This window comes from Amblyomma americanum, chromosome 4 (assembly GCF_052857255.1).
Source record: "Amblyomma americanum isolate KBUSLIRL-KWMA chromosome 4, ASM5285725v1, whole genome shotgun sequence".
NCBI lineage: Eukaryota > Metazoa > Arthropoda > Arachnida > Ixodida > Ixodidae > Amblyomma > Amblyomma americanum.
The window spans coordinates 194,104,708-194,248,148 of record NC_135500.1 but is presented as its reverse complement, the minus strand read 5'-3'; the positions used below and the strand labels follow the sequence as shown (position 1 = coordinate 194,248,148).

Genomic DNA, 143,441 nt, shown 5'->3' with positions numbered 1-143,441 from the left:
AAGTACCTTTGAAATGGAGTATGGCTGTTACAATGTGGCCTTAATGACAAGTTAGAGCAAGCACATTCACTTTATGACAGTACGGTGATGTGTGAGAAGTGTAATGCATGCATTTATGAAAATGGGGCATTCTTTGAACGTGTTTTAATGCGAAAGTGCAATCTTTTATTTTTGTTCTTCCAAACTAAAGTTCAGTAGTGATTGTACATTGCACAATCATATGGCAGCTGTCATGCAGTTAAGAACTAACTATACTGAAGTGCATAATAATAGCTTGCATTACGCCACATGTTGAATAAGAGATGCTCAGCACTGTAGTTTTCGCTCATAATGTATAGCATTGCAAACTGGACACTTTTTAGCATCTGTCTGTCATTCAAAATCGAAACTGGAAACTATTAAAGTTTGATGACAATATAGACATTCTGTGCAACAGATGGATTCTTTTGCATCTCATTGCAGGCAGTCCAAGGCAGACTGGGACAGGCACTATTAATGTGCTTGTTAGTGATGTCAATGACAATGCTCCCCGGTTTGAACGCAGTCGCTACACTGTTAGCCTGCCTGAGAATCAGCCAGTAAACACACCTCTTGCAACCATCACAGCCACTGATGCGGATTCTGGACGAAATGCACAGATCAGGTCAGTGCCAGGCTTTGTGGCCGTGCATCAGAAGCGCTTGCCAAGCTCACAACGAATGTTTTACAAACCAAGTAATGCATTAAGTTCAAAGCGGTAAACTATGCCATTTCTTTTCAAGATTTGAATGGGGGTGAACCTTTTGAGCACAACTTTTAGAAGCAGTTGCATTTAGTAGAAGTGACCCTACTCGAGGAATTTGTCTCTCTTGTTTTTTTCTTCCACCCAATATTTAGTAGCCACTTGCTTATTTTTAAAATTAAAATGATGATTTAACCCTCAGTCCTCTTGGATTTGATCATCTCAAATAAACAAGCACTGCTCTTGCACTTACGGGTGTATAAGTAGGTATTTAAAAAAGTGTTTTAGATTTACGTAATATGGTCTGCGCAATTTGCAGATTATTTATAGTGAATAACATTTGCAATAACAAGAACATACACTGTTGTAACATGATGTAATGAAGCCAGGCCCTATAAATTGGGTTAATGAAATATATCATCTGCAGTGCCACCACTTGTGTGTTTACAATGGCTGCTCCTATGCTCTTTCAGGTACTCCCTACGTGGAGAAAATTCAAGCCAGTTTCGGGTAGACCCGGACAGTGGATTACTCACAGCCCAGGTCCCAATGGATCACGAAGAGTGTGAGCGCTACGTGCTTCTACTCGTTGCTGAGGACAGTGGCCTGACAAGGCGGCACACCGCAACAACAGAAGTCATTATACTTGTGACCGACGAGAATGACAACAGGCCAGTGTTCAGTAAAACCAACATGACGGTTGTCATTCCAGAAAACTCTGATACAGGTAAGATGTAGCTCTATGGTACTGTCACTAAAACGTCTAATGAGCTTGATTTGAAGGTACATATCGTGTTGTGGGAATTAAGCTGAGATGAGCTTTATCCTTGCATTTGTTATGCTTTAAAGTCAACAGAAATGAGGCAGGGATAATAAAATTTAGTATGTACATATTTTTTATTGTGTTCCTGGTGATATTTTTATGAGCCACTAATTAAAAAAAAACTGGGGGAAGCACAAGGCTAAGTACACCTAGACTTATGTGAAAGAAAAAAGTTGTTAAATCATCAAAGAAGAAAAGATTTGTTGTGTGTGGCTTCTTGGAGTTGAGAAATGCCTTCACAAAAGGTAAAAATACTTGCAAAACACAGCTTTATCTTTTCTGCAGCAAATTCTAGGGTATGCTTTACTTGAAAGCATATGTTAGGTGGGAGACTGCCAACACGTTCTGTTCCTACCCCACAGGCCATTTTATCCTTGGGGCCCAAGCACATGACATGGATACCGGAGCGAATGGACGGCTCATCTTTCACCTCTCGGGGCCAGATGCGGAGAAATTTCAAATCAACCAGGAGACGGGGATTGTGCGTTTGGCCAAGAAGTTACCGGCCGGACAGAAGAAGGACATCATCTACATCTTTCACATTCATGCCACAGACCAAGGAAAAGTTCCACTGTCATCAAGTGCCAGTGTTCGAGCTTTTGTTGCCAGCAGTAACCTCTTCCCCAAGTTCCAGCCAGGCACAACAAGTAGACTTACGCTCTCCGAAGGTGGAACCGGAAGCAAGGAACAAGTATTGACAACCATATTGGCAACGTCTCCTAAAACTGGACCAGCTGCCAGAATCTCCTACTACATTGCAGGAGGAAACAGTGGTGGTGCATTTGCCTTGAATCCAACTACCGGAGACCTCAGAGTAGTGCGCGGCGAAGTGCTGGATCTGGAAACAATGCCGAAAATGCAACTGTGGCTGGCAGCTGGGGACAGTGATGACCCAATGCTGAGCAGTGCAATAAGAATTGACATAGACTTGACTGATGTAAACGACAATGTACCGGAGTTTGAACAAGATCTGTACAACACTTCAGTAAGGGAAGAGCAGCTCCCAGGTCAGCTGATTGCCAAACTCTATGCCCGTGATGCAGACAGTGACAAGAATGGAAGAGTGAGGTACAAACTACGGCCCATGACATCAAAGGAGAGCGCCGCGTCCTTGCCTTTCGAACTGCACGCCAATACAGGCGAACTGCGCACCACAGCTAGGCTGGACCGTGAGCAGATTTCCTCCTACCAATTCTTGGTGGAAGCCAGCGATCATGGAAGCCCAAGCCTGACAGGAACTGCCACGGTTATTGTCACTGTCACCGATAAGAATGACAACCCGCCGCGATTCACCAGGCTCTTCAGCGTGAACGTAACTGAAAATGCCCCGATCGGATCTTTTGTCATCCAAGTTACATCCTCTGACCGAGATGCGGCTGAAAATGCCAACGCAACATACAGTTTCACAGAGAACCCGGGTGAGCGATTTGCCATAGACCCATACTCGGGAAATGTGACTGTTGCCGGCCTGCTGGACAGAGAACTGCACGAAGAGTATCTGCTCAAAGTGGCAGCTGTCGATGGGTCCTGGAAAGCTGAGACACCATTAACCATCTCTCTTCACGACATGAATGACAATGCACCGAGATTTGTTCAGCCAGTGTACAGATTCAGGCTTGCTGAGTTGCAGCAGGCTGGAGCTTTTATTGGCCGCGTCACAGCAATGGATGCGGACAAATCCGGGCCTAATTCAGCTGTCACCTATGCACTCCGGCACCCGTCTGATTTCTTCCGTTTGGACCCTACCACAGGTGAACTGTTAAGCAAGCAGCCGCTTCGCTATAGACGATCGCCCAGAGGCATGGCCTCCCCTGAAAACCAGCACGTGCTTCGGGTGCTGGCTACAGACCACGGAAAGCCACCACTGTCGTCTGAGGCTACTATTTATGTCAACGTTGTCGATGCCAACAACCACATGCCTAAATTTGACACGGCAGCATACTTTTCACCACTGCCAGACAATGCTGTTGTCGGAATGTCAGTGCTTCAAGTGACTGCAAGGGATGACCAGGATGTTGGCATCAATGCAGAGCTGGTGTACAGCATCGCTGGTGGAAATGGAACTGGTCTCCTTGATGTTCACCCATCATCTGGTAATTTTTCACCTCCTACATTCTATAGTTCTTTGCCCCCAAATGTTTTTCTAATCGCTCTTTCAGTTAAGCAAGATGCTAAGGTGTCAGCTGCATGCAGCAGATTAAATATTTTTATTACTGAAGAGTTCATCCTACAAGCTGCAAATACCTCATATGCTTAGAATTAATATGGTAGGTGCTTCAAAATGAGCCTGTAAATTTAGTATTTCTTCACTGCTAAAACTGATAGCTTCTCAAATCCTGGCTATGAGGGGAAAAATGTAGAGCACTCTCAGCTCTCAATCCCTCACAGCATTTAGAAGATATGGGAGGAAGAGAGTCATGTAAAGTTAACTATATTTACAGCCATCAGCTAAATCATTTGCTCTGAAACACACTGTTATTCTGCCATGTGGTGTAGTTACCTGATACTGATACCAGCAGACAGAACAGATAGAGCATGCATGTCCCCCCATAGCTGCAGGCATTTCAGATGATTGACTTGCATGATTGTGCCGAAAATTTTTCTTCCCTACACCCGCATCACAAACTGTTGCCTCTGACAGCCCATGTAACTGGCCTTTAAACTTGTTATTTTCCCGCCAAGGTTAGTAGTAGTAGTAGTAGTAGTAGTAGTAGTAGTAGTAGTAGTAGTAGTAGTAGTAGTAGTAGTAGTGGTTTTATTAAAATAATAATAAAAAAGGAAGGCAAAAATTTTTGCTAGCCCCGGCATCTGCCATCGATACTGAAGCTCCTGTGCTGGGGCAGCGGAAGTAAAGGATGGCAGGCGAAATGGAGAAATGAAATGAAAGAGGTGAGGGGACAGGGATAGAGGGAGAGGTAATATACACACAAACTATTAACACACAAAAAAGAAATATGTACAGGTTGTGTGCGTGGTTAGTTCATGATGGAAGGTTAATATCACCTCTTTTTCAGGATGGCTGACAGTGGCAAAACCAGTGCCAAGGTACCAGGGCCAGAAGTTTGTTGTGAAGGTCACTGCTACTGATCAAGGGGTGCCACCCAAGACAGCTGACACTTTGGTGTCTGTTGTCATCACTGCTGAAAACCAGTTCAACCCTGTGTTCAGTGCATTAAGCTACCAGATCATCATCCCTGAGAATGAGCCTGTCAGCTCCGAGCTACTCACTGTCTCTGCCACAGATGCTGACACAGGTAATCTTCTTTTTCCTAGTTATGTGTCTCTGCTGGAGTTATCTGCACGAGACAGTTTGGCTGCCAGACTATTAGAAAAGCATTTCTAGCTTGGTAGATGTGTGTGAATGCTGTGTGTTATCATTTTTGAGTTACGCGCTAAGTTATTTTTCCTCCTGAATGCACAACTGGCATAAATGCTTTAGAAAGCAAGAAATCCCCAAGAGGGTACCATATAGATTTTTTTATCATGTATGCTATGGCAGCTTCCAAAGTTAACATGATTGACTATATTTTGTATCATTGCTCCTGCAGGTCTGAATGGTCTGGTGCGTTACTCAATTCAGTCTGGAAATATCAACGACAGCTTCACAATGGAACCGCAGAGTGGAGCAATGACCATCCACCGTGTCTTGGATTATGAAAGCACACCAGAGTTTCGGCTCAACATCAGTGCATGTGACTGCGCATTTCATGCCAAGTGCGCCTGGGCTACACTGACTGTTATCGTGACCGACGTCAATGACTGTGCTCCAGAATTCAATTCCACTGTCTTCGACGCATATGTGCCAGAAAATGAACCCACAGGGACTATTGTGACACAGCTCATAGCGACAGATGCAGACTCTGGTCGAAACAAACTTATTCAGTACGCTCTAGTGGGATCTTCAGACTTTGCCATCGACAGCCACACAGGGCTGGTGACGACAAAGGCAACGTTTGACTATGAGCAGGCCAGTGAATATGTCCTGGAAGTAGTGGCGAGCAATCCTGGATCTTTACAGTACAGCTCCTGTCAGCTGCGTGTGCACATCACGGGAAAGAACGAATTTTATCCTCGGTTTGTACAGCCTGTGTTCCAGTTTGCGGTCAGTGAGTCTACAGCAGTGGGAACAGCAGTTGGCCGTGTTCTTGCTACAGATGAAGATTCTGGACCTGATGGCCACGTCTATTTCCTCTTTGTGGGAAGCAGCAATGACCGAGGATTTCGCATCCAGCCGAGCACAGGCATAATAACGGTGGCACGCATTCTCGACCGTGAAGCGCAGGCCCGAGTGGTTTTGTCTGTGATGGCCAAGAACGCTGGAAGCATTCGTGGCAATGACACTGATGAAGCACAAGTTGTTGTGAGCATCCAAGATGGCAACGACCCTCCAGTGTTTCTGCAGGCATTGTACGAAGCCCGAATCAGTGAAGCAGCTCCTGTGGGTTCGTCTGTGCTGACAGTGTCTGCAGTGGACCGAGATGTGCGCCCCAACAACCATCAGTTTTTCTACTCAATCGTTGACGGTGACCCAAACAAGGTCTTCAGTGTGGATGCACAGACTGGCCTTGTGCAGACTTCAATGCCCTTAGATCGTGAAACTGTCCCAGTGTACTCATTAACTGTTGCTGCTATTGACCATGGAAGCCCGCCACAAACGGGAACTACAGTGGTTCGTGTGACACTGGATGACGTCAACGATAACGGTCCCGAGCTTGAACCTGCTGACCTCTTGGGTTATGTGCTTGAAGATGAGCCCCCTTACACGAGTGTTGTGACCTTGTCCGCCAGGGACCCTGACCTAGCACCCAATGGAGCACCCTTTACTTACACTCTGGTAGGTGGGGCTAGGAAGAGCCTGTTTGAACTCGACCGTGACACTGGACTTCTGAGGACAACACAGCGACTTGATCGTGAAGCGACACCATCCATACAGCTTTTGGTTGAAGTACAGGACAGCGGCAACCCACCCATAAGAGCGCGACACACCCTAACTGTCATGCTGGTTGACAAGAATGATAGCCCTTCAGCACCACGCCTTGTCACAGTTATGGTGTGGGTCTACCAAAACTTATTTCCGGGAGGGAAGATTGCAGATGTCAGACCCCTTGACCCTGATGCTACCGGTGAATATCAGTGTCGCTTGCAAGGTCGTGACACAATCTTTAGTATTGTGAGCCACTGCGATCTGCATGCATCTCGGCTGCTCAGCCCCAGCAACTACAGCCTCACTGTGCGTGGGAACGATGGCTATCATCAAGACGTCACTTCAACTGTCAACGTTCAGTTTAAGGCTTTTGACAATGCTACTGTGGAGAACAGCATATCGCTGAACATTGTCAACCAATCTGCCCACGACTTCTTGAGCTCCACTTATGATAGGTTCCTTGGACTGCTAGGACATATACTTGAGGTGAGTGCACATGGTTCTTGCATAGGCCCAGAAATAAGTGTAGCCACTGCAAAGCACTGGATGTAAATATTGGAAGTAGTAGCTGTGAAAAGATGCGACAGTTCAGGACTGTTATCATTGATTTATGTTTTTGCTATGTGTTTATGCTATATCAGCCTAGCTAAGTTCACTGCATGACAAAGGCACCTGACAGTTGTCTCCAACTAACCGTCTTGCACCAGCAATGCAGCTAGGCTATTCCTACAAATGTTCTGACCTCATCACTTCACTTGATTATATCATATTAGAACACAAATATCAAACTTGCGTTAATGAAATACATATATATGCTGTAAATTTTCAGTGCAAAATGAAATCTTTTGGACAAGTATGGTAAATAGCTTCACTAGTTTTAACCTAAATCTTTGAAGTGGATCAAATGAAACTAAGATGAAAGAAGTGCAAGTCAGAAACAGATCATTAAAGACTTCTTTAAATGAATCGCAAAAAATGATGTCAAAAGATGATGACAAGTCATTGCAGCCACTTTGCTAAACTGCCCTCTAATAAAAGCATTTACAGTTGCCTAACTAACGAGGCTGACTTGGAATTCACCCCATGCAGGGCTTAGGTGCACCAATTATATACAGCATGACAGACGTTCAAGGGCAACTCCAGCTGGCTCTGGCTGTGAAGAGGTTATCCGGTGCCCTGGTGGCCCCTGACAAAGTGGTTCGGCGTCTTGAAGCCAAGAAGGACTCCCTCCAAGGGATGCTTGCCAAGACCATTCTGATTGGATTCGAGCCATGCATGAGCACACCCTGCCAAAACGGTGGCACCTGCTACAGCTTCCTTGACCTGCAGCCCTCGCTACTCATTCTGGACTCACCCCAACTCGTGTTCGTGTCTCCCCGTGCTAGCCGCTCCTTCGCCTGCTCCTGCCCCAGCGGATTTTCTGGGGACCAGTGCCAGGATCAACTGGATCCATGCTCACCAAACCCCTGCATGGATGGAGCCCCCTGTCAACCGGACCCCGAGGCAGGCTTTCGGTGTGCGTGTCCACCTGACCGTCAAGGCCCCCGGTGCGAAAGTGCACGCCAGGAGAGCTGTGCTAGCTCACCATGCAAGAATGGCGGCAGCTGCCGGGAGGCTCCTGGTGGCTCGTTCTTCTGCCTCTGCCGACTCGGCTTCAAGGGAAGCCTGTGCGAGCAGGCGGCCGATGGCTGTCGACCAAGCCGGTGCCGCAATGGAGGCACCTGCATCAGCGATGGACCTGCAGGTTTGCAACTCATTCGCCTCGCATGTCCTTTGTCCTCCTTTTCACTTATAAAAGGCATTTACACATATGGATGCCACTTCTATTCAATCCTTAATATTGCTTGAGTGCATGGAGCAGTTGACTCTGTCTCTTTAATAATTAGCTACTGCAGGACATCTGATAGATGCCTGCATTTCTAATAAGTTTTATTAGCTGGACCTGTCAAATTTCTGGTACAGCTGAATTATGCATTGGTTTTAATGTTTTTTCTATCAGATGAACAGGTAATATGCCGTTGACCTTTAGATTTGAACAAACAAAATGAGATATATTGGTTGTCCTGGTACACAGAGAAACCAGATGTACTTTTACAAAAATACAGCTATTAGGCTTGTAAGTGTAAGAAAAATGCAGCACGCATTCTCATAGGAGCTGCTGTAACTGATTAAGCTTTAATTAGAGACCAGTACTTATATTGGTTGTGGTTGCATTTACACTAGAAGTTACTAAGAATGCACCAGCAAAGTTTGTATAAATAATGCTTCATGGGACATTGCTTTGCTCTCCTATGCAGGTTACCACTGCCAGTGTGAGCCCAACTACTTTGGAAAGCATTGTGAGAAATCAACATATGGCTTCCAACCCTACTCGTACATGGCGTTCCCCTCACTCAAGCCAAGCACAAACGACATTTCCATCGTGTTCTCTACAAACCAAAGGGATGCCTTGCTTGCATACAACTTTGGGGTGCAGAATGGTGGCCGCTCTGACTTTGTGGCTCTCGAGATTGTGGACGGCAAAGCACAGTTTTCATTCGGTGGATCTCGCACGGCCATCGCCAAGGTCTCCGTTGACAAAGAAGTTGCAGATGGTGGATGGCACAGAGTCACCGTCATTCGCAACGGCCGGGTAAGTGGACTGAACCCCTCACAACTGAAGTGCATGGGTTACAAATCCCTGCTAATTTTAAATACCCTATGGCTGCTTGGTGAGCTTTCTCAAAAGGAAAATAGCATTTTAAGTAATGCCTAGAATTTACTGCAGTCTGTGCTGGTACCCATATTTATGCATGACTGCATTGTTGCATGCCATGGCTTTGAATATTAAAGTTGCTTTTTTCTTCTGCCTTTGTAGGTGGCCTCACTTTCGGTCGTAAGCTGCCAAGACCATGGTGAATTCTGTGAAGAATGCTCTCATGCAAACTCAAGTTGCTCCTTGTCGGTCACTGGGCAAGCAGGGTGAGTGTGAAGGCTATCAGCATGCAGTAGGAACAGTAGGTGCCACGTCATGCCCATTCTCTGTTTATTTATACTGTGATAAACTAAATGTGGTAAGTTGTATTAGGAACAAGAATATACGCTTTATAAAGCTTGTATTCTGTGTGTTTGCCCACACCAAAAAGGGCATGAGTACTGCACAAATTATGCTCAGGCAGGAACATGAGTGTAAAAATATAAAAAGCAACATGGCAAAATTGAAAAGGTCAATAAAAAGCATACAAGAAGCACTGTATTCTAAGTGGATTAGCCATTTGATCTTACTTCTACTTTTCGAATACTCCTAACAGTACTTTTGGGTTGTGACTCGTGATGATAGACATTTTATATGAGCTGATTGAAAATAGCAATCTGGGCTAGCTGATTCATTTGGAGCAATGGAAAATGCAGCACAACAGGTGAGGGCAAAAGGATCTGAAAACATGAGTGCTGACTCAGTGCTCATGTCTTTTTTTTTTGTCTTTGTCTGTTGCACTGCTTTTTCCATTGCTACTTTTTACGTCTTCATGCCTATAGCTGTGTGTTTGCTTGAAAATGATATTCCTCATATTTTGAGAAGGGCACACAATGAAACTAAAAAGAACAAGCAAAAACATATCTGTCCCCGGAGTGGTCAGTTTGAACCAGTGGGCTGTGGGATTGAAAGCTGATTGACAGTTTAGTTATGGAGCAGCGCGAGTGTGGGAGCATTCATGGGAGCCTAGCGGTGGTGTCACATATAATGTGGCTGGGTTTCTTTGTACAGCACCTCTTGCCATGCAGAAAAGTGTTTGCATGACCAAGTGAAACATTTCACGCTTAAAGAACTCTAGATGATGAGACTGACGAGGAGGTTTTTTTCTTCTTTGCACACAGAACCCTGAGCCTGAGCAGCCAGCCGCTTTATGTGGGTGGGTTGCCATCAGTGGAACCACTGCTGGAGCGACCTAGCCAGGTGTCAGCTGATGACTTTGTGGGCTGCATGCACAGCGTTGCGGTGGACGGCCACCCACTCGCACTGGATGCGCCACTGAGAGCACAGTACACAACAGTAGCCTGCGGTCGGCGCGGTGACCCCTGTGCTGGTGGTTGCAAAGGTGGCACCCAGTGCCACGATCTCTGGTTCACGAGCCGGTGCACCTGCTCTGGAGGACGCCTTCTTGCACACGACTGCAATGAAGGTGAGCATTCTTATGTGGGAATAAAAAGGTCCAGCCTTGCCTGATCTTGTGCCCCTCTGCAGTCTCTGTCAGTCTAGTCTTATATGGGGCTAGTAATATTTAGTCTAATTAATCTAATCAGCATTTTTAGACATCATCATCATCAGCCTGACTGCACCCACTGCAGGGCAAAGGCCTTTCCCATGTCTCTCCAATTAACCCTGTCCTGTGCTGATCTCACATTCTTAACTGAGTCAAGGCTCCTACAGAAACACTGCTTAGATTCAGGAAACTTCTGACTGCAAAGGTGAAGAAGAGTGGTGTGCAGATGAGTAAATGATGCCGTGGTCTCTGATTCAAACACCTTACACTGTTTTAAACATTTTCTTGCAGCCCTAGAGCCCTATTCACTTGGAAGCGGCTCATACTTGGAGCTTGTTCCCCAGGAGAAGCACAGGCGGGCAGCCCTACTTTTGCAGCAAAGCCGACGTGGTGCCAGGAGCACGGCCAACTCCAAGACGATGGCCTTCAGGATCCGCACCAGAGCAGACTCGGGGCTGCTTCTACAAGTGGCCACCGAGAGAGACTACACCAGGCTTCAGGTGAGAAGTGCGGCTTTTTGAAGGCGGATTTTGTGTTTCTGGTTCATTTTTCTTGCAGCTGTGATGGGATTGCTGGTGACAGTGAACAAGTGCCAAGCCCTGCGACAAGCTGCTTCTTTTGTTGCTGGGGTACCCTGTATAGCATTGGTAACCCTGTGGTTTTAAGATGAAAGCTAGATTAATAGCAGCCACGGCAAGGCTCGAAGCTATGCTTTTGATGTTGCAGACAAAGCATAACAAGTGCTGTCCATGGAAAATGAAATGCAAATAAGAAAACTGATATAAAAGGTGCAAAATGCGATGTTGTGAGGCACCTGCCTGCATCTCTTCTCCAAGAGCTAGTATTTTTGTGTTTTTGCTTTATGTGTTTCACATGTCCTGTTTGCATTTGACTTGATACTGATTCTGCGTTCTGTGAACAAGTTTATATGATTACGGTTTGAAAATATCCTAATTTTAATGCTCTTGTGTTTTTCCAGTAAGGACTCTATTTTTACTTAGCTTCCCTGTTTCATCTATAAGTTGTAAGATGAAAGAAAAGACTAGAACATTACATTTTTAATGGCAGAAAGGGCGGTGTTGGTGCCATAGGCCGCGAGCGAAAAATGCACGAATAATCCCTAGAACCAACCTAGGGGGCAGGTGGGCCATCTAGATTATGTGACCTTGTTACATCATCACAAGCTACCCACCGGATTGTGAGAAAACTGCTCACCATGGTAGGTGGCAGTTAAATTAATGAATGGTTGTGAGAGGTTGCTTGGGAAGAGCAATCTGGGTCTCACAAGCCCGCCGGTGGCAACACCTGCCATCGCAGGGCAGGGCACTACTGCACCAAGAATGGTATGAGGACTCCCAGGTATCAAGGAATGAAAAGTAGAGAATGACCAATTCCGCATATATTGGCGTTAACCCATAATGCCGTCGCATCATACCCTTAAGGCGGAGCTTAAGTGCCCCTTCAATTTATTGCTTGTCAGTCAGTAGCCACCTCCTAGGTCAGAACTTGGAAAATAGAGTGGAAACTGTGGGATCAAAGTAAGTTTTCATCAGCTTAGAGTTTAAACCAACTGATGAAACTTGAAGCTGATGTCAGCAAGTGCCAGCTGACTTTGGCAAAAGCGGTAGAAATATCCAAAACTTTTACCAGCGCTGCAACAGGGGACAGGGAACAAGAAGAGACAGAAGGACAAGCGCTACTAACAACTGAAAGTTTATTGAAAACATAAGTGGGTAATATACTCTCTCATGACAACCAGAAGTGCATGCGCCACCCTTCCCGCGAAAAACATAAAAGATAGTACTGCTATGAATCCAAATATGACACTTCACAATCATGGACAGTTACTGACGGTGTGCTTACACCCATGTCTCCGTTTTTGTCAATACAATATGTTTCAGTCAATTCCCTAGTCAATTTATCTTGATGCTTGAACATAATCTTAGCCTTACTAAGAAGTGGATTGCATGATTTTTTATCAGGCGCTTTCGACACTCTGCGATCATTAAGATTACAGTCTTTGTAATGTATGGCAAATGTAATGTAAGCACATAGTCGGTAACTGATTGTGAAGTGCCATATTTGGATTCATAGCAGTATCTTTTATGTTTTTCGTAGGGAAGGGTAGCGCATGCACTTCTAATTGTCATGAGAGAGTATATTACACATGTATGTTTCAATAAACTTTCAGTCGTTAGTAGCGCTTGTCTCTTCTTTTTCCCTCTCCCCTGTCGCAGCGCTGGTAAAAGTTCCAAACATGAACCAGCTAGCTCAAATTTCTGTGGGTACAAATATATTTGTTGAAAAAAATGGTGCGATGGAGCTGGCTGTTATACAACAACTATTTTATCATAGAAACAATCATCTTTAGCCAAATTTTCATGAAAAAATCGATAATGGAATTTTAATCTTTAGTTAGTATCACATTTTCTTAAAATATTCGGAGATGTGCCCTTAACTCGGTTTCGTGCATGAAACTCTTTTTTTGAAATGCAACAAAGTTCAGTAACAGAATGGCATTTATTCTCTTCGAGTGCTTCAGGAGGATTTAAATGCCTCCGTCATCTCATTATATTGTATTTTTTTTCAATATGTCATTATGTACCCTAAACCTATTGCGCCAAAAAGGTTTATGTGTGGTGCAGACATAAAAATAAAAATGCCATACTTAAGTCCTTTTTTCTTCCACAAATGAGGACGGGAGCACATTACCATGGACTTCATCTAGATGAAGACAAAAGAGACACGATACTGTGGAGCACAATTGGCCACTGATTGCATCTATCGCATGTGCAGCGCAAGATGTGGCCCTGTACCCGCTATCACATATTAGTCTCCAGAGCAAAAAGAAACATTTCTTTCAAAGGAAGAAGGAATAGTGTGCTGTGTCTCAAGAAGAACCTTGTGGGAGCATTAACTCATCGAGCTGAAATCAAGGGTGTGCATCTGTGCCTTTTAATTTGTGCTTAACTTAGAAGCAAAGGCATAGGGGTTCCTTGGCAGTTCTTGGTTGAGTTTTCTTGAAGCTGCAAGGTTTCAGGGAATCCGGATGAACACATAGACTGACCTGTGCTATATGCTAATTTACAGCTTGTGGATGGCCATCTGGAGTACACCTCTCAGACAAAACAACAGGAGCCTGTGAGGTGGCGCCATCCAAGGCGCATTTCTGATGGAAGCTGGCAAGACATTACTCTCAGCCGCAAGTTAGAACCCAGTGGCACCATCACTCTTGCTGTTGGGGAGGCAGAACATCAGATCCCAGCTGACAACACCCTGCATGACTTCCTGGACCCTTTCCTCAGTTCCTTCACAATTGGTGGCCACTGGGACTTGAACTCCGTGGCTCAGGAGAATTCTGCAGGTAATGATGTTGCTTTCACTCAGAGGGATGCATGAATGTTGCTTTTTTTTTCACTTTGATGAGCACAAATGGAGAGATGACTGCTGGCAAGTGTTACAGAGATGAAACAAAATTAGTGTTGTAGGAAGTGTCTCACTTATAAAGATGTTTTTTTTTTGCAACATCAGTTTTTTTTTTTGCTTTAGTTTAAAGTGTGCCAAGGTTTCCAAATAGTAGTGATTTTTTTGCACTTGGCAAAAATACAAAATTAAACGCCATTTATCAGCTCATTTGACTTGTTTATTCATTTTTCCTTTATCAGTGAGGGTGTCAGTGTTCTCTATACTGCCTTACTGTTGCGTGTGGCACATCAAGGCTCTTCACATGAATTTGGACTCCTTTGTCAATTTTTTTAAATTGTCAGAATTTATTGCACATTCAAGATGAACTGCAATTTATTAATCTACCGCATTTTGAGCCTTCTCTGCAGAAGTTCTCTTGCAGGCCAAGAGGAGAAAGCAATGTCAAAGTACATATCTTGATGGCTTTTAACAATCATGTTTAATTAGAAGTGAGTAAAAAGACTTCCCAGCTTAAAAAAGTTTTTAATAGCATGTTATGAATTCACGTTTGAATAGCCTGTACTATTCCATATGAGTACCCAGGCTGCCAGTACAATGCAAAATTAATTGGGAGAGCAGACAAGGAGATAGCTGATGCCGTGGACCAGTAGAAACTGCGGTACCATTAGAGAGGATTCAAAGAATATGTACTTGTTTGCTATTCATAGTTTGCTGTACTTATCAATGAAGCAACCTAGTGAAGAAAATGAAAGAACACGAAACACACTCAAAATCAATTGCAATTATGGCACTTGCAGTTGGTTCCAGTTGTGTTTTCTAAAGTTCTTCGACTGGGATGTAGTAGCTTCAACGCTGATCATTTGGCAACATCCATTCTGCTTTTTGTGTTTGTTCCCTTTGTCTACCCATTAACACTCCAGAAAGAGAGAGGACAGCAGTTCAGATGATTTAAAGGTAGTGGAGCCTGCATTCTAGCATGCACACTTGCAATGTACCGCATAGCTGTTAATACATAATGGGTGGCAACTTTCTCATGGTGTTAACACTAAATGTCTTGCATTAATATTTTGTTCTTTAACAGCTATACCTTTATTGCCCTCCAGAGAGATCCCTCAAAATCAAAGGAAACTTTACTGCATAACATGACATTATATGGTGTCGTAGTTGCACCTGACACCTGAAATGATCGTTCATCAATGCATTTGAAGCACAGGCAGTGTCCTGAAATTCAGAATGCCCCGTGTGATCACTGGCTGACATCTGAGCAAAATGCAATTATACCTTTCCTGTGCAGGGTCCTTTCAAGGCTGCATTCAGCAGATTGCTGTCAACGGTGAGCTCCAGTCTCTCAATGCAAGTCACAACTACTTCCACCTGGTGGTTAGGGGTACTGTGGGACGCAGCTGCAACCAGGAAGCTCTTGGTCTCGATGTGGCGGCCGATCCTCTTGGTGTGGGCATCATTCTCGTGATTGCTTTCTTCGTGGTGCTCATTCTGGTCATCCTTGTCAGCTTGCTTGTGTTCCGCCGGTGCAAGCTCAAGCGTCCAAAGGCAGCGACCAGTAGCACCCAAGCCAAGTCAAATGGCTGCAGTGTTATCAATCAGCTGACTGACACCACTCGGGCGCCCGCACATCAAGAGCCCAACTATACGGAACCAGCCACGCCGTCTGCACCAGAGGATCATCCACGCAGTACACCATCAGCACCAGAGCTAGTATTGCCCAAGAGGACCAGAGAGAGAGAAGGCAGCGCTGACTTGCAGCAGGTTCGTGCTCCACAGAGGCCCGACATCATAGAACGAGAAGTTCTACATGCATCGTCACCACTTGCAGCACCACGCTGCCCAGAACAGCCTGCCTACAGCTCAGCTGAACCAGAGCATTACGACCTAGAAAATGCAAGCAGCATCGCACCGTCGGACATCGATGTTGTGTACCACTACAGAGTGTTCCGAGATGGAAGCCAGCTGCGCAAACTGCACAAGGGCGTGCACAAGCACCCCGGCACGCACAGGCACAGCCCAGCCAGCCCCAAGGCGCGCCACAGCCCACGGCAGCAGCTTCTCTTGCGGCCAGCGGCTCGTGATAGTCCATCTGCCTTGAAGATGCACAGCACACCACTTGCCAGGCTCAGCCCATCCAGTGAGCTGTCTCGCCAAACACCGCGCATATTGACTCTCCAGGACATAAGTGGAAAACCGCTTCAGACAGCCCTCCTGGCCAGCGCTCATCCAGGTGGTGGTTCCAAGCCTTTTAAAGACCCACTGACAAACTCTGAACGCAGCCTCAATAGTCCTGTGAGCCAGCTGAGTCGAAGCACAGGAAGCCTTCCTTCAGCCAAACTCAAGCAGGCCTGTGCTCCGGCTGCTGAAAGCCACTGCAGTCAGCCACTTGCAGGGCTGGGCCTAACGGCTGAGGAGATTGAGTGCCTCAATGCAAGGCCACGTAACTCCAGCCTGGTGAGCACTCTGGATGCAGTCTCTTCTTCTGGAAGTGAAGGTACCAAGGACAAGCTGTCTCAGCTGCTGGAAGACCGACCAACCACAACCACCTTGCTTGATGCCGCTGCAGTTCACGACTCCTCGAGTGATGAAAGTGGCAACGACTCTTTCACCTGTTCAGAGTTCGAATATGACAACGGATATGACAAAGCCCACCACCGCGACTTTGGCCCGGGCAATATGATCTTCTCCAAGCTGGCTGAGGAGGACAATGAAAATGATGAAGACCCATCCAAGACATATGATGGTTTTGACTCTTTTAGAGGCTCGCTAAGCACCTTAGTGGCTTCGGATGATGACCTTTCACACCTCTCATACAAGCCCCCCAGTGGTGCAGTGCTTGGTTGGGACTGCTTGCTCAATTGGGGACCGAACTTTGAGAATTTAGTGGGTGTGTTTACGGACATTGCTGACTTGCCGGACACGGTCAGCCCACTCACGCCTGGGCATCCCAAGCCCAACGAGGAGTACGTCTGAGCTTGCCTCTATGAATACTCAGAGGAGCCTGCTGGGTTAAAAGCATTCAGATGCCAAAAGAAAAGAGTCAGGAGGTGTACTGCTATCAGGAAAGTGGCTTCTATGAAGGCTAAATTTGAAAGCACTTGGTCACGTGTCCAGTATTATCAGTGCCGTTAGTGTTATCACCACATGGATAAAATTTTGTACCTTGCATAAAATAACGTGATAAGCAACTTTTCAGGCTGAAAACCTTTAAAAATGAAGATTGGTAAATTCTCACTGATGATGAAAAATTGCATCCTGAAAGGTTTATTTTTTAGATTAGTTTGCTTGGTCCTCTAGCTGCTGTTTGCTACTTTTGTTTAGGACAGTTCATGCAAAATTCATCCATGCATTGTAAGTGCAGATGTTTGATATGCCAGATTGAGGAGGATTTAGACACTGGCATAATGAAACAAGTGTTGTTTGCTTCATGTTTGAGAACAGTGTTGTGTATGATAAAAGGCAATAATCGCTTTGCCTTTGACCCAGCAGGTCTTCAGTGCTACATTGGTGCACTCTTCAAAACCTAGTCACACTGAATGCGCGCGCAGAAAGAGGAAATGTCCACAATGCCATTGAGATACGTAGGTGGCTCAGCACTTGTAGAGGAGTTGCTGGTCATGGTTATTCTTGGCGCATGGGCCAAAGCATAACTGCCATTTCCTAATTTATTGGGCCAGTTTTTTTTTTGTGGACAATGAATGTCCAATCATTTGTGAACTAACGACACATACCTCATATCAAACTTTGATTCAACTTTTGTCCAGTGTTGTTTTTTGTCTTTTGTGTTCCTGTTTTCAAAGCCCCTTTTTGCCATGTTTTTTTTTCTTTTGTGTGCACCTTCGGCAGTGTTTGTTTTGGAGCATATTTTGTTGCAGGTTCACATATGCTCTCAAAGCCAACTACAGCTCTCAAACAAAAAAAAATCGTGGCCGACAATTTGCAGCACAAAGTGATCAGGTACACGTTTTCCACAGCCCTGAGCCATATTCCGCTAGCCTCTAGTCTTGAAACAAAATGCCTCTACATTCTACGATGGCAAACAGACCCACCTTGTGAAGTGCTGCAAAGGCAGAAACATTCACATCTGACCAATCGTTTAGGACAATTTTCAGTCTACCTGTAAACATTCTCATTTGACCTCTTTACCATGTGCCATGTTTTCTTCTCTTTTTATAGCAAAATCAACAAAAAATGAATAAAACAGCTTGTTGCTCATGAACGATGCTGTGTTTTCTGATGGGCGTGAAAAACAAGTTTACCTTTCTGGGGAACTCCAAATAAAACACACAGTATACCTCATAAAATGCATGTTTAGAGGGCTTCAATAAAGCAGGAATGAAACTTGATTAGGCAATTCTGTTGGCTTTTGCCTGAAGCAGTAAGGAGCATATTTGCAGTAATGTATTCATTGATTTAAATTTAATCAGGCAACTGCAGTTATAATATATATATATATATATATATATATATATATATATATATATATATATATATATATATATATATATATATATGTATATGGCTCGCGGCCATGCTCACGATCCGCATAGCCCGCCACCTTCCCCCTTCCCCGGATCTGTTTCTGTCATATATATATATATATATATATATATATATATATATGGCTCGTGGCCATGCTCACGATCCGCATAGCCCGCCACCTTCCCCCTTCCCCGGATCTGTTTCTGTCCCATGTCCGAATCGGAACGTATCCGTGCGCTGAATTCAGGCATGGGTATAGCAGGGGAGCTCTGACCCCATCTCTGCGCATAATCGTCGGCGCGACAGCGGCTTACAAGTGCTTTCACTGTGAAGCTTCACTGGACGTGTGTGATGTGCGACACTTGTGGACGTGCCCAGGAGGTATACACTAGTGCCGCGCTACCAGACGGCGCGAGCGTTGTCGCGGCTAGCACGCCAGGCTGGTGGTCATTTCACGCCAACTTGCGCAGTGTCAAGTACACCGTGAGGTAGTATGAAAAATGGCACCCGTGACTTAACGTGAATCATGCTCCCGTAGTGATCCGTAACATCCGTAACAACGTCCACTTTTCTTTGTGGTACACATTGTGTGCATGAATTAAGTTTTCAGCAGAATTCTTAGCTGCCTGTTCAGTGTTCCAGTTAGCTGGCCACCGCATGGCACAGCTCGGCAGTGAAACTGGCCGCCTGCAGCTTTTCATATCACTTAATAACTGTCTGCTACTCATGCAGGTCACATCGTGGTCAAACAGCGCATGATTAATTGCCCGAATTCCAAAACTGACGCCGCAGAAACGCATATTTGCAGCGGCTGTAGTCCGCGAACTGCTTAAGCTTCACAGACGGGTGTTTCAGCAGAAAGGCAAAGCGTCATAGCTGCCTTGTTTATGCGACAGATCGGTCGAGCAAATACTGTCATGCGCTCGCAGCACGAATGGCGAGAATGTTTTTCAGTTTTGATTGTAGCAACGTATGTATGTAGTGCTGCTTCAAATGCGCAAGACCTGAACCTAGGCCGGTTCGCAGCAACACGATGTCCAGCGATTCCGCTAGACCCAGTAGTAAGACGTCACTATCAGCAGATAGAGGCATGCCGAATCACTCACCTCTCCAAAAATCGACACTCAGCACGGCTCTTGGGCTCGCCTGCTTGTCAAGGAATTGCAACGTCCCAGATTCTTGTCCTGTCGGCAAACTTAAGCCATGCACAAGGCAGGCCGCGATATCGGTGAATTCAATGCGTCGCTCGCCGGGGCCCCCGCATTCCTATGGGTCGACGTTTTCACAAAGTGGAACCTTTCCAGCGTGCCCGCTCTTTTCCGTTTCACGCAGTTCATGACGTACTTATCCATCAGACACGCGGTTTTACGGGTCGGACATAAATTATCTGCGACGAGACGCGAAATACAGACACATTTCACAGGTCACCAGCGAGTTAAACTGGTTATATGCTGTGGCTGGCAACAGCTGTTGCACGCACGACCGCCAACATGGCGAATGCCGCACTAAAGCCAGTGACTTTATGCCGCACTAAAGTCACTGGAACGGGAAAAGTACCACATTCGTTTTCTCTCGCCGCACGCCGGCGGGCCAGCGAGCGCGCGCTCCCGATTCGTTCTTCGCGGTGACGCGTCATTCCCCGCCATAAATGGTCCGCTCGCTTCTTTCTCGCGGCCGCCTGCACACATATCGTGCGGAGCATTACGTAGCACTTGCTCCAATGGACTGAGATAAGCGTGCACAGCATTTCCAGTCGCGTAGTGACGCTTGTGCAGTTCATGTCTGCGTAGAGACTGCGAGAATGCCTGTGTGCTGCGCCTTTGGTTGCAGCAATCGGCGAGGAACGGGCAAAACGCTGCCATTCCCAGCGGAAAAAAAAAAAAAAGACTACAAGCGACGAGCTATATGGATCCTCAGAATCCGGCGGGGGAAATTTGTTCCAGCGAACAATGCTCGCCTCTCTGAGGTAAGCGCTTCTCTTAATTAGGTTGGACATCGATTTTGGTCCAAACCGGCCGAAGTCATATTTTTGGGGTGAGGGCCAATTTTGGGAGTGGCCCAGGCCAAATTTGGAGGTCACCATCGTGTTCACCGTAGTCGAATTAGGTTGTATATCGATTTTTGTCCAAACTGGCCGAAGTCATATTTTGGAAGGTGAGGGCCAATTTTTGGAGTGGCCCAGGCAAAATTTGAAGTCGCCATCGTGTTCCCCGCAGTCGAATTAGGTTGGACATCGATTTTGGTCCAAACCGCCCGGCCGAAGTCATATTTTGTGGGGTGAGCGCCAAGTTTGAGAGTGGCCCAGACCAAATTTGGAGGTCGCCATCATGTTCGTTGTAGCCGAATTAGGTTGGACATCGATTTTGGCGAAAATTGGTGGAAGTCACATTTCGGTAGCGGGTGGGCCAAATGTGGGATCGAGTGGCTCGAGCCAAATTTGGAGGTCACCATTGTGTCCGCGGTAGTGAAATTCGGTTGGACAAAGGTTTTGACCCATATCGGCCAAGAACACATTTCTCTCCTTACATGCCTTCTAACGTAGGACTGACATCATTCACACAGCCGCGGACAGATTTTTGTCCCATGAGCTTAGAAAGACTACCGACTTAATAATTACAGCCTTTTTCCGCCTAATTAGCAAATGAACAACGGTATGCTTCACTGATTGCTCTAAAAGCACGCACAATTCGCAAAACCTGCTTTATTCTGTTTAAAATGCACAGCGCGCGGCCGCCGCTTCAGCGGCGCTGGACCAAATATGGCAGCTCCGGCGATGGTTGCGGTACTTTTCCCGTTCCAGTGACTAGACCGAGGATCGACCACGGCGCCCAGTGACCCGTAAGGGTCAAGAACACTTTAAATTTGTCGCGAATAAAGCTTTTTCCATCCATCCATCTGTGCGAAAGCACTTCCGCAGTGATACGGGCGGTTGCGCCTGCGGTGGAACCGCGAATGTGACCTTGATGTGACTACGAAAAGTGGACTACACGGTAACGTATCCGACTCTCGGAGCGAAACTGGTACTTCACTCTCTTTTCTTTATCTTACAATCCTTCCCCCTTCCTCACTATGCCTCACGGCGCAATCAAATACCCCCCCCCCCCCCCCCAAAAAAAAAAAAAAAAACAGCACCAGTTCGCGCCGCTGCGCACTGAGGGCTCTATCAGATTATGGACAGATACACCGAAATGAAATTCAAATTGGTTGTTGGGGAAAGGAAATGGCGCAGTATCTCTCACATCTCGGAGGACACCTGAACCGCGCCGCAAGGGAAGGAATAAACGAGGGAGTGAAAGAAGAACCTCTCAGGAGGTGAACTGCAAATCATGATCAATGAGTTAGACAGGCAGAGCAGAACGGTGGGTCTAAAAATTAACATGAAGAAAACCAAGGTAATGTTCATCAGTCTGGCAAGGGAACATCAGTGCACAATTGGCAGCAAGGGCCTGGAAGTGGTAAAGGAATATAGGGCAGGTAGTGACCGCTGATCCGGAACATGAGAGGGAAATAACTAGAAGGATAAGAATGGGGTGGAGCGCATATGGCAAATTCTCCCAGATCATGAATGGCAGTTTATCAACTTCCTTCAAGAGAAAAGTGTACAACAGCTGTATCTTACCGGTACTCACCTACGGGGCATAAACGTGGAGGCTAACGAAAAGGGTTCAGCTTAAGTTAAGGACAACGCAGCGAGCCACGGAAAGAAAAATGATAGGTGTAACTTTAAGAGACCGGAAGCGGGCAGAGTGGGTGAGAGAACAAACGCAGGTTAATGACATCCTAGTCGAAATCAAGAAAAAGAAATGGGCTTGGGTAGGGCATGTAATGCGAAGGCAAGGTAACCGCTGGTCCTTAAGGGTAACGGAGTGGATTCGAAGAGAAAGTAAGCGTAGCAGGGGCGGCAGAAGGTTAGGGGGGCGGATGAGATTAAGAAGTTTGCAGGCGAAGGGTGGATGCAGCTTGCAAAGGACCGGGTTAATTGGAGAGACATGGGAGAGGCCTTTGCCCTGCGGTGGGCGTAGTAAGGCTGTGATGATGATGAAAGAAAAAGGAAGAAAGGTGCCGTAGTGGAGGGCTCCGGAATAATTTCGACCACCTGGGGATCTTCAACGTGCACTGGCACTGAGATCGCACAGCACACGGGCGCCTTTGCGTTGTTTCACCTCCATCGAAACGCTACCGCCGCGGTCGGGTTCCAACCCGGGTACTCCGGATCAGTAGCCGAGCGCCTTAACAACTGAGCCACCGCGGCGGGTACAGATAGACCGATGTATTCTTATATATATATATGTACGGATATATCTGTACGGATGCTCCGACAAAAATATGACACCTCGGATGACTTTTGCTGTTGCTGCATGCAAAACAGGGAAACGATAGAACATAGTCTTATCGAGTGTAAGACCCTCCAACCCTCAGTGCTCGAAACCGCCGCAGAAGTCCGCGAAAAAAATGAGGAAAATTAATTTTCAGGAAAGGCAATAATGCAGTGACTGTCTCACGTATTTCGGTGGACACCCGAACCGCACCGTAAGGAAGGGATAAAGAAGGGAGTGAAAGAAGAAGAAAGAGGTGCCGTAGTGGAGGGCATCGGAATAATTTCGATCACCTGGGGGCCCGCACTGACATCGCACAGCACACGGAAAACTTTTTGCGTTTCGCCTTCATCGAAACGCGGCCGCCGCGATCGGCTTCGAACCTTGGTACTCTGCCTCAGTAGCCGAGCGGCCTAACCGCTGAGCAACCGAGGCGGGTACTGGAGTCTGCGAAGCACTGTGGTTTAGGAATAGCCAGTACATGCTCAATATTCAAAAAGTAGAAACCATAAGAGACGGCTAGAGGATTGATGGAGGATATCAAGAGAGTAGTTTAGAAAAGGAAAATAAAATTGGCAGTTAATCCGACGATATTCAGCACGCTAGGAATTAGTGGTCAGGTGATACTTGTCATCACCGCGATGCAAAGTGAAGGCTAATAATTATCTAGCTAGTCACAGAAGAAATAAAACAATTAACCGTGGATGCAATTAACCACTTTATTTACTGGGAAATTGCCACCGCCCTGATACAAAGGGGAGGACAATCCATCCATCCATCCATCCATCCATCCATCCATCCATCCATCCATCCATCCATCCATCCATCCATCCATCCATCCATCCATCCATCCATCCGTCCGTCCGTCCATCCATCCATCCATCCATCCATCCATCCATCCATCCATCCATCCATCCATCCATCCATCCATCCATCCATCCATCCATCCATCCATCCATCCATCCATCCATGTCTGTCTGTCTGTCTGTCTGTCTGTCTGTCTGTCTGTCTGTCTGTCTGTCTGTCTGTCTGTCTGTCTGTCTGTCTGTCTGTCTGTCTGTCTGTCTGTCTGTCTGTCTGTCTGTCTGTCTGTCTGTCTGTCTGTCTGTCTGTCTGTCTGTCTGTCTGTCTGTCTGTCCGTCCGTCCGTTTGTCCATCCATCCATCCATCCATCCATCCATCCATCCATCCATCCATCCATCCATCCATCCATCCATCCATCCATCCATCCATCCATCCACCCAAAATGGCTTCGAATTCGAATATCTGGTCAGCACAAAAAATAAATTCAGAAAAGATAAACAAGCAAACATTGCTGCTCATATTTTTTTTCAAAATAGTGTATGGCCACTGCAACTGAAATAAACGAAACTAGACTGCCTGAGCACCGTATAAAAAAAAAATCATGATGTGCGCAGAGATGTATACTACTTAATTGAACAGCATAACAGTATCCAACCTGCAATGTGGTCAGGCAAAATGAAATCCATAACATGACAAGACTGGAAACAAAAATAACATGATGGCTAGTAAAACCTCATTAATTCGGAGTTCAAAGAACCGACAGAAATGCCCGGGTTATTCGAAGGTCGATTTATAAAATGCCCCGCGGCCCCGAAAAAAAAAAAAACTACCGAAAATGCGCTAGTCTTATGAGGCGGCTCTATCGTGCAAACACCTGTAATCACGTGACAAGCACCGAGTTTCGGCGTGCTGGAAGACATCGCGAACGTAAGCGAGATGGGAACGCACATTGACGTCGGAATGGCCAGATTGCTTCTAAAAAGGAAAAAGAAATTGACCAGCGACGCGTCAGTCAGCGTCTGAAAGCGGCACGGTGCTGATATTGGACTACTGGCGAATGCGCGGGCCGACAGTTGCCATTGCCACGGGCAAGTGGCGAAGCTGAGAAACGAAAACTACGCGGCCAGGTTATTATTTATTTTTTTTTTGCCTAGTTTCAGGGGCCCTCTGAACGTTGTCACGCCTGCCGTTACGCCCACTTAAGAGGTGCATGGGTTACAGTGCACCATGCAATAAATATGCGGGATTTTTACAGGATCGCTTGCCCTGTGGTGACACCTCGACTCGCCCCTTCGGGAGCCTCACGCGAAATTCCTCAAGTAGGCAGGCTTTCCCGCATAGCGTAGTTGACCAAAACAAGATGGTGGTGGTCACGCTCAGAGAGTTAAGGTGACAAAACGAATGTCATGGGTGCGGGCATTAATTAGATAACATATTACGGAAGGATAAAAAATAAACGCGCTTTCGCGTTGCAATTGTTAGAAGCGGGTCGTTCCCCATCTCGTTCGCAGCACGTGTGGTATGTGGGAAAGCCCGCTTGCGGAATTGCGCACAAGGTCAAGCCTAGCGGCATCGGAATGCGATCGGTCCACGCGATAAACGATAGAGAAGAAAGAGAACAGGGCCTTTATATTGTTTTCCTAGAACTTTAAACTATATATTCAGATAATTTGTCAGATATTGCGCTTTTGCCACAATCAAATTTACGAAAGTCGGCGCGGTATACGATCGCTGCCGAGTATTCGAAATTTTCGAATATTCGGAAATTCACGAATATCATTTCTCGAATACGAATATGAACCCAATATGAAACATATTCGATTCGTATTCTAAATTTAGAATATTCGCACACCCCTATTTTTACTTTCTATTTACTAGCTATCCCTACTATCATTACATATATGCTCCTTATCAAGTGTTGCTTAATCAAGTTTACATGTTATTTTAATTACCATACAACTTATGATTGACAGTTCGCGCGGACACTTGCGGACAGCCTCTGTCAACAACTTCCATCCACGCCACACTTTCGGACAACTTCCGTTCAAGCCACTCATGAGCCAAAAAAGGCTTTCGCCTTAATATCAAATTTGGAAGGTGTACTTGCCTGATTCGATCAGAATTAGAAATCCGCGTCGTCTGCAGCACCCATGGAAACATCGGCGGCCCAAGAAAAGCAGCTTTCGCATAAACGATCCCGGTGGCGTCAGCTGATGCCTATCCGAGAAACAATTATTTCCGGCAGGCACGAACCAAATTCGTTCAACTTTGGGTCAATTTTTGTAAAGGACATTTTCTGTGCTCAATATCGGAAAAGGGCTCGAAAAAGCATCGTCAAATACTTGTTTCAAATCCTGCACCCGCTCATTGTAACGTCAAAGGTATACCAACCGTTCCTCGAATAGACACCAGATGGCGCTACGGGCATCAGCTATGCCAAAGCTTTGTGTTTTGGGTCGCCGATGCTCTAGATGACGTGAATTTCTACATTAATTCTGATCGAACCAGGCAAGTACATTGTCCAAACCCGATATTGAAAAAAACAAAACGGTCGAATGCCATATCTGCGTAAAATTTCAGCGCGAATAAGTGAGCGGTTAAAACGAGGAAGCCATTTTACGGTGCTTTTTTAGAGTAGCCAGTTGCAACAATCTACAAATCGGGAAGTTCTATAGTTCCTTTATATGCTCTCCCGCGGGAGCATATAGAGGAGCAATAGCGAGTTCTAGTCGCTTTGGTGTTGTTGCGACTGAAGGAAGAATGAAAAGGAAAGTGCACAAGCCTACCCACTGGCTCAAGCTGAGCCACAATCGCTGCCACGTGCAGACAGTAGGATAGTTAAAAGGGTGGGGACGCCTTGTGTACCACACCGCGCCGCTGAAAAACAAACTGAAAACTAGTTTTTGGGGAAATGAAATGTCGCAGTATCTGTCATACATCGGCTGATACCTGAACCGCTCCGTAAGGTAAGGGATGAAAGAGAGAAGGAAGAAAGAGGTGCCGTAGTGAAGGGCTCCGGAATAATTTCGTCCACCCGACCGCGGCGGCAGTGTTTCGATAGAGGCGAAACGCTAAGGCGCCCGTGTGCTGTGCGATGTCAGTGCACGTTAAAGATCCACAGGCGGTCGAAATTATTCCAGAGCCCACCACCAGGGCAGTTCTTCCTTTCTTCTTTCAGTCCCTCCTTTATTCCTCATGAGGGCATTTAGCTATATATATATATATAGTGTACCGAAAAGTATACTCATAATTATTAATGTCCTGCTTGGGAAGAGGAAGATGTGACAATTTGAGGGCGTCTTTCGAAAACCTTGGTTGCAACTGTTAGAGCTTGAGGAGATAAGCAGATGGGTGCGGGGTGAGGCAAGGGAGCGGAGCGGGCAGAGGCCGATAATTTTGAAATGTGTGGCCCAAGGGTGAACGGCTTCGGTTGAAGTGCAATTATTCCTGGCATCCGGACCTAACACATAGAACGGTTTACTGCGATAGTTTTTATATACCCTCCCAAATTGGCGCACCTATAGGGCGTGACCGCGCCGAACTAGGACAAAGCACGACGACCAACGTTAAATTGTGTACCACGTAGCGCGGTCGTTATTGCGGAGTGATGATAGGTCTTTCGATCTATAAATCAGGTAGCGCTGAAAACAATTGGCTAACACTGGAAAGGAGCGTCGACACGAATATCAAAAAGACCCTGCAGCGTGAAGTGCACAATTCCGACCACACGCGGGACGTTTGAATTTCTTAGCCATCGGGGCTTTTGCAGTGTAACTGGACAGTTCTATGGGGCACTAATCGTATACGGTTACTTTCATTTACGACCGTTGAGAGCTAGTTGATAGATTTAAGTCTAAGAAGGAACTCACTGCGTACGGCGGACTCCTGACAAACATTTCATGAACTGCCACACTGTTTTACAGTGGCATTACACGCTCGCTGCACATTGCGACAAAGCAGTTTCGCAAATGTATAGGGGTTTAATGCGTTCGTTGCGCATTTGAGAAGGCGTCTCCGGAGGAAAGCTGAGCGAAACAGAGGGAAACCTGCTATATACTGGCTTTTAATGTTCATTCAGCAGCAGATTTCCCCGCTGTTTTGCCTCAGCTGTGCACCAGGTCGCGAACCTCGCGTAGAAGCGGCCACGTAGGCCCCAGGTCCCCCGCGAAGTCATCCATGGGCAAGTCCCACACCGCAAGCCCTGCAGTCTTGTGCACCAAGGACCGCTTGGAGCGCAGGCTGGCGCGGTCTTCGAATCCAATCCACTGGTCTTTCCAGTGGGCCACGGAACAGCGAGAGAAGCCGTGGGTCTCACGGCTCCAGGACGATGCGTTACGCTTCAGCACCTCCTTCACCTCGTAGTAGCTCACCAGGCCCGAGGTGTTGGTGTAACGGAAGGGGTGTCCTGGACCAGAGGCAGTCATCCCGACTCGGACACTTTTCATCCAGGGACGCTTGAGGGTGAAAGTGGCACCGGCGAGTGAGACGCTCAGCATCGTCTTGACGAGCTTGTGTTCCGTGACCATGGACAGCTCGTTCAGCACTGACGAGAGCCCCAGTTGGCCGTTGTGCCGTGCCCTGAGGGCGGCCCGCATCGGGCTCTGGCACGTGGTGACCGGGAAAGACATAGGGTCTACGGTCTGGTGGGTGTCCACGACAACAAAAGGCAGCCGTGTGTACAGCGCGTGAACGTAGTAGCCGTCGCGCCGCGTTGCCGTTTCCCACGGTACGACGACGCTTACGTGGAGCGCTTCTTGCTGGAAAACCAGGCGCATGGTGTTCACGAAGGCGCTGTAACTGGACCGATCTTCCAGGGTTGGGTACTTCCAGTAAAGAATCAGGCCAGCGAGCCCCGTGCGTCGCGACCAGGCTGCCGCGTTGTGGACAAACTCGAGGCGCGACTTCCTGTCGAGCATTAACGCTCGAAAGTCGGGCGAGTCCGTGGCTTCGCCGCCGACGCAGGCCCATACGGCCGTCGGGAGCGAGACCATCCTGCTCAGTGTCTCGTTGTCTTCTGCGGGCTTCTTGAAGCGTAGACTGTTTTTTTCCACGTTTAGCCCCACAGAGACGAATACCAGCGCGTCGCAAAGAATGGCCGACGCGTTGTCTACCTCAAACTGATGAGGAGAGCCTGACACGAGGCTGTAGTTCACAAAGCAGACGACCATTCGGCTCGCATCCTCCCTGAATTGTTGCTGCATTGACATCTGGACGCCGGATATGATGCCGTCGCGCCGCTGTCCGCTAACCGAGCGTTTAGTGCTAGCAGCTCTCAGCGGTTCGTCGGCGTCGTTGATGGACGTCCAGAAGTGCTCGAACACGGCTGCGACGACGGCGGCGCACGCTCCAGACACGGTGAGCACCCCGACGATGAGCAACGCCATCAGACAGAGGTTATGGTTGTGCACGACGTAGCGGAGAAAGGACTCATCTTGGTCCGCCCGCCGCCGGGACGACCTTCGGCTGCCCTGAGGAGCGGTCGTGTCGCTGCTGGAGTGATCCATGACTCGGCTGTAAACGCAGCTCGGTTCGGACAGCAGGCAGAAGATGGACTTGTGGGTTGCTTTTTCTACGCTGAGACACCCACTTCTGAAGGACAGTTCCGCAGTGGGGATGAGCTTCGTCCGAAACACGGCGCGGGTGGCGGAGCTTTTTCTCACGAGATGCCAACGGCTTCTCGCTCTTCGCGAGCTCTCGAGCTAACGTATCCGTAATCTTCGTCTTTCACAGGTACATAGCTTTAAAAATTTGCAAACCAGCTGCGCGTGACGGCTGGGCATGCGCGTGGACTTACAGCGGGCGCCAGAAGAGGACGTGCTAGTGGCAGCATTTGCCAGGCTGGAAAAAGCAGCATCAGTAAGAGAATTCATCTGTTAAGAAGTCATGGGCCAAGTGCAGTCCGCTGATGAAACGGTCATTGATGGCAACACCGCTGAAGCAGGCGTCGCAGCCCCGATAGGAGAAGACGACGCTTCAGGGACCCCCGAGACATCCGCCCAAGAGACAGCGCTTGCCGCATCGCCCAAGTCGTTCTCAGGCCATGCGGGTCGGTCCCCGCCGAAGGTAAGGACGCTTTCTAAGAGTGCTGTCCATTTGCCCGTTGAGCATGGTGACATGGCATCGAAGAACGATTGCAGTCCGCGCCGTCATAACCAGCAAGTAAGGCTGTGAGGGCCGCTGCCGTGATGCCCTCGGCTGCCGGGCATCATGGCAGGTGAGTGCCGCGGCAGGGGCGATCGATGTGCAGGACGCCGAGAATGAGGGGCCCGCGTTGCTCAGATGGTGCTGCGAATGCTGTCCTGCGCTTAAATACTGAAACCTGCTGGCGGTGGCCACTACATTCGCGACGTAAACGAGGCCTAAATCACAGCGTTCTTTACCTTGCTGCACACGAAGCGGTCCAGTAGCGCATGAAGGCGCGCAACGTGTGGTGTGGCTTAGGCAGGGTACGGACTCTGACTCGAGGTATGCGATCACTACTGAAATCGCTTTGGGTGGCTCGATGCTGCAGCGTCGCACCTTATATGACCGTATTCGGACATTACAAGAAACTTTGTGCGAGGACTGCAGAAAATGAGATTGAATGATGAGATATGGAAATTTTCTGGGATTACGTAGCCACGGATAGTGCACAAAAAGAACAACTGAGAGATGCCTTTGCTCTGAGGTAGACTCAACTTTGGCCTCCGAGAGAAAAGAATGGAAATAAACATAAAAGGAATGACTGAATGGACCCCCGGATTGCTTGAAGCTCAGCGCATATCAGGCCTACTGCAGCGCTTCGTTTCCTTAGTTTATGTACATATTTTACTTTATAAAGCAGCAGCTTTATGTTTAGGCATATCATGGAGCGAGCCTCTGACCGTTCAGAATCCCAAAGTGCGAGAGCACGAGCGACAGTAGACTCTTGAATGGCAGAGACGGCACCGACAAGGTATGCAGCAATATGCAAAGGAGAACGTAAAGAGGCATAAGCGCTGAATTACCGAATCTTGAGAAGCCATTGCGCAATTGCTACCAAAGTATATATGATGCAAAATGAATATGCCACATACGTACACACATCAGCGTCGTTTCATTTCCTTCGGTAATGGTCGCGCCGTACAAAAAAAAAATATAATGTACACTTTGTCGACTGAACACGGTCCCTGTTGCATCGCACGTTGAGAGGCTGAAGGCTGTTACACGATTATTTTGGATGCACATCCGCAAGCGTGCGGACCCGCACACTGACTCTCGCATGCGGGCGTGGTGCGGATGGGGTATTGTACGACACGAAGTGTTATTGGCACGGTTCCAAATCAGCACTTCGTGACACCGGTCGTTGTGAAGACCACGTAGTCACCTTAGTGCATCCTATCACATAACTCAACTTGGGAGACAACTGCTGCTCGCTGCTGCATGCGGCATAGTTCACAGTCGCTGGAACACTTGTAACAAAAATACATATAAGGCCCATATGTGTGGCATCGCTAGCACCATCCAGGCCTCTCTTCTTGTTTCACTTCGCGGACGGCCATCTTTGAGGGCTTGACAACGTCACCAGAAAGTAACCAATAGCTCCTATTCGCAGAAGCTGCGTATATCTGCACTTCCGTACAAAAGTCGTAGACCATCCTTTCGTGCGGAAGCTGGTTTGGCACACCCGCATACGTGCGGAACAATCATCCGCATACGATGCGTAATAAGAAAAAAGTGATCCTATAAACTTTGCTGTCACTTAATAGCGATTGCTGGAAGGCGATTCTTGCAGCTGTTGCTGTGCAGGCGTTAAGCAAGAGTGCTATTGCTTCCTTATTGTTCTGTGTGCATGTCGCGTATTCCTAAGTTCTTGCGCATGCCCAGACGAAGCGAATGGAAGAGACACCAGCGGCCGGAACTCGCCCGACGAACGAGCGGCAGGACCAGCGCCAGGGACGCTCTATGACCAGGAGGTCGCAACGCGATCGTGGCGCCGCCAGGTCCCCAACGCCGGTCGCGCTGATGGTGCCAGCTGCGCTGACTCCTACTAACGTGCGTGCACCTACAGAAGACTTCGCTACAGAGGATGCAGAAGGCTGGCCTTCCGAACCCGAAGTACGCGGCGAATGACTCGCCCGCTTCTCAGTAATCTATACAGGCATATGTTTTATCGGGTTTAACGTCCCAAAGCGACTCACGATATGAGGGACGCCGTAGTGGAGGGCCCCGGAAAATGTCGGCCACCTGGGGTTCTTTAACGAGCACTGTCATCGCACTGTACACGGGTGACTAGCATTTCGCTTCCATCGAAATGCGACTGCCGCGGCCAGGATTGAATTCGCGTATTTCGGGTTCTTATGTGTTATTCACCTGAGCCAACGCTGTTCATAGAGGCGCTGGACAACTCCATCGAATAATAATAATAATAATAATAATAATAATAATAATAATAATAATAATAATAATAATAATAATAATAATAATAATAATAATAATAATAATAATAATAATAATAATAATTGATTTTGGGGGAAAGGAAATGACGCAATATCTGTCTCATATATCGTTGGACACCTGAACCGCGCCGCAAGGGAAGGGATAAAGGAGGGAGTGAAAGAAGAAAGGAAGAGGTGCCGTAGTGGAGGGCTCCGGAATAATTTCGACCACCTGGGGATCTTTAACGTGCACTGACATCGAATCGTTGCTCTCAATATTTGAGTTATGGCTCTTCCTGTACACGTTAACGTTTGTCCGGCAGCGGAAGACACATTTATGGCTGAGAAAATTGAGTTCGAAAATATCCCCGTCACTAGATTCAAATTCGTGGCGTCCACAAAGTCCACAAAGAGGACTGGTTGCCATCGTTTTGAAGTGAATAGTGGTCTAGCATAGACTCCGGGATCCTCATAAGAAAGCCTGTGTCGACGCATGTTGTATATACTTGCGAAATCGGCTGGTGATGGCGGTACGTGTATTTTATTTTCTGGTTTCTCAGGCTTATAAAAGCTTACATTTATTTTGCAGGGGTATATGTTATTTTTTTAAACGTTGTTTCCTATAGATACAAACCAACTTCAATCTGTCCTCAGTTTCCCTTGAAGTTGAGGTTCGTCACCAAGACCATGGCTGGTTTCTAATGGCGGGAAGGAAGAAAAAGATATGTGCGTACAATTTTTCGGAAGCTTGCTACCTAGTTTTCTTCGTCAAAATGAGCTGACAGTAGTATGACCAGAGTATGTCGCTTGCAGGTTGTCATAAACGTGCGTAAGAGGAAGAAAGAAAAAAAACTGGGAGCACGGGACGGGGCTTGATATATATTACGCAAGCGCCACCTGACTTCGAGATAATTGCAGTGGTGAGCGCAGGGGTTCGTAACCGATCTCCTATCTTATTGCAGACGAGGGAGGGAGGGAGGGATAAAGTGCCACAGTCTGCTTCAGTTGGCACGTTTATGTGCTATGGTTGAGCTGCGACTAAAAGTACGTCGGGACCCGTGTGCTGTGCGATGTCAGTGGACGTTAAAGATCCCCAGGTGGTCGAAATTATTCCGGAGCCCTCCACTACGGCCTCTTTCTTCCTTTCTTCCTTCACTCCCTCCTTTATCCCTTTCCTTACGGCGCGGTTCAGGTGTCCAACGACATGTGAGACAGATACTGCGCCATTTCCTTTTCCACAAAACCAATTATTATAATTATTATTAGACATATCTGCGAGCATACCTTTCGTTTTCGCGTTTCGTTAACGATATTGAAGAGACGTTCGCATATTCCGCAAAGCTCTCGACTTCGCCCTCTGGTGTTGCTGTGGAACTTGAATGACCGGGCTACACGCTCAAAAAATTTAAGGGGACACAAGCTCGGCCTTACGTGTATGGCGCGATAGCCTGAATGGGTTCCTTCAGAGGCCCGGGGTCTTCTCTGTGTATCACTTCACAGACACGGACACTGTTTTTCCTTTCACCATCTCGTAACGCTTAACATATCCTTAAGAGCGCAGTACGCTAGCATTAGAGGTCCCTCCCGCGCAAGTGCTGCTTCTCTTTCATAGATTCATGGATCGCGGGGAGTCCTCATACCGCTCCTGGCGAAGTGGTGCAGCTGCAGTTAAGCGATGCGCCACTGCCCCGGCAGGCGGCTGCTTCAAACACAGCCACCGGTGGGACTTGTGAGACCCAGGCTGCTCTTCCCGGACAACCTATCGTGTCCAATGATTAATTCAACTTCCACTTTCCGTGGTGGGCAGTGGACTGCGCGATAACAGGATGCATTTAAGAGTCAGTAAACTGGGTTCCTGACTTCGGTGGATCTTCAGTGCATCCAGTTGACGATCAAAGTTACGTGGGCACTCCCTACTCGTCCGGCGCACCGCCCTAACTTTCACTTATGCGCTATAGGCTCCTTCGAAATATCCATGTTTTAGCGATGAAGGCCTTGTTGACTTGGTGGTGTGAGTCAGTGAGAAGGAGGGAGAACAACACGTTGTCCTGGAAAATCAAGTCTGAGTGTCATATTGCACTACGCTTGAAAGAGGCGATGGGGTTCAAATTTTCCGAAGACAACACTGGTTCCTGATATAGTCCTGCGCATGTACGTTGCTCTATAGCTGAGGGCCATACCATGCATATAGTTGCGCCCGAGGCCGCCCAAATGAAGAGGATTAGCATAAATCTTCAGTGCACTTGATCTTGAATCTTCACTCAAGCTTCTAACGCCTATTGTGTTACGTTTCTTTTCCGGGACCAGGGTGAGTCGGCAATGCGAGCCACAATCCTGGCCGCCGGATCGCGCATGCGCAAAGTGGCGTGCGCCGCGATCGTCGCCTGCTGCTTCGCGGCAGTGGTGGCGGCGCTGACGTACGGCACCATCAAGAGCATCGGCCACCAGGGCCGCATCGTCGAGGAGTTCGACAACTGGACGATCGCCAGAATAGCCCGATCGGGCGCGCCTGCCGCCAACACCCCGACAGCCACCGCCTCGGACGCCGTGGACGCCGCGAACTTCTTCGAGAACGGCGCCAACCTCACCTCCAGCGACAAATCGCAGACTGGCAGACGACACCAGGCGCGGGTGTAGATTCCCTTGTATAAAGTAAAACGTAGACTTACGAAGACTACAGTATCTCCTGATTTTGTTGTTGCAGTTGCTGCTTTTCACAAACAGCCATGCGAGCTGAACATCGGCCGCATAGGAGTCACGATGCTTCAATTTTATCGCGCTTTGTAAAACTGAACTGTAAAACTGAACAGCGTTACCTTATAGCCAACGAGCGCTCATCAAACTGGTGCGCTCGGTGGCCAAGGCTACCGGGGTTACTGGACTGAGGACTCCAGCCGCCATCTCAGTCAACACCTTTCTTTGGTCATTAAGCGTTTTTCCTCCTCCTCCTTTCCGGAGCAAGACATGGATCAACCTGGTCCGTCATCAAGACTCACCGACGCGGAGCGCCCGGCTAAGCTACGACGGCACGGTTACGACGCAGTGGCGAACGTGTGTAGACTTGGCCTTTCAAACCAGCTACAAAAACCATCGTGTCGGGTATGAAAGCCTTGTTCAACTACCTGAGGGTCCATAAGACTGCGTTTGTAAAGATAGGTAAGAAGAGGGATGAACCGAATGCCGAACAAAATGTTGAACATAGTGTCGTATAAATGTATGTGACCACGAAATATGCTCGTTTCACCTTAGCATGAAAGAAGACACGCCACGACAAACACCGCAGCGCACCAATGTTTAATGACGCAAATACTGCGCAACACACCGTGCTAGCACACATACTCACATTTGGCCTACTACACAAATCGAGTGCCATTTTTTTTTCTGCAAAGATACTTGCTCGAAGATACTGGTTGTCATACTGGCGAAATTGTGATGGTGGCCGAACTTTAACTAAAAAAAGGCGTAGAAGGGGGAAAAGGCGGCGGAAAAGCTCCAGAGTAGTAGTAGTGAGTGGTTTTATATAATGCATAGAGGAAGAAGAAGACGAAGACCTAGTGGGTGGATACGTGTCTGCTTCTAGGTCTGTGTTTTCGCTTTTCGCTGTCTTCTCGTGTGTGGCGTGGGTCGGACAGTGCCCTCCGTGCGACCGAATGCTGACGACGCCCCTACGGAGAAATTCCCGGCACGGCGGGCGCATTCTCAAGTGAGAAAACCCAACCGGAACCCTCAGGGGCAAGCTAGGCTTAGCTCGGCGCTGCCGAGCGAGGCCGCGCTACGCGTCTGCATGGATTCTGCGTTGTCGACGACGGCTACGCGGATGCCCGCTGTGTTGCCACCTGACGCAGCCTCCACGTCCACGCAATCGTCAGCGCCTCTAGGCCTCCAGCCTGCGCCGTCTTCCGATGCTACGACTTTGGCCTGTGACATGGACGGCTCTACCGCCTCCGTGCCTGTGGCACTCCCTCAAGAAACTGTGCCCGTCGCGCCAGTTCAGTATTCCCACCAAGGGCCGTCACCAGCGTCTGAGCCTCCTCCACAGATGCCTCTCGTGAGTCAAGGCTCTCTTTCGCCTGCTGCGAACTCGTTCCGCGTTACCATCAAGCCTACATTGCGCTTTGATATGACTGCCATCCCTGCCCGGAATGTTCAAGCCACAATTGACCATGCCCTTGGCTCTTCGAACTACTGCGGGTTTGTCGTCCATCGCCCATCGAACACCATCACGGTAAACTTGTCATCCTTGATGGACGCCCAGAAACTTTGCGCAGTTACGCGGATCCCCCTGGATGACAGCAAGCATGTCCCGGTGCAAATATATTTTGCATCTGGTCCTGACACACTCCGCTGCATGGTTTATCATGTCGACAGCACGAGCCCTCCCGAGGAGGTGCGCGCAAATATTCGCTGCTCAACTCATGTTGTACTGCAAGCACGGCCTATGGGTCGCCGGGGCTCATACCTGCTCATCCTGCAAGGCCCGTTGACTCTCCCGAAGTACCTTACCTACTACGGTGCGATCGTCAAACCACAGCCCTTCCGACCTCGTCGTATTTTTTGCTATCACTGCCACAAAGAAGGACATATGCAAAATACCTGCCCTAATCCAGCAGCTGTGGCCGACATGAATGAACCAACAGCTCATTGTGCCCTGTGCAAATCGCCGGACCATGACATTCGCTCCCCCGCTTGTCCAAAGAAGAAGCAAGCGAAGAAGTTTCACAAGTCGCCTGCAAAAATGGATGTCCCTACAAGTAATCGCTTTGCAGCTCTCGCATGTGACGACAACGACTTCCCTGAACTTCCTTTATCTGAGCCTGCTGCTCACCATACGTCTCCTCGCCAGCGTACATATGCACAAGCGGCTCACCTTCCCGGATCAAATGGTACGCCCAAACGTCCAGTGCATCCATCACATGTGGATACTACAGATGAAGACACAGCTTTAGACAATGCAATCGCGGAGGCTCGCCGCCGACTAGACGAACTCACCCAGCGCCGGGAACAGCGTCGTTCTCAATCCTCTCGAAGAATTCTCATTACTCGGGAGCAATCATCAGAGGAATCACCTAGGGTAAGCACTGGCCCACAATCAGGTGCCGACCACCTGTTAGCCGTGACTACCCCGACAGTGGACAAGATATTAGCGCTGATGAAGCAGGTGACATCCCTCATCGTGGAAGCTCTTCGGCCTCGTCATGGATAGCGCATCATCATCGGTGGTGGTGCAGTGGAACTGTCGAGGTTTCGCTAATAAGGCCTCTGAAGTGAACATCCGCCTTCGCGACGGAAAGCTGAGGGCATGGGCGTTCCTACTGCAAGAGCATAATGCACTCCCACGCCTTTCAGGTTTCTGCGCATACCATTCACCATCTATCCCTGATCGCCGTTGCACCGCCTCCTCCCTCAGCCCAGGTAAATCTGCAATTTATATTCACAGTTCAGTTCCGCACACACCGCTCGACCTTTCACGGTGGTGCAACACACGTCAAGAGGTTGTCGCCGTTCTCGTAAAACCTGCACGCACACCCCTTATTCTAGTTTCTTTTTATAGTCGTCCTGGCTCCGCATCTCCCAATCTGGGATGGGTTCGTTTTCTACGTTCTACCAATTCGGGTATCCCTATTCTAGTTGGCGGTGACTTCAACGGCGCACACACTGCGTGGGGTTACCCATCGGATTCCTCAAGGGGTTCACACATCCAAGGGAGCTTTTCAGATCATTCCTTTCAACTTTTAAACCACCCGAATACTTCTACCCGCCCACGAGGTGGCCCGTATTCACCTGATTTGACTTGGTGGTTAGGCCCCGGTAACCCTCGTTGGGCTGTTGATTCTGATACTTGGGGTAGCGATCACAGCCCTATTTTTATCTCCCTCACGCCTACGCGTCTACGGAAAATACGCCGCACTGTACGAATAACATCATGGGATTCTGTACGCGCAGACAATCATTTATCTACATTCAACCCCTCTTCAGCATTGTCTACTCTATCTGATGTTCTCGCTACTCACACTATTACCACTACTGTAAATGAAGATGACCCAAACCCGGACATACATCTCTTGAATCTGTGGGCTCTTCGTCGCCAGGCGGATCTTTACGCTACTCGTCACCCCGATGACCCTTCGGCTCTTCCTACTCTTCACCGCGCTACCGCACGGGCGCGGCGCTATGCAAAGCGGCTAGGCAGGCAACGCTGGGCTGCATGGTGTGCCCGCCTGTCCTCTACGCAGGGCAATCGACATCTTTGGAGAGTGTTTCACGCCATGGAGCGCCCTTCTCAGGTTGCAGATTACACAGAGAGCATTCGCCTCGCGCTAAATGTGGATGAGGACACATTTGCACAACAAGCGGCCCGTCAATTTTTTCCAAACCATGACTGCACCGCTACGTCTCCACCTGACTTATCGGTAACAGAGCCCCCCGATGGGATTACTTCTGACCTCACCATGGCAGAGCTGCTGGCCTCCATTGACCGTTTAAAAACTACTACTACTCCCGGGCACGACGGCATACCTAACTCCTTATTCCGTAACTTGGAAGGGAGGGCTTTGGAAACCCTACTTGATACTTTTAACGAAGTGTGGCTTTCTGGCATCATGCCGGGAGACTGGAAGCATTCTATTGTGGTTCCAATCCCCAAGTCAGGTCAGCCTCCAGTATCTCTCTCGGCCCTTCGTCCAATTTCCCTTACCCCTACCATCTGCAAGCTTTATGAAAACATTCTAGCCGCACGCTTATCATGGTGGCTGGAATCCCATGATTGTTACCCAGATTCCCAAATTGGTTTCCGCCCACATATTGGAACGGAGGACGGCCTTGCTACTTTGGCTGCTGACGTGCTTGACCACTCTCCACAGAGTCACCTTGTACGAACCGTAATCGCTACAGACATAACAAAGGCATATGATAACATCCTTCACTCTGCCATTCTTGCCTCCCTTCAAACTCTTGGTCTCCCTCACCGGTTCCTCCTCTCCATTCACGCCTTTTTAGCAAATCGAACCTTCAGCGTGCGTGTCCACGGAAAGCCCTTTGGTAATTTCACTTCCAATAGAGGAGTGCCGCAGGGCTCCGTTCTCGCCCCCACATTATTTAATGTGGCTTTAATTCCTCTGGTTCGAGCCCTAGAGACCATCCCTTCTATCCGCGTGCTTGCATATGCCGATGATATCACCTTGTGGTGCTGTCATCCAGATGCGTCTATTCATCAGTCGGTCCTTCAACACGCGCTGGATGTATTGACATCTCGCCTCCCACCTTTGGGTCTAACACTCTCTCCTACTAAATCATGTTTCATTCGAATTGGAAATAAAGCCGCCTTACGGAAAGCTCCCCCTTTAAATTTTACGGTACATAATTCTCTGATTCCTCAGGTAGAAACTGTTCGTATTCTTGGTCTTCTCCTCCATACATCTGGGACTGGCACCCCGTGGCTGACAGCCACCCGTAAATCGGCTCACGCTACTCTAGGTCTGATTCGTCGCATAGCTATGCGCTCTGGTGGCGCACGTGCTCATACGGCCCGCCAGCTTGTGCGCTCTATTCTTCAGCCACGGATAGTATATCAGGCTCAATTTCAACGTCTCACCCGCAGACAGTGGGACTCCCTTGAAGCTATCAACCGTGAGGCTATGCGCGTCATAACATATCTGCCTCGTTTAACACCCATACCTGTGCTACAGGAGTTCGCCCAACTTAATACACTCAGTGAGATCATCGACCAACGGGTGGCAAATAGAGCTCGAAAACAGTCTCTCAAACTTCATCGTTTAAAGACACTTCCACCGTGGTCCTATTGCCAGCTCACTGACAATCGCCCCACTGTTTCCCCGTCGGTATCAGCAGCGTATCTGCCTGAAGGGTGCATATTATACACGGATGCATCTCATTCTGCAGAGAGGGGAGTTACTGCTGTGTATAGTCCATCTCATCCGCATCTCAACTCTCGCGCGACGTATACTGCGGATACGTGCACTCCCCTGGCATTGGAACTTCAAGCCATTTACAATGCCATTGCTTCCCTTCCGCTCGTTCCAACATTCAATACAGTTCACATTTACACCGACTCCCGCGCCGCCCTTAAACAGCTGAAGGCTGTTCGACGAACGTTCCAGATTTCACAATCTATTCATGTGCTCTGCGCAAAGTATCCATGTCCTGTGCGCATACACTGGATTCGCGGCCATGCCCAGGATCCACATAACATTCAAGCGGATGCTATGACTCATCTTCATACATTAGACGATCCGCCACCTTCCCCTCTTCCCCCAGATCCGTTCCTGTCCCACGTTTCCGATTCCGAAGTTCTGCGCCAGCGAACACGCGCTCTAATTCCTCCGTGTTCGCACCCTCTCCCCCGTAGTCTTACTCGGCAGGAGGAGGTATCCGTGCGCCGGATTCGGGCAGGGGCGGCTCTGACACCATCTGTCCGTCATCGGTGGCGTGCCAAAGATCTGCCACTACCTGACAGGTGCCCTCACTGTGGCGCTGCACCGGACATATGTGATGTGCGGCACTTGTTGTGGACGTGCCCAGCGACGGCTGCTATCAGAAAACGGCTCCTCAGGGAGGTTGGCCTGCGGTGGAACCGCGAAAGTGACTTCGCGAAGTGGACAATGGACAACCGTTTCATTCACAACCTCTGCGACTACCTCAGCGCAACGGTTCTTCACTCCTTCTTTTAACTTTCAATCCCGTGCATTCCTTCCCCCCTTTCCTTTTTCAACTTATGCCTCATGGCACACTTCTCGAATAAAAAAAAAAGAGTGGTTTTATTAAAAAATAATAAAAAAAGGTGGAAAAGATTTTTGCTAGCCCCAGCCTCTGCCATCGGTACTGAAGCACCTGAGCTGTAGCAGCGGAAACAAAGGATAGCAGGCAGAACAGAGATGAAATGAAACAGGCGAGGGGACAGGAAGAAAGGACAGGCCCTGGTGAGCAACTGAAATGGGAGACAGCATTAATAGGAAACTACACAGGTTAGTGTTGCGGTTCTAATTCAGGAGGCTACGCTGGTGTGCTTCCATTACTCAGCGCTCCTGTTTTCGGGGCACTATGTGCTAATGTTTTTTGAGTGCCTCTAATGCAAATGGCAGTAGTTAGTTTTTTTTTCGATGAAAGGAAATTGCGCAGTAACTGTCTCACTTCTTGGTAGACACATCAACTGCGTCGTGACGGGAGGGAGGAAGGTGGGAGTGAACGAAGATAGGTGCCGCAGTGGAGGGCTCCGGAACAATTTCGACTGCCCATGGGGTTCTTTAACGTGCGCTGACATAATACAGCATACGGCAGCTTTCTGCTTTTCACCTCCATCCAAACGCCATGAATCAGGATGGGGAAAATCTCTACAGGAATGTTTCGAGGCGGTGTCGGGCGTCTGATTTTAAAGAGCAGTGCGAGAAACGTGGTCGGGGCGGGCTGTGCTGAAGGGTCGTCTTGGCCTGGAGGGTGACGGGTTTCCGTCCGGCTGTTTGGTGCGGTGCTATAGCGGTGTTCACTCGCAGTCGCGGGTTTGGTTTGGTTTTTTGAGGAAAGGAAAGGCGCAGTAAGTGTCTCACTTCTCGGTGGACACGTCAACCGCGCAGTGAGGGAAAGGAGGAAGGTGGGAGTTACAGAATATAGAAAGAGGTGCCGTAGTGGAGGTCTCCGGGATAATTTCGACTACATGGGTATCTTTCACTTGCACTGACATCGCACAGTACACGGGCGTCTTGAGTTTCGTCTCCATCGAAACCCGGCCATCGCGGCCGGGATTGAACCCACGTCCTCGGGCTCAGCAGACGAGTGGTCTAACCTATGAGCCACCGCGGCGGGTGCAGTCGCAGGAGAACGCACTATTTACTCCTCACGCGACAGCCCTGAAAGGAAGACTACAGAGTATGGGTACTGCCAAGGACAATGATACTGGCATAGTTAAAGTGCGTAGGTAGGTAGGTAAATAGGAGAAAACATTATTGATCAGCCTTATGGATGAGTTACTGCCTAGGGTTGGTCTGGCTCTTAATCCCGGGTGGTGGCCAACAGTCCACGACGTGCGGCGACCTGTCCAGCCCACTCTACCAGCCGCTTTTGTGAGGCCGGTTCGGAGCTGGAGACCGCGATCTCCCAACACTCTTTGTCCGCAAGGTTCTTATCATTGCCTGGATCAACATATACTACAGGCCTGCGTCAAAGCTGTACGTGACTGTAGTGTCTGTTACGATAGTGCTTGTGCTGCTGCGGCATCCGTATGCTCCTGGCGTTCTGGACGTTATCGTGCTCAGAAGTTTCGGAACCTCAGCAGCACCTGATGTCAGCTGTACACTGTCAAGTACGTGTTGAATAGGCTTTCCCTCCTCGACAAAGACAGCCTCCTCAAGCAGCTTGGAGTACGATCATAGGCATTATAGCTTCCTAGTAAAGATAAGCAGTAGCGGTACGTTCACTGGAGTTGAATTCCGCAAAGCAAGGAATCTCAAGTGTAGTTTATAATTGATGATGATTGTGATTCTGTAGCGATGGCTACATTACGGTAGCATTTCGAGCCTTCAGCGTGGTTGGTCACGTGGTGCGGAGCAGCTGCCGGTGGCGCGGCGCTGTGGCTGATCACGTGGTTGGTGACGTGACCATCCACGTGGCGCATTTCACCCTAAAGAAGGCGAGCACCAGGCCAGCGGAAAGCTTGTGCCCATTGTGTTACCGGTGGGTACCCGGCGGCACTGGGGATCGAACCCCGCACCTCCCGCATGCGAAGCTGGCGCTCAAACCACTAGGCCACTGAGGTGTAGTTTATAACTCTTGTAGCAACTATTCTGCGGCAGTCTTCTCAGCACGGAACTTTCTGGGAAGGCGCAACTTCTTTGATCGCACACATATCCTACTGGACTTATCTGATGTGCAGTCGTAATTACTCCGATGTAAAATGCAGTAAGTGAACTAAGTAGATTGCAAGTTGGGTAGCTTTTAGACACATAGGAGTCGCTGTGCTTCGTAAATTATATGCCTTAATTGCGGCGACAGGTCCGGCTTGAACCATAGGCTCAAGTTTTTTTTTTTTTTTGCTGAACTCAGGCCTTTTCTATTTACGTGATGCAGTTGCAGTTACGCAGAGTATGTTTCCATATAAATGGCGACTCACTGACACGGAAAATGGCACTCTCCCGAACGAAAGCCGTAGGCGCTTAATTTAAGGAGATACTCTAGCAAAACCTTGTTTATTAGCGTTAGCGTATGTACATGACTGCATGTTTCCTAGCCGAGAGAGAGAGAGAGAAATAAATCCAGTCTTCAATGGCTATAAAATTTATTTTGCGCATTATGATTACACAGGCTATGGTGTGAAGTATTTACTGAGGAGAAACGTTCAGCAAGATTAACTTATTCGTACGAGGGGAACATACTAAAGAGTAGGTAGGGTCGGGCTGCGCATTCGGGAGCTGGGGACGCCCATAAATCCGCATAATAATGAACCATGTGAAACACGAATCACGCATGTAAAGTCTTATAAAAGCCCTTAGTAACCAACTTGTTCTCTCCCAGTCTCTAAGAACTCGCTTACGTGCCGAGAGCGCAGTACACAAAAATTTTAGCTTTACATTAAAATGCATTCTCTTGATCAATAGTATAAACTGAAATATCTAGAACGCTATATATGCTTTGTTTTTATGCGCCCCAGTTTTCTATCGGGTTTCTGGCGAGTTTGTGGCAATATGTCGGTAAGTTTTCAACAGTTCGATATCTGCGATTCGTTGGCGTTACTGCGACGAAGACTACCAGTCGATCGCATTTGGGCGAAATGAACACCAACAGATGTTCATATCGTCACGGCTGTAGTGCGAAGCAGATCAGGATCAGAATGACGAGCCCGTTGAGTCGAGCCAATTCCTGGAAGAATTGTGAGCTTCGCCGCTAGGCGACGCCATACTGCTCGCCGAGTGAGGGCCTCTTGTCACCGCCGACGAGAGTGCGGTTGACCGCATCGCAGCAGTGTTTACCTGGAAGAAAAAAAAAGGGAAGTTAAAAGGTTAAAGTTGAAATGAAGCAAAGTGGTACCTCTCAACAATAATCGATCGCTGTCCAACTTCCCGTTTATGTTTACTCGTTTGCTCATATTTATGTGGCTATATCAGGGACTTCTATACAGCCCATTTTGCGTCCCGCATGCCGTGCTACGGGAGTAGCAAACGCAACCTAACACTTACTGAAACGCATAATCCGTGGCTAGTTTTCATGTTGCATTCGTTGGCTATGGCATAGTCCAAAAGATGCTTTGTAACTGTACATACCATACACGAATCTCTCAAATTGTTTACCTCACTATATCGCAAAATAAAAAACACGTACACAGCTGCGCTCATATTTCGCATTAGGGAAGAACTTTTTTTGCCCTCTTTTACCATTCCCGCTGCCTTTTCTTTAAAGACATTGCACAGAATTTTTGTGAGGAAAGTGTTAGTGTCGTGTGTCGTTGCCGAAAACGACCCAGCTAAAGAGCCAATGAGGCTGAGGTTGACCCTGGGCCATAAGGGCCCCAAGGACCATGTACTGTGCGCTTTCATCGGATAATGTGGCACCCGTGGCCCCTTATCCCAGTTTTTTGTGCACTGAGGGCACTCGTTTCGTCGTGTTCCGTAAGCTTTACACGGCTGACCCTGCCCGAACGCTCCTACGGTCTCGCTCACTCACCTGCAGGACACGCTCGACCTCGTTCATGCTTCGCCTCAGCTCGTCCGAGCTCCTGGCGGTCACGATGGCGACGGTGGCCGCTGCCGCCGCGAAGCCCAGAAGCGTCGCCGCACCGCATGTCAAGAGCACGATGCGGGGGCCGGCGAGGCCGCCGCTGAGGCTGGCGGCTGCTCTCGGCCGCGCCTGAAAGGCGTACAGTAAGCGGGGTCGGCACTTATTGCACTGAGAGCTTAATAATAATAATTGGTTTTTGCGGAAAGGAAATGGCGCAGCATCTGTCTCATATATCGTTGGACACCTGAACCGCGCCGTAAGGGAAGGGATAAAGGAGGGAGTGAAAGAAGAAAGGAAGAAAGAGGTGCCGTAGTGGAGGGCTCCGGAATAATTTCGACCACCTGGGGATCTTTAACGTGCACTGACATCGCACAGCACACGGGCGCCTTAGCGTTTTTCCTCCATAAAAACGCAGCCGCCGCGGTCGGGTTCGAACCCGGGAACTCCGGATCAGTAGTCGAGCGCCCTAACCACTGAGCCACCGCGGCGGGTACACTGAGAGCTCGCAGCTCACAGAAATCAGGCACTCGGGAACTTTTTCGGTGTTCGGGGGCGTGGGGGAAGGGGGGGGGGGGGGATGGTGGGTGGACGGGAGACCAAGTTTTTTTTTTGGTTTTATTTCATGATTCATTTAAATACTGATTAAATTTCATTTTTCTTTTTATTTCTCTTGTTTTGCATTAAAAGCGTGTAAATCCTAAATTGGAGAGGGCAATTTTGGAAAGATGCACACTAGACGAGTGATATCGACTGCATTCGAAAATGGTTTTTATGGTTTTAAGGGGTTTAACGTCCCAAAGCAACTCGGGCGATCTTTAACGTGCATTGGAAAAGTTTGCGCACAGTCTGTTTCAGTTCTACTAATCATGCTCATTCCTTTCAGCCACGCACAGAGGGCAAAACACATGTCTAGAACGACCGAACTGTGTTCGGCAGCTCCCAAAGCCGCTGTGACTAGGAATGCAAAAAAAAAAAAAATAGACGATGAGATTCTATGAGTTTAACTGCACGTGCTTACATCCAGACCATTTTTAACCAAATGTGATCGCTAGATATCGCGTGTTCAGTCCGAAACACGTCCAGAACGTGTTTTATAAAACTTGGCAAGAGTTTTGCCCTCTGTACCACATTGGCCGTCCAAGGCGCCTTCAAATGCGCCAGCACGAAGACCGCCCTTATCTTAACTTCGAAGGTCATTCAAACTTCACAATTTTTTTTTGTGGAGTTCTCGCGTTAGCCGAACCTACACGCTGCGCAGTCCCAGCTAACGTAGAATTTGTGGCGCCCGTGGTTAACGCAGAGATAAGGAAGGGACGTCCAAACATTGACGATGGCTCCGCAAGTAGAAAAAATGACGGATTAGTTGACGTGGTTATGCCAACTGCAAATTAGCACTAAGCTTTTCAGTTCGGTTTTTGTTTTCAAGGTAAAGCAGGTTTCAGAGAAAGATCGGCGAAATCTGTGAGTGGACATTTAGTGCTAGCACACTATAGCTGGAGGAAACACTTAGACGTGATGACGTTAGTGGGTTAATGTCCGCATATGCAGAATTGGACATTCTCTACTTAACATTCATAGATCCCAGGGAGCCCTCACACCACTCCTGGCGCAGTGGTGCAGCGGTTAAGCGACGCGCCACTGCTCTGCGATGGCAGGTGCTGCCACCGGCGGGGCTTGTGAGAGACCCAGGTTGCCCTTCCAGAGACACCTCTCGCGACCAATCATTAATTGAACTGAAACCTGCCACTGTGAGCACTTCGCTCACAATGCGGTGCGCAGATTGTGCTGACGTCACAATGTCACGTGACTAGGTGGCTCACCTGGCTCACAGAGAGTGGCTAATTGGGTGATTGGGGGTCCTAGTGCTAGCGCTCTAAAATTTTGTACTAACACATCCGAGTTTAGGCGTGCATGCACCGTGAAGCAATGCTTCTTCCATGTGGCGTGTTAAACGCAGTAAGGATAACAGCATGGGCGGTGCTGGTTTCCTTTAATTCACTCTTCGTACCGCTAACTCCGCGCGTGACCCGTGCAGAGAGCGTGCACTCTAAACAGAAATTAGTAAAAAAGGATTAAGCTGTCCCCTAGCGCCCTCCCTTCCATAAAAGGGGAGTTCGGTAGAGGGCTGCTTACTCCTTTTTTTACTCCCGTATAGGAGCATTCGCGTTTAGGAGCTTGCTTGGCAATGCATGCCTGACCGAAATTACTCCACTGACGAGTTTTTTTTTTTTAATGCGCATGCTGCTGTATGCACGATCGCGTCACCACGCAAACCCGTAAGTTAAAATGTGACGAAACGGGATTTCTTCAGAGCTCTCAGTGGGGATAGTGCGTTACGTATGCCCTGGCACGCACGCGTCGGCGCAGCAACTTAATGGCTGTGTTACTCTGCTCCTGAATAAACGAGGCAAATTCGATCCCGACTATGAAAGACGCATGGCCAAGAACGCTAAATGCAAAACGACCGTGCACTACGCTTTCAATGCATGTTAAAAAACCGCCGGCGGTCGAAGAAAATCAGAAGCACTCCACTGCGCAGTATCTCTCAGCCAATGGTGTTGCTTTTGCATGAAAAAAAATATATAATTGACTACAAACCGTTTTCAGCGTACTCTTAATTGTTTTTGTTGTATCTGCCCATGGTTGCGGTGTACAATGGAACAGTGGAGTACCGTCTAGACTTAACACACACATCGATGGTCGGTTGGACGATCACTTAGACAAATGACAGCACTGAGTGAACTGAGAAAACTAGCGATACGAGCCGAGGAAGAGGACTCACGATTGAACCAATCGGAACCAGAACAGCGTTTGTTTGTTTTCTTAGTCTATCCACGCCTCATTTCGTGCACTGTCCCGCCAAGTTCTAACCTATAACCGCCTCATTAGCTCCCATAATTCACAAGCACTGTGTAATTAAGTTTTCATGCCGAGCAAATGCACTTCGAGCTGCAATTGCAGAAACCACGGAATAGTTGAACACTGACAACACGTACTGGGTAATATCACGTGCATTCAGCACGCATGCATGCATGCAGAGCAGGGACGGATTTAACGGGTGCAGCCTCCTCCCTCAAGCGAGAAATTTTAAAGAGAAAAATCACGCTGCATTTCATTTTTTCGGCGAGAAAGGTCACATGTACTGTTCACCCTTCAAGAGTATCCTATAAAACAGTCCCCGACGCAGAAAATACTCCGTTAGATCGCCACATAACGTACGTGCATGTTACAAACGAATATTTTAACGCTTCAGGTCACGCACGTGCAGCTGTCGGTTTGGAGGCCTAGGCGTGCTCTCGGCTTCAGGAGCTAGTGACCTAACAGGAGCACCAAGATTTGGTAGTGGAGTCTTCTCCAAGGGTTTCGGTGTCACCTGGGACGGAACATTCGAGTTAGAGACAGAAAATCAGACCTGCAATGGTGGATGTATGGCGAGCACGTCTGTACAGAGTATACGTAATGTTTGTTTCCGGATTGAAGGCATTGAAGAAAACACACTGTTTTTTTTTGTAACACAGCATACATCACCCTTGATATATATGAGCTGTGGCAAAACACTGCAGAGTTCAGCGAACCGGTTCGTTGTAAACACTGCCAGTAAAAATAAGTAGCACATCATTGTACCTTACGTATTTTCTACGAGGGTATTCTGAACAAAGAGAGCACGAAGATCTTGTTAATCACAGGCGCTGTGCCATGGAAGTGTGTACCTGAGAACGCGGCTTGAGTAGATAGTGCTACGAAGTTCATTCGCCCGTTTTCTATCAATGGGAACGGAGGGTGTGAAGTGTACAGGTTAGCAAATATATTCGAAAATTTTGAAAACGAATCGAATATTATGCATTTAATATTCGTATTCGATTCGAAAGCTCAGTCTTCTATGTATTTTGGATATTCAAAACGACATAAATATTTGAGACGATTCGAATACCCAGAAGTGCATTCACAGGCATTAGTTTGCTTGTGCGCCATCAGGGCTTGGTGACCTTCACCGACTGTGACATAGGGACACCGGCTGGCTTGATACACGTGTCAGAGCAGGTTAGCACTTTTTAGCCCAATTTAGGACTTATTATTATTGTAAACTTAAATATGCATGCGCTATAACATGGATATTTTCTTTTGGCGTGGTGCATTAGCGTATTTCACGATTATGACAAAATAGTTTTCCTGTTCTCATAAACATGGATTGCGTTTAAGCCTTATAGTCTTATTGGTCCCAGCCATACCCTTAGCGCTCTTACTGGTCCATTCTTCAACGAAGTTAAATGTTCCAGCGTGTGAAAATAGAAACGTTACTGCGAATAAGTTCACCTTTCTACAATATTAGATTCGATATTAAGCTAACTATTCACATCCAATTGGTATTCGGAAATTGTGATATTCGCACTCTTTAAATATGAAGGTTCCTTCCTCAAAGCCGCAACTTCTCCGATTCAAAGGGGAGCTAGTCAGTACTCTAGGACAAATTGTGCTCGATATCAGATGCTGCGTCGAAAACCTATAGTGTGCCACTGATCCGCCACACTTCCCAGTGCCACAATATGCTCGAGACTCCAACACCCACGCTAAGAAACTATAGCATCAAGCCTCAGGCACAGTACACTGGCGCTGTCGAGAGCTCGATAGCGTCGGGAGCTCCAGCTGTTGCGTTTTTTTTTTCTGCTTGTTGGTTTCGCTTCTGGAACTTTGCGCTGCTGCAGGTGTTGAATTTCGGCGATGTAGAAAAATGATTATTTAGTTGTTTTTTTTCGAAATTCCAAATTGTGTGGTTTAACGTCTCGAAGCGACGCATATACGGAAGGTCGTTGTAGTAAAAGGATTAGGATTAATTGATCTTACCTAGGGTTCTTTAACGTACGCTGGCATCGCAAAGCACACGGGCGCTTTTTGTATTTCGCCTCCAACGAAACGCAGCCTCCGCGGCCGGGTTCGAGCCCGGGAACCCCGGCTCAGTAGTCGAGCACCCTAACCACTGAGCCACCGCGGCGGGTCCGCCGGGAGCGCTTATGCAAGGTATGGGGAGCCCTTATTTCGAGACCTTGTCACGAGGTGGCGGAAACAGGCCCCTCACCCTGAGTGTGTCCAGCGCCCTGTACAGCGGTGGCCTGTCGCCAGCCTCGGCGTACTCGAGGGCGCTGCTCGAGAGCGTGTTGGCCAGGGCGGCCTGGTCGGCGGTGGCCTCCATGGACTCGTCCTCCGTCCGACCGTAGCTGGACTGCTCCTCGAGTGCCCCGCCGCCAAGCTTCGGGCTGGCTGAACAGTACGCCATACCTTCTGCTGTTCCTCACGGAGAACGGGACGTGCCCATCCGGGGGTTCCTCTTCCTCGTCGTCCTTTCGCTCTGCCCTCTGGTGACGCAGTAAGGCACTGCTATCATTATCATGAAATACAGAAAAATCGGGAAATTATGCCTTTCTTTGCTTATTCGAAATTTTCTATCCATCATCTTTGTTTTATCATATCCTACGGTACGGTGTGCTTACCATATAGTAGATATGAGTTGATGCTCGTGGCCCTTGTCTGTCCTAATTCTATATGTCTTGTTTAAAAGTCAAATACTCATACAAAAAAAAAACAAGAGAGAGAGAGAGAGACAAATAGAGATAGAGAGAGTATAAACTTTACGGAAGAAAAGAAAGTGACGAAGATGTCCTCCGTAGGAGGGCCTCCTAGTTTAGGAGCCCTCCAGAGGCAGTATCGGACCCATGGACTCCGGAACTTTTTTATTGAGTGGGGGGGGCAAGACATTGAGTTTATATTGTTATTCATTTATTTAACGCTCATTTACATAATAAATTTTATATTACTATTATTATTGTTATTATTAGTATTATTATTATTTTATTTTATTTTTCAGTGTTCAAGGGTTGATGCAAACTGTCACGTTGTTGTGACGACACTCCAGCAGTCAGGAACGCAACGAAAAGGCTTCCAAAAAAAAAAAAAAGACTGCTTGAGGGGCTGACTCCCGCCCACTAAGAACTGAATGACTCGGCGGCGGCGATAGCCTCAAGCGTGCCCGGCGGTCATCGAACTGAATGCCTGCAGTTCTTGACGGCGCTCAATTTAAAGATGGCAAGGGACCCTCGAGATAAAGAGCCAAAAGCAACTACAACAATCTGGAAAAACTTTGGAAGCATTTGCACGTGGCCACGATCAATGGAGATAAGTCTGGTTGCATTTAGCATTACAAAACAAAGTGATAAAGCCGTGTGCTGGTGGTTTTGAATGCGAACGATCAAACGGGGCAAAAATTCACGGCAATATAAAACGAACTTAAATGGGCATATTTATAGATGTGCGCACGCGGAGTGATCAATTGGGTAAGAAACTTTGTGCATAGTTTGTTTGAATTCTGCTAATCATGATCATGTACACGGGTCGGACAGCCTGCTTCTGTTGGGTCATGACTGGCTTAGGTTACTCACATACGAAATGCTTTACAACTGACTACGAAGCCAAGTAGCTCAGCTCCACTGTGATTTGCATTAAAAGAGTCCTAGAATTGAAGTGTTTCAATTGTCAGAAATCTGATCCAAGTGCAAGCAAGGGCCCCCCCCCCCCCAGTTCAAGTTTTTCGTGTGTATATCCCGATCGTGCGAGGGCTATACACGTCGGCCTGCAGTATCTGATAAATAAAAAAAAAGAAGGGACACACGGGCTATGAGGGACACTGTAGTTGAGGGCTCCGGATTAACGTGCGCTGACACTGCACAATATACTGGTGTCTTTTTTTTTATTTTCCCGCCATCTAATAGTGCTGGTGCGGCCGGGGTCGAACCTGGGACCTTGGTAGTAGTAGCGAAACGCCACAGGCCCTGAGCACCGCGGCAAGTTGGCTCGCAGCGAGGGCTGCTTCCGCTTGAACGACGACATGTACAGCCCTTGTCAAAAATATACAGTCCGAGGGTATCGCTTCACGGCGTTGTGTGTGGGGAGCTCTCTGACACTCCTTAGAGTACCAAGGTTCGGATGGGTGTACCAAGGTTCGGATGGCTCTGGATAGACTTTCTCCCTACCGTTGAAAACTTTAGAGCACTGAATATGCAAACCCAGCCCCGCTACATGGCCCAGAAGCAGGAACTTGTTCGGGGGGGGGGGGGGGGGGGGGGGCGAGGGGGCCCGGGTAGTTCACCTCCCCTCCCCCGTTCCCTTGTCAGTGCTCAGTCAGCTGCCAGCATCCCTCTCCTGAAAAAAAATTCCTGGCTACGCAACTGCCCAGAAACAAACCTATTGGTCTGTATGTTTTTGACAAAGGCGTACCTTCAAAAGCCTGTACACTCATGCAGGGAGAGGTGAAAGCTTCGAGCCGCTCGGGTCGTTCAACGCGGAGCCAGTCAGACTTCATTCATGAAGCGGAAGTACGAGATCACTCGGATAGAGGCGGGATATCTTTCGATGCGTCGGCGCACTGAGCACGAGGCGCGGGCAGGTGTGCGTTACAGCACACGAGATCAATACGCGCGGCGGACACCGGAAGCACCGGAGTGGAAGTGCAAACGGGAGCGTCACGCGATACCGTTCCGCAGACTGTCGGGGAGTGCATGCTGCTGCTATCTGTGCGCGGATCCCCTTCCCGGCAACGGGGCAACGGCGCTGCAGCTCGGAACGGACGCGACATCCTCCCCGACCGGGTACGCGCAGTGACGGATCGCATGAATGGCCTTCCTCTGTTCTCTATAGACCGCTTTGTTTTCACATAGGGAACTGCTTCACACACGGATTTGGTGAACGAAATTTCAGTGCCTTTTCTGCCGACACCGAACCCCCTCAGTACCGCTCCCGAGCATCAACGGTCAAGAACGAGCATCCACAATGCGGGCACTCCCCGTTAAAAGCCGGATTAAAATAATGCAGCACTGCCGGGCACAGTACCGTGCTGGTATATAAGCGAACGAGCCAACGCTACTCGCTTTTAGGTAGCCCTTTCGAAAGCAGGGGTATGAAAGCGGCTATGCTGTGTTTGATATAACTGAATAATCTCTTTGTAAGTGACAGCCGGATTAGGTTCTGACACATCAGGCGACGAGTGTCGGTGTGGGCACGCCCCTATAACCCAGCTCACCCCCTTTCCCCTCATCTACTCGAGAGAGCTGGGAGGCTGCCCTGCTCGGCTAAGGCCCGAGATGCCACGGAAGCCACAGGGGTCCCGAACTAGGGAGCTCTCCTGGAATTTGTAAGGGGCTGGCCCTTAAGGCCAGTCCCCACACTCTCCTGCAAATGGCCTTGAATAAATGTTTTCCACCACCACCACCATCAACAGTCAACTAACGAAATGAAACAGGGAAGTGTTATATGAAATCATTGTGAACAAGCATTTCGGTCTGGTTTGCACCATAATATTATTGACCTTTCTTCCTCGAAAAAAATGAGGGGGTTTAATGTGGTTTTCCCACACAGAAATTTTCGCTAATAGCGAAGAAGTATTTTTCTTTTTGCTTCCACTCTTACCGGTGCTTCCATCAGTGCTGAGAAGCCACCGCGGTGTCTGAGTGGTTATGGCGCTCGGCTGCTGGCCCGAAAGACGCGGGTTCGATCCCGGCCGCGGCGGTTGAATTTCTATGGAGGCGAAATTCTAGAGGCCCGTGTACTGTGATATGTCAGTGCACGTCAAAGAACCCCAGGTGGTCGAAATTACTCCGGAGCCCTTCACTACAGCGTCTCTCATAGCCTGAGTCGCTTTGGGACGTTAAACCCCCATAAACCAAACCAACCATCAGTGCTGAGAAGCGCCTCAGTTTCGACAAGACACATGCTTCACATAGAAAGATCTGGGTCTATTTGGGAGGTGGTGCCGGGGTTGTGTTGGTGCTTTTATAATCGCCTAATTGAACGGAGGTGTCTCTACCACGGTCCCATTATGCCACTGTCCTCTAAAAACCTGGGATGTTTCGGACTTTGTGGCACAGAAAATGCCTGAGACAGGGAACCTGTAGATGTGGTAGAGAGTCGTTTATATACGCGAGGTGTATATAGAAAGAGGAAATTGGAAGGAAAGAATGGAAGGAAGAAATCAATTATGAGGAAAACTTCATTTGTGCCCTTAATAAATAGAATGAAAACATTACCACGGCTAAGAAAGAGGTGAGATGAAAAAAATCAATAACACCGACTATTAAAGAAACGGCCAAATGACGACGGTGAAGGCTTCGCAGGAAGACATACACTTAAAATCTTCATTTTGTTTCATTGAGATATGACTTGAATCAGCGTCAGATCTAACAAGCTAGAAAATAATATACTACACAGAAAAGGGGACAAAGCAGAGACGTCTCTGGTCCCTCTTTATATAGCAGAGAGAATCCCTTCTGATCCTTAAGTACGGCTCCGCCACATCGCCTGAACGGAGAGGCCAGAAGAGCCATCCGGGGGCACGCTTATACACAGGGCTGCGATAACCGTGTGTGTGTATATATATACACACCTCACGGTGGTGGCACGACGAGATAACTCGTCACCCGGATCGTCGCGAGCTGGGCCTTCCTTTCTCGCGGAGCTTTCGGAGAGGAAATGGAGCCGCGGATTCATTTCCACGCCGGCTGTGCAGCCGCGATGCCATTCCGTGGGCGATGCACAGCGAGCGCTGGCTGGTGAAAGCGGTTCCGATGAAAGGCGCGTCCGCATCGAAAACCTTATCTGAGCCGCACACTACTGAAGCGAGTAGCGCGGCGTGAAAGATGAGAGTGAGAGAAGAGCAACACACATGAGTCACGAAGGAAAAAAAAAGGCACAAAAAGTGACCTTTTGCTTGCCCCCTCTGTGACCTATGCGGTCCTGTTTCTTTCCGCTTTTAGTTCAGCTCCGCACTACGTGGGTAGGTAGTAGTGGGAGCCCTTATGAAAATGGTCTATAGACCGTCTGTAGACTTCATAACGACTCTATTTCCTTTCTATAGATATTTATTTTTCTCTATTAATAGTCTATAGACTGTCTAAGACAAAAGCCTACTAAAAGGGTACGGTCATAAATCTGCAGATTGTCTTTAGACTGCCTAAAGGATTTATGTTGCCTATAGACTATTCTCTAGGATTTGTCTATATACTTTATATAGAGAAGTCTACGGGCAGTGTATGGACTGTCTAAAGAAACTTTCGTAAGGGAGGTCTGAGAAGAGAGACCTCACCCGTACCTCTGAAGTATCGCGGGTACGTGCTACGTATAGTGATATCATCCCGAAATCTACAGCTCTGCACGCTGCTTACAGTTTCCGCGAACAGAAAGAAAAACTATTGGTTTATTTGAACCTCCATCACGCCGCATAAGAGCCGCGGAGAGATGAGGGCAAATACGAAGCGATGAAAGGTTAACAAAACGAATTCAGCCCATTTGGGAGCAGATTGGAAGAGAACGCGGAATCCGCACTGACTATTCTCGTGGCAGGTCAAGTGGTGCGACACCAAGGTGGACCACATATGGTAAGGCCTATAGCCACACTTGACCTCTGGCTCACCTGAAGGTCAACCGGCAACGCACGGCGAAATCACCTTTACGTAGCGCATGCAGTGAAGGTTTCGCTTTAAAAACCCCGCAAAAGTTGTACGCGGGACAAGACTTTATGACGTGGTGATATAGATATTTTACGATATACGCACAATATTTTCGAGTGGCGGTGACAAATGTGGGCGACCACCCTGGCCGCAAACTTTTTGTTGGGCGAATCTGTGCCAACAGCAGACGGAAGTAACCGGGCGGCGGCCGTAGGGGCAAGAGCACCTGGTAGTTGTCGGAATGGGAACACTCAGCCGGTATTTACATTTAATCGTGAGCCAACGTCATTTATAACATGAATGCATGTCTTGAACTTTGTCCTGAATTTGCAACGCGTTTACCTTCGTGGAAGCGAAGCTGAGAAATGATGAGGATGTGTGAGCCGGCGGCGGTAAAGGTCACCGCCTACTAAGAAGGTAAACATTTCAAAAGAATTTATTTTGCGCAGGGTGTAGTTTTATTTTGTCCAGTATTTTTTATGAATATTCTGAAATGCCTACACAGAACCGCTTTTGTGGCTGATTAATCTAACCAAGCCTAATTGAAGCCTATCTGCAAAATTAATTATATAATGTGTCGGAATTCACTTTATGTATAACCCTTACAAGAATTTCTTTAGAGTGCCTGTAGACTGTCCACAGACTTCTGTCTACAAAGACTAAAGACTCTCTATATACAAACCCTAGAGAACAGTGATAGGCAATACAAATCCTACAGGCAGTCTATATAGACAACCTATAGATTTACGGCCATACACTTTCAGTAGACTTTTGTCTATAGACAGTCTATAGACTATGAATAGACAAAAATATCTAGATGAAGGCAATAGAGTCTATAAGAAGTTTATAGACTGTCTGTAGACCATTTTTGAAAAGGAACCTCTTCTAACACTTGAGATTAAAATGAACTACTTTGTGTATAATTACCATGTGAGACAGATACTGCGCCATTTCCTTTCCCTAACAACAACAACAACCAACCTGATTAATCTAACCAAGCATATACCTTACTGAAGCATGTCTGTAAAATTAAGTACTTAATGTGTCATAATTTACTTTCTCTATAACCTTTAATAACAGTTCAGAATAAAATGAACCACTTTTTGTACATTAACCATTTACACGTTGTGGGTATCAACCGTTACGTGTAACTGATGTCCGCGAAAAAAAATCTCAATTATAGTATAGAGAAAACCAATAGGTAGTACGAGCGTAAGCGCAGCTTTCCTTTAATTGCGTCGAAGGCACGACATTCTAGGACGAAGAATATGTTTTCCTTTCCCCTTGTCCCTGCGTTAGGGCGCTCGACTACTGATCCGGAGTTCCCGGGTTCGAACCCGACCGCGGCGGCCGCGTTTTTATGGAGGAAAAACGCTAAGGCGCCCGTGTGCTGTGCGATGTCAGTGCACGTTAAATATCCCCAGGTGGTCGAAATTATTCCGGAGCCCTCCACTACGGCACCTATTTCTCTCTTTCTTCTTTCACTCCCTCCTTTATCCCTTCCCTTACGGCGCGGTTCAGGTGTCCAACGATATATGAGACAGATACTGCGCCATTTCCTTTCCATCAAAAAAAAAAACCAATTATATATGTCCCTGCGTCGACTTTGCGCGAAAATGTGCTGCTATGCGTACCTCAGCGCCCTCTGCCGCAGCTTCTCACTAGCCAGAGTTGCGACTTACCTTGCCCGGAGGGAGGACTCATCGAGAGAGCTCTTCAACGCTCGCTCTTTTGCAGGACACGAAGTGAAACCCCGCAGGGAAATCGATGCACCTCAAGTGCTCCTTTCGACGGAGAGAGAGAGAGAGAGAAATCCCGCAGCCAGTCCTCCATGTTTGTACCCTGCTATCACAGCGATCCTGGGTAAGGAGCCGCATGAGGTGTCGGAGTTGCTTTGTTGGCGGTTCGAGTAGGCTCTTCCAAGAGGTAGAGGACAAGTTTCGAGGGTGCTGGTGTGAGCTGTTGATATTAGTGGTGTTGTGTGGGGGCACACCCACAGCGTGAGAGTGTTTGTGTCGTGGACACCACCGCACTAGGGGTAGGAAGAGCGTTCGAACAGACAGCCCAAATAAATGGTAGGTTGTGTAATATAGCGCCACTAGTTGAGATTGTGCGAGGTGTACTAATGCAGCTCCCTCGGCACGCGTGAAGCTTGGAAGGCGAAGGTAGTTATGTTTGGTTTATCGGCGCAGAAGCAACTAAGGCTATCTTGCGCCAAGTCCAAGGTTTAATAGGCTGAGAGAATAGCCGTTATAAACTGTTTAACTGTCCGTGTCTCTTAAAAAAACTAAGAATAACACCGGCCTCTTAAAAGTAGTGTTTTCACAGTTCTCGGATGAGGAGGAGCAATAAACTATATTCGGGGATTCTTAAAAAAAAATCATTTAGACAGTCTATAGACTGTCCACAGGCTTTTGTCAGCAAAGTCTATAGACTTTCTATAGACTGTTCTATAGAGAATGCAAACCCTGTAGACAGGCTATGACAATCTATACATTTATGGTCATACACATTTAGTAATTTTCTGTCATGGACAGACAATAGGCTACGAATATATAAGACGAAATATTTATAGAAGGCAATAGAATGAATAAGAGGTCTATAGATAGTCTATAGACCGTCTTTTAAAGGACAGATGCAACTTCGTGTTGCCTGCGGGGTCATTTCACATCAAATGACCGCCCTCTTTTTGTTTTTAAAAAATCGAGACATGGCATTATTGCGGTAAACACCCTCCCAGCCTGTTTTGAGAGAAACTTTCTTTTCCTGCCGTGGCCGCCATCTTAACTTCGTATGTGATATCGAAACATAGCCTAACAAAACTTTTAAAAAATAAAAATTTTCACTTTACAGGAGGAGCAAAAATAAGCTCTGCCTGGGCGTAGATGTCGTTTCTTCGTGTTGAACTGCCTGCGACATTGTATGCACTGCACTTCATTGCATAGGAGCAGACGGCAGAAACAACTTCGCCCCAAATTTATGAGTCCGGTAAAATGAGAGAACATAAAAGAAACTAAAAAGTGAATTAGCAAACTTGAGTCTACAAACTTGGTTTTTAGCTCACTTTAGCTCTTAGCTCCACGACGCCTGCTGACGGCAGGAAATTAAGGCTCGAGCGCTATAGCGTCATCATCCGAGGCCTTGGCTTCAAGAACAGGTTGGCCTGATCGCTGACATTTTTCACGATATAACACTGTCTGATGCATCGGTGACGCTAAGAGGTTACGTAACTGAAAAAAAGGAGGAAAGATGGATAATAACGCCGGTCTACGGGAACAGTTAGAAGTAGTATATGTCGCACGTGTCGACGTAGGCGGTTTAAGGAAACCTCCTTGAACCAATGGCGCCTTCGATTGAGGTGCATCGGATGAAAGCTGCGAGTGACGTCATTTATGTATCTCAAGTGCACGGGAAGTCCCGTGGGCCAGCAGAGTCGTGACGTCAACGAGCCTATGTCTGCTGTACGCCACGCGCCATTATAGTGTACTTAATGTGTGCCTAATCTAGTGCACTATGGCATCATGTAACTTTAACGCGATAGCGTTAAAGACCTCGTTCACCAGAAAATCTACTGTCGGCGCTATGAGCGAAAAATCACGACCATGGATCTGGTAGCTGGTCCCCAGAGAGCAACCTAGGAGGCAGGTGTGCCACCCAGGTCACGTGACCTTGCGGCGTCATCCCAACCTGCCACTGGATCTGCCACTCGGGAAGAGCCACCTGGGCCTCACCGACTCTGGAAGCACCTGCCATCGCAGGGCAGTGGCGCATCGCTTCATTAACCGCTGCACCACTGCGTCAGGAGGGGTACGAGGACTCCCAGGGATCTATGAATGTAAATCGGAGAATGACCTACACACACGCGAATTAACCTACTACGCTATCGCGTCATACACTTAAGGCGGAGCTTAAGTGCCCCCTCCAGTTTTTTTGTTTTGTGTGTGCGTGCGTGCGTGCGTGCGTGCGTGCGTGCGTGCGTGCGTGTGTGTGTGTGTGTGTGTGTGTGTGTGTGTGTGTGTGTGTGTGTGTGTGTGTGTGTGTGTGTGTGTGTGTGTGTGTGTGTGTGTGTGTGTGTGTGTGTGTGTGTGTGTGTGTGTGTGTGTGTGTGTGTGTGTGTGTGTGTGTGTGTGTGTGTGTGTGTGTGTGTGTGTGTGTGTGTGTGTGTGTGTGTGTGTGTGTGTGTGTGTGTGTGTGTGTGTGTGTGTGTGTGTGTGTGTGTGTGTGTGTGTGTGTGTGTGTGTGTGTGTGTGTGTGTGTGTGTGTGTGTGTGTGTGTGTGTGTGTGTGTGTGTGTGTGTGTGTGTGTGTGTGTGTGTGTGTGTGTGTGTGTGTGTGTGTGTGTGTGTGTGTGTGTGTGTGTGTGTGTGTGTGTGTGTGTGTGTGTGTGTGTGTGTGTGTGTGTGTGTGTGTGTGTGTGTGTGTGTGTGTGTGTGTGTGTGTGTGTGTGTGTGTGTGTGTGTGTGTGTGTGTGTGTGTGTGTGTGTGTGTGTGTGTGTGTGTGTGTGTGTGTGTGTGTGTGTGTGTGTGTGTGTGTGTGTGTGTGTGTGTGTGTGTGTGTGTGTGTGTGTGTGTGTGTGTGTGTGTGTGTGTGTGTGTGTGTGTGTGTGTGTGTGTGTGTGTGTGTGTGTGTGTGTGTGTGTGTGTGTGTGTGTGTGTGTGTGTGTGTGTGTGTGTGTGTGTGTGTGTGTGTGTGTGTGTGTGTGTGTGTGTGTGTGTGTGTGTGTGTGTGTGTGTGTGTGTGTGTGTGTGTGTGTGTGTGTGTGTGTGTGTGTGTGTGTGTGTGTGTGTGTGTGTGTGTGTGTGTGTGTGTGTCCAAGAATGAAGTTACGGCGGTGCTGATTCGTACAAGTCCGGCAGTCGGAACAGGCTAAGGAATGAAGATCGCGAAAAAGGAGAAATACTCAGCAACTATTTCGTCCAGTTTCATCCACTCCAAGCAAGCAGTGCCACGTACCCATACGCAGACAGTCTTCCGTCCAGTCTGTGGCGGCTGCACCTCTTGCCGTCGAAGGAACGTTTCTTCCTGCACTGTATTTGCGTACCACCCTCCGGGCCATTCCGTGCTGCTTTCCCCATCCGAGCGCCTCGTCTGAATTACGTGGCCACTTGGTGAACGTGACCCGGGGTTTTAGTTTCGGTGTCGCGATGTTCTTTACTCATGGTAACAAACACACCACTGTAACACACCAGGATGATGCACTGCTATCAGCGTAAAAAAAGAAAAGAAACAAAGGTGGCGCCGAGTGACGCTACAGCCGAACCTTTCTCAGCTATATTTACAGTCGCTCGCTTCGTTTGTGCACACCGGCGAACATTAACAAACCAGCCAGAGAAGCCCAACGGACGGACGGGCACATTAGGATGGCGTGACGCCGCACTCGTCCGCGCTGGAAACAGGGCCAGACAGACGGAGGCGCACAAAGGGTGGGGAGAGAGACCACACAATGGACCCCATCCGTTTCACAAAGTAAACATTTCATGCGCGACTCACGCCAGAGTCTTGTCCGGCGTTGCGTACACGCAAGCGCGTTGGTGCTGGTGGTGCACAGAGATGGCGCGCGCGTCGCACTTTCGCGGTGTCGCTTAGCAAACCGGGCTGTGGGCGCTTTCGTAAGTATTTCGCTTGCGCAGAGCTCTCGCGCGAATCCTGTAATGGGAGTTCCGTGTTTTACGCTGAGGCCATCTGCAAAAACAAACAAACCATCAAAAAAACAAACAAATGTATAAGGAAGCTCATTAAAGAAATACCTTTTAATTTTAAATCACGTTAGTTCGGTTTATGGCTTATGGGGGTTTAACGTCCCAAAGCGACTCATGTTATGAGAGACGCCGTAGTGAAGGGCTCCGGAAATTTCGACCGCCTGGGGTTCTTTAACCTGCACTGACATCGCACAGTACACGGGCCTCTAGAATTTCGCTTCCGTCGAAATGCGACCGCCGCGGCCGGGATCGAACCTGCGTCTTCCGGGTCAGCATTCAAGCGCCATAACCACTGAGCCATCGCGGCGGCTTTTAAATCACGTTGGGTGTTAATAAAACTCAACCAGGACAGAGGTGAGCACGGAGCCATGTTCATAAGGATTTATTTTTCTCTGCATATATACTCTCACGTGCTGTTGAATGACAGATAAAACCAAGGTGTCGTGGTGTGCATGACTTAAAGTCTTGAAGCGATATCGGCTATGAGAGGCGATGTATCGGAGGGCTTCGGATTGAGTTCGACCACCCGATGTCCCTTAACATGTGCTGACATTACACAGCACACTAGCGATTTTGCATTTCGTCTCTATAAAAATGCGGCCGCCGTGGTCGGGATTCAAAAACAAAATCAAGAGCGCCGTGTTTTGTATCACCGTTGAACTCCTGACGAGTGTACGTCAAGAAACAAACGCAGGAAGGTATAACACTGAACGTCATACCCCTCCGTGCATATGTCAAGCCATTAATTGCTCGTTCGGACAATCGCACGCACCCTTAGCCAGAACAAGCGTGGCGCATTAAGAGAGGCGTTGGCGTTCCATGGAAGAAAGACCCGTTCATGCAATTGGTGTGCAGAGGACTGTATAATACGGAGTACAAGGCACCGAGAACCGTGTCACGAAGCAGTCTTCGAGGTCTGTCGGAGGACATCTACGAGTGTTGGTGTTCGCTGGCACAGACATTGTGCCCAAAACATTGTGCTCAGGCCCTCATAAACAAATAACATATCTTTATTTCAACTATGAAGCGATTGCTACAGTACACAGATTTGGTTATTTTCCCCTCTTGTGGTTGTCTAATCAAATGCCAGTTATACGCTCCGAGTGACGTATTTCGGATTTCAGTTCCCAGCAAATGGCGGCAACATACATGATATATACACGGTGCAATAAATAAACAAACAGACAATCAACATCTGGACATTTCCCGTTCATATTTCCAAACAAGGAAATAAACAAACATGGCAATGCGACTACAAGACATGCTTGGCCGTACTCCTAAGCGTGTACTACGTCATTAAAGAGCAAAAAGCATTCTTCGAAGCACCAGATGTAAACGCTAGGACAGCCAGCGCAGGAAAGCTGCGTTGTTCCCACAGCTGCTCGAGACCTATGGGCAATCGAATCGGCGATAATTTTCTCGAATTAAGCATACACTTTGCGCACATTGAGGAATACTCTTTGCGAATAACTCAACACTTCAGCTTGTTTATCGAAAAACTCATTTAAACACGGATAAAGTGACCTCCTAGCCAAATACTGGTGGAGCTTGATTTCCCGAAGCAGCATCATTAGTAAAGGGTACCTCGGCATCACCTTCAAAACTCCTGCTTGAATTCCGCCCAGCACAGTGCTACGAACATTCGCCGACGTGCCATGAATCGCGCTCATGACATTGTTCCCATCAGCGGAAAGAAGGGCACATTCAAACGTGTTGTGATCTGCGAACAGCTTTGCTACAGAATCGCTCCTAGTTTTTCTCTTTGTTAGAGCTTGTGGAAGCTTTATGGAGGAAACCGGCTGCGAACGACACCGCTGGCTGAGTCATCCTCGTGGAACATGTATAGCTAAGCATAAGCACGGTGTGCAACCCTGTCTGTTCAGACGTGCGTCATCGTTCGAAAGGAGACACACCTGTACAAACACTTTTTTGCATGGGCGGTAATAACCGCAGTGTTGGACCGGATAAAAATGGAAGTGCTGACTGTGCGGGGTCAAACGCACTCCGTTACGAACAATCTGCAAACTCATATATCAAAGAAGTTTATACCTGTATGACGCAAATGCATTAATTAGAGGAGAAATGTGGAAGTGTTTAGCTGACAATCCCCATTTTCTCAATACGGCTGCGCCTGTCGACCTGTACAGGCCTTAAAACTGTCTTTCTTTATTTGTTTTGTCAGCCACTTGTCAGCTCAAATACTGGGTCCGCAAGGCACATCATTAACCTGTCAAGAGCATGCCCATGCGCAGATACTCGGCGAAATATGGACACAGCGTACTACGACAGATGGCGAGCATCAAAAGGAAACAATAGAGATAGACAGAGAGAGGAGGAGGAGGAGCAAAAACACGACCGCCACCCCCTCTCTTGCGATCTGCAGAAATAGGCGCAAGTCGTCATTCCTGTTACGTCGTAGACTCCTCAATAATGTGTGGTATTCTTTCATCTCGTTCTATCGGCTGTCGCGGCGACTCACGTATCTTCGTTGTTGACATCTGCGGCAAGCATTTACAGAAGCGCTATTCAAGTAAGGCATGTCCAGGCGGTTTATGTGCAGACGGCGAACGCATGTGGCGGCACAAGCACGAAGTGAAAGGGCCGACGCTTCGTACACGTCAAACGGCTTGTGGACTCACAAAAATCACGCACATTGCTGCAACTTACATGATAGAGTCTCGGAGCAGTCTGGGGTTCAACATATCATTGAAAAGATTAAATCAATGCAACCAGCTGAATGCAGGAGTCAATAGGGATGGCGAATTTTCGGTGTACGGTGCAGTAATGAACTTAACATGGCTACGTATCCACGGCTACACGTTAGTGAAAGCGAACTAAGTCATTGCAGTTAGGCCCCTTCGTATGAGGTAACCACTGCAATTTGTCCACATCGGTTAGCGGCTGCGACATAATCGCTGCTCAGTTCCTACGTGAACTGTCAGACGGCTACATCGCAAAATGCGCGTGCGAGCAGGTGCGCTTGCTTAAAAAGGAAAGAAAACTACAGCACTGTTCTTTTACATATAGCGTCTATTTTTCGGCACTCGGGTATCCAGCATCAGGAGCGACTGAAGCAAGTCCTCTCGCGGGCACACACAAGTACGCTGCTTCAAACAAGCAAGGTCCCTACAATGTCACCAAGCTGTAAAGCTGATGGCATCAGCGAAGTCGCCGAAGAGATCACGCATGTGCAAACACGTGAGAAAATGTACGTAGAGCTTGTGTAATCGTGCAGAAAGCAACAGCAGCAAATGAAGTTTTGATATCAGGCGACTGGGCAATGTACATAAGATCTTGCGATGGCATTGTGCGTTTCTTAGGCGCACTGATGAGCTACAACACCCCGTTATCCACAGAAACCCCCTCTTCTAGCCTCTAAGCTCATTTCGCCGCACATCTCGGAGTCGATTTTCTACCCCGTATATCTTTTTTTTTTTCTTGTACGTCGAAGCCTTTTTGGCTCCAGTTTCGTTCCTGCTTCACTGAGACGTCTATAGAGACAAAGAAACACGGAAGCTCGGTGCAGCTAATATCTTCGTCAAGCACCAGCGACAGACACTCTTTGGTGCCCGTTGAACACTAAGTTAGTTTCTCTTCGTTTTTAATAGGAAAGTGCATGGAAGAAATGGGGCGCTGCGCATAGCGCCGACAGTCAACGTGTCGTGTAAGCCGACCACGGCCCTCCCCCAAACGTGGTTGTCCCCGACGTAGTCAGCATGCCAGACGAGTCCCTCATCGAGTCAGAACAATAAAAATAAATAATAAATTATGGGCCTCTGCGGACCCGGTGTATACACACTGCGGTGATTAACAGTAATGATGCGCAATTTGTTTTTAAGGGGATTCGGGCGGCATGTGAATGTCACTTCATTCTTATTTTTCGGCATGATCAGAGACTTGTCTGGCATGCTCACTATTCACTGCGACACGACCGAAGAAGGGGTCTGTAAGTTCGCTCGACCATCCCCTCTAGGGACCGCGCTGTGCTCCCCAAAAGTGGCAGACACACCCACAAGTCGAGTTGCCGACTCCGCATTAGAAACACTTCTCTGTCCCATATAGCTTCCGCCAAGGGCAGCTGTAGGAGGGGGGTCCCACGCAACTTAAACACGGCCGCCATGCAGCGGGTCACGCCAAGAGCGGCTTGGTGACCGGAGTGGTGGTGGTGGTGGTGGGGGCGGGGATGCGGTACTTTCGCCGCACGTCCCGCTGGAAGCCCGCCAGCTTTCGGTAGTTGAGCGTGTTTTGGCGCTCGCGCCAATAGCCCCTGGCCCGGTGGTTCTGCATGCCCCGGTGCAGAGCAAACGCCTCGTCCAGCACCCAGAACTGGAAGCCGGCCGCGTGCGTCTCGTACACCTGCGATTGCGCAGCACAGCGACGGGATGGGCTCTCGGGTTGGATCGTTAGCCGGCAGTTCTTTGTACAGACATGCAGTGAATCTGAAGAACGACTGTAGCTGGATACAACTCAAGAACGCAGCGGCTTTTCTCCCCGTTAAAGGACCCCCTTCAAGCTAATGGCGTCGGCCGATTCTCGTGACCCTGCTAGCATGACAATGCAGGGAGAAGCGCCAGAATGCAGAGAGGGGTATATCCCCGACCATGGAGGGAAAGGACTATCACCTATTATCTACCACTCCCTGCTTTGTCACACTAGCAGGGTCATGAGAATCGGTCGTCGCCACTGGCCGGAAGGGGGTTCGTTGACAGGGAAAAACCGCTGCGTTAAGTTGTATCCAACTATAGAGACTACTAAATCGGTAGCCTAATTTTGGACAGATTGCCTCAAAACGACGTAAATGAGGTTCGTTCGCAGTTTGACAGACGGTTGCAAAAGCACCCGCCTCGGCTTCGGGAGGTGGTGGCTTCGACTTCCGCTTCCGGTCGGTTAACAACCAGTTTTCTGAAGTGGGTACAAGTCATGGCTCGGCCTGGTGCTCGGCTTCCAAGTAATGCATGGCTTGGGAAAAGAGCTGTCGCCTGCAAATCCGGTCACTGTGGGCTTGAACAGGCAAATCCGAAAAAGGGCCACCAGAGGCGTTACAGCGTAATGCAAATTTCGGTCCCTCGCACAAAGATTTTTCGTCCAGGGAGAGTGAGATGGCCAAAGGCCCTTTTTCAGGCATTTCACACCAGGAGAGCCGAGCACCAGGCCGCAGGAAATATTGTAGCCATTAGAAGACCACTGGGAACCTATCGGTTTTTCTAATAGGTAGAAACATCCTCTGGCTTGGTGCTCAGCCTTCTAACGGGGTCACGCCTCGAAAGGGGGCCTGTAGTGGCTATGAGCACCGTTGCCAAAGATGACCGCTGGGCGCCCCTTCTCGACCATGGACGGCATCACCGTGGAGCATCCGCCGCGGCCATTGGAGGCACCTGTTATGGGTGTCACCGGGTAGCGGCAAAATAGGTACGAGCCCCGGCCTGGTGCTCGGCCCTTCGTGTGGGTCTGCAACGCTCGGAACCCACTCAAGCCGCACCACAAGAAACCCGCAAGTCTCGGAGCATCCGGCCTGGTCTCTGGAAGGACTCGAAGTGTAAGCGGCGGGAACCCACCGTTATATATCGGTACAGGTGCCCTCGGGCCAGGTGCTCGGCCAATTAGAAGGTTCCGGCCATCTGATAGGGGGCTCTATGGCGCTCGTTCCGACGGGAGTTGCCTGGCCCCCCTGTCTAACCACGGCCTTGGCAGACACTTTGGTGTCACCGGGTGCCTACCGGTGTGGTGTCACCGGGTACCTACCGGCAAAATATGTACGAGGGCGTCCCCGGCCTGGTGCTCGTCCATCATGGGATCTCAACCCTCAAAAAGATGACCCAGCTCGTTCAGAAATATTGCCCTGTTGGGAGGGGTGGTATTTTTCGCCCCCACTGCCACCGGATACCCACCGATTTTCAGATGGGAACAAGATTTCCCCCAGCCTGATGGTCTGCTCTTCTGGGGTGAAATGCTTGGAGAAGGGTCACCTCACCTTCCCTCAATAAAAAAAATCAATTCACGAGGGACCGAAATCCGCCTTGTGCGGTAAAGCCCATTGTGACCCCCTTTTTTTCTGTAGAGGTGATTGGTCCATGCTCACGCAGCTGGTGGTGGGATTTGAAGGCGCAGGCTCCTGTCCCAAGCCATCCAACCCTGGGAAGCCAAGCACTAGGCCGGGCGACGGCATGTACCCATTTAAGAGAACCGGTGAGTGCCCGGCCGGCAGTGGGAGTCGAACCCATCACCTCCCGAAGCCGAAGCGGGTGCTCTACCACGAGCACCGTCACTTACGAACGATGGAAAATCTATCCGCGAGGGAACGAAATCCGCCTTGTGCGGTAAAGCCCCTTATGCCCCCCCCCCCCCCCCCTTTTTTTTTATTCAAGATTTTCACTTAAGAAAAGTGAATCACCATGCCGGTTGATATCTTGTACCCATTACAAAACCGGTGGGTACCAGGCGGCACAGGGCATCCAGCCTGGCACCTCCCTATAATGAGAGGCTGATGCTCTGTGGCAAGGCCACTGCCTGTGTCAAAGTCATCCTTTAGTGCTAAAAAACTCTCTAAACGCAAGTGTTAAGGAAAATCAACACTAATTGCACTAAATGCGTATAGCGTTAAGAATGGTATAGATGGCTCTCAAGGGGTGGCAGTTTATATAGAGGAGTAGGGAGAGGGGAGGTGCGGTACAGCATACCTTAAAAGCATAAACTATAACATCGACGTATAAGGTACGGCTCATACGTCCGAACAGTCGCGCACATCACATCGTTAAAGGCTCAGCATGCACTTTAAGTTGAGACAATACACTGTTAGGCGATACACTGTAAGTCACGAATACGGCGTCCGTTCACATAAGCAGACAAAGAGCGCAACAGCTCCGCTATCGTTCTCACATTTTCTGCATCGTGCCTTCTGCGCACTCGTACTGTGCATGAGTCGCATTCATTTGCAACGCGACTGGTTGTACGCATAGGAACGAGACGGTGCGGTCTTGACACCATAGTGCACTAGCAAACAACCAGTACTTGCTTGCTCGCTCACTTGCTCCCTACATGATGAGCAACCGAACGTCACAGGCAAAGAGCTCCCATGGCGGGCACCAAAATAACCGGCGGTCCGCGTTCCAACGCTATAAAGGGTACCTAAGCCAAGCCAAAGTCCAAGTTTTCAATGCACAAGCGCCATGGTGTTAAGCAATTCCGGCTGCATTGCCCACTATGCACACTGTATATTCTGAGCATAACCGGCGGTCCGGGTTTCAACGCTATAAACGGTACCTAAGCCAAGCCAAGGTCCAAGTTTTCAATGCACAAGCGCCATGGTGTTAAGCAATTCCGGCTGCATTGCCCACTATGCACGCTGTATATTCTGAGCATAACCGGCGGTCCGGGCTTCAACGCTATAAACGGTACCTAAGCCAAGACAAAGTCCAAGTTTTCAATGCACAAGCGCCATGGTGTTAAGCAATTCCGGCTGCATTGCCCACTATGCACACTGTATATTCTGAGCATAACCGCCGGTTCGGGCTTCAACGCTATAAACGGTACCTAAGCCAAGCCAAAGTCCAAGTTTTCAATGCAAAAGCGCCATGGTGCATTTCCATATTTTGAACCCGAGCGCTTGCATAATTTTTGCGTGCGTGCACAGCGGGGGCAGTGTACGCGCAATGCTGGAAACTCTAGAAAAGATTCCAAGCAAACTCTGCCCAACGCCGCAGGTGTGACGAGCGATGCGTGATTCCTGTCACACCTGTGGCGTAGCGATAGCATGCCACACAGTGAGGGCGCCGGGGGCGGTTTCGAAATCCTGAGACGCACTTCGCGAGCGCACGTGCTCTCATTCAGGTATACAGTGCGCGACAACGACAAAGTGGCCTCACCAGCGACGCCAGGATCATTATTTTAGCAACACGGTGCACTCCAAAGCATTCAGTAAATAATAATAATGCTGGGCAGTGGCCCTTCGCAGTGTTGGGGCTGCGTTCGGGAGACTGCTGGTTGATCCCCCAATTAGGATTTAGGGATTAGTCTGAGTTTGAGAAAAATGACAAGAGTTTTAACGCCGTTAAACCGAGTATGAGGCGCGAAAGCACTTGGCTTCGAATTCTCTTGACTTCTGCCTAAACATTGCCTTAACTTGTCCTCCGAGACAATTTCCTTTAGACTTTCGTACCGCATGACCTTTCCCTAGCCATACCGTATCCAAGTCATTTCATCTCAAAGGTCGAGGCTTCAGAGACCCTTCGGCCTTTTCAGGATTGCTAGTGAAGTAGTGCTGACGCACTAAAACAGAAAGGATCCTCGTGACACACGTGGCCAGCGGCCGGTGGCGTCGGTCTCCTCTCATCAATACTGCGCACTGGCCAGTGCCTACATGGGCGCCTGTGTGCGCCCCACCCGACCAACACACCGGCATTTATGACGACGCGCCGTATATCGAGATGCGCGTGCAGAGTGCGCAAACGCAAAACACACCGCACCAAAACAAAGACAGAGCCGGTAAAAGGGTCAACGTCATTAGCAGCTCCGTCGTTGTCCATTAATAACAATCGGCCGTATGCCATTCTAGACAACATGAAAGAATAATGACCACGAACGACATGAGAGCGAGGGGTATACGCTGCCCTACGGAAACAGAGGGGCAGGCGCAGCAAAGGAGCACCGCGAGACCATTTGTGAGTGGTCATTTGTGAAACGGGTATTTGTTACCGCTCTGCAGGAAGGACTGATGCATTATTTTGTGTTCGATACTTTTCGCACCGCCGATTGACCAATTTGGCACCCGATGTTCTCACCTCTTTTGCCTCGCTGCTTCTGATGAGTGTCGAGTGCTTAGAATATGGCACCGCAATTAGAAAGGGAGCAATAAATCGCCAGGCAGTTGTGTTTTTTTTTTAAGCTTTGCTGACAGAGTTGAATGCGCTTTTTCTTGTACCTCCCTGCCTGACCTCCACAATTCCTCTTCTTTTCTTGAAGGCGAAATGTGGGATCGGGGGATTTACTTCCCTAGTGAGTTAAGAGAACTAGGACAGAACGTGAGAGCCACTGGTTCATCGCGGCAGCTCGAGAGAAAGAGAGAGAGAAGAAAGAGGCAAGAAATCTCAAAGTCAGCGGGGAGAGGGTGGCTAAGAGTATGTAGTCTGATCCGCTTCCTCTGAATCTGACCGTTGCGGAATGCATTAAGTTCAGGCGGAAGTACAGAGAAATAATGCACCGAGTGCACGCATGCTGGATCGGCACGGATCTTAGATCGACCCCGGTTGTGTTTTCACAAGCACAGCGTAGACCTCTGGCATGGATATGAAGATTCACAATTTATATCTGAAATAATATACTTCTATGCCTGGAAATTGTATTGCACAATGTCGCCGGCCAGACAGCCAAAAATGCGCCGCCGGAAATTGAGTCTGTGATCCAAAACAGCGCGGCTTCCGTCGCTTTCAAATGTCGAAGCTGCACGTCAAGGGGACCTTAGCGATTCGAAGCGCACGTAGCGAGCAGCATACCTGCGTGTTGCGCGTGAAGCCGTATCCGACGAATCGCTCGTCGTAGCGGGGCACCTCCTTTCCGGCCACGTAGAAGGGCTCGTAGAAGAACTCGTAGCGCTTCACCGGGTAGGCAGCGTGCAGGCCGTCCTCCGAGTGGGGCAGCGCCTCCCAGGCCGCGTGGTTGGTCGCGTACTGGTTGAACACGAACGACTTCTGGTGGAAGGGGCGCGCCTCCCCCCGCCGCACCATGGCCAGCAGCTCGCGCTTGGTCCTCGGCACGGCCGCCATCTCGCGCGCCTCGTACGTGGGCACCACGAACACGCACTTGGCGCACGGCCGCCGCTGGCTGCCGCCCAGGAAGTCCGACAGTTCGTCCCACAGGCCGGGCTTGGGCATCACGTCGATGTCGACCACGAAGAAGTGGCGCTGCGGCGAGCAGCCGTCCCGGGCCACGTTGCGCAGGTGGTTCTGCGGGTAGAGCATCTGCCTGGCGCTGCCGCGCACCACGCGGGCGCGGCCCGACGAGTGCAGGGTGCGCAGCAGGGACGCGTGAGCAGGGCACGAGTAGGTGGACGACGGCGGGCCGGGCATGCGGGGCCAGGCAGCGCGCCGCGTCACGTTCACGCCCATCGGGTAGACGAGGCCCACGCGCACGTTGGCCCGCACGGACTCCGAGCAGGAGCGCACCAGCGCCAGGTAGGCGCGCAGCGCGTGGTACTGCTCCGCGTTGGCGACGAACACGGCGAGCGACAGGGGTCCGTTCCACAGCTGGGCCAGCTCGACGAGCGTGTGCAGCCGGTCCAGCGAGCTCTGCGTGGCCAGGCACACTTCGCCGGCGTCGTCCGGGGAGCCCAGCTCGGCGTCGGAGGCGAGGAAGGAGCGCGCGATTTTGTACTTTCCGCTAGCATCGAGCTCGTTCGCGTCTTCGTCGAACTTGAACGGCGCCCGCCGGGAGAGGAGGTCCAGAATGTGCACGCTGCTCGCGCCGGAAGGCATCGTTTCGTCCGCGACCAAGTTCTGCTGCTGCTGCTGCTGCAGTGGCGGGGACGACGGCGAGGAGCTGGAGTTGCGGGCGGCAAATCTGCGGCCCCCGGCCGGCGACGGTTCGAGCCGGTTGAAGGCGAGCAGGCCGACCATCTCGACCAGGACGAGGACGACGATGATGGCGAGGAGGCGTCGGCCCAGGCTTCTGCTGCCCGGAAGGCATTCTCCTCGCATCACCGGCTACGGGGACACCTGCGACAATAGCGCGGCCGGTTAGACTGGCGCCCATTGTTTCTTGTAATCAGGCATTCTTTTACTTTCCGAGACGCGAGCCCAGGAGACCTCGTTGACTAGTTTACGCGCTTAGCGAGGCTGCCTGACGGCACCCTTTTCATTTTCAGTCAGACCACAATGCGAAAACGGAAGCCGTGACAATGGAGTGTTTAGGAAAATTAAATGAAAATTATCAAGGGCGAAAATTTCAGGGAAAAACAAAATCTAAACATACAATCGTCACAACACTCCCAAATCCATCGAAGTCTGTGCGTAGAAAAAAAAAAAAGAACTTGAACAGAACGACGCCGGGTACACGACCACAACCGGCAGATAGCATTACTCATTCTCGTTACTGCCAGGGAAAAAGAAAACACCCAAATCCGCAGCCGTGGAAGATACGGGAGCACGTTCTCGCAAAACGTCCCGCACGTACCCGCAATTTCCCCGCAGCGCATACCGCTATGCGCAGTGAACGACGGGCGCCTTCGAGGACGCGCCGTAGTGCCCACCCTAGCTGCACATCACAGAGCACGCCCGCCAGAGCTCGTTTCAAGCAGCCATTCCTTTGCGAAGTCACGGGCCGGCAGGAAAGAGCCGTGCAGGAAAGAAGGATCCGCAGGGAGTGCAGGGGGTGCCTCGGGGCGTGCGGAGCACGTGCCCGAGCCAACGCCCAAGAGTAACGCCCAGCGTCCGCGCCGCACAGCCACTCCCGATCACCCCCCCCCCCCCCCCCCCCCCCTCCTTCCCGGCCGTTTTCTTTGTACCCGCCGCAGGAAGCGGCATTGATCCGTTGCACGTATACGAACTTTACCACAGCGGCCACGACGATGGCGACGCGCTTCCTCAGCGCTTCCGGGAGCTAACGATGCGAGCAGCGGGCCACGACTGGCGAACCGGGGCTGTTAACCCCCCTTCCTTCGCATGACGACCGGCGTGAGGGGTCGCTGCACTGCCCGACCAAGAACGAACGGAACTTCATGTACGTCGCAACACAAAAAGAAAGTCGGAAGGGCGTGAAGAGTTTGCAAGTGTAATGAGTTTAAAGCAGAACCAATTCCACGGTGAAGCGCTTCGCCGTACGCTATTGGTTTCGTATGTGGGGGGTATGTGGCTGTGAGAGGCGACGTGGTGGAAAGCCCCGGATTCATTTCGCCCACCTGGAGTTGCTGAGCACCTACTGACACACCGCCCAGCACACGGCGCGCGGTTTAGCATTTCGCCGCGATTTCGAAGTGCGGCCGGAGGGAAAACGTCAGAACCACTAACTGCCACGGGTCGAATGTCACCCTGCAGTCGAGCTCGTGTCAGTGTAGTAGTTGTACTTCTTGCCTCATCATAGAGAGGATGCACAAAATACGCGCACGAAAAATGTGCCGAGACACTAATTGACTTGCGGGTAGAAGTTAAAATAGTGTGTCCTGAACACTACGCTCACGGTCAACTTTCTGTGGCACTGCAGGCTAAGGCTAGGCAGGAAAGGGAATAAGACGAGCCTTTGTCCCAAGTGCCGTGCCACTCCTCCAAGTTGAAGGGTGAGAAACAGATGGTGAGGGTTCAGAGTTCGTACAACGCGAAGGGACGCTAGAACACTCCTGGCTAGCATACAGATAATTTTTTTTTCGCAGTTACGTCTTTCTCACAAAAAAGAAAAATAGAACCAGAAACAGCCAAAACATCTCTCACAGCCTCTCCAAATCTCGATCAGTGCTTCGACGACGTCTGAATCAGATTGGAGAAAACCTACTCCGAACAGTCCTTTCTACATTACGCAACAACCGAGGTGTGGAACAAGCTACCGGATTGCACAGAAAACGAACGTCGCCTTAAATAATCAAAACAGATCAAATGATAGGAAAGGTCACTTTGGAAAATCAAGGCATTTAATTTTTTTTCTTCTGATCGTATTCCGCGTATTGCATGGTTTAGTATTTATGGCTACGGTCTATGGGGGTTTAACGTCCCAAAGCGACTCAAGCTATGAGGGACGGCGTAGTGAAGGGCTCCGGAAATTTCGACCACCTGGGGTTCTTTAACGTGCACTGAAATCGCACAATGCACGGGCCTCAAGCATTTCGCCTCGATCGAAATTCGACCGCCGAGGCCGGGATCGAACCCGCGCCTTTCGGATCAGCAGCCGAGCGCCATGACCACTGAGCCACCGCGACGGCGATCTAGTAATTATCGCGTAAGAGTCGGACATTTAATCCCCAATCATCAATACGAACGCGAAGTAGTATAAGAGAAGAACCAGCACACTGGAAGCACTTAAATTTTGTGGTTCGACGTTCCCAAAAGCCATAATGCGCCAAACACATGATGATGCTCGCATTATAAGAGGTATTCACGTGACGTCATAGGCGCCATGTTTGGGTACACCGCGCAGCTTCAGCAGTGCAAGCCAGAGCAAGTGGCGATAAGCCGATAAGATAGGCTTGCAGCCTTTCGCCTTGCTACATTTACCACAAAATGGCCGCCACTGTGACGTCAGCGAATACTCGCTTATACGCACTACGCATATCACGGTGAGGAATTGTACTTGACCATTACCTGCTTTTACCAAATCACTGTCACATCCTCCCACCCCTTCCCTGTCGCAGCGAAGTTCTGAGGAGTTTTGAGGGCATTAGGTTTCCGATTATTTGATTTATTTCGGCACGAAATGTTTCGTGCTGCAATATAATTCGTGTCCCTCCCCCCTCCCCCTCCACATTAAGACCTCTGCAAGATTCAGACTGCTCCTGCGCGAAGATTGAATATGAAAAGCGAAAATAAGGTCTGCTCTGCCGCGCCGCGCGCGCACATTCATCCTTTTTTTTTTTCCCGTAATGTGTGCGTCGCGAAACCTTAGGTATTTTAATTCCCGATTTCTTTCTGCTTACTTCCACTCCTTCGTGAATGATGCGCAGAGCGGTGTGTGTGCAGAGGCGCCTGCGAGGTAATCCGCTTATTTATTGCGAGAGAGGCACTCGGTGCAGTTAGTTGACAACATTGAGATTATTGTCTTTTTAGCAGAAAAAAAAAACTGCCTACACAGAATATACACAGCCGTCTATTCTCTGCTGTTTACAGCATTTTGTTATCTGTAGAAAAAGGAGGATCTCCAAGTCCGTACTCAGAGCAGAAAATTTTATTTCTCCTACTGCTTGAAGATAAGGAAGTAATCATATTGAACTTACGACAGGCCCGTCATAAGTCTAGGAAGACTCGATTCATTCCGGCAGTGCCGCGCAGCTTAAAGCGGCTGAGGAAAAGAAAAAAGTGCAAGAACTGAAAGGAAAAGGAAGAGTAAAAGGGGCGCCGTATTAAATGTGAGAGATGAAAAGTGCAGCTCTTTGAACTGGCAGACGTCAAAAGCACGCGTCTATTTAACTGCGACCAGGCATCAGAAAAAGATTAACCTTTTCCTTGTTGTTATTTTCTCCTGTCCTTTTTTAAAGTCGCGACCTCTTCCTCTACCTTCGGTGACCCTTTTCAAATCTTGCTCTAGCGCTGGGGCATCAGGCGGCAGAGGCTTGCAAAGCTGCGATTTGAAATCTATTCGCTGCGAAAACATTTAAAAAAAAGGAAAAAAAAAGAGCGGGAGAGAAAAAAAGGCGCAGAGACGCAAAGTTTTTTTTTTCCCGGCGTGGTGGAGACAGCTTCGATCGGGTGCGACGAAAATCGTGAAAAATGCATTAGCGAAGCGAGAACTCGATGGAAAAATAAAAGATAGGACGGAAGGAAGAAAGAAGGCGGACGTTGAGAAAGGGTCGCGGATAGGAGAGGGCGAAAGCACCGGAGACCGGAGAATAAGCCGAACAAAGCGGCGGCACAGCTGTACAGTTCTGAGGCAATGGCAATATACCTATACAACAATACTCCCCGTGCTTTTATATATTGTGTTCCTCTCGGCCGTCGATACACAACAGCAACAGCCAGCCAATAGAGTTGCTCGTTCCAAGGAACGAATGAACGTACCGAAAATAAAAAGTGAGGTAGGAACGAAAAAAGAAAAGAAAAAAGGAAACGGCACGAACGCTTCAATGCCCCGAACGTAACGCAATAGAAGGGGGGGTAGAGAAGGGGGGGGGGGGGGGTCATCATGTCGTACTCGGCGTGTCCAGCATGCGCTCAGGGCCGCACAAGCTTCACTGCAATGCTCCGGGTGACGTGAGGCGAAGCCGGCCAGCGGGCCACGAGAGCAAAGCGACTCCAAGGCGCGCGGGCTCCCAGGAATAAACATCTGGCGTGCGCGACAGGAGGGCATCGATTAAATCGGAGCACCATCGACCACTTCGAAAGTGTACACCGGTCACGAACAATGCGAATCGCCTGATCAATGCTGTTCTCCCTCTCTCCCCTCGCCCTCTCTCCGACCCTATCGTGTGTGTTTGTGTATATATATATTCCTCTCACTCCGCCTCCGAAACACGCAGCAACCAGGCATGGGTCGGGCGGCCGCGATTTCCATCGGCGCGTATAGCGATGATGTATGACCGGCCCGGTAATGGACTCGCGGGATATATGGTAGCTCGGGCAGGCGAGCCGTTTTCCAGAAGTCCCCCGCGCTCAAGACGGACAATTTTCGGGCCCAATTGCTTTTCTTCGCTTGTTTGTTTTCCGGTACGAGGACAGGCTGCCGCTCGATGTCATGTCAGCTCGCGATACTCCGATCTCGCAGACGAACGCTTTTCTGGCCTGCGCGGGAACGGTTTGTAAACGTATCAAACGCAGCGCGAAAGCAGAGGTGTGAATGGACGGATTGCACGCCGGCACGTTCCATTTCGTCTCTGCTTTCGCGCAGACGAGCACATTTGTCGGGTCTTGGCACGGAATGCACTCACCCAGGCATCTTCATTTACTTTTCCAATCCCCTGCCATAACGCTGACCAAGGTTAGTAGTGTATGTACATTGCTACAATGACGCGTTTAGATAAGGGCCCACCGTAAAGTTCTAGCACTTATTCCGTTTGGTTGCCACTTTTCGCGTTATAGATGGCATGGACAGGTTAGCACGTGACTGTGGTCCGCGTTCAGGTCGCATGTTAGGTCGCTCCTTCTGCCTACTTTGCTGGTTTTCGCATCTTAAATTCGCTCCTTTTTTTCTTCTTTTTGCGGCTGAACTTAGTTTGTCTCTAGAGAGAGAAAGGCCAAGGAAGTAGGGCTAACCACAGGTCAGGTCGGCTACCGAGCGTATCACGAGAGGACACAATGATGTAAGCCAATTACAAAAGAAAGAGTGCAGAGAATTCATGCTTAGCTTGTCTGTAGGTGGTCACTCAGACCTGTTGCCTTCAGGCGTCGACGAAAGGTGGAGCCACTGTCTCAGGATCTTGATCTAAATAAAGTGCCGAGTGTACAATTGGCTCAACGCTTCCCGGAAAGACAAGGGGTACCCGCTCGATAATTAACGAACAAGTCCCAAGCGAGAGCGGGGTGTGTGACGCACCTATAAGTGGAAGTGTTTCGACATGCTGGCCAATCGATGCAGTGATAGACAAGTGACGAGGACTGCCAATGATGAAAAAAAAAGGTTTAATTAGCTTATTGCAATAACTGCCGATAATGAATCCGTGGAGTACAGACGTGCTTTAAAAGAGCTGCCGAAGGGGAGAATACCAACGAATGCGAAGACGCCGCAACTACGCGCCTGTGTTTTCGTTGCACTGCGAGGCATCAGTCGCGATCCAACGACTTTTTTCGGAATGTTGACAGGAGACAGCTTGACAAGGGGACTCTTCTGGTGAAATTTTCAACACACATGTAGTATTCACAACAGAGCATTGGGGCATCCCAACGAAACAAATTCGGAAATATGTATCACGAAATCTTCCACGTAGTCATTTAAAGAGCTATGAGTGTATCATAAATGAAAGAAGTTCTCGAGATCCGACTCTCCAAGACTTTGGAAATTTCCCTCGAGGATTGATTATTTTTGAGGGAATTTTGGGAGCGTCTAAACTCCCAAGACAAAGAGGAAAGCATAACTTTGCTCATCTAGAAACCGCTACGCCGATTTGGGTGAAATTGGTCGCATTTAAAGGGAAAGAAAGTCGAACTCTCTCGGCTGACGAAAGTGGTATTGGGTTTTAACGCGTTACGTTTTCATGATAGTCAATAAACTTGAAAATTTGCAGGGCCTTTCTTAGTGGTATCAGAATTCTGTGGGTTATGAAAACAATAAGTGGGCTCGCTTTACATTCTAAACGTTAAAACGTGCGTGGGATTCTTAGGCCAAATACAGCGGTTTTACAGAAGTATAACTGATAAAGAGAACCACCACGCAGAGTGAAAAAAAAAAAATGTCAGTTTCTTTCTTTTAAGGGCTTCAACAAGACTCATTTACAGAAGTGTGACTGCTGCATATTTTCCTCACGAAACTATAGAGTTGTACGAACGAAGTACAGAATTTTTCAAATTTCGCAACTTCAAATAATTTCTTATGGGGAATTAAGAACCAATATCAATGTTATTCCGGGACTCAATATTTAGGTTATTTTCCCTTCACATATGCAACACAAATATCATGAAAATGTTTAAAGCAGTGGTGGCGTAAAAAGACAATTCTTGCGTTTTCCAGAAATTTTTCTGAACAAAACAGGAGTTCTGAGCTCACTTCGAATTTAACAGCGTAGACAAATATCGTTCTCATACAACGACAAGTTTTCTGTATATGCCTACTGACAACGTTGTGCCAAACAATGTCAATGAAGTGTACAGTAAAACGTAAGATGAATGAGCCAGAATTCGCGCAAGATACGTGATGGCGTATCTTGCACATATATGTCCGGAGGATGCCCGCGCGACATTCGAGACATGATCGGTTAGAACTGAGATTCTCAAACTCCCACATGTCGAGATCATGTTTTGTCGCAAGCCGTACAAAATTGGTTAGCTTTAATTAAGATGGGTAATGAATTAAGCGGGCACATCTAACAAATTATCAAGAATTCGAGCCAGAACGTCCGGCACCGCCATTCTACGCGTATCGTATTCTGCTCCTGTGCTCGGGTTTCGACAGTCTAATATATTCAGTTCAACCAGTTAAATACTTCCGGAAATCTGCACCATAACCAACCTTTGATCAATCACTCATTGCAGATCTGACGTGCATCCGGCCGAGGTGTAGCCTTCGGTTCCCCCATGAAAACGTAAAGCAAAAATAATAATAATAAAAAACACAACGCTAGGCAAATGTGCCTTTGACTGTTTTGATTCTCAGTGCGTTTTGTACCTTATACACGGGTGCCGAAAAGACCCGTCGGCTCTCTATACCCGCTGCGTAGGTTGGCGTATTGAATGATCGATCAGCGCTTTGGCCGGCGACTAATTGTCCTATCGACGAATTCGTCAAAAATAGCTCTTACTGTGAGTCCACACTCGTGTTTCTTAAAGGGGCACTAAAATGAACTTCGATTACAGCTGTATCTGTCGTACTTGCTGAACGAGTTCTTCAAGACAACGCTACATAATTTGTCCGTGCTGTACAAATTTCATTAAAAAAATTGGCAGTGGCTTAACTCGGCTAACCCTGCCATTCAGCGAAAAGCAAGCACGCTTGCTAAGCGTCTGAGGCTCGTCCGTGGCAGCTCCGCTACACGCTCGCGACAGCCGTTCTGTATATACCCACACGACCACGTGGCTACGACGTGGTATCACATGCCTTACGGCACCCCCATGGGATGTCATCACGTGGCTTCACATCACCCCAACGGATGTTCTTAAGGTCAAAGGTCAACCCAAAGGCCACCCAATGTCAAAGGTCAGATGTCAAACATCAACTAAAGGTCATGGTCAATGGTCGGCACCATATAACTGCACCACATGTGGTCATACACGGCTAACGTGGTTGGGCTGAAGGTCGTTCAAGGTCATTCTCCCGTCTATGCGGCAACTGCTTTGCCTAGCGTAGTGAAGCTTTTCGCTTAAAAGAAAAGAAAGAGGAACAGGGCAGTTCTGCAGCGGCGAAGTCGCGTGCGCTACCCGGATGGCGTAATAATAGATTGCTAGTGTTTTTCGCCATGCTGGCTTAAGTAGTGGCCCATGCCGTTAGCTAAATAAACACAATCAAGTCGAGGCAAACAGGCGACTTTTTAAACAGATCTATAACAGACAGTTTTAACAGACCGTCTCTACCGTCCGTTTCAATGACGCTTACCAGCTCAACATTATAGGAACGGCAGCACGGGCTCGCAAAGCGGGTTTTGCATAGCCGTCACGTCTCACGTCGCCGGTACGGTTGAGAGCGCGGTGAACACAAAACAGCCTCATGCAAGCGTTTTTCCTATGGCGTAGAAAAAGATTGCTGGCTAAGTAGTGCTACGCCTGGATTATGATGCTCCCGGACAGAAAAGCAGCACTTTATTTTTTTATACCATAGGTAACTTTCCAGTGCACTTTTCTTAACGGAGCTCCCATACAGGCCCATGTATTCTTCAGGCCTGTCGCCCACGTTAATGCATGCAATTGGTTATAAATCGGTGAGCACACTCGAAATGCGTTTTTCTGTAACGCTTATAAAGGAATACACCCGATTCTTAACAAGTAAAAATGTCATAGTTTCTCATAGTTGCAGAGAAGAAAAAATGGCGCCATCGTTTAAGCGAGTTTAAAGACCACTTCACCGACCAAGAGCAAGCCGGGAAGACAAGGTTTCGTTTATTTTTTGTATGTTTTGGGGCGACAACGTGGATTCTGCCGCGAAATTGGTACCTGCGCCGCTATGCCCTCATGAATTTAACGCAAGTGAAAGTTCGGTGTAAGGCTGACATGGACATCCACAGCGTTTTTTTTTTTTTTGAAGGTATATGCCCCGAGAAAAATAGTTACAACTGAATTCACGTCGTTGGCCCAACACTAGCCAAGCCAAATACGAAATCTAATCTTCCCGGCATGCTCTTGGTCGATGAAGTGCAACGCCACCAGTTCTCCCTCTAGGTATGTATGAGAAACTCTGCACAAAAATGTATAGTCGGTGTCTAGCTTGGGTTGTGTCTGTCTCTCTCTTCGTCCTTCATAAGCGCTAGGGAAAAATGCATTTCTATAGAGGCTATCGTCTGCGCTTGTAAATACATGGGTCTGTCTCTCTCTTCGTCTTTCAAAAGCGCTGGGAAAAATGCATTTCTATAGAGGCTATCGTCTGCGCTTGTAAATACATGGGTCTGTCTCTCTCTTCGTCCTTCATAAGCGCTAGGGAAAAATGCATTTCTATAGAGGCTATCGTCTGCGCTTGTAAATACATGGGTCTGCCTCTCTCTTCGTCCTTCATAAGCGATAGGGAAAAATGCATTTCTATAGAGGCTATCGTCTGCGCTTGTAAATACATGGGTCTGTCTCTCTCTTCGTCCTTCATAAGCGCTAGGGAAAAATGCATTTCTATAGAGGCTATCGTCTGCGCTTGTAAATACATGGGTCTGTCTCTCTCTTCGTCCTTCATAAGCGCTAGGGAAAAATGCATTTCTATAGAGGCTATCGTCTGCGCTTGTAAATACATGGGTCTGTCTCTCTCTTCGTCCTTCATAAGCGCTAGGGAAAAATGCATTTCTATAGAGGCTATCGTCTGCGCTTGTAAATACATGGGTCTGTCTCTCTCTTCCACCTTCATAAGCGGTGGGAAAAATGCATTTCTATAGAGGCTATCGTCTGCGCTTGTAAATGCATGGGTCTGTCTCTCTCTTCGTCCTTCATAAGCGCTAGGGAAAAATGCATTTCTATAGAGGCTATCGTCTGCGCTTGTAAATACATGGGTCTGCCTCTCTCTTCGTCCTTCATAAGCGCTAGGGAAAAATGCATTTCTATAGAGGCTATCGTCTGCGCTTGTAAATACATGGGTCTGTCTCTCTCTTCGTCCTTCATAAGCGCTAGGGAAAAATGCATTTCTATAGAGGCTATCGTCTGCGCTTGTAAATACATGGGTCTGTCTCTCTCTTCGTCCTTCATAAGCGCTAGGGAAAAATGCATTTCTATAGAGGCTATCGTCTGCGCTTGTAAATACACGGGTCTGTCTCTCTCTTCGTCCTTCATAAGCGCTAGGGAAAAATGCATTTCTATAGAGGCTATCGTCTGCGCTTGTATATACATGGGTCTGTCTCTCTCTTCGTCCTTCATAAGCGCTAGGGAAAAATGCATTTCTATAGAGGCTATCGTCTGCGCTTGTAAATACATGGGTCTGCCTCTCTCTTCGTCCTTCATAAGCGCTAGGGAAAAATGCATTTCTATAGAGGCTATCGTCTGCGCTTGTAAATACATGGGTCTGTCTCTCTCTTCGTCCTTCATAAGCGCTAGGGAAAAATGCATTTCTATAGAGGCTATCGTCTGCGCTTGTAAATACATGGGTCTGTCTCTCTCTTCGTCCTTCATAAGCGCTAGGGAAAAATGCATTTCTATAGAGGCTATCGTCTGCGCTTGTAAATACATGGGTCTGTCTCTCTCTTCGTCCTTCATAAGCGCTAGGGAAAAATGCATTTCTATAGAGGCTATCGTCTGCGCTTGTAAATACATGGGTCTGTCTCTCTCTTCGTCCTTCATAAGCGCTGGGAAAAATGCATTTCTATAGAGGCTATCGTCTGCGCTTGTAAATACATGGGTCTGTCTCTCTCTTCGTCCTTCATAAGCGCTAGGGAAAAATGCATTTCTATAGAGGCTATCGTCTGCGCTTGTAAATACATGGGTCTGCCTCTGTCTTCGTCCTTCATAAGCGCTAGGGAAAAATGCATTTCTATAGAGGCTATCGTCTGCGCTTGTAAATACATGGGTCTGTCTCTCTCTTCGTCCTTCATAAGCGCTAGGGAAAAATGCATTTCTATAGAGGCTATCGTCTGCGCTTGTAAATACATGGGTCTGTCTCTCTCTTCGTCCTTCATAAGCGCTAGGGGAAAATGCATTTCTATAGAGGCTATCGTCTGCGCTTGTAAATACATGGGTCTGTCTCTCTCTTCGTCCTTCATAAGCGCTAGGGAAAAATGCATTTCTATAGAGGCTATCGTCTGCGCTTGTAAATACATGGGTCTGTCTCTCTCTTCGTCCTTCATAAGCGCTAGGGAAAAATGCATTTCTATAGAGGCTATCGTCTGCGCTTGTAAATACATGGGTCTGTCTCTCTCTTCGTCCTTCATAAGCGCTAGGGAAAAATGCATTTCTATAGAGGCTATCGTCTGCGCTTGTAAATACATGGGTCTGTCTCTCTCTCTCTTCGTCCTTCATAAGCGCTAGGGAAAAATGCATTTCTATAGAGGCTATCGTCTGCGTTTGCAAATACATGGGTCTGTCGCTCTCTTCGTCCTTCATAAGCGCTAGGGAAAAATGCATTTCTATAGAGGCTATCGTCTGCGCTTGTAAATACATGGGTCTGTCTCTCTCTTCCACCTTCATAAGCGGTGGGAAAAATGCATTTCTATAGAGGCTATCGTCTGCGCTTGTAAATACATGGGTCTGTCTCTCTCTTCGTCCTTCATAAGCGCTAGGGAAAAATGCATTTCTATAGAGGCTATCGTCTGCGCTTGTAAATACATGGGTCTGTCTCTCTCTTCGTCCTTCATAAGCGCTAGGGAAAAATGCATTTCTATAGAGGCTATCGTCTGCGCTTGTAAATACATGGGTCTGTCTCTCTCTTCGTCCTTCATAAGCGCTAGGGAAAAATGCATTTCTATAGAGGCTATCGTCTGCGCTTGTAAATACATGGGTCTGTCTCTCTCTTCGTCCTTCATAAGCGCTAGGGAAAAATGCATTTCTATGGAGGCTATCGTCTGCGCTTGTAAATACATGGGTCTGTCTCTCTCTTCGTCCTTCATAAGCGCTAGGGAAAAATGCATTTCAATAGAAGCTATCGTCTGCGCTTGTAAATACATGGGTCTGTCTCTCTCTTCGTCCTTCATAAGCGCTAGGGGAAAATGCATTTCAATAGAAGCTATCGTCTGCGCTTGTAAATACATGGGTGCTCCTCTATTATCCGGGCTAGCCTAATTATGCCTGTACTGGTACGTGAGATGGCTTCCCGCTGGAGCTCAAGTATCAGAGCGCTAGCTTTATGAACGATGCTGGCCCGTACACGACGTTCGGCATCCACGCAGGTACACAGGATAAACTCAGGTGCTGAGGAGGTGCAGATTTGCATTTGCACAGGTGCACGTGTGTGGACGGACGGATGAACGGACAAAAATTTACATATATTGCAGAAGCGGACACCGCGATACCGGGCAGCGGGAGACTGGTCACTGGAGCGTCAAAATGTAACAGTATGCTGATGATGATCGTGATTTTTTATGGCGTAAGGGTATGTGGGACCAAAGAGCGCCACGGCACAAGTTATTTTTGTTCTTCTCAAGGTGGGGTCAAAGACCCGTTTCCCAAGCATTGCACGCTAAAGAAGCCGAATACAAGGCCAGGGGAAAGCTTGCACCCATTGTATGATCGCTGGGTACCCGGCGGCACAGGGGATCGAGCCCTGCACCTCCCGCATGCGAGGCGGGTGCCTAAACCACTAGGCCACCGCTGTGGTACTGTAACAGTAAATGCTGTAACAGTATACTATAGCTTTCATCCACTGAAAGAAGTAACGGTTACACGGGCATGAAAGGCAGCGACGTGTTGGGGAGATCATAGTGCTGGGTAGAAAAGATTTAGCGCAACAAGGAGGGGGGGAGATCGACATGAAACATTCTTAGGCGCCTGTAGGCGTCCCTTGTCTGTCTTTTCTGCTGTCGCCGTTGAGCTAAGGTTTTCACTGGTTATTTAAAACCAACCCCCCCACCAACATGTTTTAAATTATGCACAAAAATGTTTTGAAAACTCCTCTCAGCTATCTTACATTTTTTTACAGTTTATAAACCACTCCGAGTGCACAGCGGGCAGTTTGCAATGTGGCGGCATTTCCCCCAGCGTGCCTTCTTCACATTTAGGACATCAGCGACTTGTTAAATCTAAATATAAGTTCCCAATGTTCAACTTGCGCTGTAACGCTGGTGTCTCAACGCCAGTTGACCATGCGCCGAAAGTACAAATATGGCTGCCCCAAGGTCTACGTTGTTCCCCCCAAAAAATGAGTTTTAAGAACGGAAAGGGCGCAGCAACAACCTCACTTGTCGAGGGACACCTCAACCGCGTCGTGAGAGATGGGGTGGAGAAGGGAGTGAAAGAAACAAGAGAAGAAGATACGCCGCAGTGGAGGATTCCGGATACATTTCGGCCACATGGGGAAAACCACCCTTTAAAATTATCAATAGAAATCGCATGCATTTCGCCTCCAGCAGCTAATATTTGCGCTTTTGTGTTCGCCTTTTAGCTGCCGCATTTCATTTGACGCTGACGAAATGAGAACCCCTTACGAGAACTCATAATGAGTCATTTCATCAACGTCAGATGAACGAAACGCGGGTGCGACAACTAAAAGGCGAACACCAAGCATTAAGATGATAGTTGATGGAGAGGAAATACAAGCGTCTAACATTAACTTTTTCAAAGGGCGGTTTTCCTTCCTCCTAAATAAAAATCAGCCGCTCTAGTTTTCGACCTTTATTGGCTAAGACCTTTTTATTTTGCTGTTTCCTGAATATCTGTCGTGTTCACGCTTCATTTCACGCTGATAGCTCGTCGTCCACACCACCTTATGGCAATATTTTTTTTATCGTTACAAAGTGTTCCGATGTTCATGCCGCTGGCGCCTTTGGTAATCGTTACCACGCCTTCGTATACTGTACTTGAAAAAAGATGTAGCGCAAAAGAGACGAGCACGCGAGGGAGACACGACAAAGACGAGCGCTACTAACAACTGCCTTTTTTTTCCGTAACAGATATCGATATATAGGTGTACACATCGCATGCGCACATGACACTAGGGCGGCTCTGGGCTTCTTGACAGAAAAAAAGCAAAAGAAAAATGGAAACTTGATTGCTTATCTACAATCAGAGAAAGAACGAGTATCAAACTATCATCTGCGAAAAAAAGGAAGGGGGGGGGGGGGCAAACAGGCAATGAAGATGAACCTACAGAAAAATCGAAAGAAAAAAAAAGAAAAAAACAGGCACGCACGAAAGGGGCGGTGTTATTTTTACACCTTTCTTGGTAAGAATACCACCGCCTCTTTCGAGCGTGCCTGTTTTTTCTTTCGGTTTTTCTGTAGGTTCATCTTCATTGCCTGTTTCCCCTCCCCCCCCCCCCTTTTTTTTTCCGCAGATGATACATTTTGATACTCGTTCTTTCTGCGATTGTAGATATGTAATCAAATTTAATAAAAATAATTGTTTTTTTGGGGAAGGGAAATGGCGCAGTATCTGTCTCATATATCATTGGACACATGAACCGCGCCGTAAGGGAAGGGATAAAGGAGGGAGTGAAAGAAGAAAGGAAGAAGGAGGTGCCGTAGTGGAGGGCTCCGGAATAATTTCGACCACCTTGGGATCTTTTAACGTGCACTGATATCGCACAGCACACGGGCGCCTTAGCGTTTTGCCTCCATAAAAACGCAACCGCCGCGGTCGGGTTCGAACCCGGGAACTCCGGATCAGTAGCCGAGCGCCCTAACCACTGAGCCACCGCGGCGGGTATAATCCCCTTTCTTTTTTTCTGTCAAGAAGCCTAGAGCCGCCCTAGTGTCATGTGCGCATGCGATGTGTACACCTATATATTGATATCTGTTACGAAAAATAAAGCCAGTTGTTAGTAGTGTTGGTCTTTGTCGTGTCTCCCTCCCGTGCTCGTCTCTTTCGCGCTACATCTTTTTTCAAGTATGTGTCACCAACTCGCCCAGCAACAAGTTTTATTGAATCGAAAACCGCCGCACACGGTCAAGTACTTATTATTCAATTCAAATAGGGAGCAACGCCTCCTGAGAGCATATGACGATGTAGGTTTGCTGAAAGGAAAAACGGACGACTTGCTCCGCCTTTATAATCATCTCACGTCATTCCACTCCATACAACGGAAAATGATAAAATCAACAAGATTTAATAAAACGACATCACTGGAAACTATACTATTCTCTTGCCGTTAAGGGGAAACAATATTTGTCATTTTTTGACGCTGTGCAAAATTTCAAACGCGTCGCTTCATGAGGTTTTTGCAGTTTAACAACCCTAGCACTGGACAGATTGACCGAATGATTAAACGAATAAACTGTTTCCGCAGCCACCAGTATTCATATGCTGAAAATCTCTTAGCGGATCAAATTAGTAACTAACTTGCGGTAAGTTAAAAAAAAGGCGGTTCCTTATTTCCATTTCGATTGTATACACGGGAACACAGAAGAGTCCTGGGTTACGTAGACATACGGCGACAGAATCAAGACGCACTTGCAGCATCACTTTTATATCGCCATGACAGGTGTTTAGAGGGGCACGGGAACGAAATTAGTTCCGACAGAAGAAGAAAAATTCAACCAGCAGCGACGAATAAACGCTTTGCAAGAGGGCTCACACGTACGCCAGCCGAGCAGTAGAGCTGTCAGCCACATCAATGGATGCGGGCGGCCTCAATATAGCTGAGTGCGGGAGCTATCAATTGCGCTAACACCCCCGCGGCGACTCCTGCAGAGGCAGCAGATGACGAAGAGCTGATGCACAAAGAGGAGCAACCGCCGGAATCAATATACTCGTAGCTTCGAAAACGATGCCGCCTCCAGAAATGAGCGGACGAAGGCTTGCGATTCGCAGCTCGCACAGTGACTGAAGACTGCGGTTTTCTAGGGACTTACCGTGTGGGGACAGCGGGGGGAGATCGGGATCGGGGACGCAGGGGAGAGGCGGCATTCGGCCCTGGCGGGAGGAGTGGCGGCCGGCCGTCTCATCTCGGTGATGCCGGGAGGAAGGATGGAGCGCTGTCCGGAGAGACGGCGGAAAGACGGCAGCGCCGCCGCCATCGCAACCGGCGTCGGATGCGACGCGAGCGCCGCCGTCGCGCCCGCCCGGCTTCCGTCGACTTTTCCGGGATAGCAGACGACGGATGCGGTGTGCTTGCGCGGTGCCGCAAATGATTTTGCCTATTGCCCGTCCTTGTAAACATTCCGCAGCTGGATTTGCGTTTACGACCTGTTTCTCATGTTTGTGCACTTCGTGGGTCATTCCTAGTGGCATACAGTCAAAGGGCAACTTGAGATGTCTTGAAAGGAACGAATGTGTGAAATTTGCATGCGAAATCCTTTTGTGCTAGCACTTGGAATGGTGAAGCAATTGCTGAATAAAGCCGGAACGGCGTCCAGCCTTCTCCGCAGCGCACAGCACCAGGGGTGGGGGGGAGTGGTGGTGAAATGATGACGTCATGTACGGCGGCGCTATATTTCCAGCGAAGAAAAGTTTGCTTGAAGGAAGAAAATCAACGCCAGAAAAGATAAAGCCCACTAAGTGTTGTTTGGCGGCATCGGACTATGCACGGCAGGATGTGGGCAAAGGAAGCCGGAAATCTGGAGTCTCGGCGAGAATGACGTCCTCGCCGAGCTTCTCCGCAGTTCTCAGCCGCTGTGAGGAGAAGTCTGATTACCGTATCAGCTTATCCGATTTTCGTTTTTAGTAAAACCCTATTTTGTAGCTCATTCTGAATATGAAGATGTACGCCAGAGAGCAAAAGATGCATTTACTTCTGAGAACATGGCATCTAAAAATCTTCCCGCCACTTCGTGACGTCTATACCAAAAAAGACTCCGTGAGCAGTGTTTTCAAGTGAAGGGCCTGCAGCTAGCCTCAGCGATCGACATCTATTAGACTGTTTTGATGCACCGCAGTTCAAATGCAAAATAGGCGGGGGTGGCCACCCTTGTATATCATTTTCTGGCGTTGTCTAGTTTACAAGAGCTCTGCTTTCAGTGAAGTTAACGTATTTTTCTTTAGAATACCGTAATATATCGAAAAAGGCCAACTTATATTTCTCCTCAGTTGCTCGTTAATCAGCGATTCAGCCACCACTTTATCTGCTAGCGCAAAAGTACTTATCATGCTTTACCTAGAAACTTCATACATTCGAACCTTTGAACATTGTCGAATTCTCAACAAAAACATTTCAGCTGCGCCAAGCGCAATGAAAGCGCTACCATTTTTCTGCAAGACCACGTAAGCAGTTCTGAGTGTAAGCTATGCGTTAATTTTTCGACAGTAGTAGTATGGGCCCACGGGCACAATATGGCTTTTTCAGCGATTGTGAAAATCCTCCTTCCTCCCTCACACCCACGTATAAACAGGCTATCGGCCGGTATAGCACTAGGTGTTGGCCACTTGGCCGCGTGCGTGATAGACCCAATATACTGCAGTGTGCAGCAAGAATCCCAATGTAGCCAAAGTAAACAAGCAGAACTTTTGAAAAGGTACAATCATGTACGTTTGCTGCCTCATAGATACCGTTTGGTGTGGCCACATGAAAATAACAGTTATAAGTATCATGAAGAGAATATCTGCTGCCATTTAGATCCATTACGAGATTGCCTTCCATGTGAAGACATCCAGGAATGCCTCTTCTCGATTACTTGAAACGTGATGGACCCGCCGCGGCTGCTCAGTGGTTACTGCCCTCAGACACCGAGCCTGTGTTTCCGGGTTCGAACCCGCCGCGGCGGCCATGTTTCGATGGAGGCGAAACGCAAAAGACGCCCGTGTTCTGTGCGATGTCAGTGCACGTTAAAGATCCCCAGCTGGTCGAAATTACTCCGGAGCTCTCCACTACGGCACCTCTTTCTTCCTTTCTTCTTTCACACCACCTTCCTCCCATCCCTCACGGCGTGGTTGAGGTATCCCCCTAGAAGTCACAGTTACTGCGCCATTTCCTTTCTTCAAAAAACCACAATATTTTTTATTGCACTAAAGGTGGACGCTGCTTTCAAATAACAAAAGAAATGACTAAAAATTCGTATTTCCGACTCATTTTCTATGCTGTCACGAAGTGTCTTCGCAGAAATGTATTCAGAAGCACCCCCCAAAAAACCGCTTCATTAACTGTGAAAGAGTAGAAAAATCGGCGTTTTTAGTACCGTGGCGCATCGACCGATTGGCGTTCTCGTGGGAAAGCTTGTTTTCTCGCCTTCACATCAGGTGCACCAGATTGACTCCACGTCCAGGAGCCATGATACAAGAAGCAAATGTTTCAAGGTCTCGCCAAGTTACTGCCGCTATCAGCATTTGTCTCCCGGCTGATGCTACGGGAAAACCTATGAGATGGCCTCTGCTCTTGCGATCGGTTGGCTACGCTTACTCGATCTGGGATTATATTGTTTTGACAGCGCAATAAAATAGATGAGTTATTGGTTTTGGGTTCGCACTTCTGCGACGATAGCTGGGGATCTTTTAGAAAGAAGTACAAAACAGCGCGTTGTTACGGCAGCCGGAAACGAAAGTCGCCTACGGCCAAGGATGGTAAGAAGACTTCTCTGCGTACCGGTGCGAATGAATTTATGGCGGAGGCCGTCATGGGTGCGCATCCGAGTTCTTTACAGGCTCCGCTGACTACGCGTGCGCGGAAAGCGGCTTGTTCTTCGCGCGCTGTTGCTAGCATGCCACATCCAATTACTCAAGTAAAACTCTTGTTTCAACTAGTTAGTTCATGATGAAAGTAATTTTAAGACAGCGCGACCAACGGGAGCACAGAAGAGACACACATGCGCTGGTCATGTTGTTTGAGTGCCTTCTGAATCCCCGTTGGTCGCGCCGTCTTCAGATTACTTTCACCACAAACCAACTCGCCCAAACAATAGTTTCACTTGAGTCACTGGCTGTTGCGTGCTAGAGGCTGCACATCTATATACCGATCAAGCCAGCTTCAAGCCGTCTTCTCATTACTTACATTCACATTACTTATATTACAAAAGGCTATATATACAAGAAAAACCTGTTTACAGGGCTAGAATACATGTTGACAAAGTCGCGAATATCCTTCGCGCTCTTGCCCAGTCGAGCACCGCACACACACTGCTTCTCCTCGTCCCTCTTCAGTCCCACACTGCTGCTTTCCTCATTTCTCACGGCGCCTTTGACAGCCGCGCGCTTCAAAGCGCCGAAAACACACAAATGTACACGAAAGGAACAAAGAAAGACGCACAGAGGCGAGCACACTTGGTGGGGCTCTTTCCAAGAAACGCCGCACGGTTCTTGAGTCCAGGCTTCGGCTGTCGAACCAGATGGGACACCTGGCTGTGGGGTCGAAAAGCGCGCCGCCCGACTTGCGAACAAAAGGGGCACCAGTCACTGCGGTCGTAAAACGGAGGCGAGGGCCTCTCACGACACGAAAAGGACGCTCGCTAAAAAAGGGACGACATTCACGGAAACAAAGATGTAAACGTTCGTAAAGGGCGCTCGCTCACACAACCAACTCAAGAGGACGTCATGCTCAGAAAGCGTCCGCCAAGAAACACTGCATTCAAAAGGACGCCAAGAACTATAGAGCCGTGGTGCCGTCAGAAGTAAATGTAGCGGTGAACATTTTATGCTTTTTTTTCTCAATATTCGTTTTCTCGCTTGTTGCGTTTACTTCGACTGCGCTTGTTTAGTTGCACTCAATACCGCAACTCAAAACATAATTTTTTTTCTGGACTTCAAATTTCTTGTACGAAATTTTTGATCTCGGTCTAGGCATGTCTACCGACTCTGCATCGCAAATATTCAAAACTGAAAATTCGTGTTCTGCGAAAATTGCAAGCATGTCTTGAATGCCTGTAGAAACACAATGAGTGGTGAACCAACCTTCTGCCACATTTTTTTTTTAACGCTGGAGGCTTTTCACAAGATTCAGGGGGAAAATAAACGGTGGAAAACAACGTTCTAGATATATAAACTTGTGTGAAAGTAGTAATATTCGTAATAGGTTCAAAAATTTCATGTCAACAAATCAAGAAATAGAACTTTCCGCAGAGGCACCAATGGCTGCTTACGTGAGGGTATGCGAAAGCGTTGATAGTTCACTGTTCGTTGCACGAGCACACACAAGACTGGCCGCAACGAAATCGAGACGAAATGGCGCGCTCCACTGCCTGCACCGTTTCAGGTGGTGCAATGTATGACTGACACCAGCCACCCACACACACGAGCCTATGACAGGACCCGGAACGCTGTACGACAAACGGTTGCATCACAATTTTGGTACGAAAGTCTGGGAATGCATATAATTGAAGGTGCATATGTCGTCGGTTCGAATCCCTATCGCAAGCTAGCCTCCGACTGTGCATCATGCGGCCGCTTTATGACGTCACTATTTTTCCTGTCATCGCTGGGATTTTCTTCGCCAACTGCGAGTACACACGTGTGCGCGCACGCCCCCGGCTTTTCTCGTAATGGAACTATAGTAATGCTTTCGCATTAAAAAGTTTCAGAAAGCCAAGTCGCCTCTTACCGTTTCCTGGTGACAGCTGCCCGCTTGAAACCCCAACTTGCACTAACTTAAAACCCCGCCGCGGTGGCTCAGTGGTTAGGGCGCTCGACTACTGATCCGGAGTTCCCGGGTTCGAACCCGACCGCGGCGGCTGCGTTTTCATGGAGGAAAAACGCTAACGCGCCCGTGTACTGTGCGATGTCAGTGCACGTTAAAGATCCCCAGGTGGTCGAAATTATTCCGGAGCCCTCCACTACGGCACCTCATTCTTCCTTTCTTCTTTCACTCCCTCCTTATCCCTTCCCTTACGGCGCGGTTCAGGTGTCCAACGTTATGAGACAGATACTGCGCCATTTCCTTTCCCCAAAAACCAATTATTATTAATTATTATTAACTTAAAACCCGAACTAACACTCGCCGCGGTGGTTCAGTGGTTAGGGCGCGCTCGGCCAATAATAATTAGTTTTTTGGGGAAAGGAAATGGCGCAGTATCTGTCTCATATATCGTTGGACACCTGAACCGCGCCGTAAGGGAAGGGATAAATGAGGGAGTGAAATAAGAAAGGAAGAACGAGGTGCCGTAGTGGAGGGCTCCGGAATAATTTCGACCATCTGGGGATCTTTAACGTGCACTGACATCGCACAGCACACGGGCGTCTTAGCGTTTTTCCTCCATAAAAACGCGGCCGCCGCGGTCGGGTTCGAACCCGGGAACTCCGGATCAGTAGTCGAGCGCCCTAACCACTGAGCCACCGCGGCGGGTGTGTGTATGTTGGCCATTTTGGATTTTTTATCTCATCATGCCCAGTTTTGTACGTATAAATTGACTTCTTACTTCAAAAGATGATCCCGCCGCGGTGGCTCAGCGGTTAGGGCGCTCGACTACTGATCCGGAATTCCCGAGTTCGAACCCGACCGCGGCGGCTGCGTTTTTATGGAGGAAAAACGCCAAGGCGCCCGTGCGCTGTGCGATGTCAGTGCACGCTAAAGATCCCCAGGTGATCGAAATTATTCCGGAGCCCTCCACTACGGCACCTCTCTCTTCCTTCACTCCCTCCTTTACCCTTCCCTTACGGCGCGGTTCAGGTGTCCAACGATATATGAGACAGATACTGCGCCATTTCCTTTCCCCCAAAAAACCAATTATTTACTTCAAAAGATGATCGGCAACTGCCAGCACACTCGCCACGGTGGCTCAGCGGTTAGGGCGCTCGGCTGCTGATCCGGAGTTCCCGGATTCGGACCCGACCGCGGCGGCTGCGTTTCGAGTGGGGCGAAACGCTAAGGCGCCCGTGTGCTGTGCGATGTCAGTGCACGTTAAAGAACCCCAGGTGGTAGAAATTATTCCGGAACCCTCCACTACGGCACCTTTCTTCACTCCCTCCTTTATCCCTTCCCTTACGGTGCGGTTCAGGTGTCCAACGATATATGAGACAGATACTGCGCCATTTCCTCCCCCCCCCACAAAAAAAACCCCAATTATTATTGCACTTTTGACATAGATGTCAGCGAACGTTACAGATCCCCAGGTGGTCGGAATTATTCCGGAGCCCTCCACCACTACGTCACCTCTTCCTTTCTTCTCTCAGTTCCTCCTTTTCTCCTCCCCTTGCGGCGCGGTTCAGGTGTCTGCCGATATGCGAGACAGATACTGCGCCATCTCCTTTCCCCAAAAACCAATTTTCAATTTATTTTTCACACACGCAAAACTGATTCCTGGTCAATTCCAAGATTCCGAAATAACTACAAATTAGAGTCATTACAGCACAACTTTCCTTCTAAGATTAATTAATATGGTACACTTCCTTTTACACTTAAAGGTGCCCTAAAGAGTATTCTCAGCTCGTCTTTTGCCGCGGGTAATCGATCTGCACACCCCAAGCATTCTTAAAAACTTCGAATTATTGTCCTGTGCGTCCGATTTCCCTATTAAATCGAACTAGACGTTTTATTATTTAACTTACCTCCAAAAGTAGGAGGAGTAATTAACCAACGCGCGGACTGCCTTTTCGCCAGTCGCGTGACGGCTTCACTGTCGCTTTTATATTCTTTTTGGGTTTCCATGAATAAATAGTTTCAGTCGCAGACAACACAGCCGCAAATTAGGCCCACGGAAACAAAAATACGCGTGGACTCTGCTTTCGCAGATCACTCCGCGTATCACTATCACCCCGCCGATGGCAGAGCGGCAAGCCGCCACGCGACTGTCTGAAAGGCACTCCACGCGTTGGTTGACTCCTCCTACTTTAGGAGATGAGTTAAAAAAAGGGGGCGGAAGCGGGGACGTTTAATTCGATTTAATAAGAAAATCGGCCGCACAGGACTATAATTCGAAGTTTCTAAGATTGCTCGGAGCGTGTAGATCGAGCTCCCGCGGTAAAAAGACGAGCTCAGGATCCTCTTTACGGTGCACCTTTAAGGTATTAAACCTGCATTTTTTTAAGACTGCAATAAAATATTTAGGTGTCTGGTAGTCCTGCAATGCCTGCCATACCCAACAATTCTGGACAAAAGCATTCTTCAACAGGAAAAAGGTTATGCACGCATATTTTTTTCATATATTGTAATATATTTTATATTTCACTATAACAATCAATGTACCCGCAGATCTCTCCTCGACAGGCTTGCATGTTTTGCTATTAACGTTTTTGTAATTGTAAAAACTGCTCCCATTGCATGGTTTTCGATAGCGGTCTTAACTACTCGATGCAAGCGATGGAAAGCCTTAAAAGAAAGATTCTGCGACGCATAGGAAAAGTGGACCACTACTTTCGTAATTTCCAAACAGTACCTTACAATACTAAAAAAAATGGAGAGGACAGTTAAATTCCGCCTTAACGGTATACGACGCGATAGCGTAATGAGTTAATTCCCTCACATGCAGGTGATTTTCTGTCTTTACGGTCAAAGATCCCTGAGGGTCCTCATGCCCCGCCTGGCGCAGTGGTGCAGCGATTAAGCGATGCGCCACTGCCCGTGGGATGGCAGGTGCTCTCAGCGGTGGGCCTTGTGCGACCCAGGTTGCCCTTCCCGAGCGGCCAACCATTAACTGCCACCTGCCAAGGTGAGCAGTTTGCACACAATCCGCTGGGCAGGTTGGGATGACGCCGCAAGGCTAGGCGGCCCATCTGCCTCCTATGTCGCCTTCCGGGGACCCAAGCCATGCCCGTGATATTCCGCTCACAGCGCTGAAGCCGATAATGAATAATAATAATAATAATTGGTTTTTGGTGGAAAGGAAATGGCGCAGTATCTGTCTCATATATCGTTGGACACCTGAACCGCGCCGTAAGGGAAGGGATAAAGGAGGGAGTGAAAGAAGAGAGGAACAAATAGGTCCGTAGTGGAGGGCTCCGGAATAATTTCGACCACCTGGGGATCTTTAACGTGCACTGACATCGCACAGCACACGGGCGCCTTAGCGTTTTTCCTCCATAAAAACGCAGCCGCCGCGGTCGGGTTCGAACCCGGGAACTCCGGATCAGTAGTCGAGCGCCCTAACCACTGAGCCACCGCGGCGGGGCCCGATAATGCGGACAGCGGATTTTCTGGTGAACGGGGCTTTTAACACTATTGCGTCAAAACACCGGCCAAGAGCGAAACAAGTAAACAAGAAGGCCGGCCAACGGAGATAGAATACAAGGGGAGAATATGAAGGGATCGATGCTGCTAAGAAATGAGAAAGATACGAACCCCAAGCAGCAATGACGCCCGCCGCTGGCTATCGGAGCCGCGAAGGAAGGAAGGAAGGCCTCAGACGTTGCCGGCACACACCCACTACGGTGGAGTGGCCAAGACACAGGCGGTAATAGCCGCGAAGACCGTCGGCCACAAGAGCAGGTATAATCGATTCTCTTTCTCTTTCCATCGAGCGGCTGCATGCTTGGAAGCGAAGTGCATGCTCGGACAGAGGGAGCCCAGCCAAGATTACCTCTGCGAACAGCTGGAGAAACAAGATAACAAAGCAAAAAACCAGCGCGCGCGGATGGTACAGCAGCTGCAGCGACGCAGTGCTACCATCCAAGCGCCGATTGGTCAATGGCTTGTGCGACGTCATGAAACCACATGACATGGCAGAGTTGGCAGGTGGTTAGCCACAAAAAACAAAAAAACACGGTGTGGTGTCATAAAATTCGTTGAACGAACGAGACAGTGATGACGTCACAAGATCACACGACATGGTCGAGCGCTGATTAGTTAATGCAATACAACAGCGCAAGGAAACGAGGAGAACACACAATAGACGCCCGTCATGTCTACTGTGTTCCTCCTTAATTGTTTTTTTTTTGGGGGGGAAAGGAAATGGCGCAGTATCTGTCTCATATATCGTTGGACACCTGAACCGCGCCGTAAGGAAAGGAATAAATGAGGGAGTGAAAGAAGAAAGGAAGAACGAGGTGCCGTAGTGGAGGGCTCCGGAATAATTTCGACCACCTAGGGATCTTTAACGTGCACTGACATCGCACAGCACACGGGCGCCTTAGCGTTTTTTCTCCATAAAAACGCGGCCGCCGCGGTCGGGTTCGAACCCGGGAACTCCGGATCAGTAGTCGAGCGCCCTAACCACTGAGCCACCCCGTTCGTCCTTGTTTTCTTGCGCCCTTGTATTCCATTATAGCTATGTCTGTTTACCAACTAGCTCAAACCAAAGTTTTGCTGATTGGTCGACAGGGTGTGCGACGTCGCGAGACCACGTGACATGGTGCGCGGTGGCGGGCTTGCGGCAGTTGGAAGCTGCGCTTGTTTGGGTGCATACGTGTCTGCTAGAATGGAGCCAGAATCAACGCCGCGTGGGTACTGGAAAATCCCTGCAAGCGTAGAGAGCGACCCCGGAGATATGTGGCTGAAGATGGGGTATCGGCGGCTGCACAGACAGGCGTGTGCAGCGAGGAGCAGTGACGAAGGAGGAGAAACAGGTCAAGCGGACTTCAGAGTTTAATGCTAACGCATTCTTAACACATAACGCAATTAAGTGTCGCCTCAATTTTATTTACAAGACACGAGGCCAAACGAACGAGTGCTATGCGGCGTTTTCAGTGTTAAGAAGCGGACCGTGAAAAAATCCATTCGAGCGAGGTGCGTTATATGCGTTTTCGCGTATCGTATGCGTGAGGAAGAACTCCAAGTGTCGTATGCCGGCGGCATGGCTCGATGCGCGCCTCCGGCGGTCATCACCCTACCCTGAAAAGGCCGGAACATGAGCAAATACAGTCGAGTTCACTTTTAACGAACCTGACGATCACGCGCATGTTCGGTGTAAGTGGACTGCCCAAATTACAGCTGCAAATACTATTTCCGGCAAAAGAGACGTTTATTCTTGAAAAACTGCGTCGTGCGCGTCTACTTCTTAAAAGCAAAAACTACCGTGGCGCTTTCCACGCCAGTTGAAAATTGTTTTTTGGGGAAAGGAAATGGCGCAGTATGGCTCGCATATCGGCGGACACCTGAACCGCGCCGTAAGAGAACGGATAAAGGAAGGAGTGAAAGAAGAAAGAGGTGCCGTAGTTGAGGGCTCCGGAATAATTTCGACAACTTGGGGATATTTAACGTGCGCTGACATCGCACAGCACACGGGCGCCTGTGGAACGCAAAATGCGCCCGTGTGCTGTGCGACGTCAGTGCATTAACCATCCCCAGGTGATAATAATTGGTTTATAGGGAAAGGAAATGGCGAAGTATCTGTCTCATATATCGTTGGACACCTGAACCGCGCCGTACGGGAAGGGATAAAGTAGGGAAACAAGAGGTGCCGTAGTGGAGGGCTCCGGAATAATTCCGACCACCCGGGAATCTTTAATGTGCACTGACATCGCACAGCACACGGGCGCCTTAGCGTTTTTCCTCCATGAAAACTCAGCCGCCGCGGTCGGGTTCGAACCCGGCAACTCCGGATCAATAGTCGAGCGCCCTAACCACAGAGCCACCCCAGGTGGTTGAAATTATTCCGGAGCCCTCCACTACGGCACCTTCATTCCTTTCACTACCTTTTATCTCTTCCCTTCCGGCGCTGTTCCAGTGTCCATCTGAGACAGTTACTGCGCCTTTTCCTTTCCCCAAGAACCAATTTTCAATTCATTTTTCCGTTTCTTATACCATGCGCAGTAGCTTCGCTGTCGACGCTGTCCCTGCCTCGGGCAGACCGCGCTTCCAGTTCCCATGCTTTGCCCAGCTGGCCCACACGAGCGGCCAATAATTGGCTTTTAGGTCTTTAATTGGTGCGCGCTTGGCCAGCGGTTACCTACAGTTACCTACAGGTGTCGAGGGTGCTGACGCTCTTCGGTCTCCCCGCTTGCTGGAAGCGTGAGTTATTCAACTACGGGGGTGAGTTTTCGGCGCCTGCTCGTTCGCTATAATCGAGTGCTGCGGCCACAATTGTTCGTTGTATCCGAGAAGTGGCATTGATCTAATGCATATTTTGATGGTAGTGTCGCACACGTTCGTAATAAGCGAGAGTTCGTTATATTTGCGGCCGTTATGAGTGGGCTCGACTGTATATCCAGTCCTGCCACCCGGCTTGCCTCTTAACGCTCGCGGCAAGTGCGTCCGTGCCTAGGCAGTCGCGGTGGGCGCGCATCGAGTCATAGTGGTGATAAACCACTTCGTAAAATCATGTGGTAAACCAGGGCAGAAATATGTCACGCACACTGGAGTAATGCTCGAGATAGCATTTGGAGACGTGTTGGGATGGCGCACATTTTTCGTTAATTCTTACTTTGTTCTCGCTCAAAGCTCATTTCTCAGCTGTCAAGTACAAAGATTATACCATAAATAAATGCACTTGAGGGCAGTGCATTACAAGAATCACACAGTGCCAAGTACATGCATGGCTGCGCGCTCAGAGTACCGCGTTTCATACGTTTACGACCGTAAAGCAGCCGGCCTCCACGAAGCGGGAGGCCTGCAGCACGATTTTGTGAAGCGAAATATGCTAATATTGGAAGCTAATTAAGCGATAGTTAATGATTCAAGTGACTATTACGAAAATTCACTAATCCGGCCGGGCGATGGCAGAGAGCCTCGGTGACAACCTCAGTCATTTTATCTACTGTATCCACCTTTAACTGATGGCATGCATACCGGGTGTTTCACCCAAGACGGCCTGCAATTTTTAAAAATAGGCTTTTTTTTTTTGACACAGCATTGTCAGAACCATCCCTCCGTTGCGGAGCTCGGAGCGTAAGTAATATTCATATCAGCATTTAGAATTTCTAGAATGCTGTTACCCTCGGCACTGTAGACCAACAAATTTTGCCTACATTACGCCAAAATACGTGCACTTTCGAGAAACTTGCAGGCAAAGCAACCTCTCCTGTGCACGTAACTGGTCGAAACAACCATCATTTTTGGCTACAGCGCCGAGGGTAACCAGGTTTTTAAAATTCTATGCACTCTGATGTGCCACATCGCTGACAATGCTAAGCTGAAAAAAGCTTTCTTCTAACTCAATAATCCTATTTTTAAAAATTATGGAACGTCTTGGGTGAAACACCCGGTATACACCAAAAAACGCAAACCTCACTTACAAAGGATATTTGAACATTCATAGCACAGCAAACACACAGGGTCCTCGTGTGTTTGTTGCGCTCTGAATGTTCACGTTGACCACCTACTCACTCGAACCTTCACAACATTAAGGGGATATTTCATTAATGAATATGTTCTGTACATAAACCTCTTCTCCGGGCATGACATGCTGCCTAGGATAAGCCATCGTTGACGGAATCACTGTGTCCTCTCCAGCAACAAATCAGTGTTCGGCTATCTGGAAGAGAAGGCAGCTCACTCTGGGTCATTACCATACAGTTCTGACTCCAGCACATTACAACAGGCGGCAGCACAAGTAAATGAAGAAAGGCCAAACCACAACAAATACTGCAGCTGTGCGCTGCCGTGACAATCATTATCGAAGGGGTGCTCCCTCTGCTTTCCCCTTTATCTGACGCTCATTTTGGCAGCATTGAAATCGGGCATGCTGTCACAAAATTTTCGGGCACCTCCACATGCAAGATGGCAGCCTGGGTAGACAGTGCCAAGGATGGTCGCCGACATTTGGGAGGCACAACTCTTCACGTGGCTGAAAGATTTGATATAAGGTTAATCTTCACGACGATGCACGCGGTGTACGTGGTGAAGGCGCAGTGGGGCATCGTTAACATATTTGTATTGGCCTTACTCGAGAATCACAGCTTGTGGAAAAAGCAAAGTGTGAAACCTCTGCACAGAAATGGTGGCAGCAAATGCTGCAGTTAGTGAAGCCTAGGAGGCAGCTAGAGTGCAGAAATTTATGCAGTAGCAACATCGACAGTTTTTTCTTCCTGCTCTCTTTGTAGCTGGGCTTGTGCCAGCCTATGACAGTGTATTCGCGTACTGGTCGACGCAAAGTTTGGAGAGCGTGATTTTGAAAAAACAAGTCTCTGTATAGGTGAGTAAATATAGCACAAATTTAGTTTTTGAGCTGCTGCGGTGGCTCAATGGTTAAGGTGCTCGGCTGCCGACCCGAAAAACGCGGGTTCGATCCTGGCTGCGGCGGTCGCATTTCGATGCAGATGAAACGCGAGAAGCTCATGTACTGTGCAGTGCATGTTAAAGAACCCAAGGTGGTTGAAATTTCCGGAGAGACCTCCACTACGGTGTCCCTGATAGCCCGAGTCGCTTATTGGACCCCCTGAAACCAAACCACACCAAACCATATTTAGTTTTTGAGCGAAATTTGCACTAAAATGTAAATGCAACTTACACAACTGCACATTGTACCAGCAGCCAGGCTTCCTATAGCAAGTTGGAAAAGGTGCAGATGGTGGTCTGCACTTTTATTGCATATGAAAGCATCAACACCTCTTCGAGTGCTTGAGCGAATCGATGTGCATTCTGAGAGATCGAAGTCTGAATATAGTCTATGTGCATTGCTACCTATATTCCTGAAGTGCAACCTGTTCTGGTTCATGTGTTTAACCAAGGGACCTCAGGTGTTTACCTAAAGAGGCATCTGCAAGCAAGCAATTAAATACACAGATCACATGTAAAGACCATGTTGGGACTGCAGGTTTCTATCTGAACTGACGTGATAAATGCGACATAATAACAATACACCTCAAAAGTTAATTGCACTCTCCTAGTGTAACATTAACGCCATCAAGAACACTACAGTAAAATATGAACAAGTGACGTCTTTTATTGACCATGCACCATATGGGCAAAAATACATTACTTTAATGGGAGAAGAAACTTGCACAAAAATAATAGCTAAACATTAAGGTATCAGTGACTCATCACTGTTAACATTGAGTTCCTTTTGACCTATGCGTGTTCCAGGTTCCTGCAAGAGAAGAGAGAGAAAAAAGAAGGAATATAATACGAGGCCACACAATGAATTCTGCAATATAATACAGCAGTATCTCCGAGGACTGCTTCAAGAAATGATGATGCTAATGTTTAACAATGGTAACCCCACAAGCCATTTAATGATATGAGCGAAGGAACAGGATGTAAGGTTCAGCTTGGTGATAGCAGCACCCTATTCCAGCTCCAGTCATTCGGTTTTCAAAGAAACAAGTCTGACAAGCCTGCAGTGAAATATCACTTTCAATATAAGGTACCAACAGAATGCTGCAACAGGTGCTCCTAGAATGCATAAGAATCTATAGCACAGATGATTTTCACAACACTGAAGTGATTATAAAATAATTTTTTTCAGCTCTGGCATAAGTAGGACTGCTATGAGAACCCCAATATTCAATAAATATGCTGTTTTGATGTGTCTTTGTTATCTACATTTCTGACAACGTGCCCATGAATGCGTCCTTCCTTCCTAGATAGAACAAAGCAAGCCAATAATGGTATTTAATTTTACCTGGTGTAACAAAACAGTATCCTAATGTAATGAAGGATGGTGAAGGACTAAAAGATAGGTGCAAAAAAAGAGGGTGGGTTTACTGCCCTTTGAAAAAACATTGTGAGCAAAAAAAGACAGCAACAAACAAAACATGAGCATAAATTGCTGATATATAGTAAATGGTTTTAAAAAATTTGAGCTGCAGGACCTCTCCTGATGTAGAAACAGTATAAGTGTTCCCTATGGAAGAAAATTTTTACAGTGCGCAATATGGGTGACTAGAAGATAAGTCTTAGTCCAAAGTCTTTGATCCTCATTGGCTGTTGTGAGCAGCACAGTGGAGCACTTGCAGCACCACTGAAGACCAAAGGGCCTTGAAAGGCTAGGACAAGGGTTCTTCTCACCTCAAATAAATACACAGCTTGATGGCTAAAAGCAAACCCTAGGGCCTGAAGACTTTTGACGGCGAGTGTACAGGTTCGGCCAAAGTATTACGGAGCATGCTTCGGCGTTTGAAAATTTCTCACGCGTTCCGTGCAGAACATCTGATAGTTTCTTGGAACTCATACAGGAGTGCATCTTCGTCTTGTGCTTATACGTGTATATAGCACTTTCTAATTTTTGCTAAGTAAGACGTGACAAGAGTTTGGCTGCTGAAGCGTGCTCCGTAATATTATGGCTGGGACTGTACACATGTGGAATCAATGGGCTCCTGCAGCAGCTTGATGGCACAACAGTCCCTTGCTGCAGCTTACTGGCTTTTCTTTGAAAAGGTAGGCTCAAATAAAAATTAGGACCCTTGAAATAACACTTCGGATGCTCTAAGGCAATCATTATGGGGACTACTTTGGGTCCACTTTAAGGTCTGCTTTTTCAATGGGGTTCATGACCATTGCGCGCCTACAACCTGATGGTGTGGCTGGCACAGCGGTACACTCCAACCCTTCGCCTGATATGTGCTTAGTGGCGAGGACAATAAGGTTATGAGGGAATGAAAGGCATGGCAACTTTTGAACAAAGGACAAATTTCGCACTTGAGCTCAGCTGCACTCAGCATTGCTAGGACGAGGCAGTTATAACTGCAGTGCGATGACCCCTGTCTCCCCCTTCTCAATATTTCGTGGATTGACTGATAGAAGTGCTGCAGCTTCTCCTCACTGCTGCGTCAGGACTTGTTCAGTCTCCCTTTTCTCACTGTTCATCCTTGCTCAGTGGTTTGCAGTATGACCACTAAGGGTGCTGTGGCTTAGTGTGGGTGTGTCTGATGCAAAAGTCTGAAGGTGTAGGCCACGCAGCCAACTACCACTGTATTACATTTACCAGCATAAGTTGGCCTAAATATCAGTGAGTTTTCTTTATTTCTACAACTTAAAATGAAAAAGAAAGTGCCTCTTTTTGGAAAATGAGGTTTTATACTCTAATGACACACACTACACCACAGCATACTATACTACTACAACAGAGACCTGCTGTAGTAAACTCAGATAGTAAAAACTAGGGCACAGTAAAGTGAAGCTGTAGTCCAATTTCACAGATAACTGCATATATTTTTTCAGTTATAGTAGACATACTTTTCAGAGAAGCGGCTAGAGTAAAGAGCGTCTGGTCGTGGCGATGTACTTCCTACGGAATGATGACATCGCGCCACGTGCAAAGTCTAGGATCGCGAGGCCAACATTCGGAGGCAAACGGATAACGAAAACGGTAAAACGGCGCTCTTTGAGTAGGCTTCACCACCCACGCGAGAGTTGCGAGGGGAAGCCAACTTTTAGAAGGTCTTGAGGCCTTGAGGCAAAGCGCGGCGCGCACGGAAAAAAAGAAGTAAAGCTGGTTATGAACATAGAAAAATGGCGGCGCGGGTGGCTGAGAAAGGGAAGACAGTAAATGTGCAGTAAGGAGTAGCGAAGGAAAGAAACGGGCGAACATTAGCAGCACGGCAGCGCGAAGCACGGGGAAGGTTGCTGCGTTTGACTGTGCCGCGCGTTTCGTAAATATTGCGTCTTAAATGACGCTGAGGCTGCGGAAGACGAGGCTGTGTTCACGCAAAACTTTGGTTTTCAGACGGAATCAAACTCGCATTATATTTGCAGTCGCATTGTATTCGTGCAAACACAGTTCTTCCAAGGGACAAACAAAATCGAAAATATACTAATGTAAATGTGATAATTGAAAATAAACATCACATAACGGGATGATAAGAGCAGGATGGAAGGTATAGCTGAGTGTTTCTTTTATAAACTCACACTCTGTGTTTAGTAAGTAGCCAATTAATTACCAGAGAGCATCCTTAGATGCATGCAATCACCAACAACTGATACAATAAAGACCCTGATATAGTAAAGATTTTTGCCGGTCTGAGTCATTTTACTCTAGAGGGGTCCTACTGTACCGGCACAATTACTTTTTAATGAGATCTTATAAACGCCCCCTAAGACTAACAAGAAATTTGCATCGATGGCGGCTGATAAAGAAAAAAAACGATCACATTACCTGACTAACTAGCTGGCTGGGGGCTGAGAGCTATCATGCTGGCGTGGAGGGCTCTCTTCAGATTCGGTCCTTGGCACTGGTTCTTCATGGGGAACCTCTGGCACATCCTGCTGTGGTGAGATTAATCGGAAGGAACAGAAATGCATGTATAAAGTAAAAGCCATGTCCACTAAGGAAAACCAGTCGTACTGAATGCTAACCTATGGAAGGATCAGATACATCCTGCCTGAGGTGACAATGCAGCTGCAACTAATCAACAATATTGTCATGTGCCAAGGCAGTATGAGGCACGGTATAATCAGATGGCTTGATCATCCTCCAACGCTTTTCAATTTGTGTTCAGGCAATAGCAGGCAGACGACCACTGAGAAGCACCTGATATGCGTTTGCTTTGCCATCAAATGGAAATTCTTATTCTAATAACCAGCACATTGCATAATACAAGCTGGCACACCGTTTACAACTCTGCAATAATGTTTTCCGCTAACGAGGCACAGAATCAACTCACTGGTGCTGCCTGCCTAGGAGCAGCATCATCTGAAGGCTGCTCTGCTGCACCACCTTCAGCTCCACCAGCTGCCTGCAAGCAAACAAGTGCAAAAGAAGGTTTGAGCATTTGTGCCAAGGCACAAAACAAGAATGTACTAACAAAAAAAAATTGAAGGGGACATCAATTGGATTGATGCATAGGAAATAGAAGAGCATTCCTCTCTACCTTCTTTTTCTTTGTGCTGTCGGTCCGTAGCCTGCAGCATGAACTGCACCACTGCGACCACTACCGCTACTTTTGTAAGTTCACCAACCAATAGAAGTGTCGTTATCAAACTGCTAGCGCCGGTATTTGCTGAGACCTGGTGTTTTATTATATCTGGTGTTTCATTATAGCCGGTGGCAGGTAGAGGCTGCATACAGATAACGACGTCGATGCCGGCGCCAGACAGTTTTCACTGCCATGGCCCTCCTAATGCTCTAAATTAAAAACTGCTTGTTTGCACCTTATGTCAGAACAACCATACAGCCAAGTCCAGTTTATGAGCTCAATTCAAAGAACTGAACAAAAGTGACAGTTATCCCTGCCACCGTGCACACAAGCAGCTTTCGGCTCCTTGTCGGCTGCTTGTGTGGATGGTGGCAGGGATACCGGCATGACAATGTAACAACAAGCTTTGTTTCTACATCACAACCTCAGAATATTTTTTAAACAGGCTTAAAAAAAAGACAGTCTTTTTATGGGCCGTCATTTCCATCGCTATGTCTAGCCTTGTTTGACCACAAACACAGCGCCATGACAAGGGACGAAGAAGGAAGGACAAGAGCGCTTGTCCTTTCGTCTCTGTCCCTTGTCGCGGCACTGTGTTTCTGGTCAAACAATGTACCAACTAAGGTATTTACACGACTGTAAGACGACCTATTTTTAAAAATTTGAAAATCCGAAGTGGAGGGGCCGACTTAAAATCGAAACCAAAGCATTGCACCATAAATAAAGGCAAGACAAACGAGATATCAGGCATGCAACAGCGTACTAATCATGGCGGCACCGTCACTCGGAACCACAGCGGCGCTGGGGAGTGTTGGTAGCCTACGGAAGAGCCGATGCCACTCACGCATAATTTCTCTTTGCCTCTGACGCATTTGACTACTGCTCGCTGCGTTGCACAAGTTTCTAATGTAGTGCTTTGTCATTTGCGCTCCGGGTCCGGTAAGCGACCGGCGCTCATTCACGGCTATATTCAAGATGGCTGTCATTCTTTACGCTGAAGAAACGAACAAATGCGCACCAGGCCGCAAGTTCGACGTTCGCAACAGGTGATACAGGTGTGGCAGCTGCAGTGAGGCAAAATTTTCAGCTGTTCCATGCGATGTCGTGATTAGGTTGTTTGCGAAGTGCGGGATTTCGCTGCACGACGATGTTAGAACAACGAGCTGTGGGACTGCAGCAGCGATCAAGACGGCAGCGCTGGTGAGGACGATAGCGCAAGTGTGGACAAGAAGTCCAGTGACTAATACATTTTCATTTTGGAATGTGCCCACTGGTGTGCCCGCGCGTGGCAGCCGATAACAGCTGGCAATCAGCGCAGGCCTCAGGATAGTGCTATTGCGTTCTATTATTAAAGGCCAAGCGTTAAAGACCTCAAAGATTTTTTTTTTTTTTCAGGAATGTGATGTGGGGGGGTTGACTTACATTCCAGTCGACTTACAATCGTGCAAATACGGTAGTCAACACTGCGTTCTACTGTAGGTCAAGCCTGCTTACATTGAAACTGCAGTGGATGGTGCTTAGAACTAGCCACTGCTTATGGCAAAAGGTTTAATCCTGTTAACAGTACACTATAAATAGAATAATCTCTGAATCAAATCAAGGTACAGTTGGTTGCTGCAACACCTTTGGCAGCGAAGTGCGCGAAATAGACCAGATGAGGGCTGCAGCTAGGCTTCAGTCAGGTTGGCTTCACCGCATGACAAGCTGTGCAGCAAAAACTGCCTCTTTTTAAATGACGGTGGTGTCGCATGAAAAATGAGCACGAGAGGCCGAACGCTACCCTCAAGCACAACATTCACATCGTCATGTGGATTTGCAAACTAGCGCGGCCAGCAGATTCCCAAGGCCGATCAGCCAACCCGTCTTCGTGCGCGAAAACTGACCGCGGGAACGCCGTTTAGAGAAAAGCCACTTGCAGAAGCGCGGCGCCGTTCAAAACATCGAATGTTCTGGTAAACATGAATTGAAAAAACGCGAAGAAGAGTGCTATACTTTTGCATGGGATTTTCAAGGGTGTGTTCTGACTATTCGATATATCCGGGATTGACTGTACATATACCCATTCCACACAAGCTAAAAGCATTAGTCCAACGTTTCGAGGAATCGTCCAAGGCGGAGTAGGTATTTACTCATTAGCATCCACCAAAGCGTAGCCATACAGCTACAAAGGAAAGCTATACTGCTTTCACAGAAATTCAAAATTGAATAAAAAAATCACCCTGGCCTGGGGATTGAAACCGGGACCGCCACCTAACCAGAGTCGCTCTACCAACTAAACTAAGCAGGATGGCTAGCACATGATAATGCGAGAGCGAATTGATCAAAAACTCGAAGAGGGAATAGTGTCAGCTCAGTGTTAGCTAAAAGCACCGACCCAATAGCCATGACTGTTAGGAGCTTACACTCACTTCATGTATCTGAGTGCATGTAATTAGGAAAGTGCATTAAGATCCAATAAGCACAAAATTTACAGTGTAGAAGAGAGCAATGTCTTTCTCTCACAAGGACTTAGCCACTGCTACCCCCAGGAAGTGAAACTGTCCCCAGACAGATCAGAATTCCTCTGACGCATCTCACCCCAAGCAGTGCTGGTGGTGCTACGTCTTCGGGTTGCTGGTCTGCTGCATCTTGCTCAGCAGCTGGCGATTGGTCAGCTTCAGCCAGATCTTGGGTGCCCTCAGCCTCTGGCTCTGTTTCCAGCTCTCGATCTTCATCATCTTCTGCCTCTTCACCTTGCTGTTCTCCACCGGTGGCAAGGCCCCTGCAATTAGTGCCACAAGGGGGCTTTAGACAGAGAAATCTACAAAGTAACAAGGCAGTCTCAAGCTAGCAGCAGCAAGCAATACAAGTACACTTTACTTCCCTGCCAGTGCCATTAGTTCTTTAGCGTCAGGAGTGGACTGTTTGAAGAGAGGAACACCAAATAGACATTGGTGCATTATGTGCAAACCTGGCTTTTAATCTGAAATATTTCTAGTCTGTGCTGTTCGCAGCAGTGCCAGGCAAAGAAGCTACGGTCAGCGAAAATGGAGCTTTTATAAGCTAGAAAAGGCTGGAAAATGAAATAGCAGTATTACTGCCACAGGCCATTTTCACAAGAAAACTACAATAATGCTCTGTTCTTGTCTTTTCGCACATTGAATTAAGCATCGGTTAAGCAGACTTTTAAGCTATTAAAGTCAATACTTTTTCTTCTATGTGTTCGGCCTCGCCATCACCAAGGCTAAACTTTACCATCATCCTTATTATGATGGTAATCCATCATCCTTATGATGATGGTCGCAGAGTCTGGAATTTTCTCGATGTCATCATCAACGTTACGAGTCTGAACTTAATATAGTTGAATACAATTCAAGAACGTAGCACATTGAATTAAGCATCGGTTAAGCAGACTTTTAAGCTATTAAAGTCAATACTTTTTCTTCTATGTGTTCGGCCTCGCCATCACCAAGGCTAAACTTTACCATCATCCTTATTATGATGGTAATCCATCATCCTTATGATGATGGTCGCAGAGTCTGGAATTTTCTCGATGTCATCATCAACGTTACGAGTCTGAACTTAATATAGTTGAATACAATTCAAGAACGTAGCAGCAAGTCGCCCTCAAAGGAGACCCTTCCCTTCACCCAACGGCACTGACCAGTTTGTGTGACGTTACGATTATTCCCCTAGTGTGAAATCGCCAATGGCTGGTAGGTGCCACTGTGAAATGGGATTAACTCCAACGTTATGACAATCGGTCGATGCCATTGATTGGCTGGAGGGCCTCCGTTTAGAGGTATCTGCCGCTGTACTCTTGAACTGTATCCCACTGAGGTGAGAAAAAATATGCCATTTCCAGCTCCAAATTTTCCAACAATAATTACATCTTTTGCTGCTGGACGAACATCAAGAGACACAAAAAGCCAAAAAATTGAATATTAAGAACAAAAATGTAGAGAATAGTCCCCAGTGTCCCTTTAAAACTCCAGAACGTGGCAGTGTTTAGCAAGGATCAAACTGCTTACAAAAATACTGAAGTGCCCAAAACTCACTGCTGCAGGAGAGCCAGTTCAAAGTTGTACATAGCCTGCTGCACGTCCTGGTTCACACCACGCAAAGCATGGGCCTGGGAAAGGAAAGAAAAAGAAAAAAAATTGGTGGTGTGAGAGATAGCACTTTGTAGTTAGATATTTTAACACATTCCCTGAGGCACCAATTTTTGTGGAGTCCTAATCCTTGTGCATCACGACCCACCGGTGGTACCGGCCGGCCAGTGGTACCAGCCGTACTTAAATTTTCTTCGGTGCAGCGTCAGCCACTAGTGAGCCACTGGCGAACTCAACTTCTTTGAGCTGCCAACAGTTGTCAACAGCGACCTTGCAGGTGGTGTTTTTGCAGTCTCTTTAAAACTTGCTAAGCTCTCCTTCATCGTGAAACTCGGCATTCGGCCACAGTTTTTCGTATTTACGCCACACACACAGCAAGCATATGTGACGTGACCCACCGGTGGCCCATAATGCAGTGAATGAATTTTTTTATGCATGTTTTCCAATGCTGGAATGTTGCTGCAAGGCATGGTTTAGTACACATGGATTATGAAAACAGGAATATATCAGCCAGTTCTTCATTAATCGTCATGCTGGTTCTAATAGCAAGCTGGTGTAAGATCATAGTGAATTAAAACGAGAAAGCAGTGACTATATATAAAAGTATCCTTATGCCTCACATGACCTGCAATTAACTTTGACGACGAAGCCATGGTGCAGCTTTTAAAGCACAAGTCAAAATAAAATGACAAAACAAATTCAGGCATAAATTACCAACAAGCCTTAGACAAACTTCCAAGTGGCGATTTATGTTTACTAATGTCTTGCACATCACTGCAAAGAAATTAACACACAACCAAAATTTGGTGGCTAATTTTCCTAATGCAAGTTTGGAAGCATTTTTTATTTTGTTTAATTTTTTTCATTTCAGTTACCTTAGTAAATTCAGAAAAGTACATTTTCGGCATGTACTATTGAGCCCTAACAAAATGAATGCCTCTTTTTTTTTTTGCTACTAGATTTACAGTTGCAGACTATTCCCTTCGATTCAAAAATATTCGCTTCGCTTCAAAACTATTTAAACTTAAAATTCACTAATTCGCACATGCCTAGTCAATGGCCATCGAAATTTCAATGGCCATCCAGAGGCACTGGTGCCCATGCGGTCAATTTCAATGATAATTGAGAAGTGAGCATTGCGATCCGACAGATGGCGCAAGGGGTAGCAACAGTGAGTCAAACCATGAACTGAAGCAGTAATGAAACAGGGAAAATATTGAAGTAAGTGCTGTTTTTTAATTGACAGTTTGTTCAAACAAAGCTATTCAAATATTTCACAGCTCAGCACAATCCACAGACAGCAATGATGGGCTGATGACGGCCAATGAAACAAACTCCGTTTCAGAAACAATCACTTTTCGTATTTTTCTCCAGCAAAGTTGCCACAGATCAATGGCCATCTCTGTCAGGTTCATATAGTAGCGCTTGTGGAGCACTTCTTTATATTCATCATCAGAAAGCATGCTAAGAGGCGAAATCGGGCAAAATGCAGTGGCACATCCCACAAGAACAGTGTTGGTTTGCTTACATCTGGCCATACGACAGTCTGCAAAGGAGCAAGCAAAAAATGACTACCATAAAAAATTAGATTACAGACTGGCTAGTGTAGTTTAAAATTTTGTAATTAAATCAAAACGATTTTCTTTATTTGTTTCCAGTTTCTATATTGTTTTTTTTTTCAATGCTTAGCGAGTGTGAGGCTGCTCTCAAGGGCCCTTGATATTTCGATGGTCACTCATGACCCGCCATTGAGTTGATCCCCATCAAGCTCAATGATAATTGAAAACCACTGCGTGGAACTGGCTGATCTCCGTTAAGTTTGATGTTCTAACTCAATGGGCATTCAAACTGCTAGTGTGACAGGTATTAGCCTGGAGCAGTTACTCTAGCAACTGAGCCTACCAGGACAGTGAGAATATGGCAGGGCAAGGCTGAATTGACCATCAGCTCAAAGCTAGTGCTAGTGGGAAACCCTCAACATAAAGCAACTTCTAATGATGAAATAACTAAAATTAAAGAACAGCTGGCATTGCATTGAAATACTGCTTGACCACCACATGCAATTCATCGGTATACTCGAACCAAAGCAGGCTAACAAATAAAGAGAAACACCTACAGTTTAAAAAAAGAAGAAAAAAGGCAAACTTCTCCACAGGCAAACCAACTACAACAGCCCCATAAAAAATAATGAAGGTGGCCCACCTCTGCCAGCAACAGCATGTTGTCCAGGCCCTGCAGTGGCTCTGCAGCAGGCCCCTCACCAGATGGCGGTGGCAAATCTTGAGCCTGAAAAGTGTTGTAATCAAATGGTGGCAGTGACTTAATCTCTTACAGACCAAACTTTTTTTATGAAAATGGTACCAAAATGGTAATTTAGCAGCTGCGTTGCCATCTGTTGCCAAATGAAAAAAAAATTCTTTGGACAAGCCCTACCTGCTTTAAGCCAGACATAAGAGTGCCAGAAAACATACGGCAAGCTGGACTCATCAAGACCCAGAAATAACGGCTGGCTTACGACGAGCCTGGCTCGTCCTCTAGGGGGGTCAAAGAAATATGCACCGATTACTAAAAAAGCATATTGACCAACGTCGATAAAATGTCCTTGCTATGTGCTCTTAGCCACTTTTCTGTCCGACAAAATAAGTTTCACAAGAATGAAGACAGGCGACCTGATATAGCACTGCATGAGCCTTTGCTTGCTATGAGCAGCTGTGAGTGTGTTGTGACAGCCGATGGTATAGAGTAGAACCTCATCAATTCGAAGCCCGCTAGACTGCGTAAAACATTCAAATACAGGTCTTCCAATTATCCGAAATGAAGCAGAACAAGAAAGGCAAGCGCAAAACACTGAAACAAGCAGTGGTCGACATTTAACTATTAACTCCTCCTAGTGCGAGAGCTCATTTGGTCCCGTGATAGCCATGCTGCTGCCGGTCACTCGACATTTGGTCACATTTGGTTCCGCCGTCCGCAGAACATGGTTACACATCTTGCTCTATGTTACTCGGGTACTGACAGAGCCCTTCACCTTTTGCAGGTGCTTTCATACATTCTCGGCCCGTGCAAGAGGGCAACCAAGGTCGGATATGTCGGTTAGTCGTGAGGCGCAGCTCTACGGCACACGCATAGAAGGGCAGCTGTTGGTTGCAAAGGAGTGACAAGAAGAGCGCACGCGTGATCCATCCGGCCAGTCCAGACAAGGTGCGGTATACACTGTATCGAACAGTGTGGTGCGGCGCCCCCCACGGAGTGCATGAAATAGCAACTATGCTCTCTGTTGGTGCTGGCGCAGTCTGAGTGCGTATAACGTTTTTGAATGGCGGTAAAGCGCTGGTGAATTGCACTGTACTGATGAGGGTTGCTTTGGCCAGCGTAATGTCACCGTGCTGTGCGCCAAGCTGGAGTGCCGCCGCTGTCTGCGTGATGGTGCATGAAGTACTGGAGAACCAGATGAAGCGTTGTGATGATTAATGGAGGCTCATGCTTGCATTAAATGTGATCCAACGCTGTGTTACCAGTTGAGCTCGGTGTTCCTGATTCTGCGGTGAACTCGGCCATTCTCGCACAGCACCCCAAGTCTGAGAACTAACCCAGACTGAATTATCGAGGTTATACTGTGGTCTATGTCTGCTTATCTTAGAGCAGCAGTTTTGATAAGCAAAGGTAGCATGACATGTATTAAATGGGAATGTTTTGAAACACATTCATCAACTGGCAGCCCATAAAATTGACAAAACATTTAACAAGATCACTTATTACAAGTTTATTACTTTTATTAACACTTTATTGTTATGTGTGTATTGATATTAGATGCCAATAAAATTTCTAGTTGCAGGTACCCTGAGCTGCGTTTAACATAATGCCCCCAATAGAGAACATGTTTCATGTGGTTGATCAATACAGACTCCATTTACTAACACAAGAACAAATAGGTACAGAAGAAATTGTGGAAAGAAATTAAAAAAAAAGGTGAAGCAAGGGTACCTTAAAGGTCAGCACTTACTGGAGCTGATACTGTTGTGTCTTTCTCAGGCCAGGTCTGCTCAAACACAGGTTCTATGGGCCTTGCTGTAGCTCCTTGCTCCTAGATGCAAAATTCAAGTGTGCGCTGCATCAACACTGTGCAGAGTTGCATTGCTGACTAAATGTGCCCTCCATTAAAATACGAGGCAGTGTTTACAGCAAGCAGTAGAAAGTCAAGAGTAACTGAAAGCAGAGAGCTTCAAATGACATCATTTTCGTGTTGAGTGTAGAGCGAGTGATGCAAAAAAGCGTACAAACCTCGCTAGTGCCGCAGTCACGCTCTGCTACCATCTGCTCAGCAGGAGCCTGAAAGAATGTGAAGTCAGCACACACAAAAAATGGTAAGCAATGCAAAAATGGCTACATCGACTCAATGCAAACTCAACAGAACATGCAATGCAACATCATGAGGCAAGAAATAATATTGGCAAATTTTTGCCCGGTGCAAGGTGTTTAACAAACACTTCTACTAAGCTTGAACATGGTCAGCAAACCCTTTTTCTTGCAGGACTTTCCCTACCGACCAATTAACATCAAAAAGTAAAAACATTCAGTACCTCGTTTCAATTGAAACAGTGAAGCTTTATTGCTTCATGATGACAAACAATAAGATCAACAATTTTGATTAGGTAACTAAATGGCGACATGACACACAAAGAAAGATCACAGAGAAAATAGCAACAAGGTAAATACCAAAAAAAAGTGATACGCTAAAGGCTAGTTGTCATTTCTTTGCCACTGCACTCTATAGCATTCTTTCTCTTTTACCAACTGGTCCAACAGGCTATCACTCTGTCCAAACGTGTAAAACAAAAATTAAGAATGTTATGTGAAGGTCGAGGCAGAAGTCCGTGCACAGCTTTTAAGGCAAAGACCAAGAGTGAAGGAGGTGATGACATGCAACCAGTATATAATCCAGGGACCACTCACGCTTCTTTCCATGGAAGAAGTGGGCACAGTGGGAAGCTGGGGAGGCTGGCTAGCAGGACTGCACAGCGGCTTGGCCCTCTTGCGAGCCGTCACTGCTGCCAATGGCCTCGAAGTGTTCTTGTCAAAGGTCGAGTCTGACAATGTTTCCTGAAAAATAAAACCAGGCAAATTGGGGTTCAGGCACAGCACTGACAGTGCTCACTTCTCAATGTAGTCAACTAGGTAGTACATGCCACATGGTTGTGAAACAAATACTCAGATAAAACAATTTTTTTTTTCTTTTCTGCTTTACTGGGCAGCCACTTGCTGGAGAATTACAAGTCAAAAGCATGGGTGATGGACATTGATTGCAACTGTGAGAAATATTTACGGTAGACTTGCGATAACTCAGACTTGGATAAGTAGTGCTTTCAATTAATTCATTAAAATTTCAAAATTTTCATTGGCCGTCTTTATTTTCAATGCATTTTAAAGCCAATTAATTTATATCGCAGTTTTACATAATTTAAACCTTCTGTCTTGTTCCAACACTCCCAGTGTGCGAAAGAGCACCAGCCAAATTTGGATACGTCAGATTGGCGGCATCATGCCAGCTGAAAATTAGCCGCTTGTACTTCAGTATGGCATGCGACTGCTCAAATATCCCTCTTTATGCCTATAATTTCATGGCACATTGTTGCCACAATAGGGGGCAACAGTGACAATGGTAGGAAGTTCCCCGTAGCCGCATGGTTTCTTTTTCCGAGATTCGCTGTTAGGTCACAGCGACAGTGGCTATCAACCGCACATGTCAGCCAAGCCCAGCTGCGTGCAGTTTCAGATGCTGATTAGTGCATTGCTGGCCTTTCCTTTCTTTTTAAAAGTTGTCTTGCCATTTTGGCACCAATAGGCGTTCCCCTCGCATCTCTCCGCGTGGTTATTTTTGTGCAGTGGAACTGTGGGCCCAACAGAGCTGTTCGCTGCGATGTGGAACCTCCTCACATGTAAGAGCACCGCCACTTCTGAGGAGGCTACACCACTAACAAGACACACCGTGGGAGAGAACGTGGAAGCCCTGGAGCAGTTCTGCTTTGACAGTCCTGACACTGTGCATGCAACAAAGTATTGACAGAACTGTGAAAAATTGTCATTTCTGCGCAGCTTCTGCTCATAAGTAGACGACCCCTGCTCATTTTTTGCCAGTGTTTCTAGTGGCCATTTTAATACTTGAAAGTTCTCTACCAATTCCTAGAAGTTACAATTAATGTGGGACTCCCAATTAATTCTTACTCTGTTGGGAAATCAGCGCATTGTTAACTTTTTTCAATCCAACTGAAGACTGCTGGTTGATTAAACGAATCAGTGCTATTCACCCATTTTTAATGTTGTAGTAATGCTTACCGCTATGTTCCAAAATACTACTTGCATGCACAGACATCCATGAAGCAAAACACAAACATTGAAACACATTAAGGAGCATTTTTGATAACTCAAACAAAAATCTCTGGTCCCCTGAGTCTACTGTACACTATTGAGATCCTCTCAGGTTTTCACCGTGAAAAGCACAAAGTATATTGCAATGCCATGAGGTGCCCTGCCCAGTTTGCGAGCGTGAGCTCACAAACATCCTCAGTGCCTTGGATAAGCTGTCAGGATCAGGCCAACCTCAAAAACAGGTGCTTCTCACTCAATGTCACGAAAAGTCACACAAACCGTGCAAGGCATTCACTAACAGTGATTTCTTTGAGGCAAGTCAGTCACCTGTACAATCACTAACATATCTTCTAGAAGCAATAGCTTGCATATGGTACTCTCGATGCACATCAAAAGTTATTCCTGCGTACATGATGACTGACAACAGCATCTATACTATGGCACTGTTCTAGGGTGGCCAACCACAATTCAAACTACCCCAAAATGGGGTTGCATGAATTGAGGTACGTGGAAGGACTCATGACTTGTCTTGAATCATGTTTCATTCTTACAGTGATACACCACACTATATGTTGTACCTACTCAAATAATGAATACACTCGCATAATGAACACATCTGCTATTTTGGTTGTCAAAATATCAATTTTCGCATTCATTTTGCAAGTAAATGATTTCAAGTGTCTCAAACATATTAAGCAGAAGAAAACCTCCACTCAAAGAATTTGCTGAACTGCTTAAAATGCCTCACGACAACATTTAAGTTTTTTCATGCACGTAAGCTAAGGTCAAACTCTCATATTAGACCCTCTGCACTGCATGTAATTATGCAATTCTATGAATTATACCTGTGTTACATGATTCCCTCACTCATATAATGCTGAATGGGCTTTAGTGATCTAAGTTATGATGACGAGAACTAAAATGTTTGTGTGCAGTAAATATGTGTCCGGCAGACCCCTTTTGTGAAAACACTTCAGTTTTTCTGACTATTTGAATGTATATGATTCAGCCTGCAGCAAATTTTTTAAAATTTGATATTTGCACACCTGAATTGGAAGGCAGCACTGCAGGAGGGCCCACAAAGCTTTTGGGAAGTTGGGGGAACTGCCCTTCTGATAAAATGACAACATTCATTTCTCAGATCCATGAAACATTGCTTCAAACATATTATGCTTAAAAAGAGAAGCGTTTTGTCATAGAATTGGTATTTGCACCAAGGAAATTAATTTGGTAGCAAAAAGGAAAGGTGGCCAACCTCAATTCTAGAAGGGCTGTCAGTCGCAAACTCCACACTGGCCACAAGGTCAGGCGACGACTCCGAGGTCCCTCTTTGAAACATAAGATGGCGCTCACTGTTGAGGGCACGGTTCTCTTTGGGGATGTTGCTCTTAGCTGATGACGGAACCTGTTAGGGAGAGCAAACAGTAGCTATAAAAATGAAGGCACAGCTTGCTGCTCAAAGCGTGTGCTTTCTTGAAAATAGGTTTCATTCACCAGCAGTCATGACAAATATACGGCAGCATGCATGCGTGGTGCAGTAATAAAAGAAAAGAGACAGGTTTTGCCAATAACTACCCTAGTCAAAATCTTCAATTTTATTTCAGATGCCTAAACAACTGGAAATGGCAGGACCGATAAAATGGGCCACTATTCCTTTCATTTTATTTTTTTTCCTCTCACGTGAAGGTGTGTGAAGAAGCTACTAGTCAACAAACTAAAAACACCTATGACGTCTCTGTTTACAATCATAGTGGCCATTCAGTGCCTGCTAAAAAAGGCTACAGCTTCCAGTAACTTCTGCAGCATTATGACATGGCAAACCTTGTGAAATTGGTCTCCTAAGAGTTACAGTGGCTGCGCAGATTCATATGCTGTAAACAGGAGAGGAGATCTATGTACGCGTTGCAAAATACTGAACCTTGACGCTAAACCCATGGATCTAGCAGATTGCACTAAGCAATCCACACTACGAGCTGTTACTCTGGCTTTCCGGGCTTTAATTTGCTTCTTCCCTACACTAATCTTGTTACGGCTTTCTTTCTCGACATCTTTAATGCAAAAGACAGTAGAAAAGTAATGCAAAATACAGGCCCCTAGCTCATACTAATCATTAAACATACTCAAAAAGGGCTCATCAGAGAGAAAAAAAATTAAGGACCTCCAGCCTGATATGTTTGGATGCTCTACAGCGTTAGCAGTGGAAACTCCATTGAAGGCCCTCTTTCGATGGTGTCTGTGCTTTACATGGCCCCACAAGGATAATGTGACAGGTAACTGCACCAGTTCTGGCCGCAGATCTCAACTGTGCCTTCGCCACCAGGAATACACACTCGGATGCTTGAGCTTGGTTGTGTTTACCATTGAAAGGAGAAACAGGAGGTTATAAAGAGAAATAAGATGCAGCATCTGTCGCATAAAGCCCACAGCCTTTCTCTGCCCAATGGTTTGGGGTTGCGACAGCTAGGGGCACTGTGGCTTTATGTGGACATGCCTGACACCTTTTCTTTTCCGATGCCATTTTAGCGTTGCTGCCCAAGGCAAAATTACACACCTTGCGTCGTGCTCCACCAACAGCCTGGCCGGAACTGAGCTCAGGCTGGGGACAGTTGAGCAGCTGCAACTGGCGAAGCACTGCAGCCAGGCTGGCCGCATCCTCCTTGCCCTCCAGCAAACGTGACACTTCAGCCCCAATAGACATCTTCAGGACATCACATGCAGGCTGCTGCTGCTGCCGAGATGGTGGTTGCCTGCTGGTTTAGAGAAGAAGGCATAGCCGCAGCGACCGTTTAAGCAGGAAATGCCCGAAGATAGTACCCTACGTTTTAAGGAACAAACACAACTCCTCTCAGCGTTTTCACACCCCTTTCCTACCTAGGGCAAAAATGTGGCAGCAACGGCTGCCGCTTTCATGAATGGTGAACAGTAATAGCAATGAGGAACGTGATACTATTTGGCACCAACCCATACTGAGGGGAGGTCCATTTGAAACCAGATATGTAGAGCTAATGCGCATATACATCTAACATAAAATGCCTATACACTAATGTTTTGCGTCCAAGCTCTCAGAAGACACAAAAATGTTTTGGTACGGCACCTTGATGACGTGCTGGGAGCATCGGAAGGAAAGCCCACGACAGGCAACTGGCCTTGAGCACCTATTGGGGAAAAAAAATTTAAAATACAGCGAGAAGGCCACAATGAGTCTACTACTGCTGTATAAGAAACTGCCAGAATGATCTTTCATGGCAGAAAATTCTCTTCCCCTTTTTTGCCAGAGACAGAATCTCTGGAGGAAAACAATGCGGCTATGGAATGGAAACGTATACCATTGGCTTGCTTTGGGTCATTTGGTCGACCTCCAGCTGGCTCCTGAGGCCACACATTCTGAACAGGCCGCATCTGACGAGACCGGCTGTGAAGGCAGAACAAAAAACGGGGTAGAAGAATAGAATGATGTGAGAGTCATCAACAGCTGAAGAATTTTATGGCCAGAACAATAAAACTGTCAAGTGTATGCCACCAACCAAAACTATTTAAAAACTAATGAGGGCAGGCAAGCTCTGTGAATTAAATTAGACTGAATAGTTGGGGCCCGCTACGAAGCTGCCGTATATTGCTTGTAGACGAATTTCCTTGCAGGCAAACAGAGGGAATGTGGGTGAGCAGGAATGCTCATTGTAGTCACAAAGGTGAATCTTCATATTTTGCAGGAAACTGTCGTTAAAATGAAGTCGTAAAAACTGAGAAAAATTAGAAGAGTAGTTGGAGTTTTGAGATAAGCAAAGCACTGAAACTTTCACAGCACCAAGTGTGCATTGTAAAAATTTAAGCCTTTTATCTACACAATCTTCTGTCAAGCTCAAATTTTCGATCTGGCCTTGTGCCCCTCCAAGCTTTGCTGCTCAGAGTGAAAACAGTTCGTGCAGGCTGTCAGCGCTGAAATCATGTGAAGTTCAGAATGATGCAGAGTGGCAATGAGGGGCGCGCATTGCACCAACATGGCACTAAACTGCTTGTTGGTTTGCGGTGTGACTTGCAGGCAGTAATAACAGCTAGCTGATGGCTCTTCCTTCAATGTTTTCCCTTTCCCTCTAGGTTTTCCACGGCCTGATTTCGAGGGGTACAAATTTCATCACAAAAAACATCTGAGAAAAAAAGGTGACAAACACAGAGTGGTAGCTGTTGGAATTTATTGGGCGACATGAAAAATTCAACCGCTGAATCTCGCTGATACAAATATCATGCGATTGCAAGAAGGAATTGTACCGTCCGAAATATGCGCAATAATAATAATAGAAAATGAACAAAGTTTGTATGCTGAACCACAGGAAACACATTCAAGCTTTTCCTGTGTGAATGCAGCTAACTGCCACTTCCATTTATATTTGGAATCACTTCTTTTTTTTTTTTCTGGTCAGCGACGGCTACGAGCTGGAAGGTGGAATTATATTCGAAGATGACTTACACACAGCAATATACAGCGCATTTAATAAGATGTGAACTGTTTTTGGCAGTTTTTTTTTGAGGGGGGGTTCACTCAGTAATCTGACCTTCATATAATTCAGACATTTTTCCCAGCTCTCTGAAGTCCATATTACAAAGCTTTACTGCATACAGGTTATAATTAATGAGTGCTAACTAGGTATATATATATATATATATATATACACAGGGGACCTAGGCTTGCAAACTACAAAAGTGGTGCCCACATGTACCAATGTGTAAAATGACCCTCGTACTGATTGGCAAAGAAATTGTGGGCACACCTTTTAAACTCCACATTAACTGCTGCAGCAATGCAGCTCCAGTTTTTAGATCAACCCATTCAGTACACCAGCATGCTGAGTAGTTGCAGTACAGTGAAAGCTTGTTAATTCAAACTTCAACAATTCAAACAGTACGAACTGGGGAACCCATGCTCCACTGGAGTCTAGTGGATGGGTTGCGCCACCAATAATTCGAAGTACCACCACCGCGCCTGTGCGGCCTGGGCATGCAATGAACAAAGAAACGCTCCTGCATGGCAGCACTGCCTCTTTGGAGGGGATGTGGAAAGGGCAAAATTGGCATGCGAGGTCACCGTCTAAACGGGAGAAAGGGCTTTCTGTGTTAGTAGTGGCACGGACTCGGCAACTATACTGACTGTATAACCTCCAAGATTTGTACCCAGCTTGCCTGCTTGTAGGTAATGATCTTGAGGCTTCAGAAGATTGCTGTGTTAGCTTTTTAAGTTGAACGCAGCTTTTTAAGTTGGTTGCAGCCATTGCGGTCGTGGTGCACCATGGCGTAGCAATTAAGCAATGTTGTCCATCTGCAGTAATTACCATGCCAAAACGCTTCAAGAGAAGATTGAAACCATGCATGAAGTCAGCGCCAGTGCAATATCGGAACAGCATGTCGCCAAAGAGCGCAGCATGCTCACTGGTTTTGCAGTTTGCGACATGGGCCCAGGAGGCTGGAAAATTGGGCAATGTAAGTACATGCGGCCGTCCTTGCGACTTTCGCTTTTTGACCTTAAGGGTCACACAACCTCACGACTTGCAAGTGTGAATTTTCTAGTCATGAAGGTTGCGCTATCTTGTTGGTGGAAAAGCGGCAGTCACGGGATAGTTGTACACTGCTCAATCTTCCAGCCTTGTGACCATGCTCACAAGCGGATGCACACTCTCTGCTAGTCTGGTGAGGTTCTCCGTTGCGCAAGTTCGGATGTGCTATATACACTGCTCACCTCTTCAGTTTTGAAGGCGAAGAGGCCTTCCGATAAAGCTCTGGCTTAAGAACAGGTGTTGGCTGTTGCCTTCCAGGAAGAAAAGCAGAATGTGATGATGGAATACTTTAGAACAATAAAATAGGGTAAACTCACTACCAGACCATTTCTCAAATGCAGTGTACTGCATATTCTGTTCACTTTCGTAAGTTCGAACTTCGTTTAATTCGAACTGGGCCGGCATGCCTGTGGAGTCTGAATTAATGAGATTTTATTGTAATGTTTATTTGGAAGTATTACACAAGAAGGATGAAGGGACAACAGCTTACTTAGTGCATTTCAGACTTTAATGTAAGCATGCTGTTTTTCTCCTGGTCACAGGTATATTGCTAATCAGTTTTCATTCTAGTTGATCTGTTTAGTTTGTTCGAACAATCTGCTGGCTTTGTGTTGAATTATGCGGTTGTACTTTCACACCACAATTTGAAAAAGAAGAAAAGAAGGAGGAAGCAGAGTAAAACAAAACAAACCTGCCACAAGTGGCTGCTGCATATGATGGAGGATAGTCTCTTGGTCCACGTGAGGAAGCCCATGATTTAGTTAGGGGTGTTCTGGTCACTGGAATAGGCTGAGATTGCTGGACCTGCAAAAGATGACGGTGAAGGAAAGCTGGCGATATGTAAAACAGCCAGACCCTGGTGTTCTAACAGAGACCATGAAGGCAGAGTGCGCATCCATCTCTTGGTTGTCTGTCTGTCCATACTCGATAAAGTGAGCAAATAACTAAAATGTGATAACATCTGCTAGAACTCCGCGTTTCTAGTGGCCTACTTCAAAAGAAATGCCCCGAGGGAAAATGCAATAGTTCTCAAATACACCAGCAGAGATAAAAGTGTGAAAAAGTAACTCACAAGTCTGCTACAATCATAATCTTACAAAAGAGGACGAGAGAACAAGAAGTTATCAGTAACTGCCAGAGTCCTGTACCAGTTGGCTTCACAAACAGTTACAAATTACAACTAGGGTTGTGTGAACAGTGATCATTTTGGTTTGAATTGAATTTTCTTCGAACAATTTCGGAGCGAATACTTCGAATAATTCTGTCACAAAAAAAGAAAGGTAGAACGGCACAATAAGCATTTTTAGAATCATTTACTTTTCTTACACACAAGGCCATTACATGAAAAAAGGAGGTTGCATTGAAGCTTTGTCAAACTCATTGCGCATTGGTAGCGGCGGAGCTCCACCGTGTGGCGCTGTGAAGGATGCGGGTGGCTATTGCAATTTTGGAGAGGTTTTGCTTCAGTGCTCCTGGATAATTCGAACATTTTTTCTGGTCACTTGAAATTCAAATTAACGAGCTTTTACTGTACTTCACTATTTTACTAAAACATTAGAAATTTTTGCACAACCCTCACTACAACACATTATAACTCAAGCAATCATGCCACGTCGCTGATGCATCATGATAAAAAGCTTAAAAGCACCGCATGCAATGTTATGCAATGCATCCCATAACTGTCACTAAACATTAAAACAAAAAATACAGGTGTGCACTAATTTATGAAAAAATCTGACCTTTCACCCCCCCCCCACCGCCCCCCCCCACCCCCCCCCCCCCCAAAAAAAAAAATGTCAAGAAGTGGCAGTGAATCAATTTATACTTTCCAGCACTTTTAGAATGACTCAGGACAAAAGACATAGACATGGTTGTTGTTTGTTGGGTTTTGTGGTGCATATGAGGCTAAGGCTATCATGCACTAAACACAAAGTTGGAGATATATATGATCTATTCTTCTGTTAAAGGACAGATATCTGTTATTCAAAATTTACAAAAAACATTTGCTTCTACTAGAAGCCTGAACACAAATAAAAATATATTCTATTTCTCAAGTTTTGTGCATGAGACAAATGCTAGTCTTTCACTGATTTTAACCCCAGACAAGCGAATGCGCACATGACCACAGAAGGAAACTGCTTCCTACAGTGGGCATGCCTCTTTTATTTTTTTATTTCTCTTTTATAGCCTTCTAGCATACGGAGGCGCGTAGGGCACTATTATTTTCCTTGTTTTTTCTGGCCCTCCAAATATATATGTATATGTGTGCATAAGTTCTTGCTTTTTTGAAATAAAATTCCATGGAAATGTGTCTGTCTTGTGCCTATGTGTTTTGCCTTGAGTCTTCGTTCCAAGCAGCCCGAATTCCAGTTTAATAAACGAGAGTGATGCCTGTACCATAATCCCCCCCCCCCCCCCCACCCCCCACCCCTCACCCCCCCACAATAAGAGCCTCTGCTCTTAAGGCCCACATAAACAACAACACCTCACTGACAACCAGGTGGACCTGAGAATTTTCGTTACCACATATCACCCTGATGCTGAAAGAAATCCTATTGACACCTTACAGTCATAACACAGCTATTACAGTAAAACAAACCTGAAAGTTTGCAGGAAGCTCATTGGTCTTCGGTGCAGCGCCAGGATTTGACAGAAGGTTCTGGCGTGAGTAGCTTCTGAAGTTATCCCAGAAATTATTGGCTCGGCTGCCTGGGACTACCTGTGAAAACACAACCGAGGAAAAGCTACAGAAATACTATCATACATCAATAACTGCACGCACTCGCAGCTCGTCATTTTCTAAGTGATGCACGTAGTGCGAGAGGAAGGCTGAAATTATATTGCAAGGGAATCAAGAAGTTAACCAAATGAAGCTGGGGATTAGGTGGGGCATTGACAAGCCGACATAAAGAAAAAAATTGGCTGTGGATTTGCTCAGCCAATATACAAAGCGAAAGTTGCTGGCGTTCATTGTGTTCTTCGGCACTGAGGAAAGGAAGGGCGCATAACTGGCTCCCTGGGTCAGTGGACGCCTCAATCGCGCTTTGAGGTAGTGGTGGTGGTAACAGCGAGATGTGGGCTGCATGCATTAGCGCTGACAATGTTGTGGCAGACGTGCGGCAGCGTTCATTGGGTGACCAACCTCTCACAATCAACCATTAATTTAACTGCCACCTGCCAGGGTGGCAGGGTGGGCACTGCCTATCCAGTGTGCGGAACGCACTCAACGTTACAGACGCCAAGCCGCGTCTATAGTTGCCCGGTACACCACAGCTTTCACTCTCTAACCAGGTTCAGCAGAAGTTAAACTGCAGCTAATTTTTTTTATCCAGCTGAGGCTCGGCTAGATCATGTGGTCAGGCAGCAGCCGCTCCGCGGCTGTGGAGCCCCGGCGCCATGTCATGTGGCGTCACATAGTTGTGATGTTGCGTTTCTCTGAGTGAAGTTTGTTCGCTCCTGCTAGGCCAGTAAAGCTCTCGCTTTAAAGAATGTCAAAGGAACTGGCCTGGTTGTTGAGTGTTGCCCCCGGAGGCGCGCCTCGGGCTTCGGCAGGCAAGGGGCGGTGTGGCTGGACTGTGTGGAGCAAGGGAGCACCCATGCCGTGCATCCAGGTCCCACCCACAGGCTCAGCGGCCAAAAGGAAGGGGCTCCCCACGGCCGGCTCCTGCAAGGTTGCTGCTGGACCCCTCAGGCCCTCTTCTAAGCTCGGAGAACTGCCCTGCAAAACGATGTGTGCATGGTGACCGTGCTGTTGTGGACACACAAATACAAGTTGAGTGCTGCACATTTTATTTATTCATTTTTAATACATACACCTAAGCCCCTCAGTTACAGGTATTACATGAAGGGCAGCATTGGTACACAAATGCAAAAAAAGAAAAAGGCACAAGCAAAGACAATCAAAGTAAAAAACAGATGCAAGCAGCAATACGGTCTAAACGTATCAGCAGAACTGCAAAAACATAGCCTTCTCAAAAAAACATAATTTTGAAATATGAACAACATAAGCATGAAGAAACAAATAAACAAATAGAGAGACAAAAATGCACAGTACTAGTTTAATTATATTTTATGAGTCCTTGAAATTTAGTACAATAATGATTTCTGTTAAAATTCAGTAACCTTGAAGTAGAGTTTTCCAACCTGGTGAGTAGCCTGCTGAAGCTGGCTGATCTCTGCCTGCTGGATGCTGAGGAGCTGATAACAATGAATGATGCTCAGAAGCAGTTGCTGCTGAACGGCATAGAACTGAAGGGCATCTGCACTTGGCATTCGTAGGTGGGAACCTGGAATTCATGTTTCGACCCTTAGTTTCGTAAACAAGGAATGGAACAAGCAAGTGAAGGCATATGTGAACAGAAGTGCTGTGCTGCAATGCCACACCCTTCTCTCTGCCAAGCCTTCACTTCAATAAACAGAAAATAAATTTACGAAAAAACTGAAAGGTCAGTTCAAGCGAATGAGGCTTGTCAGAATGTTTCATGGGCTTTCTACTCGTCAAATCAGACAGCTGTCAACTTGTAGCTATCATAACGAAATTTTGATGACATAAAACATAACGTCTAAGACAATAAATGGTATGGTGCTCAGTGATGTCAGCACATAGCAAATGACTAAATAGGAGACCAAATGATTGAGGTGACATAAATGAAATAGATACTCAAAAATTTCCAAACATAAGAAAATTCCAGAGTATTGGCCAGTAATCGTATATTTCGCCGGCTTTCATAAATTCGACCATGGCGAAACTACACAAAATCTTCATTTCATTTTCATTTTTATTTTTTCCCCCATAAATTACATAAGAAGTGGCGTGGCAAAAACTGCGCGGGGCAGCTTGAAATGCCCGCCACCCCTGGTTACACACGGCAGCATTGGCAAACAGGCAAATGGTACTTGTGGGCAGTGATTATCAGGAGTACAGACTATTTGCAGAATAAAACAGCAATAATTTTTTTAACTGCCCACAGAAGCAAATACAAAAGAAAATGCACAGAAATACATACATACTCTTTCTTTTTCACTAAACAGCATGGTTTCCGCTCCGGTCTCTCCTGCAAAACTCAGCTTTTTGAATTGACTACTGATCTTCACTTAAATCTGGACTCTTCATTCCAAACTGACATCATTTTTTTAGACTTTTCTAAGGCTTTCGATCGCGTACCCCACCATCGTCTCATGTCTAAACTTTCCGGTCTGTCCATTGACCCTCTAATTGTAGCATGGATACACTGTTTTCTAATAGATCGTTCTCAGTACACGGTAATAGGCAACCATTGTTCAGGTCCTACTGAAGTGCTGTCTGGTGTACCACAAGGTTCGGTCCTTGGCCCTCTTCTTTTCCTCACCTTCATTAATGATCTTCCCTCTGGTATTTCTTCCACAATTCGCATCTTTGCAGATGATTGCATTCTTTATCGCCGCATTGCTACTAACAGGGACCAATTATTACTCCAGAACGACTTGAACGTAATTGAACGATGGTGCTCTGAGTGGCTTATGTCGCTAAACATTTCAAAATGCCAATACATGCAAGTATCTCGCAAACATTCCAGCCTCACTTACGCTTATTCATTGCTTTCAAACACATTAACAAACGTGCAATCCTACCGATACCTCGGAGTCATCATTTCCAGCAATTTAACCTGGTCCGAACACATCTTGAAATTAGCGGCCAATTCATCCAAATCACTCGGCTTCATCAGACGATCGTTATACTTGGCTCCTCCTTCTGTCCGTAAATTGGCATATGAAACCTTCATCCGTAGTAAACTTGAATATGCATCTTCTATATGGAACCCTCATCAGGCGTACTTAATTAACACCCTAGAAGCTATTCAGAACCGCGCAGCACGTTACATAACCTCAAATTATGACAGATACTACAGCATCACCAGGATTAAATCAACACTCAATCTGCTACCACTTGAGAACCGTCGAAAAATCTCACGACTTTGCCTTCTTCATAAATTGTATTACAACTTTCCTTACCTCAGTGACTCATTACTCTTACCTCCCATCCGAACATCGCGTCGCCTCTTCAATTCCCTGAGTGTTCAGCGTTTACATAGTTCTACAATAGCCTTCAATAAATCATTTCTACCTACATCAATAGAAAATTGGAACCAGTTACCAGATCACATCGTAAACAAGCATGACGCTAGTAAATTTAGAGACGCACTAATCGAACATTACATCAAATGAAAAAAAACAACCTCATGCTTTGATTTTTACCATTTATTTTTTCTTGTTACTATTCCCTATTTAGCCTATCCGCCACCATGTATTGATTAGAACTGCATTTTAACATTTCACAGTGTATTCCAGATCCTTTTTGCATTGTGCTGTATTTTACTGCATTAACATTGTTATTCTCTTTACTTTGTATTTCAACTGTTCCCCCCCCCCCTTATGTAATGCCCGAAAAGGGCCTTTAAGGGTACAATAAATGAATGAAATGAAATGAATGAATGATATAATATACAATGGAAATAACGAAACACCTGTATAGAAAAAAAGAAGCCAGACAGCCATCCATCGAAAAAGAAGCATGCTCATTCACACAAACGTACACCAGATGAAAACAGGAAATTAGTGGAAAATGATCCGAAAATTATCTGACGATCGAGTTTAAAGTGTCGGGAAAATAGAAAAAAGGCATCCTAATTCCTGTTCACTTTCTCTTCTATCGTACATTGCTTCTCGCGTGGACAAGACATATTTTTATGCCAACAAACTTGGATGTGCGAAATTCCGCATGTTGGCTTTCCCACACATCACAAGTGATGAGAATACGATGGCCGGCCAACTGCTTCATACAATTACAACGCTAAAGTGATAAGTTTGCTTGATCCTTCCATTATGTGTTACATACCTAATGCTCACACCCATGGCACTCGTCCTGTCGCCTTCACAACTCTTCTAGCATGAGCTCCGCAATCTTGTTTTGGTCAAATGGGACATGCGGGAAAGCCCACTTTCGGAATTTCATAAGGGGTGCCCAAAATGGGGCCAAGTTGAGGTGTCGTGGCAGGGAAAACGATAGTGTAAGGATGCTGCCTACTTCATGGTATACTGTAGCCCGTACATCTCCACACGTGCATAATGGCAGGCGTCATGACGATAGGACGACCCCAGTCGCTAGGCCAAACAATATCCTCCGGCCGCACAGTTTTGGTTTCTGAGCTTAGCTGCGGCTTGTCTGAATCCAGCTGTATGCTGCCTTCAGACACTGACTGGCACGTCGCTGTTAATTTTTTTCTCTTTCGAAGCAGTCTCGCCGTTCCGATGCCAATGTGCACTCCCCATGAAACCCATGCTTTCTTCCAGCACGGTAAAACTGCATACTCGTCATTTGCTCTTTGTGCGATAGAGCCTCCTCACAAAGCTTCAAAATATTTTTGAATTTTCAAGTTTCCTTTAAGTAAGGCGTTTCTTCCGGTCCCTTGAAGTTCAAATTAAAAGTTTTTCTACCCATCACATCATATTCAGTTGATGGTCGTGTCATTCATGGATTTCATTTTGTTACTCATTTTGCATGGCCACAGTACTGGTTGCATACTGTGATGCTGCCTAATCAAACAGTATACAATCCTGTGGACAATATGCTTTTTTTTTAAATGGTGCTCGGTCAGTCTAGGTTTGCTTAATTTCAGTTGCAAAGACTACATACTATTTTAAGAAAGATTTTAACAAAATAAGAACAACATTTACATGCTCATCTTTTTCTGAAAATACTTTTTCATACTGAACAGGTATTTGATATGATATTCAAAGACATTTTTTCTTCATATTCATTTTCGACCAGAAAATTTCACTATTTGAACACCGCTAATTTTATATATTAAGTAAATTTATAGGACGTAACACAGTGCTAGAATTGTCAACAAACTTAAATTAGTGCTCCACTAGAAGGATATATCTGCAACATCAGTTGAATCAAAGCAAGAAATTAAATTCTGCTGTGCACTTTCCAGAGCCTCAGCATGGAAGGTAGCTTTGAAAGAAGTGCATTGCGCATGTGCAATGAAGTATGGCTACTGGCACATGAGCTCAGCAATAGAACTTGCACTCCACTGACACAAGACGCAAGAAACAACTTGGCTGAAGCAGAAAGGAGACTGCTTAAGATAAGTGGCAGCCAACTACTTTTCTTACACGGCAAAGGGAAGACTCAGAAAGCAAGAGCATAAGCCAGCTCTGGGCTTCACCTGGGGAGACGGCAGCCGCTGAAGTTGCCAATGCCTGCTGCTCTTGCAGGATTGACTGGTAGACAGTGTTGGTGTTCTCCAGCTGTTGTATCAGATTATGCGAGAGCTGGTGCCACCCTGGCACCATCATCAGGCTGGAAGCCCCACCAGGAAACCGATCGCACGGGTATCCGCTGTCGTCAGGTGACACCTGGAGCCATTCACAGAGGAAGAAGAAAGAAAAAACAATGGAAATACATACTGTTTGAGGGCTAAGGAGCCCATGGTTAAGACACCTAGGAACAGGAATTTACTATTTAAGTTAAGACGATTTTTTAGCATGCAACCTTATGCACCCTGCCTACTGCTGCCAGCAAAAGTTACTAATCTCTACAATGATTACTATCAGTGAAGCATTGCAGGTGAGAATAAAAAGGGGTACAGTTGACTGCATTTACTCATACAATGAAGCCATTTTTTTTTATTAAAAAAATTTCCAAAAATTTGGGGGATGTGTTTACTATATGCAAGCACTGTACAGTGCAGTGCACTTATAACGATATTAAAAAAACCGGAAAATCTGATTGTTATAACCGATTATTGTTATATCTGGACTGGCAAAAAAAAGCTAAAAGAACACACCCATGCATGTAGCTATTACCCCATGTATGTGGCCATTGCCACCGGTGCTCCTGTCAAGGGGGTGCTCCTGTCAAGGGCGCACAGCATCTTGGCGCTCTACCAAGTTCGCGAAGTGAGCCACCACCACCCCCTCGGGAGCTCCCATCAAAAGATAAACACACTGATCGGGCACGGCATCTTGGCCCGCTGCCAAGAACTGCACTGCGGACAGCGAGAAAGAGGGGAACGCGCGAGAATAGCAAACGCTAAAAAAAAAAAAGAAATGTAAATTTTCAACCATGTCAGGCAGAAGCTACATTTGTGTGAGAGCTCCCCGCTCCAGCGATTGCGATGACAACAGTGCTAGGTTCCCGAGTCTCTAGGCAACGCTCCCTCACAGAGTTTGCCATGCCAGTCCGTTTGTAGTTTTTTTACGTCACTCGCTTCAAAGTATTCTATTTTTTATCAAACTTTCAGACAAATTTTCGTGGTAAACGATATCCGGATGGCCAGGATCCTATCATTGTATCTGTTATTTTGCCGATAATTGTACCCTTACATTACATACGGTTTATTTTTTAAATAGGGGCAATGAGAGAATGGATAAATCTAAAGAATTTGATTGTTATAAGCGATATATCGTTATATCTGGTATCGTTAAAAGTGGATTACACTGTATGAGCAAAAATTTATTTTTGATAACAGATATAGTTGGTGCATTCGTTGTGCAAGTAAGTAGTCACATGAACAAGGCGATCTGAATGCCATAACTACAACCATCATTGCAGGTGACTGAGCGCCGGTTCACATCATTATCCAATCATGTCTTTACCTTATTTCCAATTCAGAATGCCTTGGGGAGACGCGACGTCTAACAATAAACTGCTTCACCAGCCTCTTTCATTCCGGATGGTTCCTGCTCACCGTCGTATGAAATCGGGCGCATGTAATTTTGTGTCTTATAATAGAGACATTTCGTGCATTACCTAAGGAGAGTTCACCGGACCCATGCCAATTCACCGTAAAATGTGAGTTGTCACATGTGCAGGGGATGCATAATCAAGGTTGCATTATATTTCCGAGGGTTCTTCCATACTGTCATGGACAATGCATGCAACAACGCAGGTCGCTCGTGAATGCTGACTACTTCGACAGTTTCAATGATCCTGTTTCAACGCTGACTATTTCGGCTGGCCATCATGCCTTTGGAATCGAATCCTCTCTGCCAGCCTTTCATATTCACACCATACATCTCAACAATTGCAAGGAAAACAGCGAGCGGCCTGCAAATGCACCATAAGGGTTCACAGAAACGCTTTAAACCAAGAGAAAATTGAACATGGCTGCTCCCAAACCATGGATTAATGATGCTTATTTTTGAAACCCAAACTTTCGGCTAACAAGCATATGCCAGTAATTATGTCCACTTATTGCACGCACCGTTTTCTTTATTTCTCCAGAAAAAATGGCATTGAACAAATCCGGGAACAATTTTCAGGAGAAATAACATCCTGTCCACACAACTGGAAAGTTCGGTCGAAATTCAGAAGAGCTAGCAGTTTGAGTGACGGGAGAAAACATTACAACTTTTATTCCAGTAATTCTTTCTTTCGTTGCCAAAGAAGCCCCAATGAAACCATGAAAAGCATTGCAAGAACGGGCACGTTTATTCTGCTTCCACTCGAATCAAAGCTCGTGTACAGTAGAAGTTCGATGATACGATCACGGTCGATTGGTTGAGTGTCGTGCGGCCCGCACACCACCGCAATTGGCAGTCGTGCTGTATGCGCCATGAGCAGTGTGCAGCGGTGCGCGGCCGTTAATAAATCTCATCAATTGCAAACATATCTGCACGAATGCAATTCCTGTGCTTCTGCAAACAAATTTTGTTTGTTTTTGGACGATACTAGTATTTTCGTGACCTTGTGAGATTTGTATCATAGAAATTCTGCTGTACTACCTGCACGCCAGGAAATGAAGACAAGTCACTGACAGAGATAAAGTGCAAACTCTTCACTGTGCAGACATCAATGCTTACTATTTCGCCCTGGGCGGTAGAAGACTGCTGACGCTGCACGGGTGCAGCGGAGTAGCCAGCAGTGCCCTGCCAGTTGCCCCACTGGCCACCTCCACCATATGTGCCGTTCACTGCTGAGAAAGTGACAAGTAAAATGTTATATTAAAAGAAAAAGCTTTACAGTAATTACTTCATCGAACACGTTAGAATCACCTGGCAACCAAGCACCTCTTCAAAGGTCCCTAGCTGACACCTAGACCGAAAAATGTATTCAAACACAAACTGCTTGCATATTAACTTTGTTAAAAGAGGCCTTCTAGGTATAGTTTCTCGCTTTATCGGCGATGCCACTTAATAGCTTCAGTACATCTATTGCTGCCCTGATGTATATGCCAGGTCAACTTCTCAATATTCTTAAGATCAATGGGTGTAGTAGCGAGTGCTGGGTATCTACCATGCTTGCAGGTTTGGAGAGGGCCAAGATCAATGAGCAGCAAGAGCATCTTTGTGACAGAGCCTTAAGGCACAAGCCAAAGCAAGTCATGCCACACAGTTTAGTCTCCACAAAAGCAGCTGCCTCACCCCTTGGCACGTGCATGCTGGTCAGCCGATTGTTTGTGCGCCCCGGAGTGGCAGTAGCTGCGTCCACAGCTGTAGACTGCCGATCCTTCCGAGCAAGAGGTGGCGGCATAGCACGGGCTGCATCATTCTCCCCATCACTGTGGCTGCCTTCATGTCAGAAAGGGTGAGAGACAAACTCAGAGCCCAGCCAAAGAGAGAACATTGTGAAAAAATCCATAGAAGGTGCTCCAGTAAAAAGCCCATGTGGGCAACTTATTAAAGCTGCAGTGGTCGAACAAACATTGGTTTCTCTGCGAAAAGGCCTTCAGCCCATGGGCTCATGTTGTTACGCATAGGCCCAACAGCACAAGCGTATAGAGTGCAAGCAGTGAACTGAAAGGAAAAGTAACCGCAATCTAGCAGAACCTGTTGGATTTGAGGAGTGGTGCTCATGCATGTGCAGCCTGCACACTTATATGTGACTGCATGCATGCATTTGCCTTGCCTCTTAATCTGAGAGGCATGCACATTCCCTGCAAATATTCCTCACAAATTTTGTTTCCTTTGACTGACACGGGACCACTCATTGGCTCTAGACAAGAGTGATTGGGCCTGTAATATGAAATGCTCGCGTGCGACTTCATAGACTTGCCTTATTTTGTTTGCGCACACTGCTGCAAATTAAACGACAGCAGAAGCACATACCAATTCGCTTATGCTGTGTCCAAGAAGTGCTTAGCTTATAGCAGCAACTCCAAGTTAATGTCTGCACACAATAACCTTAAGAATGTGTCACACCACGTGAGCATGCTTTCGGCGGCATATATGCTGGCAAGTACGTGTGCATAATTTTCTGTGAAAACTGAACCAGCCAAAATCAAGCGCTTTGCTGGATGCTCCCCTAAAACATAAGCTAACACTTACATAGGAGCATTACCCATTCCCGCAGTGCAGACTCTACTGTTAGAACATGCAGCAACAATTAAACAGACCTTGCAAGAGTGTATGTTGGCCATACATTTGAGTTGCTCCGAAGCGGAACAGTTTTTTCCTGTGCACAATTAAAACAAGGTTGTTTTTCTTTTTGAGTAAAATTCAATGCACTTAATTTCATAAAACGAGCTGATGACCATTTTGACTTTTAGGTGATCCCTGTACACACTGAAAAATTTGAAGAACATGACTGATGTCCTCAATGAGCAGGTATTCATAAGTCTATTGCATGTGCCGGGCAAGACATTTTGTTTCGCACTAAGGCAACAGGAAGCAGGCACACATTTACCATCAGAGTCGTGGCCTGCCTCGACGCTGCCCTCTTGCCTGTCTTCATCATCATCCTCATCGTCTTCCAAGTTCTCCTGCGTGCTAGAGCCACCCCATGTGGCAGCGATTGTCGTGTTCCCTCCAGCCATGACACTTCCTCCTGGCCCTGAAGCACGGCAATGGGCGAGGCGACAAAGAATTAGATAAAAGCAGCACACATAGCAAACCAAAGAAGGCCACAAGAGACAGGGGCAGGGCCAACCCAATTTGAGGGGCTTGGCTATGGCAGGATACAACTTAAAAAAAAAAAATGGTAACAATAAGCCATGGTCTGTGGCATACTGTATTATTCAGCTGACAAATCACAAAAGGAGGTGAAATCAGCTCTTTAATGTTTGGCTATCGTAATTATTCGATTCTAACAAGCCCTTGATTGTAATGTGCACCGATTTTTCACGATCAGAAAAAAAAAAAAAGTGCTATGCTTTCAACTGTAATGCACATGAGTTTTTCATATTTAAATAAAGAAATGACTCTTTTCACTTGTTGCAATGAAATAAATGATGCCACCACCTCAATTGCCTTTCTGGCAGATGCCTCTTCACCTTCGAAATGAAAATACACACGTTTTCATTACATAGCTCAGAGGTTATGGTGCTCGGCTGCTGACCCGAAAGACGTGGGTTTGATCCCGGATGCGGTGGTTGCATTTCAATGGAGGCAAAATGCCAGAGGCCCGTGTACTGTGCAATGTCAGTGCACATTAAAGAACCCCAGGTGGTCATAATATCCAGAGCCCTTCACTACGGCGACCCTCATAGCACAAGTCGATTTGGGACATTAAAACCCCGTAAACCAAACCTTTACATAAGGTCTAAAATCCAGTACCTGCTGGCTTTGAACTCTGTAGGCATTAGGCCTTTCTGCAACCAGGTGCATAGCTCGAACTTAACAGAATTCCACTGTCATAGGCCCACGGGCTGCTCGCTGTTGTTGCACGAAGTCAGCAAGCTCTCCTATTTCTGGAAACTGGCCCTTCTTTGGCCCATTGCAACCCTTCCGAGCCGACCTCGTGGCAAAAATCCTGTCTTTACTTCCTCTAATAAAGTACATGTTTCAGGAATACCAAACGCATGCAAGGCCATTTGACTGCCACTCGGCTCCACACACAGGTTAGATTTTTCTTTTTTGAACCAGCTTCGTAGTGAACTTGGTACGTCTTCACAACCGACGCTTCCACAGAAGCTCAAGTCTAACATGGCCTATTGCAGTCTTGATCTTGTTCGAAAGATGGCGCTACAACGATTTCCGAATGGCTGGCACAAGCATTTCAATTGTGATTTTCCCAACTTCATGTTTTCTGCCAACATGAATAGACTCACAGAAATTTATGCTACGTTTTTAGGGTACAATTTCGATTACTCTTATATCACTGCATTCAGAAAGAACTAAACTATGGAGCTATGCTATCTTTTTATGGATGAGTCAAGTATACTAAATTTTGTGACCAATAATGTCACCTTATTATATTTCACAATTGTGGTGCTTCGACAAAACTGAACATTTTTATACAATTACATACCTTAATAACAATATATATAGCATGGCTCTGTGCGACAGGCCTTCGGCTACAACTCCATTTTAATTGGAACCAAGAAATATTGGGATAAATTATCTTAACAACCTATAAGAAATTAGGCTTCAGTTATTTTTCCCATAATATGGGAACTTGTTGAGATATGGGAAATTGTTGTTGATTGCAACTGTCTTATTTTTCTAAACAGGAGCAAGAAATACATCTCCTATACACCTTATTTCATTATAATATCTTTAATAATAAAAATTTTCATTTTAAGACTGAGTGTCCCCTTAAAGGGGCTCTGAAACGCCTTCCGAGGAGAGCACATTAACTCACTTAATCACTGCACTGTGTTGTCATGAAAACCGGAGCCAAATAATACTCTTCTACACGCAGCAGACGACCCACAATCACGCGTCAAAGTTGGCGAGCCCTTCCCGGCGACTTTTTCATGCTCGCGCCCTCATCCGTCCCCCGCATCTGCGTAGACAAGGTGAGAGGTGGCCATTGGTTAGGTTCTTACAGACGCCAGGCAGCTACCGTGGCCGCAGCCAATAAGCCGCTTAGCTCCGGCAGGTCGGGAAGCTCCGCTCCCGGAGGGGGGGGGGGGTCGGTGAAGGAGCGCCTACCTTCCAGCGTGCAAAAAGTGACGAGAGGAGAGGGAAAGGCGCAAAGACGCTGAAATTCAAATTTTAACTACATATAACTCAGCTTCTATAAATCGCATTAAAAAAATCGTTGCTGGACACTATTCGTGAAGCGGCGTGCTTCAATATCCCATGCCGCAACTTTATTAGAGCCCCCTTCACAGCCCCTTTAATGGAATGCTTTTTGTTGCCATTGGGGTGGCTTACAGGCTACAAAGAAAAGCGTGCGATCGTGTTGAAAGTGGGACAGCTCTACCGCAGCTTAGAGGCTACCGCATGTGGTGCGGGGCAGATTGAGGGACAACAGGGGGGTGGATGTGTAGCCTGAAGAGCTCGCTTCTTCTAGTGGGTTCCCTATCTTAGTCTCCGCAACCGTCATTGCCTTGGGAAACACTGTTCTCGCTTCGCGCAGCACGTGTAGAGTCGCGCGGCACCAGCAGCAAGTTCACGGCAAGACCTGCGGCCGTGTCATACAGTCTGGTATGGGTGACGTGAGGCGGTGCAGGCATGATGAAAGCTTTAGTCTCGCTGGAATAAATCTAACATTACCGGCTGTATTACCGGCTGCAAACGAAATGTGGGAAATGGCGAAGTGCACGATTTCTGAAACTGTTTTTTTTAGAGTGAAGTGACTTTCTTGAAGTTTAGGAATTTTTCCGACCGTTTTAATTATTCGGACAGAGCCCGAAAAACCAGTCGGCGACTGTAAAGTATAAAGAAGTGGTGCGCAGGCCTCAACTAAATTTTGTTTTCACCTGTCACCAGTGTTTTAACATTCTGTATAATGCAAGATATTTCTGTCAAATCAGTTTAGTAGCAGCTGAACAATACTTCTTCCTTTTCACATATCTAGATAAGGATACTGGAGCCAAAGAAATTCCTTAAAGAGACACCAATGACAAACTGAAAATCACTTATAATTTGACTGGAAATATAAGCTAGAAGAGGTAAAAAAAATTAAATACAGGCCATCTTCGCTAAGAAACTGCAATGATGTCAAATGCCTTTCTTGCTTGCGAATTTTTATGGCTAGACTGCACCACAATACACCTGAATTCAGAATGGGGGTGCATAATTCTTTGAAAGTCGTCCTCATGGGTTTGAATTAAATGACAGGAAAAAGTACTCCATTTATAACTCTACATTTCTCCGCAATACACACGTTTTTCCGCCAAATCAACGTTGACAGAGCCATGAAAGGTCAAACAAATGAGTGTTACTAAGAGCCAAAACTGCATGCAGTTGTCCTCAATATCCCCTTGAAGCAAAAGGTACAGTGTACTACGCACCGTCCATGGGCTCCGAGCTGGCAGAACATGAGCTGGGGCTCCGCACGTCCTCGTTGTGAGAGTAAGAGAGGAGCTGCTTGCTTCGCTCCTGCTGCAGAAGCTCTTCCAGGATGGCTTTGTCGCGACTCAGCCCCGATGACTCAAGGTTGGACGATGAGTGATCCTGAGAAACACGACAAGCGTTACACAAGCTGCAATTGATTCCTCCAAAGCTTAAAGCAAGCCCTGCTCATCCAATGCTCTGGTGCGTGGAATGAGGATTTACAGTAATCCCTTGCTATAACGAAATCGCTTTACTCGAATTATCGCTTTGTTCGAAATTTCTTCCGGTCCCGATCCAAACGCATGCATTTTAAGCCACATTACTCGAAGCGCACGAAGAGCTTGACCCGCTTAGAGCGAAGTGACGAGTGAAGGCATCGCCGCCGCGGCAGCAACCCTTTTGCGCATGCAGTGTCAAATTAATGCCGCTGACGAATTAGTGTCATGCAGGAACAGAGCAGGCCACAAAAGTACCAAAACTACGACCAATCACCTGCCTAGTAACAGGTACCAAGCGAGTGCCGAGTGCCCCCAGCTGTTTTACAGCGGATGTGAACGGAAGCGCGCCCGAATCGGTCGCAGTCGCATTGCTGGTGTCCCCCGTGAAAGAATCCAAACAAAAATAAAATTTTCGTGACGCTTTGCGATGCCAGAAAACTGCAGCCTCTTGGATGCCGAAAAGTGGTCAAAAGACCACGGGCAGACTTGCGCCGTAACATTCCGAGGGGTGCGCTCGGTGAGCAAAATTTTACCACTCTAAAGAACATTTCTGGCACTGAAAGGTGCCAAAAAGCACAAAAGAAGTGTCCCTCCGATTATGAGCCGATAGAATTATCAGCCCATGAGCAAGCGAGGTAAGCTTTCGGCAACGAACTGAGCTGCTCCCTGGCTGCTGTAGTCGTCGCTAAGCCTAACTGGTTCACATCGGCCAAAGCAGACGAAGCTCTCGAAAGCGCGCGAACAACGTCATTCCCGAGAGCTTTCGCTGCAAACAAGAAGGCGACCCACAGGTCGCACTTGCAAGCATGAACAACGGTGTTGTCGAGCTGCCGCCTGGTCGCAAGCGACCGCTGGTCGCACGCCCTTTGCCGTGTTTGACGCGAGGAGCTACGTTAACAAATTGGGAAGACAACTTTGGGGAAGCCGGTCTAGAAATTTGCTTGCCGCTCATCATAATCGGCCTGCACCGCAATAAAACACCGCCCCTAGCTTCGTAGCACTTTTGACAGTGCAAAGCGACCGATAACTTGCCGAAAACACGAAAAAGCCGAGCATGCCAGCGGCGAGTCAGGCTGTCAACATGGCGGGTCAACGCAACCATGGTGTTTCCCCGGTGATTTTCTCGAGCCGGTAATGCTTGATTCGCACCATCCGACTAGACAAACGGTCTAAATGCGTGGTAGGGTCATTGAATTTTGTTCCTAGACATACGTCAACGGCGTGGACATGACGCTGCGCTGAAAAACTCAATTGCAGACTTCACACCTGTACACCTCGGGAAAAAAAATTGTCCGTAATCATGCGAAGCCCGTCCCCTGCAAAACCGTTCAGTTTTCACGATCGTGCTGCGTGCCTACAATGAGCGGCTAATCGTTTTTTGAGCACAACAAACACAACCTCAGTCTCGAGCCACAGAATTTCCACGCCCCCAACCTCCGCATGAAAGTGGCCACTGTCTTCGCGATTCGAAATACCCCGAAAGGTTGAATGCATGGGAGTGACCGAAGCCTCGTGCAATGCTTGGTCAGATTAGTGCAGGGGTTGCACGCGCCCGATAAGAACTTGAAACAGCCAAAGCTCACTGCCTTTTTTGCACCCGAATACATTGTATTTTGACTTCCTCGCTGTTGCGGCGCAATTAAAGCTCGACTGCCTTAAGATTTTCTCGGGCGGTCGCTTATATCGAATTACCGCTTATAACGAATGTTTCCGCCGTCCCGCTGACTTCATTATAACGAGGGATTACTGTACTTGAAGGCTCTGACTCCTCACAGTTCCACTTGAGGCTGGCAACCTGAGACACTATAAGGACGTTGTTTTCAGGCATCGTCAGTGCCCTGATCCTCCCAAGATGACTTGCAGAAGAGCTAGCTCAAATTCCGAACAGGCCCTTTCATTGCAAGCCGAGAGACATCGTTGAATGCCACAAAACAAACAAATAAATAAAATGAAAAACCCCAGATTTTTTACTTTCTGGACCGCAAAAGAAGTACCATCAGTTGCTGTACTGTGGACCCCATGCACCACGAGGGCACCCAGTCCTGACATGCTAAAGTCCAGCCCCACCAGGGTCGCATGAGCACACAGAGCACATTACCGAGGGCACCCACACCCAAGCTACTGCGATGACATTTGCATTTTCGGGCAAAGCCACAGCACCAAAAACGTAGTTCTCAAGAGAGAACACATAAGACAAGCACAGATGCTTATTTGTCCTATCTTCAGGACATTTTAAGTGCGGAAGCAAAGATTGAAAATTCAAGCCAACTAGACCAACCACTCATCTAACTTAAGTCCTCACTGGTAAGCAGGTTAGCCAACGCAGAAGGCTTTCTTCACAATATATCGATACACTGTGAAATTTCTAGTTGCCTCGACAAATGGCTAATGTGATAAATTTCAAAGCGAACTTAACAAAGGTGGAGGATGTTGTGCACCATACCAAAAAGAATTTGGCAGCGCATTTGGCTTTGCAGCCACCTCTGTGAAACTCAAACTGCTCAGCTTGTATACTAGTAAAATTGGACTTCATTATATTGAAGCCAATTTCTTGTTCCAAAAATCAGTGCACAGATTTATTTTATGTATTCACTTCAGGCATCTTGTATACATAACACAAGGCAAGTGAGAACCATTACAGCACAATGTTGGTGGGAGAAATAATGCGAATCAGATCAGCAGAAGCATTCCAATAAAGTGCTTTGGTGCGGCAACACAAGACATGACAGGGAAGAATTGGCCAGGACGGAACTGCGTCACGTGCAACTAATCTTACAGTTTTGTAAGATTTTGTGTTGCCATGCTCAAACACTCTTTTACAGTAGAAGCTCAACACTTTGACCCCCATTAATTCGGAAAAGTCGATAATTTGGACTCACCTTCAGGTCCCGTCAAACATATGTACTATTTTACGGTGTGAAGCTCTAGTTAATTTGGGCAGGCAGCGGAGCCCACACAAGCATGGGTGCCAGAGATGGGGTGCTGGTGAAAGCGAGGGAAGAAACTACTATAGCACGAGTGCATCAAAGTCCAATATGTAAAGGTGCTGTAATGCATACCGCAATTTTTGTGCAATCGCGGAGCCTGAAATTCTTTTTATATTATTTTGTGTGCATGCACCTAGTGTATCCTTTTTTTTTTTCCCCGCGGGGGGTGTGTATTTTGGGAGGGGGGAGGCTGTTGATGGCCGGTGTGTCCTACATGACGCGTGTAGATTCACCAAAAAGCGGCCGCACACTGACCCGTCTGTCACAACTGTGAAAAATGGTTATAGCCCCACAAATTTCTTACACGCAGCACAGTCAATGACAACAGAATTAAAAAAAAAATAAAGGCAAGTTGATGTGAGATATTTTTTTTTTTTTTCTTGCAGCCTTCCCTTACATGGGTGCACCGTGTTTATGTTTCTAGGTTACAGATAAGCTTATCTATAGGCATGACATATATATCGAAGTAGTGATATATCAAAATATTTCTCAATCCCCTTTGTGTGCACTGTACAGTAGAGTTGAACATCTGGTTTATTCGAACTGACGCCTTGATACCATCAACATGAAGTGTATTTTCTTAGAAAGGGTTCCCTTAATTACAGCTCCACGTAATTTGAACCAATTTTTATTCTTCTTTGGGTTCGAGTTACTGAAAGTATGATGAAAATATGCACTTTTGACTGTATAACGAAAACATATAAGCAAAGTACACAATCTTCAAAAAAGAGAAGAAAAAAAAATAAGGAAAAGGCGAAGAGGGCATGCAGTAGGATAGAGAAGAGCGAGAATTCGGGTGTGCCGTAATGCGTTCAGACACATGCTGAGAATGCCACAGCAGTGTCATCCCTTCAGCATTTCCCTACACACTTTCCCTCCGCACACCATCAATCGCCGGTGCATCTTTGTGTGAGCACTGAGTCTTCCCCCACCCTTCTTGCCAACATGATTCAGTTGACGTGCCACATTTCAAAATACATAGCTGTGAAACGAAATGCAACAACAATCGGTGTCAGGGCAGGTGGGAGAGTTTTACCAGTGCCTCTAATTGCATTGCAACACCACCTACCAGATGCTCCACCCCCAAGGAACGCTAGTCACAAGCTCTTACCAGCAAAGTCAGCACACCTGTCTATCCGCCTCCATGAGAGACAATCAGAGAGACAGAAAAAAAATGACAGGGCAGATCGGCAAGAACAACGCAAAGTGTGTGGAAAGTTGCCCGGTGTGTCACTCACGTGTGAGCGATTGCTGGCCTTGGAGGCATCGTAGAGATTCTTGGGCAAGGTAACGTTGTCCTTCTTGGCCGGAGAGAGGGACGCAGCGGCCTCTGCGGGGGCTCCCCTGGGGCTTGAGGGCTGTGGCAGCAAACGCTGTGGGGGGCCCTCGGGAGCGACGCGCAGCTGGTTCTTGGCTGGAGCCTGCTGGCTGGGCGTCAGCTGCTGCCTCAGCAGAGACAGACGCAGCCGCTGCTCCTGCAGCTGCTGCTGGAGGCACTGGCGCTGCTGCTCCTTTCGCTGGTCAGCCTCACCACTACACAGAAAAAATGGTGGCTTCAATGTTTGGCAGTATGGACACCAACTTTCTGGTAGCTCGTCAACTTTTTTGGAATGGCATGCAGGACATCAGTACACACGGATCACCATTCGGCAATGCCCAGCAGTAACTATAATTCAATTTATTCTCTCATGTTATATGGGTTTCAATAGCCGAACACTGGCTATAATGTCAAAGTCAACTCCAGGAATATAATCACAGCTTAAATAATTACAAAAATTATAACTAAAAAAACTGCATTTACTATTTTCTACATTAGCAAGAAACGAAGGAGTGACAGCATGACTGGTATAATAGGAAGCTGGAGTCATCAGTGTGCTACCACCACTCAGTAGCGGGGAGAAAGGCATCCCTGCCTTTCCCCTGTTCTGTGGTCACCGCCATGAAGTTACAGAGGCTTGCTGCCCATTCACTCAAGGGAAAGGAAAAGTGGACACATCCTATCGAACTGGACAGCCACCAATTGCTCCTCAAAGGGTGACACCAGAGTGAAGACCCTCGCACTATCTACCTCACAGACCACTCCCTGCCCGCACCTTGTAAAAGAAGGACTCACAACACGGCAAGCCTCTTGTCCATGTTCTTTTACTGGACAGACCAATCTTTTGTTGAGTGTCTATTTCTAAGCGTTAGGTTAACCCGTTGCAGGGCATCATGAAATATGTGTCCCATTTGCTTCAAGTGCCGACACATGGAAAACAGTGCACCTATGCACCATATTTTTGTGTGTGGAAACGAATGTGTGGAAAAGCACAGAATCATGACACAATACAAAGAACTGTTTAACAGTTTGCCATTGCTTGCATGGGTAGCAATTCAATGACCACGCACAAACGTCCCCTTGGTGCAAAGAGCATGTCTTAACGTGTAAGGTCCATGTGTGAGGTCTAAAAAAAGTTTCTGCGGCCAATTGAGTCTACAGCTGCTGAACACGATTTAATACACTGGTGTCAAGAAAGGCTAGGGAAGGCTGCAGGTACTATATGGGTAGAGGAGGTAATGACTGATCAGAATGTTTGTCATCTGCCTTCTGGAGAGGCCATACAGGTATTGTAAGGAAAAGCGAAGAGTGAGGAAATTGAATGTATCACCACTAAACTCTCATGACCATGTCCAAAAAAAAAAACAGATGAGCATTTATTCACCTATTAAATGCAGGTGTCAGGAAAAGGTGGTTTGTGGTTTTGAAAAATACAAGCCCTGAAACAAGTTAGTGGACAAAAAGTGCACGACAGATTCACCAGGCTCTAATAAGGGAGCAAAAATTTTTGTCTGCGTATAGGTTTCCTTTGAGAGCACCCCAGAAAGGTCACAAAAATTCTATGTAGCGCGTGTGCCATCTTCCTCGTGCAA

The 143,441-nt window shown here is 47.2% G+C and overlaps 6 protein-coding genes across 7 annotated transcripts in view; 2 read left to right on the top strand and 4 right to left on the bottom strand.

Annotated features, from left to right (window-relative positions):
- The window catches only part of LOC144128941 (cadherin-related tumor suppressor-like), an 86,911-nt gene extending 68,551 nt beyond the window's left edge, over positions 1-18,360 (top strand). Inside the window, 12 exon segments of the mRNA XM_077662764.1 lie at positions 463-643; positions 1,195-1,448; positions 1,907-3,637; positions 4,559-4,798; positions 5,093-6,954; positions 7,558-8,212; positions 8,766-9,100; positions 9,326-9,429; positions 10,324-10,628; positions 11,001-11,209; positions 13,800-14,073; positions 15,430-18,360. Of these exon segments, the coding sequence (XP_077518890.1) occupies positions 463-643; positions 1,195-1,448; positions 1,907-3,637; positions 4,559-4,798; positions 5,093-6,954; positions 7,558-8,212; positions 8,766-9,100; positions 9,326-9,429; positions 10,324-10,628; positions 11,001-11,209; positions 13,800-14,073; positions 15,430-17,114 (7,835 nt within the window). The 3' untranslated portion in view covers positions 17,115-18,360.
- A 9,486-nt stretch (positions 18,361-27,846) lies between these two features.
- On the bottom strand, positions 27,847-29,247 carry LOC144129944 (chitinase-3-like protein 1). The gene has a single exon (XM_077664000.1). It carries the CDS (start codon positions 29,245-29,247, stop codon positions 27,847-27,849), a length of 1,401 nt encoding a protein of 466 aa, XP_077520126.1.
- Positions 29,248-29,505: 258 nt separating this feature from the next.
- On the top strand, positions 29,506-34,893 carry LOC144127487 (uncharacterized). The gene is made up of 3 exons (XM_077660480.1): positions 29,506-29,806; positions 31,589-31,819; positions 34,447-34,893. Exons 1-3 carry the CDS (start codon positions 29,627-29,629, stop codon positions 34,774-34,776), a joined length of 741 nt encoding a protein of 246 aa, XP_077516606.1. The 5' UTR covers positions 29,506-29,626; the 3' UTR covers positions 34,777-34,893.
- An 8,570-nt stretch (positions 34,894-43,463) lies between these two features.
- Positions 43,464-50,196, bottom strand: LOC144127486 (uncharacterized). Its single transcript, XM_077660478.1, has 4 exons — positions 49,934-50,196; positions 48,122-48,232; positions 44,806-44,988; positions 43,464-44,114 (listed from the first exon to the last, which is right to left on the bottom strand). Exons 1-4 carry the CDS (start codon positions 50,129-50,131, stop codon positions 43,971-43,973), a joined length of 636 nt encoding a protein of 211 aa, XP_077516604.1. The 5' UTR covers positions 50,132-50,196; the 3' UTR covers positions 43,464-43,970.
- Positions 50,197-62,041: 11,845 nt separating this feature from the next.
- Positions 62,042-87,575, bottom strand: LOC144128940 (beta-1,4-glucuronyltransferase 1-like). Of its 2 annotated transcripts, none has more exons than XM_077662763.1 (3): positions 72,212-72,494; positions 70,537-71,754; positions 62,042-65,404 (listed from the first exon to the last, which is right to left on the bottom strand). In XM_077662763.1, exons 2-3 carry the CDS (start codon positions 71,734-71,736, stop codon positions 65,177-65,179), a joined length of 1,428 nt encoding a protein of 475 aa, XP_077518889.1. In that variant the 5' UTR covers positions 71,737-71,754; positions 72,212-72,494; the 3' UTR covers positions 62,042-65,176. The 2 variants fall into 2 exon arrangements, with proteins under 2 accessions (XP_077518889.1, XP_077518887.1); XM_077662761.1 differs by lacking the exon at positions 72,212-72,494 and adding an exon at positions 87,444-87,575 and having other exon boundaries at positions 62,043-65,404.
- A 13,609-nt stretch (positions 87,576-101,184) lies between these two features.
- LOC144128939 (uncharacterized) overlaps positions 101,185-143,441 on the bottom strand; it is a 74,539-nt gene continuing 32,282 nt past the window's right edge. The window contains 24 exon segments of the mRNA XM_077662760.1: positions 101,185-101,348; positions 104,355-104,464; positions 104,863-104,934; positions 107,692-107,875; positions 109,152-109,225; positions 111,408-111,491; positions 113,209-113,289; positions 113,487-113,534; positions 114,159-114,305; positions 116,827-116,976; positions 118,123-118,318; positions 118,666-118,726; positions 118,898-118,983; positions 121,300-121,368; positions 121,809-121,921; positions 123,717-123,836; positions 124,623-124,835; positions 125,261-125,403; positions 129,328-129,517; positions 131,966-132,078; positions 132,527-132,673; positions 133,788-133,934; positions 137,284-137,446; positions 141,770-142,064. Coding sequence (XP_077518886.1) covers positions 104,363-104,464; positions 104,863-104,934; positions 107,692-107,875; positions 109,152-109,225; positions 111,408-111,491; positions 113,209-113,289; positions 113,487-113,534; positions 114,159-114,305; positions 116,827-116,976; positions 118,123-118,318; positions 118,666-118,726; positions 118,898-118,983; positions 121,300-121,368; positions 121,809-121,921; positions 123,717-123,836; positions 124,623-124,835; positions 125,261-125,403; positions 129,328-129,517; positions 131,966-132,078; positions 132,527-132,673; positions 133,788-133,934; positions 137,284-137,446; positions 141,770-142,064 — 2,998 coding nt within the window. The 3' untranslated portion in view covers positions 101,185-101,348; positions 104,355-104,362.

Bases quoted from the DNA above. Each gene is read 5' to 3' on its own strand.
- LOC144127487 (XM_077660480.1), top strand. From the start codon at position 29,627: ATGGGCCAAGTGCAGTCCGCTGATGAAACGGTCATTGATGGCAACACC. The intron at 29,807-31,588 runs GTAAGGACGCTT...GCGCATGCCCAG, and splicing joins CGGGTCGGTCCCCGCCGAAG to ACGAAGCGAATGGAAGAGAC. The intron at 31,820-34,446 runs GTACGCGGCGAA...TTCCGGGACCAG, and splicing joins GCTGGCCTTCCGAACCCGAA to GGTGAGTCGGCAATGCGAGC.
- LOC144127486 (XM_077660478.1), bottom strand. From the start codon at position 50,131: ATGGCGTACTGTTCAGCCAGCCCGAAGCTTGGCGGCGGGGCACTCGAG. The intron at 44,989-48,121 runs GTGCGTGACCTG...TACGCCTTTCAG, and splicing joins CTCCAAACCGACAGCTGCAC to GCGCGGCCGAGAGCAGCCGC. The intron at 44,115-44,805 runs GTGAGTGAGCGA...TTTTTCTTCCAG, and splicing joins AGGTCGAGCGTGTCCTGCAG to GTAAACACTGCTGCGATGCG.
- LOC144128940 (XM_077662761.1), bottom strand. From the start codon at position 71,736: ATGCGAGGAGAATGCCTTCCGGGCAGCAGAAGCCTGGGCCGACGCCTC. The intron at 65,405-70,536 runs GTATGCTGCTCG...GCGCAATCGCAG, and splicing joins GCTTCACGCGCAACACGCAG to GTGTACGAGACGCACGCGGC.
- LOC144129944 (XM_077664000.1), bottom strand. From the start codon at position 29,247: ATGGATCACTCCAGCAGCGACACGACCGCTCCTCAGGGCAGCCGAAGG.